Source organism: Ylistrum balloti, unplaced genomic scaffold (assembly GCF_031769215.1).
Source record: "Ylistrum balloti isolate Yb309-2 unplaced genomic scaffold, AGI_CSIRO_Ybal_v1 Utg369762, whole genome shotgun sequence".
In the NCBI taxonomy this organism is placed as follows: domain Eukaryota; kingdom Metazoa; phylum Mollusca; class Bivalvia; order Pectinida; family Pectinidae; genus Ylistrum; species Ylistrum balloti.
The window spans coordinates 604,118-748,296 of record NW_026781960.1 but is presented as its reverse complement, the minus strand read 5'-3'; the positions used below and the strand labels follow the sequence as shown (position 1 = coordinate 748,296).

Below are 144,179 nucleotides of genomic sequence, written 5' to 3'. Positions count from 1 at the left end.
GGAGGAGGGTCAGGGTAGGAAGATAACTCATTTAGTCTGGTAACTTGATGCTTCTCACCTGTGAGGTTCCGTATCACTATCCTGCCATCCTGAGTCCATGCTCCGGAAATGTGGCCCCTCCTTCTTGAGGTAGCGGGCTTTGGAGAATAGTGTGGACCTGACCTTAGTAAGCGCTTCGTTGACGAAGAGTTTATTAGGCGGATGCTGGGGGGATGCTGAGTGGTCACTCTTCTTAGAGAAAAGAGAAAATCTTGCATCGTACACACTGGCTCTGGTTCTATAAGAAATAAAGCGAACTATGATGTCTCTGGGATAGGACTTATTGATGGGGCCGACACGATGGGTCCTGCTAATGTCGGACTCGGTAACCATGACACCTAGTGTATCATTACATGCATCAAGAATAAGCTTGTCCGTGTTCTCATGTTCTGACTCCGGAATACCCCTGAACTTCAAGCAATTACCACGGGAATATTGTTCCATGTCGTCAATACGATGCTCCAAAGACTTAATCTGATCATGGAGGGCAGTAATACCTAAGCTGAACAGGAGCGTGTCCTTGAATAAGGAGTTGGACATGAGTTGAGAAACAACTTCTCGGACCACACCAGGATCCCTGAGATCACTAATGGCTTGGACACTCTTCTTGACTTTATTAGACAGTTCAACAGCCACGATGAGTAGCAACAGCAGATCTGGAGCAAGCGAAAGCTGACAACAAAGGAAAATGGCGGGAGTTGAGTGGTCAGTCGGGCGATACACACTGGTCAGATAGAGTGAATTAACTCATATTTTGAGGAAAACAGAATGTCATATTCATAAGAAAATGTCACACAGTTACTTATCTTCATCTGGTGTTTCTGTTTACATCACAATCGGCGAAAAAACCATGATATCGATGAAAAAATGACCACCGGTCAGTGAGATACGTGTTTACATTTCAAGACCGGAAATGTCTATTGAAAAGCAAAAAGAAATCGTTTGTAACCATTAACAATGTATCGAACATCATATAGAAATGATGATGATGATGATGATGATGATGATGATGGTAAGTTAAACAAATTTAGCGTAAAATATCTCAGTGTTTACCTTCATCACCCTTTTAACGACATTATAAATGTCCTGACCTTAACCCTGTATGGCAGAAATGGCGGGGCTATTCGTGAAGTTTTCTAGTACACCAAAGTTATGTTTCATTTCTAGTATCTTAAAGAATGGTATGGAGACAACAACATATCTTTTACATCAATGTAAACAGGTTATTTTTTGATAAGTTTTATATAAAAATGTAGGCAATTTACCTTGTTTGTGTTTTCCGTTTAAGAATGATTTGAGAAATGTTTGCTCCTCGGCGTTAAGAACGATGGCGAGATGACTGTGGTGAAATGCAAATGAACTTAATGTAATGTCAGATTGGTATACGAAACAAGCATTTCTAAGGGGTGATGTAGTTTCTTCATCATGATAAAAAGAATGATTTCGTTATTTATCACGCCTCTCTTGATTGGCTGAGAGAACCGTGTAATACTTATGAAAGGGAAGAACCAATAAAAGTTAAGTTAGATGGAATATAATAATGAATACACATGGAACTTGTGGTTAAATGTAAGCCTGAATTGTGACTGTAGAGCTTAGTCTCCAGTGGATAATGATTATAAACATATATATCTCTTTATCAGTAAAAGGATATGTCATACATAACTTAATTCACCTTCTTTTCGTTTGTTTTTTTGTTGAATGGACAAAATGACGGGAAATCGTTTGTATGGATTTCGTTGTTGATTTGGTTTCATCTTAATTTACTGTAAAATCCGGGTGTCCCATTAACTTGAGTATCAAGTCATGTGAGCTATCTGTGACGTTCTTATCTCTTCTTTTTTACTATACAGATAAAGAAAATTATCGAAGGGAGGTCAGTGTTCCTTTGATAAGTTCACATGCCAATCTCCGATGAAACAGAAAACGCTTACCGTACCGAAACACATGGTCTTTTCGTGTTTTTAAACCATACATGTAAAACTTCCTTCAATTGATCGATTTGGGTTCAGTTGGTCTCTTTATAATTACAAATTACATAACCAGGGCATCCTCAATGCTCCAGAGGTTACCTTCAGTTTATAGTTTTATTCGCCTTTAGCCTTTCGGCTAATCAGCATTAACAATATATTATAATACAATTGGGAGTGATTAGAGTGATACAAAATATTACAGAGAATGACAATGGAATTCGCATTGGTATTTGATCTAGGGAGCCGAAGTTGGTTCCCAGTACCTAGTAAGAAAAACGGAACTAGGAATCAGACCCTAAATAATTCACATGTTTCATGCAGTACATTACAAATTCTACGCAGATTGTTCTTCAGAATTGTGACAATCCGGGTACTATCGTCACTATAACAACGATTTCCAGTTCTATAGACAGATATAGTGGAGAAGCTCAACCTTGGTCCAATCTGTACCATTGCACGTCGCAAAATGAAGTCAATATGCAGACTATATAATTTGACATTTATCTGAAATCTGACATAATTTTTTTCAAACAAAGCGATTGCCACAAAATTGTAAGATAAGGGCGAATTGGATAAATCTTTTCCGTATATAACGAGATATAATAAACACCCTACAGTTGCACTATTGTCGGGATTTTACGATAAAAAACGATACCATTTTTCTGATCATCATTTCCGGAACGTGTGCCGACTACGTGCGAAAATTCCCAGACACTGAAGAAATGTTTTAAGTGTTAGTTTTCAGCATGAAAAAAGATTACCAAGTTAACGATTAGTTGCAAATATGCAAACGTTATCTACCAAATATGCAAACGTTATCTACCAAATATGCAAACGTTATCTACCAAATGGTAAATTGTTTGAAAAAAAAATTCAAAACACATTTAATATTTCCTGTTTATTTTAGTGGTGTTCCTGGGAATAAATTTGTAATTTCTATCGTTTTGTGTCCATAATTTGAGAAGCATGTTATAATCAAAACTGTTTCATAAATGTAGGAATGATTTTTTTCTGATGTTAAAAGTTATTTGATTGTGATTATTTTGTACATCAGAGTTTCAGTTATATTTCTGTCAGTTCAGATGGGATATCTCAAACTAGTTTTACTTTCCCTATAAAGAGCTGATAAATGCTTTTGGCAATTGAAGTATTCATAATCATATAAAAAAATGTTCACAAGTCACCAATACAGAGTTAAAGAAAGCATCCAAACATGAAATTTCAAATTCGAAAAAATGATTTGCAAAGTGAGTTGCGCTTCGATAGCGTATTAATTTTTGAAACAAAGATAAAATTCTATGTGTTTCCATTTCTCGTTTTAAATAATCCTATGAAGAAACTTGATATAATGCCTATCAAGTCGAAAAGGTTCATGAAATCCAGCTATAAGTAAATCATCTGTAGGTATCTGATCATCTAAATGGGTTTCTGTTAGACATACAATATCATACTCACCTGCTATATATTCTAGATAATCAACTTTATTCCTAACACTTCTGATATTAAGGTAAAAAATCGAAAGCTCGTTAAGCCCCGGGCCAGGATTGGATTCAATGTCCATATGTTGCAATAAAAATAGCAACAAGATTACTGAAAATTCAAAATTTTGAAAACAGGAGAGCATTAATTTATTTAAAGTATAGATTGACCAAGAAAGATAAAGACGACCACAGTCAAACTTGCTTAAAATTAACCTGAGATTTAATGATAAAAAAAGAAATGATTTCATAACGCATTTACCGTAGACCTTTGAATAGAAGATACCGATCGCTATTCTGTGACACATGTAAGAATTACCCATTATCAAATAAACCGAGACATAAGTTTACAAAATAGCGAAACGGTTTCATACATAGTAGACATTGTGCAAACCAGCAAAAGGTTTTGTTTATCTGCGTAAATGAGAAGAAAAGAACAAAATAAGCCTTGACGTGAGCATACAAAAATGAAAAAATACATGTAAAAAAGGCAATAAGCCGGATAATCAAAGTCACGTGAAGCAATGAGATAATCGGCATATCGACATGTAGACACAGGCAGACAGTCATACAGTGGTTAACATAATAAAACATAACATATGTACAATAATGATAGTAGTGTAACGGATGCGCACTGTCAGTTCGTTACCAAGTTCTATCTTGGACCCAGTAACTGTTTAACAAATAGTAAAATGCTCACAATATATATACAAAATACTGGCCTGTCTACCTGACTCAAATAATGATATAAACTATACGAATTCAATAACTATACTCTAAACTACACCCGGTAGATAACTAACATTTATTGCACCTTAACACTGACATGTATAGAGTCTCAATACCAACTAAAACACTATATCACATATATACCCGCCACCCTGTGTCGGTAGTAAATAATTAACCTTTTACCACAACACCCGTGACTGTACAAACTTGACCGTGACACACTTTGACCACGTCAGCCTTCACCGCGACACACGTGCATTGACTGCGTCACCTTTTGCCTCAACCACTTGGACCAAGTCAGCTATACACTGTGTCTCAGCAAAACCTGTGCCTCGGTACCCTGTCACTGTACCTGATCAACTACACATCACCCTGCACTGTGATCTCCCGTGACTTTGTACATTTGTTTAAGACGTGTAAGAATTATTGGTTCCGATTTTAAAGGATTACAGTGGAGCCCTAACTTATTCAGCTAGGCCCAAACTTTTTCAGCTTGGTCACTGTTACCTTTTATTTTCAGCTAGAGATCCTTTACGTTCGTCTGTCAGCATCCGAGAGAGCTTTTCGTCGTCGTTGTTGTTGTTGTTGTTGGTGGGTTAATCGTCTCCATAACAACTCCCGGTTACGAGCGTTGTTTCAATCGACGCATGTCGATTTTCGGGCGACGCGAGGGGGGTGCTCTCCTCTGGGGGTGGGAGTCGTCTGGTGTCAGTGATTTTTGAAATTTTTACGACTCCCGATCTAAAGGTGTTCCTGGTCGTTGTACTATGATGTCTGGGTCCTGGTCTTCGGGTTGGTGGTGGGTCTCGTCTTCTTTTGTCTGGGCTCCAGGTTGTGCGCGTTATTTATTTTTATTCCTAATTTTGGATTAATTTTGAAGTCCGTCCGAATATGTAAAATAGTTGTCGAAGGGTGTGTATATGGAGATATTAGGGCTCCTGGGCGGCGATACGCGCCTTCTCTTGTTACGAAAACCACAGGAGGGTCTTTTGCGTGCAAGGCTGGACGGTCCTTACACGGGGCACCATTTAAAGTCCCATCCGACAGACTGTTAGAGCTTTTCGTCTGGTGGAACCTCTAATTATACGACTACCCATCTAATGAAATGCCTTCTTTCAAACAACCAATCAAAAGTGTTCTTTCTTTTACAAGCTACAGAAATAACTACTACAAGTCTACACTGCTAATTCTTTATTGTATAATGTTGTAAATCACATGGAATCAATCGTTTCATTAGCTTGTAGTACCAGTCATGACAGAACGATGTGGTACAAAGTGATTCCGTGAGAACATCAAAGAAAATGAGAGATTACGATACTATTGTGAGTTGAAACGAAATTGGATACTAAAGATTGGTAAGGTAAGCTGATATTGATTATTTGTTCATGTACTTGTACCTATATACAGTTGAGGAGACGATGTTCAGGCAGGTATGAATTATATACATGTATTAAATAGTGTGTGAATAAGATACAATATTTTTACATTCAACGACCTTCCTCATACAAAATATACTTGTAGTCATATAAATTTGAAAAGTGTTTACATATAAGCACAGAGATATATACAAACATTCTCATGTGTGTGTACGCGGTGTCAAATTTTCTCATTTTGGAACTACTTTACACGCGCTTTCTTATTGTTGTCGTCTATCAGTGAAAAACATCATCTTATAATGACAAAGAATCCTTACTACATTCAATACAAACACAAAAATCTGACAAACTGTCGGTATTTCTGCATACAATGACAGAAAAATCAGATTACTGTAGTGTTAGTGTGTATAGAGAAGTCTCAAATAATTTGTGTCGTGATCTGTACACAAATACACAATTTGCCTTCTTGTGGTAATTCTAAAATGCATGCAAGCTGATTATTCAGATTATGCTTTAACGTAGGCATCAAAGACAAAGCAGAAACTGGGCAGCCTTTAACAAACCATTCCGCGAGGAAATATAGTACATGTATTTAGTTGTTACACATAAATGTGTGTGACTGTAGCTCAGCTGGTGTGACTAGGTCTAGTAATTAGCTAGGTAGTATTAGTGTCGCCCCACAGAACATGAATATAAAAGCTATATAACAAGATATTTTTTCTGTATTGCAAATTTCAATCACCAACACAGAATGGTGAAGTCCATTTTTTAAACATTTCTCTTGTGTCAATAAACTTATACAATGATCTCAAATAAAACAAGTTACTACTAGTATTAATGTATATCGACGTTGAACCCCGTCAACCACACATTTCCCACGTGTCACCCTCTGGTCAGTGTAGCAACCCCGCCTACTTCACCACGTGTTACCCTCTGGTCAGTGTAGCGACCCCGCCTACTTCACCACGTGTTACCCTCTGGTCAGTGTATCGACCCCGCCTACTTCGCCACGTGTTACCCTCTGGTCGGTGTAGCGACCCCGCCTACTTCGCCACGTGTCACCATCTGGTCGGTGTAACGACCCCGCCTACTTCACCACGTGTCACCCTCTGGTCGGTGTAGCGACCCCGCCTACTTCAACACGTGTCACCCTCTGGTCCGTGTAGCGACCCCGCCTACTTCACCACGTGTCACCCTCTGGTCGGTGTAGCGACCCCGCCTACTTCACCACGTGTCACCCTCTGGTCGGTGTAGCGACCCCGCCTACTTCACCACGTGTCACCCTCTGGTCGGTGTAGCGACCCCGCCTACTTCACCACGTGAGTCAACAGCACAGTGTCATGACAGTAACGTTAGCTCATTCCAGCTCGGAATCCCGAAATTATGTTTAAAAACTTATTTTATGTACAAATATAGTACATAAAGATAAATCGGTCATCTAAAATACCATAGCCTTTCTTTCATTACCAACTATATTTTGTCGTGTGGGGATGCAGCTGACAGAATTTAGTGGCCATGTTGGGAAAGTTTTAATTCGATACATTTTGACAACTAAAAGCTAGTTAAAGCTAGAGTCTTTTCTTAATTTGAAAATTAACTTATTTTAATTGACCGCATGGTTTCGGCCCGAACATACACTCTCCAGGTGCATTCGCTCCTTTTATGTCATTTCAAATAATTGTTTTATCCTTTTAAAACCACAGTTATATGACGGATAAAGGACACACGCATATAATTCATTTCCTCTCAGATCTCAAAAAAAAGTCACATGTCAAGATTTGGAGGAGGGGATATCCAACATGAACATGATCCTTAATAACATTAACAAGAGCATCAAGATGTAAAGCTTTGTTGAAATATCTAGTTCGATGAATATAATGTTTAATTAGAATTAATATTTCACAATCAACTGAACTGGTATGTGTTGATATAATTCCAAATAGAAATGATTCTTTATTAAAGAGAATGCAGAATATTGTGACACCATAGTGATCTGGACCCAATCTCAGATCTGTACAACATGGTAGCGTGTAGGCTGTCACAATATATGTAGAGCTAAACCCGATAAATAAATGATAAATAATCTAGATATGTAGCTCAGTTGTAAAAAAAACCGAAAGATTGTAATAAAGTTCAATACTGAATTAGGCAACGCTTTCCATATGCAAAGAAATAATTTACATTAATAATTCTATCAGACTCACACAATCTTTCAGACTTAAATAGTTAATTTCTACAACTCCATACTTTACAAGTAAGAAGGACAACATTATTGGATCGTTAGCTATTATCATTATGTTAGTTTTCCACGCAGAAAATTAACACATTGATGAGAAGGCTTGAAGTTTACATTAAAAATAGACAAAATATTTAAAAATGCAAGTTAGGAAAATGCACATCCACTCTAGGTCTAGTCTCTACACACTTCCAGAAAAGACATTTACATTCTTTGATAAAATGAAAAAATAAAACAAAATTCATGTAATCCAAGCTTCTTATTCCTTCTCTCTTAAACATACTTGTTATTATTGCTAACAAAAATGCACTTTCAGTACAAAGGCGTTTTTTAGTTAAATTCAAATATTTTATCATAATACTTAATTCTCAAACATATCTCTCTTACTACTAGGCCCAGTACAAAATAGATCAACATACTCCTGTCAAGCACTTGATAAGGTAACCACTGACCGGGAATTAGAAATTAACCAGTGTTAAAAATACCACCCGTCCATCCCAATAAGAACGAATAGTCCCAAAACGGTCAAAATAGTAAATAATTAAGGCAAAACTTCTCAAAAGACCTTAAATAATGCATTTCTATCAGTAACACCACCCCCAACATTTCATAGGACAAAAGACAGACCGCATCGGGACTAGAAATTCATCAAGTTACCTGGCGGATAGTACAAACACAGCACACATACAACACACACCTGTACTAGCTGACAGCTACTGTCAAACTGAATCCGGTCGGAAAAGACCAACAGACGCGTGTCGGTTTTCACGTGCTGACATTCTACCGTCGGTTTATCCGTCGGAATCCCGAGATCTCATAACTGCGAACAATATTAATACATAACGACACGACTTCTATTTCTATAATTTATCCTTGCTAGATTTACAAAAGTCTTCCCGTAAATATCGCGAAAATACTGCTGTGGTATTAATTTAAGAAATAACTTCCACAAGTGTGCACACAGTTAATACGTCATGTATGGGAACATGCATACATGTAAATACACAGGTAAAAGAAATATAGTCATTTATAAATACATGCACAAAAATTAACATAGGTAGCCCAAAAATGTTTCGAGACGGCCCCGACAAAGGGATCCGCCAATCGCCACGTAATCCATGTTCAATTGCTTCATTTTTATTCTATGCTATTGAGCGTTACCAAGCTGAAGTTAATAACAGTTAACATGTCTGTGACCGAATCTGTGTACTTTCGAAGGATACTTTTCTGTGGTGCACTAATAGTCATAATATGGATAACCTGTTTCCTACCGCGGTAGGTATTTAAAAAAAAAATTGTTGTCATTTCTACTGATTTACCGATATTTTTAATTCCTTCGTATGTCGGCCATATGACTCGGTTAATTGTATATATTATGTACATGTTCTATGTATACCATAGTTTCTTATATGCTCTATACTTTAATTATTTTATTTTTTGTTTTATCCAACAGTGTTTAAAAACATTTTCGTACTTAAACTTCTATAATTTCAAATTAATTATGAAATCAGTAAATCTGAGTTAATATTGATCTTCAATAATAAGACGTAAGCAATATATAAAAACAACGAATTAAATACCGCATCAAGTTAGGTCTTCCCACGAAACTGAGCGGCCCCGAGATTATAAAAGGTGCAGCATACCGTAGCATATCGTTTCGATAATAAACATCACGCGTGTACGGGTCTCTAACTAACAAGCCTACACCATGCACTGTGAAGAACAATGACACACCAAGATTTGAATTCGGCTTATTATTCTCATTATTGGCGTACAATATATATTGATAAAATAAACAATGAAACATCATTTTATACCTGTAATATTTCTGTACATGTATGACAGCAGTTAATTGTGTCCGGGAGTATCATCTTCTTGAGGAATATATGTTATCCCTTCTATATAAGATTTATGTATGTATTTTACAGGTTCGACCCAGCAGTGCTCCCGGACATAAAAGAAATATATAAGTCTGATGTACCCTCGGCCATACCAATACAAGCTTCTAATCTAAGCAATTCGGATGTAACTTCCATAATAAAATTCATTCCAAAAGTGAATATGTCGGTGTATACGTTGTATGGAATTAACACGTATATGGAATTCAAAGATTACAAGGACTTCCATTCGTTAGTAAACATTTCAAATTCAGTAATAACCGTCAGAAGCAGCAACGTCAGCATTGGAGATGACATAATAGTCGATATTGTGTTGTACAACGGCAGAGGAGAGAGGTCTAAAATGGGAGGTGATATACTCCGGGTGTGGCTTCGAGAACCTTCAGTTAAGGCATCGGTTTCCGGTCATGTGACTGACCATGGTGACGGATCATACACAGGGGTTGTTAAAGCTATGTGGGCTGGAAAACCAGAAGTGATGTTTTCTATCGCAAATACAAAGGAACACGTTGGAATTTTCATGAATATTGTGCATAAATATGGTTTAATTATGTTCCTTAAAGCAGGATTTCGGAAAGGTAATAGGACGGAGACAACTTTATGCAGCGTTTTACCAAATATTCCTCACGTGATAGAATACTGTAACTTTACGGCCCAGATTTACAATATGTCTTTTTTCTGTGGAAAACCTTTCACTATGAGCTGTGAAGATTGGATTGTATATGAACGAGCACTTCAGTACCCATGCAGCGAAAAACACCAGTTATTATTTTCGTAAGTGAATATTACTTTTAAAACATAAGTTTATGGTAATTAAAATTGATTTTACGTTGATAACCATTAAGTTTATTCGAATATCACATTTCAAGTGTTTAACTGGTTCTGATAATTCCATAAAAACGACAAAAGGACGGATGTTAATATGTTGCATTATCATAGTTTCTAGAATTCCATTTCCATTTCTTTTGTCTTCTTTTCTCTTGTCTACTTTGATTTACATCTGGCGCTTATTAGGAAATAGCGATTACAAAACTTCCCTGTCAAAATAAAAAATGGCTGCTCTTCAACCATTTTTTTCAGTACCAATTTTGAAAATGCATTATCAAAACTTCTAAAACAAAAATATGAAAAAAACCCGTTTCGAATAAAACGTTCCGCAAAGGAGCAGTTTTCCCTCAATATAACTGCAGCGGTAATAGGCAATCCATGATTTTTTCCACTTCAGGAAATACAAGTATTTCAAGAAAAGAGTATCAAGAGTAACTGTCCTAAGTAGTAAGTATTCCAATATTTTTCCTATGACGACCTGTACTGGAGAAAAATCTGAAATCACGATCACAATGAAAACAAAAATCCCTTAATAGTCCTATTGCACACACACGTCCGCCATCTTGTTTTAGGTCATTATATATGCATGTCAAAGGTCAACTGGATATAAACATTCCGTCGCGATGAACATGGCAGCCTGCGGATTTGACGTTTACATTTGTATGTTTATCCATTGTTTTTTTTTTTTTTTTTCACTGAAACTTTTGTGTCACATATTTTTATATTGTTCATCATAATTTATATTTATATATTTACACATATTTTACACCATGGTCCAGGAAATAGCACCATCCACCCCACCTCTGTTAACATTCTTTATCCATATATTTCTCGCATGGCTGTCCTTTAGGAAGGTTGGAAAAGGAAAAAGAAACAGTGGTGGTTCAAATACACAACATCTGAGCCAAAGTATCATCCATGTGTTTCACATATTTTGGATTTCAATTTCTTCAGTTCTGGGACACCGTTGGTGCAGCCAAAAACACAGCAGATTCTTGCTGACAGGATAGCTGGTATAAATCTTCCAATTTCAATGCAGAAACAAAATGTCGGCAGTTGTATTTACAATAAATAACACGTCAAAACTGTCAACAACACTGCAGAAAACTGACCAAATTTAAACATCATATTTCCCTTATTCAACCCGGGTGTGAAAATTTTAAAAAATAATGATGTAAAAAAGACCTGTAGCAGAAAATAACTACGTTTTATTGTACATGTAAGTAAGTAGATGTGTATGTACTGTATTATTATATGGTTTATTAGTGTTTTATTTCATGTATTGTATGTATTGGTTTTAGAGTTACTATCTTGTTGTAATAAACTTGATCAAATTTAATTAGTGTTAGGGGTTTACTTTTGATCAAAGCAAATTACTGTATCTGGATATTCTGGATCCATCACTAAATAATAATTTGCTAGCACATGGAGCTATTAATATCATAAAAATGTATAAATGTTATAAAAAACCAAAATATTTTTAGAACTTGATCTATATGCCCATGCAGGCAAACAACATTTTTTTGGTTAAACACATTAATTTAAAGTATTAAAAATCAAGTATTTATACATCATTCTCTTAAAAAGTAAAATGAATGTGCATGCATGAGCAACAGGTGATCAACATCTAAAATAAAATCTAATAATAGACATTTTTATGAAGTTTATCTCCTTTGTACGCTTGTTTAAAAATAATTGGTTCATTAATACACAATAAGTACCAAGATTGGTGAATATCTTTAACTGAGTTGTTTATTTTCTAACTTTCAGCTAATATTTCATGGATACATACTTTCTGCTTTTGTTTCATTTTCTTGATAGTTATGTGCAGTGCGTGTGGCTATACATATAAACTATTTATTTTTCAACAATTATGAAACAAATTGATATCAATCACTCTTGTTGGTCCGGATGTTAGCGCACAAGGGATCTTTGTGTGGGAGGAAACCGGAGAACCCGGATGAAACCCAATGCGGCTGGGCAGGTGACCCCATACCTTTTCACGTCCAATCGGGGAATCGAACCCTGGCCGCCTTGGTGTAAGGCAAGTGCGCTTTCATCTGCACCACCACAAGATCACCCATATGTGATAGACCACAAAACAACCAGACTAGCTCATATTGACATTCTAATAGGCACGAGTACCCAAATTTAAACACTTCATTATAAACAGCAGTTTATGAAAGTAATTTAGATATTTGAAAAAAAAATCTTCATGTTGAAATGTTTTGACAATGCTCCTAAATGTCTGAATGTGCAGTTTTCCATGTAGTGCTATTCCCATTCTTTTTTCCGTTTCACTTTTTCAATATTTCACTCGAGTTTATGAGCAATGGCAGTGAGTAGGCAGATGAAATTTACTCAAAATGCATAAAATTACTTCAAATTTAATTGAGTAAACATTACATTTATTTGTATTATGAAATTAGAAGTGTTATACCGGATTTATCGAAAGTGTTCCAATTTGGGTACTCTGACCCTAAATGGTAACTCCAACCACAGGCGCTTGCATTTTTAACAAAACGTACGGCCAGCCACACGTTAACATACACAAAGGAGGAAGCTAGTCAGTATGTGAGATTTCTGCCAGTATCGCAAATTTTCAAAATGAAGTTTTTCAGCACTTACTTTACCTTTTCATTTTTTGCCGGTGGCGATGTACGTGTGGTTGTGACCCGTAATTAAAGTTTTTAACAAATCCCTGTGCTTCAAACAAATTGCCTAGATGATTTGAATTGTACCTTAATTGTCGATTGGGGACCAGAATACACATACATACTCGTTTTTTTCCTGACTACAATCGATGATTGAGGTAATGAAATCATCTAGAAAAACTTCTATGCTTTTGATGTCGTAAAGGCCTAGCACTTGGCAGTTAAACGTCGGGGTCAAATGTTTTTGTACAAATCTTTCGAAGAAAATGGGTTTTTTTTTCATAAAAAAAATCAATGAAACTCCATGAGCGAAAATAAGAAACATTTGCTTCAGTATCAGATCAATTCGTTTACAGTACTGGACGTCATTTTTTTTGTCAATTCAAGTCACTTACACTAAGCATAACACAAACGATCGCCATTGCTGAAGAACCCGGATGTGGTGTTTTATATCCAGTTGACCTATGACCTAAGAGTTACCGGAAACGTGCAATAGGACTATTATGCAGTCAGGGATACCGGTTGATCAAGTACATGAGAGAAAATAATAAGCGAAAATTTGTCGTAGGGAAAGTATCGTAATATTAAATAATAAAGCAATTAAACATGTATTCTATATATTTATCTAAGACCGTGAAAATAAACATCTTTTTAAAGATTTTTTTGTTTTACACAAATATTTGTAATATACATCCAAAATTTATATACTTTTTTATTGTATCTTCTTTATCAGTTTTAGCGGTAAATCATTGTTTTGCTCTTGTTTTGTTCTGTTTGTTTAAACTACATGTATTCCTCTTGTATTGACTTGTCCGATATGGTGGTATCTTAATGATCTAGCAAAGTTAATGTATACTTTGCGAGAAATTGGAACCATGTCATTTAAATGGCTCACAAATGCTAATTTTTTTCAAACTGATCTAAATTATGTCTGGTACTACATGTCCCTTTTCTAAAAATGAAATTAAGACACTGGTGAAAATAGACTGAATGATCAATGCATAAAAATTCAGAAATTAAGCTGAATACTAAAGATAAGAAAATTATGTGTAAGTTTCGTTCTTTAAAAGAATACATTTACCTGTAGAAACAGGAAGCTGATTAGGTATTCCTCGTCACGAGACAACCTGTACTTTGAATAATTCCGACATTGGAAATGACTTTCATTATTTATCTAAATGCCAAATGAACCAGTAAATTGTCTAAGAGAGAAATATATACCAAACTATTATTTCACTTTTCCAAGTCAAATTAAAATAAATGTTTGTTTGATTAATGTAAAAATGTTCACAAAATTTGTAGATTCATATTATTGAGTTTATCTCTGTACTCGGTTGTGCTCCTTTCCTATGTAATTGTGCAAAAGTGAAACATCATTATTTACAGAAAATGTTGTAATTTTGTACTTATTATCATACGCCATGTATCATGTAAATTATATGTATGTGACCTCATGTTACACACGTAAGTATGTCAGAGTGATTGCATAAAACCTTCAAAACTATATTCTGTATAGAGTCAGAATATTTTATATAGGGTCAGAATATGTTATGTAGGGTTAGTATGTTTTATATAGGGTTAGTATACTTTATGTAGGATTAGTATGTTTTATATAGGGTTAGTATACTTTATGTAGGATTAGTATATTTTATATGGGGTTAGTATATTTTATATAGAGTTAGTATATTAGGTGTAGGGTTAGTATGTTTTGGTGTAGGGTTGGTATATTTCATGTAGGGTTAGTATATTTGGTGTAGGATTAGTATATTTTATATAGGGTTAGTATATTTTATATAGGGTTAGTATATTTGGTGTAGGATTAGTATATTTTATATAGGGTTAGTATATTAGGTGTAGGGTTAGTATATTTTATATAGAGTTAGTATATTAGGTGTAGGGTTAGTATATTTTATATAGGGTTAGTATATTAGGTGTAGGGTTAGTATATTTTATATAGGGTTAGTATATTAGGTGTAGGGTTAGTATATTTGGTATATATTTGGTGTAGGGTTAGTATATTTGGTATTGTGGTTTTTTCTCTTTGATGTAATTTGTTTGATTTCTATTGGAAACATTCCAAACTATCCTAGAATTATAGATGCTTTACTGAAATTGGGGAATGCATAATCTCACATTATTCCTTAGGGAGGGGGTAAAGTATACTAAAGATTATGTAAGAAAAATAAATTTTAAGAATACATGATGGCCAGGGCCCAAATGGGTCAAATTGACTTCAATTTTTTAAAATCTTCTTTACATCTATATCTAGTCCAAAACTGATTTTTTCAAAATTATGAATTTGATGGCATCGGATCTCACACTTCCCATAGGAAAGGGAGCGGGGCAATAAGATATGTTTTAGTAAGTTGATATAGATAATATGTTGATATAGAAAATATAACATTTTTTAGCATAATTTATTTCAGTTTAAACATGCTTAGAATTCTTAACATGGGATGACAGTTAATGTTATGCACGATTTATATTTGTATTGCATGTACAAGTTAGCTCAAGTTATGTAACAGGATCATCTTTATTACATATGTTACAATTATGACAACAATTACACAATTTAGGGAGCCGTATAAGCACATGAGCCTGTTGTTGTAGACCGAAAGCCATTTTTTTTCGGAGATAACGCTTTCTCCAATTCTTGCATGCATTTATTGTAATAAATATAGCCAAGGTCATTTCTTTAAACTAATTTGGTAGTCCTGTAGCATGCTACAGGCCTAATATCAACACCCTAGCCTTTTGGTTATTAAGAAGTAGGTCATTCATTTGGATAAACTTTGTAATCATTAAATCCATAATGCTACAGACCCATATCAGTACATTGAGCATTTTTGTTATTGGAATTGGTCTACAGCTTAACACACATGTGACCTTTTTGACCTTGAAAGGCTTTCAAGGTAATTCATTTCAATAACTTTATAGTCTCCACTCCAGCATCCTACTGACCCAATGTCAGCGTCTTTGGCTTTTTAATTGAGAAAATTTGTGAAGATTTTAACACATTTAACCTCTGAGACCTTGAAGGTAGGTCAGTGTCAATCCTTTGAACACATTAGTAGGTCTTCATCCCAGGATGCTAAAGGCACAGTATCAGAAACCAGGACCTTTTGGTTAAAACGGAGAGGTTGTTGGAAAATTTCAACACATTTGACCCCTGTGACCTTGAAAGTGGGTAAAGGTCATTCATTTGAAGAAACTTGGCAGCCGTTTATCGCAGCTACAAGCTCAATAGCAGCATCTTGGGCTTCTTGGTTGTTATTTCGACGTAACATCCACGACGATGGACAAAAGACGGGCGCAATTGGTCACTTGATGTAGTAAATTACTTTTCTACGGGGAAAATGACACACAAATGGTCAAATTTCTCTTTAAATATGCATTACTTAGAATTATATTATAAGTTGCCTTCGCTTTCTCTCCTCAGATTCTGGTGCTAGGCAAGAACCAATGGTTTCATGCAGTGATATTAAGAGTGAAGTCACGTGGCAGATCAGCACCCCGGCCGGGTACTTTTATAATGGTAAATGGCGATCGTTGCTATGCAAGACTTTGATGCCATGGAAAAGAGAATCATATGCTAAGTGCTTGAAGGATCGCCCGTTACTAATGACAGGAGACTCCACTATAAGAAATTGGTTTCAACGTATAGCAGAGCTACTGAAGTTAACAATATTAGTTGGTAAAAAGGAAGTGACGGATAAAGCATGGCAAAAATTTTCCGAGGCTGGAAACAGAACTGAATCACTTGAATTGTATTGGGCCCCTCACGGAATTCCGTTCTTCAGCTATGAACAAAACAAGAAGAATCTGCGATCTGCTGCCTCTAGAATAGACGATTTGCCAGGAAATAAAAGCGTTATTCTTGTGTTACATTGGTTTAGTCACGTGGCAAGAACAAACCCTCAAAATTACAGGGAACTTCTTCGGAGTGCTAAACAGGCTATAATTCGGCTTTTGAAACGTTCCCCTAATTCACGTGTTCTCATCAAAGGTCCCCATGCTTTCACATATTTCATGTTTTTGGGACCGATAGATTACCTTGGAATGCTTTATAAACAGATATTGTACGAGGAATTTAAAGATTTACAAAGAAAAGTGTATTATATTGATCAGTGGGACGCAACTATAGGAAATGAAAACATAAACAACCATCCCGAATACCCATCATATAATCCTATGATGATCAATTTACTATTTTCGTTTATCTGTGAATAATTCTTTTACAAATAGGAAATATTGCCCTACTCAAAGCGTGAATATACCTGTCAAGGGAAAGAAAAAACCCACAGGTCATACACATAAATATCCTATTACTTATGATTCAAGATTAGTTATACATTAATTCGATTGGCATTTAAACAAAACCATTTTTTTTCTTGGCGACACTAAACTACTTTTTATTTTTAAAACGTGTAATTATTGTACTGACCATTAATCATTAACATTATATAAACATTCTTTATATATTCTTTACATAGGCAGATACAGTAACAGTATACTGTATGACATAGTAGTAGTGACGTCATCATCCCACTACAGGCCATCCGCCATTTGTGCTATTGGTCGTCTGGTACCTGTAAAAGAGAATATTACTATGTTTTTGAAATCTACTTCAAGTAACCTGCTTATTTGAATGTGAATCATTATCATATATACGTTATTACGTTATGAGTTATATAGATCTTTGTTAAAGTGTACAAATCAGTACAGAGACAAGGTGTACAGATAAGTATATAGACAGGGTGTACAGATCAGAATACAGACAAGGTGTACAGGTCAGAATATAGACAAGGTGTACAGATCAGTACAGAGACAAGGTGTACAGAACAGTGTACCAACAAGGTGTACAGATCAGTATACCGACAAGGTACAAAGACAAGATGTACAGATCAGTATACCAACAAGGTGTACATATCAGTACACATACAAGATATACATATCAGAATACAGACAAGGTGTACAGATAAGTACAGAGATAAGGTGTACAGATCAGTGTACCGACAAGGTACAAAGACAAGGTGTACAGAGCAGTATATAGCCAAGGTGTACAGATCAGTATATTGACAAGGTGTACAGATCAGTATACAGACAATGTGTACAGATCAGTATATAGACAAGGTGTACAGATCATTATACAGACAAGGTTTATAGATCAGTATATAGACAACGTGTACAGATTAATATACCGACAAGGTGTACATATCAGTGTACAGACAAGGTGTACAGATCAGTATACAGACAAGGTGTACATATAAGAATACAGACAAGGTGTACAGATCAGTATATAGACAAGGTGTACATATCAGTATACAGACAAGGTGTACATATAAGTATACAGACAATGTGTACAGATCAGTATATAGACAAGGTGTACAGATCAGTACACATACAAGATATACATATCAGAATACAGAGATGGTGACATATCAGTATAGAGACAAGGTGTACAGATCAGTATACCGACAAGGTACACAGACAAGGTGTACATATCAGTATAGAGACAAGGTGTTCAGATCAGTACACAGACAAGGTGTACATATCAGTATACAGACAAGCTGTACAGATCAGTGTACAGACAAGGTGTACAGATCAGTATATAGACAAGGTGTACATATCAGTACAGAGACAAGGTGTACAGATCAGTATACAGACAAGGTACACAGGCAAGGTAAACAGATCAGTACACAGGCAAGGTGTACAGATCAGTATATAGACAAGGTGTACAGATCAATGTACAGACATGGTGTACAGATCAGTGTACTGACAATGTGTACAGACAAGGTGTACAGACAAGAAAAATTGTTTTCAGCTGTGTCTATCGATTTTGACACAGACATGTTTTGTGTTCATTTAGGAGATGGTTGTTAGTCCTAATACAGACAAACATCTTATTGTATTCGTTGTATGTAGCTGTGTCTCTGAAATACTCAAAAGCTATATTTATTGGACAAGAAACAGCAAGCAAAATGCTGACAGAGTTTTTATTCTTCATTCAGACATAAAGACGATGAAACTTACAAAATAAGAACAAAACAGAAAATTCACACAGAGACTCCTGACTCAAGACGTAAATGTCTTGTGTTTTATCGCCGCTATGTAAATATCAGTCCATTCAAAGAAGCCATGTCAGGTTCCCCAATGAGAAAAATGATATTTTATAATTACCAATCGGATTGTTTTCTGATTATAAATTGCCTTCTGATCAAACTCTTTGTTACAATATCGACGAGATACATGTGGATTTTTTTTCGTGACCTGTTTAAAGATTTTGACAAAATATGAAATGAAAGATTGATATGTAAACTCTACCTTTATATCATTAAAGCAACCTCCTAAAGTCATCTAGATACGGTAGAGCCTGTTATTATTGCAGGCATGTTATTTTCGCTATTTCGTAGAACATTAACGTGATCGCGAAAATTTAATATGTGACATAATGAGAGACATTCTTTTAAATTTAGATCGCCAAATTTCCGACTCATGAAAATAACTAGTTATACGGTAGCAGTCAGCTGTGCTTTATATATTGTGACGGTCCACGCTTCTGTATGCTTTGTTACCGGGGTTTATCAGTGTTAGGTGTACTGTAAGAGTTATCTCTCTTTGGTGTTTTTTTTGTTTTTGTTTTTTTTTTATTTATTTATTTATTTTATTTTTTATTTTCTTTTGATTCAGAATTTTCAGCAATATATGGTATTGATTACATTCATAGCATATCATATTCACTCAGACATCACACAGCTCACATGTACACTAGCTTGCAACATACAAAAAAACACTTATTAAGAGAAACAGGAAAAGAAGAAAAACAGAGGAGACTGGCAGAGAAAGAAAAACAGGAAAGGATGAAAAAAATATATATATTAATAAATAAATCCTGATTTTGCGCTGTAGCTCATCTATTTGCAAATATTAATATATATATATATATATAGTAATTTGAAATAAAAATCAAGAAACTGACAGAGGGGTTGTATTGTGTCTACCAGAAATCAAAGATAATAACTTTTAATAATTTTCAATCTATAATTCTAGGAGGGTGTTCCATTTTTTCCATTCCTTTTCTAGTTTTTGAACAAAATGATCCCCTTTGCAACATGCTGTATATTTTTGAACATAATAATGATCTTTATGGTATTAATTAAGGCATTTACTGATCATAATTAAAATTTCATTATCTAGTCTATTACTTGTTCCTGGCTGTTATACTATGCCAAAGAAGAAAGATTCCTTGTTAAAAGAAAAAGGGATAATTAAAGCATCCAATAATGTTTCAAAGCTGTAGAGGAAATTTTGTACTATCGAACAGTCCCACAGTGTATGCACTATTGTTTCCCTATCTTGATTACAAAAAACACATAAAGGGTTATTTGAAAGGCCAGATTTGCATAGATATACATTTGTTGTCAGTATGTGATGGAAAATTCTTACTTGGAGCCATTGAAGTTTTGTATTTGTAGTTATTCGAAATGGAATTTTGTATATTTTTCCCCATTTTTCGTCGCTAATGTCAAATGTTTTCCCCCATTTCTTTCTACCTGTTGGAATCTTATTTCTAGAGAGTACTACATAAAAATCCCTAGCTCCTTTAGTGTTTTTGTAAAAGATTTCTAAACTAAGAGGCATAATTGGATACTCTAAATCTACTCTGAAATTATGCCCAATATTATTCCTATTTATATATCTTCTAATTGCTGATAAGATACCATAATATTGCACAAAATTTGTATTTATATTGTATTTGTTATTAAATTCATCATGTGTATAGAAAGTATTAGTGTTGAAATCTTTTATCATGTCATTAAAAATAGTAATTCCACATCTATACCATTCAGGATAAAAAACACTTCTGGTTTATAGTTAACCTCTCATTATACCATAGCTGCTGTTTTAGAAATGATGGTTCCTTTTCCTTTAAAAGATCTTCTTTATAGGAAAGTTTACTCCACGCTTTAAAAACGTCTTTCCAAAACAAGTTTGTACTTCGATTTTGACATACAGATATATATCTACTACCACAGTTAAAAAGAAGGTCTGTATTGATATATGTTTTTAATATTTCCTGCCATTTTCCTTGTTTTTGAAGTGCCTCCTTATCCAACATAATTTTAAATATTCTATAAATGACAATAAGTGAACCATATTCAGACCTCCCTTTCTATAATTTTTAACAACATCTCGCTTAATTTTATCTATCTTTCCATTCCAAAGGAATTCATACAGGATACTATTAAGTTTAAGAATAAAACTCTCACTTGGATTAGGTAATGAAATAAACAAGTGGTTGAATTGGGATACCATTAATGATTTTATGATATGTATTTTACCTATAGGTGAAATAGATATTCTTTTCCATGAACTGATGAAAGATTTCAGCTTAACAAGTTTTTTTTTATCAAAGTTAAGTTTACTATTTCCTCATTCTCTGCTGTAAAATGGGTGTCTTGAAGACAATATATATTGTAAGATTTATCTCGTAAGAAAGAAAACACATCTTTTCTTTTAACATTATTACCTAACCCTTGACAGTTCGCCGAAAGAATTGTAATACAGTCAGATATATCTGCCACTTGCACAATTCAAAGGGATGGAGCCGCAACGCAAGTCTAAGGAAGAAGAATGAAAGAAGGAAGAAAGAGAGAGAGAGATTGAGAAAAAAGAGAAGATAAGTTAAAAGAAATCATATGTGGTCAAATGATATCGACTACTATCAACTCACGCATACTCTGTATCTTTCGCCATGCACACGACAGGAAGAAAACTTACAACTGGAAGTAGAACGCTAGTATGAAAATACTGTACGATTATTTCCGGAAAAAAGGAAAAAGAAACACACACCCACACACACGCACGCACGCACGCACGCACACAATAATTTGTACTACTAGATAGATGACACACAATATATAAGCAAATGATATTGAAAAGTGGCACCGCTACGAAAAATAGAGCTACATAACACATGAATTAATTCATCGTCAATTTCAACAATATCATTTTGCAATACCAAGAGTACTTGCGAAGCATATTAGAAATCTACACAATATACATTAATATACTTATCGGACTTACAGTAAATACGCATTATTATCACCAGCTTACTAAATTAATATGACGTTAATATAGAATAAGGAGCCATCTCAAAATGAGAGATTAAACAACATAACGACGATATACTGAACCATAATACACCTCAAAATAAAACTGCAAAATATGACGTAAGTACAGAACAAGGGACCATCTCAAAATGAGAGGTCACAATATTATTTGTACATACTGTAGATATACTAATCAAGGATACATCTTAAAATATGACGTTAATAAAGAAGAGGGGGGCATCTTAAAATGTCAGATTTGAGTATATTACCACAGATGTAAACAAGGGTATATTTCAACATAGAAGTATATGATATGACGTTAATACGGAGCAAAAGAGAAAAGTAAAAACATGGTTCCACAGTCATATAGACTTCTATACTGTTATAATTATAAGTAGTCATGGCAGTAAATATACATTATTTTACTCTGTCATTTAATGCTTCGTGTTCATTTTAATTAAAACACTTGTTGCTATACTCAATTCATATATGTATACAATAGTTAATATGAATGTATGTCAATTCCTTCCAATAGAGTATTAGGTACAATATTCACTCGATTTGGAGTTATACAAAATTACATTATATATTATAGTAAATACAGAACTTGCATGGGTATGTAAATGCCATCATCTGTACACACATCCTCACTATGAAGAACATCACAATTAATAACACACAACGTTAACACTATTTACAGTGTACTTAGATCGGTATAGGCATCAATTCGTGCCCTAAGTCCCGCACCGATCTTACAATTTATATTCATTTGTTCAGTGTCCGGAAAAGTAAGCGTCTTCCAGCAAATAGTTCTCTTCGAGTGGGATGTCAAAAGAGAGTTTTCTCTTTTTACCGTTCTGCAAAACTACGAAAAGTTTGCCATCCATGCTATAAGAGTTTTTTTTTACACAATTCAACCTAAAAGCGTCCCTCAGTCTCTGTTGGTTGAATTTAGTCAAGTCCTCAAATATCGTGATCCCCTAGTTTTTCAGTTTCCTCCGCTCCTTTATAATTGTTCTTCCTTCTGTGGGAGAATTTAACAATAATGTTTCTTGGTTTGTCCATAGAGAATCGGCCTAACCTGTGCGCTATGTCAACGTCCTCACTCCGCAGGGGAACATTTAGTTTCACAAATTTAACAACGTGTTCCACACATTCCTCTACAGTCTCTTTGTCGGAGGGATCGCTCAGACCAGATATCCAAATAAAATTTTTACGGCCGTGCTGTTCGAGGTCGTTGTATTTTGATTCCAGATCTCTCTGTCCAACTTTCATCTCGTCCACTTTCGTCTCCAAGTCCCCTATTGTCTGTCTTAGTTGCTCGTTTTCAGTTTCCAGATCATATATTCTCCTATCGAGTTTCTCAAGTAGCTCTCTATTTTCTGTCGTGATGTCATGCTTCAGCTTGGCTATCTTTGCGTCCATATACTCCTTAGTAATAAGGGTGTGGAGTACTTTGTTGATCTCATCCAACCTTTCTTCTACCCTGTCGTCTGATGTTCGACTCCTATCACTAAAATCTACTCCCGCTCCACTTTCTCTGCTATTCCTCGTGGTTCTACTGTGTGTCCCAGAAGAGACAGATTTAGATGATGCAGATGTTGGCTGAGGTTTCATAGTTAAACACTAGTAAAGTCCGATCAAACACCTGTCCATATACATTTATATATAGCAATACGTATATGTGGCGCGTGGTTAACAGTAGTCACCGTGTGGTCAACTTAGTCCATTGTCCACAAAAATGCTCCAAAACCTCACTTTTCAAACACAAATTATTGAAAAGAGTCTATCAGATGTATTACATGTATGTCCAATGCTCCGTCGCCAAAAATAGTCGTTCCATGTCCGCTAAAACGATACTTTTTAAACGTTTTGTAGGAGCTCCAAAAATGTCAACCGACCTGTCCACACGATCACGTGACTCTCTTTGTTTTTTATTGTTTAATTAGGTGTTTCTTAATTATTATGTAGTATAGGGTAGTAGTGATAATCTAATAATTAGTAGGCGTTATGCAGTGATTTATTTAGTGTAATTATTGTAGCCTAGGTTGTGTCGTTTATTTGTACCAGGCTACGGAAGTTTAATAAAGCTGAAAAGTTATCTCTACTGGTTCTCATATGACTCCGGGCATGTCGTTCCGTTGGCTATCACGTAGCTCGCGGTACCTTGTAGCGACATAGGTGGCCAGCCCTACTGTTACATTGGTACCAGCGCATTCCTACCAACGACATGCCATAGCCAGGGTGTCAGGGACAGGGAGAACCGAATACTCAGTAGAACCATTAGGCCTTTACACACTCCAAACCTTTCTATAGCTTGACCTGTTATTGCCGGCTGGGGATTTTGTTATACCGAAAGAAGCATCCACTGGAATCAGCGACTCCTGGTTTTCCTTTGGCTGGCCTGCCATCCGAACCTCCTAACCACTCTTACTGTGTGGTAAACGCTGTGGCATGCTGGGACACCGACCGGTCAATCGCTACCATAGTTCCGGACACGTTACAATATCAAATGATAATTTCATCTTTTTAAAGATGATCCCAAATTATCTGTTCTCGATCTTCTCATGTTTTAATTCAATAGTGTATACATTCATAATATTCTATATATTGTTGTGGTAGGAAGGGAGGTGGTGGATTGAAAGACTAACATCGGAATATATTGAAATGAACGTAATTAAAAGTGAATAGTCGTTTTATATAACTATTTAAAAGTAAACACGTTGTCGTACAAAGTAATAGGAAGTACACACTTATATTGTATGAGGTTTCGAACGCATATGTATATTAGTGGTACATAATTTACCTGGATGTCTAACATCATTTTATTGAAACATTTGAAGTTTGTTCATCATTAATTAAATAAGTTAACCTATTTTAATTTTCAACTTCAGTAATGTATGTTTTTTATTATGTTGTTGACAAGTTGAACTGTGTTTAAACGATATGATAAATCACCCTGGACTTTGAAATCGCAGTTTCACAATTTAACAGATCAATAATTACCTGTGTTGACAAACAAAGTTTGCCGGTAATTGACAGTAATGATCACTCATACGGAAGTGTGATATTCCCATGAGAATTAAACAATCCTCGTTTGGCCTGCCTGTCGGTTCACCAAGCATCCAGTCGGTGTAATTTATGGGTTGACCGGTGACCGCCCACTCCCATTCATGTTCGATCTCCATATCAGTTCCATCGATCCAGTAGTTGTGTAAACCATAATCTATTGTAATTAAGAAAAACAATGGCTTATTTTTATAAGTGTTTTCAAAGAATATTTCAAAATGAATTTAAAGAGTGTACTCTTTCTTTTACAAATTTTAATATATCTATTCATTGTTAGAATGAAGCATAACGTTTCCAGGAAAAAGAAATCGTTTTTTTTATTTCAAGAAAATTTTATTAACATTCCATATGTTAAACGGATTGGACAACAGGCTGAGCCTATATCAGTCCTTTCCAGAATTAATACATAAATACATTACATTTATCTGCAAGCAAATCCAGTGAGTAAAATATTGTATATATTAAATTAGGATATAACAGGTAAAGGGAGGTAACTCCAATTTATTGTGGAACGTGAAGTAGTTCATTATGTCAGATTATTTTTCATAGGATTATAAATAAGTTGAAATAATACAGGTTTACTGATAATTTACCATACAAGAATCCAGGGATTCAGGTCATTAAGTCCATGTGTATAAACGCCTCGACCATCCACCCAAGGATATGCATAATAACTTATCAACAATTCTGCATTTACTATGTTGATAGGTAAGATCATGGTTAAGTTTGAGAGGTTTATAAAATGGTATTTCAGTTTTTTCATCTATATTGGTGTTGGTCCTCTTAACAAAGTATATAATAAGTTAACAAATTAATTACTACTACATAAGTATAAGTAGTAATCATGAATTTAAAGAATACATTCAAAAACACTTTCAAAATGCTCATCAATTTCAGTCAGAAATGTTATTAAAACGCTTGATATTGCTGATTTACATACATCAGGTATTATTTCAGTGATCCGTAGATAAAGATTAAACGGAGAAAGATTAAATCGAGAAATTTTACATTAAATCTATTAGTAAGATGGAAATACTCAAATACTATATGAAGTCAGGCTAAATTGATGTCAGCATTACATACCTTACAACCATTCAAAATAGTTTCAATGTTTAAGTGGTCATGATCTGGGTGTATGTCTATTTCAGCTATATTTTGAATTAACCGGTTTCTATAGTCAGTTTATAATGGGCATTAAAGTAGGTAGTGCTGAGCATTTTCAGTTTCATGACTACATATACATGTTGAAGTGTCAAGCAAATGGTCATTAAATAAATCAGAGTTTAAGTTACTAGCATTGTTTCTAAGCTGGCATAATAACATATTATATTTTCTAGGTCCTGTGTATTTAAAAGTTTTGATGGCACCTGTTTGATTATTTACATTGGGCTTTATAACTTTCTTAAATTTCTGTATTGAGTTAATGTTTACTAAGGTTGGAGCATATTAAAATCACTTAGAGTTGATGGTAAATAACTATTTCTGTAACTTTCTGTTCTACAAACAGGAGGATTGAATAAACGAGTATTTCTTAGAGGATATCTTACATTCTCATTAGTATAAACAAAAGGTTCAATAATGTTACGTAAGTAGCTTGGAGTTTCATTTCCATTTCCCAGAATTTTATAAATAAAAAGAAGTTTATGTTGGCTTCGCCTATTACTAAGAGTTTCAATTCCAGTTTCTGCATAGAGTTTAACCCAGTAATTATCCTAAGTGCTTCTAACTGAACTGATTCTAATAAGTTTTTTTCCTGATTTGTATAATTATCCCAGATGACATCCCCATATTCTAAAATTGGTCTAATAAAGGAAGTGTATATAGTTGTTAGGCTTTTCCTGTCTACTTTGTGTTAAAGCATTCTCACAATATTTATTCTCTTGTAGGCTTTATTGTATATATTAGTGATATGGTGAGACGATTTACCATCACTACTTAAAGTTAAACCTAAATGTTTATGAATCTTGACAGAGCTGACTGGATCACCTGCAAACAGTACATCAGGATTAATTTGTTCCCTTTTTCTTGAGCAAAGTAAAGATTCTGTTTTCTGAGGATTAAACTTGATATCCCATCTGTTAGCCCATATATTTAGATTGCTGAAGTCATAGGTTAATTTCTGTGCAATTTCACCAGAATTATTTTCAATCACTTCAAAAATTGATGTATCATCAGCAAACAGCTTAAACTTGCTTGTGATGCAGTCAGTTATGTCATTAAACCAAAAATAAGAATGGACCGAGAACTGAGCCTTGAGGGACACCAGCTTTAACATCTTTAAATGTTGAATGAAAACCCTCAGTTAGTACCCTTTGCTTCCTATCAGACAAATAGTTTTTAAACCAATTCAAAACATTACCACTTATACCATATGATTCTAATCTAAAAATTAGGCCTTCATGCTAAACTCTATCGAACGCTTTGCTAACATCACAAAATACGAATCTAATTCCATTATTTTTATCCAAATTACTTATAATAGTTTCATATATTTCCAATAATTGATTTACAGTAGAGTCTTGGTAAATAGCTTGATTGATGCTTAGTAATTACTTCACAATCTTTTAGGTAATTAAATATATATTTAAAAACTACTTTTTCAATAATTTTACTAAAACAAGATGTGATAGATATGGGCCCATAATTAGATACATCGTTTTCAGAGCCTTTCCCTTTATAAATAGCATTAACATCAGCTGATTTCCAAGATGCTGGTATAGTACCTGTTTTAAAAGTTTTATTACATAGAAGTGTAAGAGGGCGTACTAATGAGGGGGTTAATCTTTTCATTATTTTAGGTATCATATTGTCAGGACAGGGACATTTTCTGTCATTAAGTCAGAGAAGTTGATCTTTGATGTCCAGCTCAGAAATGGTAATATTTTCTAGTATAAAAGGGAAGTTACTATCAGGTTGAGGTAGAGGATCCAGATTTTCAGATGTTGTTGAAATCGAAATGAAATAATTATTTAGACACTCAGCCTTATCAAATGGATGATGGACATACTGATCATTTACATATAGAGATGGTAAAGAGGTAGAAACATTAGTAGAGTTCATTATTGACTTAGCAATTTTCCACCACTTGTTAGCAGGAATAGAATTGTCTTGGAGAGATATATCTAATTTGATAAAATATGTTTTTTAGCTTCCCTAACAAGATCCACTACCTCATTTCTAATTTGTCTAATGTTAGCCCAGTCTGTAGCAAAATTACTAGAATTAGCTTTTGCATGTATTCTATTTCTCTGTCTAATTTTGAGTTTGATATTATTTCTCATCCAGGGTTCATCATTAGGTCGGACCGTTATAAGTTTACATGCTACACATAATTTTGTTTGTTTGATAACGGTTTCTGTTAAAATACTATTAAATTCCTCACAATTATAATTTTCTATCAGTAATTCCCCCCAATCAACACTATCAATCGCTCTATTCATCTTATCAAAATCTGCTCTATCATAAACTAGTATTTTCTTCATATATGATTTCTTTTTTAATACAGAATTACAACAAGAGAAGTTAACAATACAATGGTCACCGCATATTGGAGTATTCACCGAAGTATTTCTAATTAGACTTATGTTGTTAGTGAACAATATATCAATAGCAGTAGCAGTTGTCTCAGTAATCCGTGTTGGTTCATTAATTAAACTTACAAAATTATACTTTACTAAGAGTCTACTTAAGTGGTGATTCTCAGGTATATTTAGCAAGACCTGTATTACAAGTATATTTTAGAATGTGATCTAACTTATCCCAGTAATCTACAGTAGATTCTGGCCTATAGATACAACCTAACAATACTCTTTTGTTATTAGAAGAAATTTCAATCCAAATCATTTCTACATCATTGCTTTCAAGATCTAACCTTCTCTCACTATGTATAGTATTTTTACAGTAAATAATGACTCCTCCTCCTGGTCCTGTACTTCTATCAAGTCTATGTATATTGTGGGAGAATGAATTAAGTGTGATATCTGAATCAAGAATATTAGGGGAAAGATGTGTTTCTGTTAGGCATAATATATCACTATCATGTAATTCAGCCTCAATAATATCAAGTTTATTTCTAAGAGATCTGACACTGAGGTGAGATATTACAATGTCAAGATTAGGACCTGGATTAAGTTGTACATCATTACAAAGAAGCAGTACTAGTTTATGAATATAAGAGTGATATGTAGTGTTGTTTATAGATTCAATGTAATAAAATTCTCCAATATACTGAGGTGTCCCTTCACAAGAGGTTAGAGGGGAGTTATATTCAGCTATTATCAAAAATAGTGGATTGAAAATTCATGGGACACATCAGGATCAACAGACAGATAATGTAAACACAGCAGCAGGGTATACAGCGATAACATGGCAATGACGACTGAACACCGAATGAGCATTTTCGGATACATACATTAGGTAGACAAATTGGATAAGGATGCAGAACAATAAATAAATATACCTTAAATAAGGTTCCGTAAGATATTAACCGGCTCATAGTCGGAGTAAACACACGGGGTCAAATTTACAGCAATATCATGGTTCTGACATGGTCGATGATCTATCAATAGAAATAAGCGTATTCAATACCTTAAATAAAATTGCATAAGTTATAAGTTTCAGTCAGTTCAATAGCTAGTGCCGTCATTAGGATAGTTATGTATATATTTGTTGGTGGTTTCTAATTGAAGCAATAGCTCATACAAAGTATACATATGTACATACACATATAAATACTACAGTGTATATATATATATACATTGTATTTCCAAACATGATTTGATTTATGCATATATATAAGAATGCTAACATGTATATTACGTTTAAAGTATAATCATAAACAATTGACACACATGTACATAATGCTTGCCACTAAATCATCAAATGACACTACATATGGTTCTTTAAAGAAAAACATACTTTGCAAGTGCATGTACACGCTTATATATTATAAACATTTCTTTTATATTAGAAATAAAGGTTGATTGATTAATCTACAGATTCCAGTCAATGTAATGACACATAAATAAGCTAAATGCTAGGTACATGTACCTTTGTATATCTGTTAGTACACTGTAGTTATAGTTCATTCATAAAATTGATATACTACAATGCTCTAATTAAAATAAAGTAAACTATACAGAGCAAAATATAGTCAAGCAATTAACTATATTTAGTAACTAAATTATGGTATTTACATTAACACTTGCATATAATTATATATACAATGTATTTACATTACAGACTGACACACGGGCCTACATGTACATGTAGCTAATGTATACTGGCACTGGATCCACGGCCCTGAGCTAGCGTTCTAGGTCCTTGTCCCTTGGGAGGAGGGTCAGGGTAGGAAGATAACTCATTTAGTCTGGTAACTTGATGCTTCTCACCTGTGAGGTTCCGTATCACTATCCTGCCATCCTGAGTCCATGCTCCGGAAATGTGGCCCCTCCTTCTTGAGGTAGCGGGCTTTGGAGAATAGTGTGGACCTGACCTTAGTAAGCGCTTCGTTGACGAAGAGTTTATTAGGCGGATGCTGGGGGGATGCTGAGTGGTCACTCTTCTTAGAGAAAAGAGAAAATCTTGCATCGTACACACTGACTCTGGTTCTATAAGAAATAAAGCGAACTATGATGTCTCTGGGATAGGACTTATTGATGGGGCCGACACGATGGGTCCTGCTAATGTCGGACTCGGTAACCATGACACCTAGTGTATCATTACATGCATCAAGAATAAGCTTGTCCGTGTTCTCATGTTCTGACTCCGGAATACCCCTGAACTTCAAGCAATTACCATATTGTTCCATGTCGTCAATACGATGCTCCAAAGACTTAATCTGATCATGGAGGGCAGTAATACCTAAGCTGAACAGGAGCGTGTCCTTGAATAAGGAGTTGGACATGAGTTGAGAAACAACTTCTCGGACCACACCAGGGTCCCTGAGATCACTAATGGCTTGGACACACTTCTTGACTTTATTAGACAGTTCAACAGCCACGATGAGTAGCAACAGCAGATCTGGAGCAAGCGAAAGCTGACAACAAATGAAAATGGCGGGAGTTGAGTGGTCAGTCGGGCGATACACACTGGTCAGATAGAGTGAATTAACTCATATTTTGAGAAAACAGAATGTCATATTCATAATAAAATGTCACACAGTTACTTATCTTCATCTGGTGTTTCTGTTTACATCACAATCGGCGAAAAAACCATGATATCGATGAAAAAATGACCACCGGTCAGTGAGGTACGTGTTTACATTTCAAGACCGGAAATGTCTATTGAAAAGAAAAAAGAAATCGTTTGTAACCATTAACAATGTATCTAACATCATATAGAAATGATGATGATGATGATGATGATGATGGTAAGGGAAACAAATTTAGCGTAAAATATCTCAGTGTTTACCTTCATCACCCTTTTCACGACATTATAAATGTCCTGACCTTAACCCTGTATGGCAGAAATGGCGGGGCTATTCGTGAAGTTTTCTAGTACACCAAAGTTATGTTTCATTTCTAGTATCTTAAAGAATGGTATGGAGACAACAACATATCTTTTACATCAATGTAAACAGGTTATTTTTTGATAAGTTTTATATAAAAATATAGGCAATTTACCTAGTTTGTGTTTTCCGTTTAAGAATGATTTGAGAAATGTTTGCTCCTCGGCGTTAAGAACGATGGCGAGATGACTGTGGTGAAATGCAAATGAACTTAATGTAATGTCAGATTGGTATACGAAACAAGCATTTCTAAGGGGTGATGTAGTTTCTTCATCATGATAAAAAGAATGATTTCGTTATTTATCACGCCTCTCTTGATTGGCTGAGAGAACCGTGTAATACTTATGAAAGGGAAGAACCAATAAAAGTTAAGTTAGATGGAATATAATAATGAATACACATGGAACTTGTGGTTAAATGTAAGCCTGAATTGTGACTGTAGAGCTTAGTCTCCAGTGGATAATGATTATAAACATATATATCTCTTTATCAGTAAAAGGATATGTCATACATAACTTAATTCACCTTCTTTTCGTTTGTTTTTTTTGTTGAATGGACAAAATGACGGGAAATCGTTTGTATGGATTTCGTTATTGATTTGGTTTCATCTTAATTTACTGTAAAATCCGGGTGTCCCATTAACTTGAGTATCAAGTCATGTGAGCTATCTGTGACGTTCTTATCTCTTCTTTTTTACTATACAGATAAAGAAAATTATCGAAGGGAGGTCAGTGTTCCTTTGATAAGTTCACATGCCAATCTCCGATGAAACAGAAAACGCTTACCGTACCGAAACACATGGTCTTTTCGTGTTTTTAAACCATACATGTAAAACTTCCTTCAATTGATCGATTTGGGTTCAGTTGGTCTCTTTATAATTACAAATTACATAACCAGGGCATCCTCAATGCTCCAGAGGTTACCTTCAGTTTATAGTTTTATTCGCCTTTAGCCTTTCGGCTAATCAGCATTAACAATATATTATAATACAATTGGGAGTGATTAGAGTGATACAAAAATATTACAGAGAATGACAATGGAATTCGCATTGGTATTTGATCTAGGGAGCCGAAGTTGGTTCCCAGTACCTAGTAAGAAAAACGGAACTAGGAATCAGACCCTAAATAATTGACATGTTTCATGCAGTACATTACAAATTCTACGCAGATTGTTCTTCAGAATTGTCACAATCCGGGTACTATCGTCACTATAACAACGATTTCCAGTTCTATAGACAGATATAGTGGAGAAGCTCAACCTTGGTCCAATCTGTACCATTGCACGTCGCAAAATGAAGTCAATATGCAGACTATATAATTTGACATTTATCTGAAATCTGACATAATTTTTTTCAAACAAAGCGATTGCCACAAAATTGTAAGATAAGGGCGAATTGGATAAATCTTTTCCGTATATAACGAGATATAATAAACACCCTACAGTTGCACTATTGTTGAAGATTTTACAAGAAAACGATACCATTTTTCTGATCATCATTTCCGGAACATGTGCCGACTACGTGCGAAAATTCCCAGACACTGAAGAAATGCTTTAAGTGTTAGTTTTCAGCATGAAAAAAGATTACCAAGTTAACGATTAGTTGCAAATATGCAAACGTTATCTACCAAATATGCAAACGTTATCTACCAAATATGCAAACGTTATCTACCAAATGGTAAATTGTTTGAAAAAAAAATTCAAAACACATTTAATATTTCCTGTTTATTTTAGTGGTGTTCCTGGGAATAAATTTGTAATTTCTATCGTTTTGTGTCCATAATTTGAGAAGCATGTTATAATCAAAACTGTTTCATAAATGTAGGAATGATTTTTTCTGATGTTAAAAGTTAGTTGATTGTGATTATTTTGTACATCAGAGTTTCAGTTATATTTCTGTCAGTTCAGATGGGATATCTCAAACTAGTTTTACTTTCCCTATAAAGAGCTGATAAATGCTTTTGGCAATTGAAGTATTCATAATCATATAAAAAAGGTTCACAAGTCACCAATACAGAGTTAAAGAAAGCATCCAAACATGAAATTTCAAATTCGAAAAATGATTTGCAAAGTGAGTTGCGCTTCGATAGCGTATTACTTTTTGAAACAAAGATAAAATTCTATGTGTTTCCATTTCTCGTTTTAAATAATCGTATGAAGAAACTTGATATAATGCCTATCAAGTCGAAAAAGGTTCATGAAATCCAGCTATAAGTAAATCATCTGTAGGTATCTGATCATCTAAATGGGTTTCTGTTAGACATACAATATCATACTCACCTGCTATATATTCTAGATAATCAACTTTATTCCTAACACTTCTGATATTAAGGTGAAAAATCGAAAGCTCGTTAAGCCCCGGGCCAGGATTGGATTCAATGTCCATATGTTGCAATAAAAATAGTGTAACACCGGTCAACAGATGAAAGACTCTTGGTGTATGTTTAGAAATTTATTGGTCCGAGGAGAAAGACCTATAATATAAATAAAAGACTTCTTACGATCACTTCCATACAGTTCATACTCGTTCTTGCACACAAGATCTCGCACCACTGATCAGATAAAATCGAGGTAAGAATTCAGCTGTGTACTTACCAGGGTCTGTGCTGGGGGTCCAGAAATATCAGATCGCGTCCGTCCACCAGCATAGGCAACGTAAGAGTGAAGCCTATACTGGCAGCGTCACTTAGGTGGCGGGAAAGGGTGAAAGGGTAACATGCGTCCAATCAGACGCTCACAGTACATATATCCCTATGTGCACTGGTGACCCTACGACCCGAATATATTTAACCCAGGTTACATACTCCCCCGCAGAAATAAATGTCTCAGGCATTTACCACGCTTAAATATATTCGCACTTACTACTGGAATAGGTAAGACAGCGGAACAACATAAGGTATGATTTGCCAAATCACCAATATTGTGCTAGCAACAATATTGTTGTTGCACAGGGTTAACAGATTCCTGATACTTATAGGGAAGATACTGCTAAACAAATCCCTGTCCATACTATCTAAGAGAACAGAACAGAAACTATACAAAGTTTGACTCTACAGCTAAGCTTGAGTTTGCTCTGGAGAACCTCTTATCAGAGAGACATATACACAGGACTCCCTTCAGGGTGCCATTCTCCTTAGTAATGAAGAAATGAGATCTTAATCCAGGTAAAACAATCACAATCATTTGACCTTGCAATCTTTGCAGTTTGCAAGTAGACATACCGCTTATGACTTGACATTTCATCACTATAAAGTTGCACAGGCTTCCAGGTCAGACATCGATAAGATACGGTGGTTGGGGAGGTCCCTACCTTAAACCACTCATCGACATCTGCCCCGAAATTAAAGGTAAAACAACTGGTTTACTAAAAATAATATTTCAACAACTACTGTATATGACTAGTGGTTGGGGAGGTCCCTACTTACTAGTGGTGATCATACAGTTCACAACCATAAAAATGTAGGTAATTATAACAGATAAAAACATTCACACAATATAAAAATGTCTAACAAATTGGACAGCCAGGGAATAACGGACTTAGACTACACTACAGTTTCCCGATAGACGGTCTGATTTGTCTGCTGGGCATATGCCCACTCACCCAACCTGTTTGGAGGACGACGATTACGTGTGGAACGTCGTAACCCAAGGTTAGTGGACACCTCCGCCCGAGGATCTACTGCTTCCGGTTCCGGTTCCATCACCTCCTGAGGCTCAATCCCAATATCGGACTCTGATTGCCCCTCTATTGTCACAGGTTCGTAAGATGACAGGTTGATAACTTTAAGCTCAGAGGGCGAGTTCCGATGGGTGACAACCGGACCTAGCTTGTTTTTCCTCTGATGCTTCCTTGGACGAGGTGGGGGAACTGGTGTAATACCCTCACTACTATCCGAGTCTGTTTTCTCCGACTCGGTCTCTGACCTCATGTTCACAGACTTAGGCTGAGATGGTTTCACCTTGCGGCGAGCACTCTCAATGGGAACCTCTAGGGGTATACTATTGAAGGGCAAAAGCATGTTTCGGTGAAGGGTTCGCGACTTCCCTTTTCCCGATTCTTGCTTAACTTCATACACAGGAATGTCACTGTTTGGTATATCTACAACCAAACAAGGTTCCTGTTCCCATTTGTCAGCCAACTTCTGCTTGCCTCTGAGACCAACATTCCTGACAAGGACACGGTCTCCTACCTCGAGGCGAGACTCCCGAATGGAACGATCATACCGTTCTTTGTTCCGGGATGCAGCTTTTGAAGCCTCATCACGGGCAACCTGGTATGCATATTGCATCCTTTCCTTTAGTTTGCCAACATATGAGGATGGGTCTGCTGTCTCGGAGTCACGAGGATCAGTCCCAAGGAACGCATCAACAGACAAACGTGGATGCCACCCAAACATAAGGAAATGTGGGGAAAAACCGGTGGCATCGCTTTTAGTGGCATTGTAAGCTTGGACTAGCGGCGCAACAAAAGATTTCCAATCCTTCTTTTGCTCAGCCTCCAGAGTGGCGAGCATCCCCAACAAGGTTCTGTTAAACCTTTCTGCTGAGCCATTCCCCATAGGATGATATGGGGTGGTTCTGGTCTTCTGGACTTGGGCTATCTTGCACAGCTCCCTTATCACATTACTTTCGAAATTACGCCCCTGGTCACTGTGAAGCCTCTCGGGAAAGCTATAGAACACTATGAAATGTTCGTAAAGAGCTTTTGCAGTGGCCTTTGCTGTTTGATTACGACAGGGGACCGCTTGGGCGTACCGAGTAAAATGGTCGGTGATAACCAGAATGTTTTCAACACCACCCTTGGAAGGCTCGAGACCCAGGAAATCGACACAAACCAACTCCATGGGACGAGTTGACTTGATGGGCACTAGTTCAGCAACTGGTTTGATTGGGCCTTTTCTTCTGATGCAGCGACCGCATGTCTCAACTCTTTCGTTCACATCCCTTTCCATATGTGGCCAGTAAAAACGCTGTCTCGCCAACCAAAGCGTCTTTTCTTTCCCCTGATGACCGACATCATCATGCAGCCCTTTTAAGGCGAGGGAATGGTACTTCTTTGGAAGGACGAACTGGTTCACCTCTTGACCATCCAGAAAAGTGGTTCTATATAAGACACCGTTATGTAAATGAAACTTCTTCCAAGCCCTTAAGCATTTCTGAACATACGGGGTTTCCTGTTGGAGTGTTTCCCCCTGGGATGAAAACCGCTTTCAAGGAGGTCACAAACTCTTGCTATATCCAAGTCCTCTCTCTGTTTGGTTGGCCAGTCCATCGATGCAAAATTGCCCTCAGTCTGTGCACGCTCACTGGCCACATGATGTGCACAGGAAGAGGCAACACTGTCCACAAGTGGAATATCAACAGACATAGACTGGCAAACTGCCTTAATGACTTCAGAGCTTGCAAAGGATATTCGAGAAAGACCATCTGCATCAGCGTTGTTTCTCCCAGCTCTGTACTTCAAAGTGAAGCTATAATTAGCTAAAGCGGCAACCCACCGATGACCGGTAGCATCCAACTTAGCTTTTCCCAGCACATAGGTTAAGGGGTTATTATCAGTCACAACCTCAAACGTATTACCATAGAGATAGTCGTGAAGTTTATCTGTCACCGCCCATTTGAGTGCTAGAAATTCAAGCTTGTGAGCCGGATAGTTCCGCTCGCTCGGCCTCAGCCCTCTACTAGCATATGCTATAACCTTTTCTTTACCATCCTGAATCTGGTAAAGTACTGCCCCAAGACCTGTGCTATGGAGAATGAAAGGTTTAGAGTAATCAGCATAAGCTAATACAGGTGGTTGCGTCAACTTCTTCTTAATTAGCTCAAAAGAGCTTTGCTGAGGGTCACCCCAAACCCAGTCAGCTTTCCGCTTGGGTTTCTTTGACTTCCTGGACTTAGGTAAGTCTTTCAAAGTCTTTCTTTTCAATTCATGACCTTGAAGAAGTTGATTGAGGGGATGGATAATCTTAGCGTAATCCTTGATGAAACGCCGATAATATCCACAGAAACCTAGGAATTGACGCAACTCCTTGACATTTGAAGGCTTCGGCAAGTCTTTGACCGCTGAAACTTTTTCAGGATCAGTAGCTATGCCCTCTTCGGACACTACATGACCGAGGTATGTTACAGATGTTTTGAAAAATTCGCACTTGGAAGGTTTCAGCTTTAAGCCATGCTTTACAAGCCTATCAAATACTGACTCTAGTCGACTGAGATGTTCATCAAAAGTCTTGGAAAATATAAGGATGTCATCGAGAAAAATGTGACATTCCTTCAGGTGCATATCTCCCATGCATTTTTCCATAAGTCTCTGGAAAGTGGCGGGTGCATTTGTCAAGCCAAACCCCATACGAACAGTTTCGTAGAAGCCAAGGTTGCCAACAGAAAATGCTGTTTTTTCCTTGTCAGCTTCAGCCAATTCAACTTGCCAATAACCAGCTCTCAGGTCAAGTTTAGAGAAATACCTGGCACCATTTAAAGTGTCTACAGTATCATCGAACCTTGGGAGCATATAGGCATCTTTACGAGACTTAGAGTTGAGCATACGATAATCTATGCAAAACCTTAAGGAACCGTCCTTCTTCCTTACCAAAACAACATTTGAAGAGTAAGGACTCGATGATTCTCGTATGACCCCAGCATCAAGCATTTCCTTGACATGCTGTCGGACTTCCTCGTACATACCTGGTGGTATTTTGCGATAAGGTTGTTTAAATGGCTTATCTTCTACGAGGTCGATCTTGTGCTGGACCAAGTCGGTGTGTCCGATATCAAAGGCGCTTTTAGAGAAAGCACATTCCCATTTACCAAGAACTTGCCTTGCACGCAATAACTGCTCCTCTGATAATGTATCAGTGTCAATCCTAACACCAAGTTCCTCAGGTAAAGACAAGTTATCTCCCTTGTCACTAACTGGCAAATGAGATGCCAAGTTATCAACAACTTTCACCTGAGCGACCTCACAAATAACTGATTTTGGAGGTATAATTATAGGTTTACCATTAGTGTTACAAAGTTTCACTGGTATTTTAGCACGTGAAATGCCATTTTTCACTTTTATAACACGAGGGCACACCATATAGTTAAGAGCAGAATTGCTGCAATTTTCAGTGACTAGACTGGTTATATCGGGACTAAGTCCCCTGGCTATCCCATTAACAATGGCAGCAGAGTATGGTCCTATCTTGACAGGTTTTTTTCCTAAGGCATGTACACTATAGGAACAGGCAATAGTATTAAAGGCTACATACCACTCAGATGGAACAAAGACGTCACCTGGTGACATATCTTTAACAAGCCTAATGATGTTGGTACCAACAACGACAGGACATGATTGATTTTGTTCCGTGTCTGGTACAACCAACATCAACACATCCAAACTTATGGATTTAAGGTATGGTATTTGAACACTGCATTCAATATACCCCAAATAATCCAACAAAGAACCATTTGCAACAGTCACCTGTAAATCCAGAGTATCTAAAGGTTGAATATTAGGTCTATTGTCCAACGAGTCATATAATGACCTAGAAATGGTAGAAACACTGGAACCACTGTCGACAAGTGCATTTACACTTTTAACACAAATGGTAATTGTACCTGTATTGGATTGACCAATAAGTCGTGATGATAAATCAGGCTGGCCACTATCATTCTCGACCCCTGATTGGCCGTCTACAGAGGCCGCTAGGCTTTTGGGTTATTATTTCCCGAATCCTGACCTGATTTCCGGTCAGAACCCTTGCCTCTGTATTTGCCTCGACCACGACCTTGACCTTGACTTTGACCTTGTCGATAATTTTGACCTTGTCGTTGACTTTGACCTTGTCGTTGACCAGACTTGTGAAAAGATTTACCAGGCACAGAGTCTAACTTGCACAAAATCTTTTCAAATTTGGCATCAACTTGGTTCGACAGTTTTTCCTCTAACTTTTTCAACTTTTCATCAAAAGTTTTTTCTAGGCTGGAAGACCCAACAACAGCCTGTCTACTCTCACATGAGATTGCATGGTGACCAGCTTTTTTACTTTTAGTAGGGTCAGGTTTAGAGAAACCTGTAGAAGAAATGTTTAATTCCTTCTCAACCACCCTAATCTCACGCAACAAATGGTTATAGTCTGTGATGCTGTCGTATTTATGTCTCGTCTGGCTTTTAAGTTTATCATTGTACAGTGATGTCCAAAACTTATGCCGGAGGAGATCATTCTTTGAAGATGACTGTAAAGAGCCATTTTCTATGGCTGTCTGGAGTAATGTCTCCAATCGACAACCAAAGGCTGTAACTGACTCATCTGGTCTCTGAGAACAGTTAAAAAAACTCTTGCATTACCATGCCATGAGTTGATATGTCACCAAATAGCATGTCCAATCTATCCAAAATCTGGCGTGGTGTAGCTGAGGAGCCTATAGAAATCAGCATCCTCCTAGCCGTACCTCTTAAGGACTTACGTATGGCCTGAATTACCGCCGTTTCTGGTATCTCTGGGTCATCAATATACCCGGAGGTCTCGAATCGCCACTCAATATAAGAAGCCTCACCCTTTTGGGGTGGATCATCACCAGAAAACAAAGAAACAATGCGAGGGCGGTTGGCACTATTGGCTGCATGACTCAGTGTATGCCCTAAGTTTGAAAAATCGAAAGCTACAGACCCTTGTACAGGATCACCCTCCTTGACTATAGGAGTGCTAGCTTCCTTGGGTCCTTTGGGAATAGCTCCAGGACCTTTCATGGGTTTGGGAAAAACATCCCAATTCCCAAACGCTTGAAGCGCCTTGATTAAGTCCTTTTCAGACATCTTACTGACATCAATTTTGCCAGTATCCATGTCCTTGTCTTCAGTGACAGGACCACCTGCTGCCATGCCTTGCTCGGGCTTAGTTTTACCCTCAGTAGACATTGTACCAAACGTTTATCTCAACCACAGTAATACTAAAACTGTACTGATGTCAAATAACAATAGCCAGCTTATAATATTAACTACAGTTATGGAAAACTTTGGTTACAATTCTTTTAAACCATAAACGTGCGAGTAACAAGTCAGGATGTATACCATCCTTATACAGGTCAAAATTTACTGTAGGGTCCCTGCCTTTCCTCCTATAAGTCAACAAATCTTTTCGAAAGTTCAATGATAATGACCCGGTTTCTGAATTGACTTTTGACAAATAAGAATTTAAATTATTTATTCTTTCCAGCAACACAATATCCTGCTCTGTGAAACTGTCAGGGTTACTATGACCTTTGTACTCATTCCATCTTACAATAGAGTATGGTGGAATTTCTAGCCAAATCAATTCTACAGTACTGTACTTTGATAAAATATCAGTAATTTTGTTAACATAAAACTCTACATACTGCAAACAGTCCTCATTGGTTTGATGGTAAAGCGAAATGAAAGGACCTTTTTTTATTGTTAGGTCACATGTACCTAACCAGATGTACAAAACAGCAGGTTTTCCCAAACCACCAAGTTTGTCCAAAAGTTTGGTCAGTTCTTGTAAGGAAGTATCTAATCTTCTACCAGCTCTACAATCAAATGTAATGTCAAACCCAAAATCACGAATGATATCCACATTCCTCTTTAAAGAAAAACCTTTGCTACTAGAAAAAAAAACAGGATGTTTCCTCAAGGATGACGGAATATCAGAAAAAGGTTTATCGAGAAACTTTTGCAACTTTGAAAAACTCATAGGGCAAAGGCAGTATATAAACTAAGGAAAATTACAATCAATCTATCAAAACCCACAACAAATATAAAATATAACTGAGATTCAGGTCATAAGGCCACCGGCAAGGCACAATATTCAATATAAAACAAAAACCATTCTTTCCTTTTCTAACAAATACGTACTCACATTACTGGGGTGTGACTGGAAATAGCTGTGATACTTATACATGCCATTAGTCAGGTGCAGGGTATGTCTCTATAGGTAGTGATGATCCCTGGTAATGTTAGGTTACCTGCAGTATAAAAAGTGCAACATGAGTATTATACAACAAAATCAAAATATCACAACTTTATAGGGAATTATATAGACACATCACTTTGCAACTAGCACAGCTCTGACAACCAATTAAGGATATAGAAATAACACGGTACAGTTATAATATACATGTATCACAATGATATGTATAAGGATTATCAAAGTCTATGAAATAATTCAATGAGTCCAAGATAATTAAAGTCTATGAAACAATTTAACAATTCCAGAAAAAATTATAATCAAACGTTCGTGAATGGATCAGGTTCGTCAGTCACATTCATCTGACAGTTATATATCCGATCAGCTGATCAGGCTGACACCGGTCCGAGGTCAAACAAATCATTTGTTACACAAAACCTGAGTCAGAAAAGTCAGGAACAGAATTTACATGGTCCTGCCAGGCAACAACACTTTGACGATCCCACCGTGAGCAGAAAGTAGCTGTAACAGCTGTCTAGAAGTGCTCGTCGTTATTTGTAAACAACAAAATCCCCATTACCGGAAGTGGATGGCTGGCGCGCTATCTGTATGCCGAACAAAGCTACAAGAACGGAACGCTGTCAGTCTCCCGAGGCTGGGACCTTAAAGGGAATCAAGTATGTCGATCCAGCACCCTGGTCTTCTTATAGTCCCTACGTGGGCGCCATTTGTAACACCGGCCAACAGATGAAAGACTCTTGGTGTATGTTTCGAAATTTATTGGTCCGAGGAGAAATACCTATAATATAAATAAAAGACTTCTTACGATCACTTCCATACAGTTCATACTCGTTCTTGCACACAAGATCTCGCACCACTGATCAGATAAAATCGAGGTAAGAATTCAGCTGTGTACTTACCAGGGTCTGTGCTGGGGGTCCAGAAATATCAGATCGCGTCCGTCCACCAGCATAGGCAACGTAAGAGTGAAGCCTATACTGGTAGCGTCACTTAGGTGGCGGGAAAGGGTGAAAGGGTAACATGCGTCCAATCACACGCTCACAGTACATATATCCCTATGTGCACTGGTGACCCTACGACCCGAATATATTTAACCCAGGTTACAATAGCAACAAGATTACTGAAAATTCAAAATTTTGAAAACAGGAGAGCATTAATTTATTTAAACTATAGATTGACCAAGAAAGATAAAGACGACCACAGTCGAACTTGCTTAAAATTAACCTGAGATTTAATGATAAAAATAGAAATGATTACATAACGCATTTACCGTAGACCTTTGAATAGAAGATACCGATCATTATTCTGTGACACATGTAAGAATTACCCATTATCAAATAAACCGAGACATAAGTTTACAAAATAGCGAAACGGTTTCATACATAGTAGACATTGTGCAAACCAGCAAAAGGTTTTGTTTATCTGCGTAAATGAGAAGAAAAGAACAAAATAAGCCTTGACGTGAGCATACAAAAATGAAAAAATACATGTAAAAAAGGCAATAAGCCGGATAATCAAAGTCACGTGAAGCAATGAGATAATCGGCATATCGACATGTAGACACAGGCAGACAGTCATACAGTGGTTAACATAATAAAACATATGTACAATAATGATAGTAGTGTAACGGATGCGCACTGTCAGTTCGTTACCAAGTTCTATCTTGAACCCAGTAACTGTTTAACAAATAGTAAAATGCCCACAATATATATACAAAATACTGGCCTGTCTACCTGACTCAAATAATGATATAAACTATACGAATTCAATAACTATACTCTAAACTACACCCGGTAGATAACTAACATTTATTACACCTTAACACTAACATGTATAGAGTCTCAATACCAACTAAACACTATATCACATATATACCCGCCACCCTGTGTCGGTAGTAAATAATTAACCTTTTACCGCAACACCCGTGACTGTACAAACTTGACCGTGACACACTTTGACCACGTCAGCCTTCACCGCGACACACGTGCATTGACTGCGTCACCTTTTGCCTCAACCACTTGGACCAAGTCAGCTATACACTGTGTCTCAGCAAAACCTGTGCCTCGGTACCCTGTCACTGTACCTGATCAACTACACATCACCCTGTACTGTGATCTCCCGTGACTTTGTACATTTGTTTAAGACGTGTAAGAATTATTGGTTCCGATTTTAAAGGATTACAGTGGAGCCCTAACTTATTCAGCTAGGCCCAAACTTTTTCAGCTTGGTCACTGTTACCTTTTATTTTCAGCTAGAGATCCTTTACGTTCGTCTGTCAGCATCCGAGAGAGAGCTTTTCGTCGTCGTCGTTGTTGTTGGTGGGTTTATCGTCTCCATAACAACTCCCGGTTACGAGCGTTGTTTCAATCGACGCATGTCGATTTTCGGGCGACGCGAGTGGGTGCTCCCCTCTGGGGGTGGGAGTCGTCTGGTGTCAGTGATTTTTGAAATTTTTACGACTCCCGATCTAAAGGTGTTCCTGGTCGTTGTACTATGATGTCTGGGTCCTGGTCTTCGGGTTGGTGGTGGGTCTCGTCTTCTTTTGTCTGGGCTCCAGGTTGTGCGCGTTATTTATTTTTATACCTAATTTTGGATTAATTTTGAAGTCCGTCCGAATATGTAAAATAGTTGTCGAAGGGTGTGTATATGGAGATATTAGGGCTCCTGGGCGGCGATACGCGCCTTCTCTTGTTACGAAAACCACAGGAGGGTCTTTTGCGTGCAAGGCTGGACGGTCCTTACACGGGGCACCATTTAAAGTCCCATCCGACAGACTGTTAGAGCTTTTCGTCTGGTGGAACCTCTAATTATACGACTACCCATCTAATGAAATGCCTTCTTTCAAACAACCAATCAAAAGTGTTCTTTCTTTTACAAGCTACAGAGATAACTACTACAAGTCTACACTGCTAATTCTTTATTGTATAATGTTGTATATCACATGGAATCAATCGTTTCATTAGCTTGTAGTACCAGTCATGACAGAACGATGTGGTACAAAGTGATTCCGTGAGAACATCAAAGAAAATGAGAGATTACGATACTATTGTGAGTTGAAACGAAATTGGATAAGGTAAGGTAAGCTGATATTGATTATTTGTTCATGTATTTGTACCTATATACAGTTGAGGAGACGATGTTCAGGCAGGTATGAATTATATACATGTATTAAGTAATCTATGAATAAGATACAATATTTTTACTCTCAACGACCTTCCTCATACAAAATATACTTGTATTCATATAAATTTGAAAAGTGTTTACATATAAGCACAGAGATATATACAAACATTCTCATGTGTGTGTACAATTGCACATATACACAATTTCTGTTAATGCTGTAAAGTGCTTAAAGTACGCGGTGTCAAATTTTCTCATTTTGGAACTACTTCACAAGCGCTTTCTTATTGTTGTCGTCTATCAGTGAAAAACATCATCTTATAATGACAAAGAATCCATACTACATTCAATACAAACACAAAAATCTGACAAACTGTCGGTATTTCTGCATACAATGACAGAAAAATCAGATTACTGTAGTGTTAGTGTGTATAGAGAAGTCTCAAATAATTTGTGTCGTGATCTGTATACAGTTACACAATTTGCCTTCTTGTGGTAATTCTAAAATGCATGCAAGCTGATTATTCAGATTATGCTTTAACGTAGGCATCAAAGACAAAGCAGAAACTGGGAAGCCTTTAACAAACCATTCCGCGAGGAAATACATATATTTAGCTGTTATACATAAATGTGTGTGACTGTAGCTAAGCTGGTGTGACTAGGTCTAGTAATTAGCTAGGTAGTATTAGTGTCGCCCCACAGAACATGAATATAAACGCTATATAACAAGATATTTTTTCTGTATTGCAAATTTCAATCACCAACACAGAATGGTGAAGTCCATTTTTTAAACATTTCTCTTGTGTCAATAAACTTATACAATGATCTCAAATAAAACAAGATACTACTAGTATTAATGTATATCGACGTTGAACCCCGTCAACCACACATTTCCCACGTGTCACCCTCTGGTCAGTGTAGCAACCCCGCCTACTTCACCACGTGTCACCCTCTGGTCAGTGTAGCGGCCCTGCCTACTTCACCACGTGTCACCCTCTGGTCAGTGTATCGACCCCGCCTACTTCACCATGTGTTACCCTCTGGTCGGTGTAGCGACCCCGCCTACTTCACCACGTGTCACCATCTGGTCGGTGTAACGAAACCGCCTACTTCACCACGTGTCACCCTCTGGTCGGTGTAGCGACCCCGCCTACTTCAACACGTGTCACCCTCTGGTCCGTGTAGCGACCCCGCCTACTTTACCACGTGTCACCCTCTGGTCGGTGTAGCGACCCCGCCTACTTCGCCACGTGTCACCCTCTGGTCGGTGTAGCGACCCCGCCTACTTCACCACGTGTCACCCTCTGGTCGGTGTAGCGACCCCGCCTACTTCACCACGTGTCACCCTCTGGTCGGTGTAGCGACCCCGCCTACTTCACCACGTGAGTCAACAGCACAGTGTCATGACAGTAACGTTAGCTCATTCCAGCTCGGAATCCCGAAATTATGTTTAAAAACTTATTTTATGTACAAATATAGTACATAAAGATAAATCGGTCATCTAAAATACCATAGCCTTTCTTTCATTACCATCTATATTTTGTCGTGTGGGGATGCAGCTGACAGAATTTAGTGGCCATGTTGGGAAAGTTTTAATTTGATACATTTTGACAACTAAAAGCTAGTTAAAGCTAGAGTCTTTTCTTAATTTGAAAATTAACTTATTTACTCTCCAGGTGCATTCGCTCCTTTTATGTCATTTCAAATAATTGTTTTATCCTTTTAAAACCACAGTTATATGACGGAAGAAGGACACACGCATATAATTCATTTCCTCTCAGATCTAAAAAAAAGTCACATGTCAAGATTTGGAGGAGGGGATATCCAACATGAACATGATCCTTAATAACATTAACAAGAGCATCAAGATGTAAAGCTTTGTTGAAATATCTAGTTCGATGAATATAATGTTTAATTAGAATTAAGATTTCACAATCAACTGAACTGGTATGTGTTGATATAATTCCAAATAGAAATGATTCTTTATTAAAGAGAATGCAGAATATTGTGACACCATAGTGATCTGGACCCAATCTCAGATCTGTACAACATGGTAGCGTGTAGGCTGTCACAATATATGTAGAGCTAAACCCGATAAATAAATGATAAATAATCTAGATATGTAGCTCAGTTGTAAAAAAAACCGAAAGATTGTAATAAATTTCAATACTGAATTAGGCAACGCTTTCCATATGCAAAGAAATAATTTACATTAATAATTCTATCAGACTCACACAATCTTTCAGACTTAAATAGTTAATTTCTACAACTCCATACTTTACAAGTAAGAAGGACAACATTATTGGATCGTTAGCTAATATCATTATGTTAGCTTTCCACGCAGAAAATTAACACATTAATGAGAAGGCTTGAAGTTTACATTAAAAATAGACAAAATATTTAAAAATGCAAGTTAGGAAAATGCACATCCACTCTAGGTCTAGTCTCTACACACTTCCAGAAAAGACATTTACATTCTTTGATAAAATGAAAAAATAAAACAAAATTCATGTAATCCAGGCTTCTTATTCCTTCTCTCTTAAACATACTTGTTATTATTGCTAACAAAAATGCACTTTCAGTACAAAGGCGTTTTTTAGTTAAATTCAAATATTTTATCATAATACTTAATTCTCAAACATATCTCTCTCACTACTAGGCCCAGTACAAAATAGATCAACATACTCCTGTCAAGCACTTGATAAGGTAACCACTGACCGGGAATTAGAAATTAACCAGTGTTAAAAATACCACCCGTCCATCCCAATAAGAACGAATAGTCCCAAAACGGTCAAAATAGTAAATAATTAAGGCAAAACTTCTCAAAAGACCTTAAATAATGTATTTCTATCAGTAACACCACCCCCAACATTTCATAGGACAAAAGACAGACCGCATCGGGACTAGAAATTCATCAAGTTACCCGGCGGATAGTCCAAACACAGCACACATACAACACACACCTGTACTAGCTGACAGCTACTGTCAAACTGAATCCGGTCGGAAAAGACCAACAGACGCGTGTCGGTTTTCACGTGCTGACATTCTACCGTCGGTTTATCCGTCGGAATCCCGAGATCTCATAACTGCGAACAATATTAATACATAACGACACGACTTCTATTTCTATGATTTATCCTTGCTAGATTTACAAAAGTCTTCCCGTAAATATCGCGAAAATACTGCTGTGGTATTAATTTAAGAAATAACTTCCACAAGTGTGCACACAGTTAATACGTCATGTATGGGAACATGCATACATGTAAATACACAGGTAAAAGAAATATAGTCATTTATAAATACATGCACAAAATTTAACATAGGTGGCCCAAAAATGTTTCGAGACGGCCCCGCTATTGAGCGTTACCAAGCTGAAGGTAATAACAGTTAACATGTCTGTGACCGAATCTGTGTACTTTCGAAGGATACTTTTCTGTGGTGCACTAATAGTCATAATATGGATAACCTGTTTCCTACCGCGGTAGGTATTTAAAAAAAAATTGTTGTCATTTCTATTGATTTACCGATATTTTTAATTCCTTCGTATGTCAGCCATATGACTCGGTTAATTGTATATATTATGTACATGTTCTATTTATATCATAGTTTCTTATATGCTCTATACTTTAATTATTTTATTTTTTGTTTTATCCAACAGTGTTTAAAAACATTTTCGTACTTAAACTTCTATAATTTCAAATTAATTATGAAATCAGTAAATCTGAGTTAATATTGATCTTCAATAATCAGACTTAAGCAATATATAAAAACAACGAATTAAATACCGCATCAAGTTAGGTCTTCCCACGAAACTGAGCGGCCCCGAGATTATAAAAGGTGCAGCGTACCGTAGCATATCGTTTCGATGATAAACATCACGCGTGTACGGGTCTCTAACTAACAAGCCTACACCATGCACTGTGAAGAACAATGACACACCAAGATTTGAATTCGGCTTATTATTCTCATTATTGGCGTACAATATATATTGATAAAATAAACAATTATAACCGTGGGTGGATAGACTACCAAAACCCCTTCTTTGGTTGGAAAATGATTTAATTGTCTGAAGAAGACCTAAAATTAAAAATACAATTATAAATACACATTCACTCACACACCTTGCACACTGCGGTAACTTATGAGGAATGTATTTATAGTTTGAAGATTACAATATATTAATGTGACTTATATTAATTAAGCTTACCAGGGACGCCGGCTTTGGTGCTCTCGCTTCAGATTTGACAGGTTAGCCTACGTGTTGACTGTCTGAGTGATGCTGTGCGAGTGTGGTGGCTCTTGGTGGGAGTTGGCGGTGACTGGACAGAGGACGTGAAGTCCGTGCTCGACGTGCACATACATACATTCTTTCATACTTGCTTTACGCGCGATGATTTAAAATGATGTATTCTATCACCTGGCTACATACTCCCCCGCTTTATGAAATGTCTCCTGGCATTTCTCAACTTTCTACCAAACCAAGAATTAATAAACTTTTTATTCAAGGTTATAGGTTAAGACTATTGCTCTAGAAACAATAGTGTTCCTATAGTTGAAGATCCACGGTTAAATAATGTGTAATAATTAGAAACCGAATGCACCAAAACAACTAGAACAAAGCACAGGAGTTTATTCAGGACCATCTTTGCAGAAGGAACTAAAAATATGCTCAAGTATAATCAGATGAACAGTTATCTCCCTTGGACAACCCTATTACTACTGGTTATTGTCTATGAAAAGGAAAGAGTTCTGTTGAGCATGTTTAATCACAAAATACACTCTATATTAGATAGGAATCTAACAATTTGCGAAATAGTTATCACATTTACATGCAATAACAGCTGATATGTACAATAACATATGTAATACAACATACCGATGCTGACGGTTTGGGAGCCCCATACCAGACAACATGGTAAGTACCACATAGTTAATTACATGAAAGGATCACAGATCATTAATGAAATGGGGTTGAAACACCATATGATATTAAAATACAGCTTACTTACTGTGGAACATTGCCAGTGAAATAAAAAATAATGGGTTATTAAAAACAATGTATATTAAAACATGAGTGTCACATTCGGTTGATCGTTCCTTACACAAAAATTTCACCAGACTCTACATCAGCTGCGTGCAGTGAGAAAACCGGATAGCCCCAGCGTTCAGGTGGTTTGGACGGCCGAGTAGATCTTCTTAGCACAGGTTGGATCTCTGTACTAAGATTTTCTGACACATTCTCATCTAGTGGGGCAGGATCAATCTCCGATTCATGTACAGAATCGTGAGGTATTTCCAGCACAGAATGTTGCCGAGTTTGCTCACCTGATGTACCCGAGTCAACAACTGATAAAGTTGTAGGCACAGTGGTGTCATTTCTGTCGGGCTCACAGTTTCTCATCTGTCTAGTAGAGCGCCTCTTATATACAGGCAGGAGCACAGAATCTGAGTCTGAGAAAGAGTCAGAATCCTGAGATGAGGAAGTTGGTTCTGAACCTTTTTGTTCAGAAGGAAATGGCTTTTTGGAATGTACAACCTTGCGGTTATCTTCCTTGGGGGAAACATCCACTGGAATGGAGTTAAATGGAAGCAGCATGTTCCTATGAAGGGTTCGTTTGGTTCCCTTCTTGGACTCAAGAGCAACCTTATAAACTGGAATATCACTATTTGGTATACCGATGACCAAATAGGGTTCCTGTTCCCACCTATCCGCCAATTTGTTTTTTCCTTTCAGACCGGTTTTTCTAACTAAAACACGGTCACCAACCTCTAATTTTGACTCCCGAACCGACCTGTCATAACGGTCCTTGTTCTGAGCAGTTTTTTTGGAGGCGGTTTTACGAGCTGTCTCGTACGCAAACTCCATACGACCACGTAGCTTACCTACATAGGAGGCTTGGTCAACTGCTCCCTGTTGATCTGGGTTAATTCCGAGGAACGCATCTACAGACAATCGAGGATGCCATCCGAACATTAGATAGTGAGGTGCATATCCAGTGGCATCACTCTTTGTTGCATTATAGGCCTGGACAAGTGGTGCTATGTATGAGGTCCAGTCAGGTTTCTTGTGCTCCTCAAGAGTTGCAAGCATCCCTAGGAGTGTTCTATTGAACCTTTCTGCTGAGCCGTTTGCCTGTGGGTGATATGGGGTTGTTCGGGTCTTTCGAACACCTGCAATTTTACAGAGTTCCTTAATAACTTTACTTTCAAAGTTACGACCCTGATCACTGTGAAGCTGCTCAGGGAAGCTGTAATAGGCTATGAACTTTTCGTACAAAGCCTTAGCTGTTGTATGTGCTGTCTGGTTTCTGCAGGGCACCGCCTGAGCATATCTGGTAAAGTGATCAGTTATCACCAGGATGTTTTCGTACCCACTTGAAGATTTCTCTAGGCTTAAAAAGTCAATACAAAGTATTTGAAGTGGTCTAGAAGTTTCTATTGGGACGAGCTCAGCGACTGGTTTCACAGGTGTTTTACGTCTAACACAGCGACCACAAGTCTCAACTTTCATGTTTACGTCCTTCTCAAGGCCGGGCCAGTAAAAGCGTTGCCGTGCCAACCACAGGGTTTTCTCCCTTCCCTGGTGTCCAACATCATCATGGACACCCTTAAGTGCTAGGGAATGGTAATGTTTTGGGAGGACCAGCTGATACACTTTCTGACCGTCGAGAGAAGCGGTTCTATAGAGAACTCCTTGGCGCAAACATAACCTGCTCCAAGCTCTAAGGAGTTTCTGCACATATGGGGATTCATTGTGTAATGGTTTCCCCCTGGGATGAAAACCGGTTCTAACAAGGTCTGAAACTCTAGCAACGTCTGGGTCAACCCTTTGTTCTTTTTCCCAGTCAACTGTGCAAAGTGTATCGAGGTCTGCCGTAGACTGACTGGCCACATCAGCCACAACAGCATCCGACACACTACTCACTAGTGGAACCACAGAGACCGCTGAATGACATATAGCCTGAACAGCATCGGGTTGAATTTGAGACATTCTGGAGAGACCATCTGCATCGGCATTGTTTCTCCCAGCTCGGTAATTCAGAGTAAAGTTGTAACTGGCTAAAGCTGCTACCCACCTCTGAGAGGTAGCATCAAGCTTGGCCTTACCCAGCACATATGTTAGGGGGTTGTTATCTGTTACAACTTCAAAATGGTTACCATAGAGATAATCATGAAGTTTTTCTGTAACTGCCCATTTCAATGCAAGAAATTCTAACTTATGTGCCGGATAATTCCGTTCACTGGCTCTTAAACCACGACTGGCATATGCAATAACCTTCTCCGTCCCATCCTGCACTTGATACAATACTGCACCTAAACCTAAGGTACAAGCATCAGTGTGTAGGACAAAATCTTTGGAGAAGTCTGCATAGGAAAGAACAGGAGGATGAATCAGTTTCTCTTTAACCAAATCAAAAGCTTCTTGTTGAGGTGTGCCCCAAACCCAGTGGGCTTTAGCTTTTGGCTTTGACTTTGATTGCCGAGGCTTGACAGACTTAGTCTTTTTCTTCAAGTCATGGCCCTTTAATAACTGGTTAAGAGGCTGTACTATTTTGGCATAATCTTTTATAAAACGCCTGTAGTAGCCACTAAAGCCTAGAAACTGACGTAACTCCTTTACGTTCTTTGGTTCTGGCCAATCCTTTACAGCAGATACCTTTTCAGGATCTGTTGCTATGCCATCCTCTGAAACTACATGTCCGAGATATGTGACTGATGACTTGAATAGCTCACACTTGGAGGGTTTTAATTTCAGGCCATGCTGCACGAGTCTGGCGAAGACAGATTCTAACCTGACCAGGTGCTCGTCAAATGTCTTTGAGAATATGAGAATATCATCAAGGAAAATGAGACATTCTCTGAGATGCATGTCACCCATGCACTTTTCCATTAAACGCTGGAAAGTAGCTGGTGCATTGGTGAGGCCAAAACCCATCCGGTTGGTTTCCCAAAAACCAAGGTTACCTACCGAGAAGGCGGTTTTTTCTATGTCGGATTCGTCTACCTCGACTTGCCAATAACCAGAACGTAGGTCTAGTTTTGAGAAGTACCTTGAACCACATAAGGTATCGACTGTATCGTCGAACCGAGGCAGCATATATGCATCTCTTCTGGTACGAGAGTTCAGCAAACGGTAATCAATACAAAATCTAAGACTACCGTCTTTTTTGCGGACAAGAACCACATTACTTGAGAATGGGCTATTGCTCTCTCGTATGACACCGGCGTCCTGCATATCACGTAGATGCTGGCGGACTTCCTCATACATGCCCGGTGGAATCTTCCGGTAAGGCTGCTTAAATGGCCTTTCATCTATGAGGTCTATTTTATGTTTAACTAAGTTCGTACAACCGATGTCAAAAGCACTGGTGGAAAAAGCATGCTTCCAGTTCCCCAAGACTTGACGAACCCTCAACAGTTGTGCCTCAGTAAGATTTTGTGTGTCAATATTGAGACCTAATTCTTCAGGTAAAGACTCTGGTGACTTAACTTGTAAATCAGATGCCAAATTATCAACCACTTTCACCTCATTAGCGATACAGATTGTAGATCTGGGGTTGATAGTTAATGATTTTGCAGTAATATTGCAAATTTTAATAGGTAACTTAATATTTGACACACTTTGTTTAACCTTAACCACTCTGGGGCAGACTGTGAACTTCAGGTTAGAATTTTCAAAGTTTTCTGTCACCATATTTTCTACGCCGGGGTCAAGACCACGAACCATACCATTAACAACTATTGACTCATAAGGAGCCAGTTTAACAGTCTTCCTGTTAAATGATTTTACTGTGTATGAACAGGTAATACTGTCAATAGCTGTTTGCCATGAATCTGGTATATTTACACCTTCAGAAGTACAGTTCCTCGCTAGGCGAATTGCATTGGTACCTAACAGTACAGGGCAGTTCTTGTTATAGTCAGTATCGGGTACAACTAACGCTAAAATGCTAAACGCTTTGTCCGTCAAGAAAGGTATACACAACTCCACTTCAACATAACCCAAGTATTGTAGCTTGGAACCATTTGCTACTGTAATATCCACTAGAGTTGTAATATCATTCAGCTCTGGCTTATTAGGCAATTGTTCATACCAAGTTTTGGAAATCGTTGTTATCATGGATCCACTATCTATCAAGCATTTAACTCGATGACCTTCAATAAAAACTACATCCTCATTGGACACTCCAATAAGCCTATCCAAAATATCACTGTGACCTTGACCTTTAGTTTGATTGATGGTCTCCACTCGGCCACTAGCAGAGACCCCTACTTGTTTGGGTTGTCCTTTGATCCATTATTTGTATTGCCTTTGCCCTTTTGTTTGTTGTTGTATCGATATCCCCGATTACCTCGACCTCTATTTGACCTTTGACCTTGATTTTGGTTCTGACCTTGAGCAGACTTACTTTGACCTAGATCACCAAGTTTGGAAAGGATATTGTCTAGTTTGGTGTCAAATTTAGTGGACAGTTTATCTTCGACATCCTTTAGCTTCTTTTCAAACTCCCTATGTAAATCAGCTATGCTTGACACATGCTGCTGTTCAACTTCACAACTAACAGCTTGACTACTGACTTTACCCTTTTTCTTATGACCCTCTCCCGTGGCTGACCCTGTAGCAGGTATGTCCACCTGTTTTGTTATACTGATCTCCTTTTCTACAGTTCTGATCTCCCTTAAAAGTTGATCATAACTGGTAATAGAGTCGTACTTATGTCGGGTTTGGCTTTTTAACCTATCCGAATGGAGAGAAGTCCAAAACTTGTGTCTGAGGAGGTCATTCTTTGCCGACCTATGCAAAGATCCATTATCAATGGCTGTTTGTAACAATGATTCAAGTCGACAGCCAAAGTTAACAACACACTCATCTGGTCTTTGTTTAGAGTTGAAAAACTCCTGCATGACCATACCATGAGTTGAGGTGTCTCCAAACAAGGAGTCCAACTTGGCCAATATTTGTGAAACAGTTGATCCCTCACCCAGAGTAACTAACATTCGACGGGCTGTGCCTCGCAATGAACGCCTGATAGCCTGTATCAGGAGACTCTGTGAGATATCAGGATCATGGTCCAGACTGCGAATTTCAAATCGCCATTCAATGTAAGATACATCCCCCTTTAGTGGGGGATCATCACCTGAGAAAGGTGGAATTTTAGGAACATTTTGTAAATGTCTAGGAGTAAATGAAGATTGGCTATCATTCCTGGTACTACTCAAAAATGATAAGGAACCAGTTCTGTTCCTTCCCAGTGGGGGAATGAGCAGTGGATCAGAACCTTTAGGGGTAATTGTATACTTTCCCTTAGACATAAGGTATTGAACCATCGCTTCATCAGACATATTAAATGTAACTTTACCTTCCTCCTTAATATCGATAGGATCTACTTTTTTATCCCCAGGGCCCCCTGTAGCAGCATTTGTAAACTCTGCTTGGGTGTCCTGCACTTGACCTTGAAGATCAGCATCCTCAGATGCCCATTCAGTTTCCATAGTTACAAATACAACTTACAGCACTGAATATAATATCTAACTATATATATAAATACACAGAAAAAGGTTAACAACAATCATGAAAAATTTTAGTCATGAATCTCTTCATCCACACCCGAGCTAAAATTCTATCAGGGTGGATACCATCTTTAAAGAGATTAAAGTTAACTACAGGCTTCCTGCCTGCTCTATGGTATTTCAAAAGATCTGCTGTGAAATTTAATGACCTTGTACCAGACCGTGCATCAACCTCTTGAATATAGTTATTTAGTAAGGCTATTCTACTCTCAAGAAGCCGATCCTGCTCCTTAAAACTATCTGGGTTACTATGACCTTTGGTAGAATTCCAGATGACAATGGAATATGGAGGTATTTCCAAAAAGATAAGTTTAACTGATGGATAATCTTTAACAAAATTCACAATACGGTCTATTTGTGTGTGAATATAGTCCTCACATTGGCTATCTGTCTCATGTGCGAGAGATATGAACTTGCCTTTTTTTATTGTTAGGTCACATGTACCTATCCATATGTATAAAGTGACAATATCATACTGGTCTACTTTTCGGGCCAGATTTCGCTTTAACCAATTCCAAGTTTGAACAAAAGTAGCTCCAGGCCAGCAGTTCACATCAATAGCATAACCGAATTTGGTAATAAGATCTAAATTTCTACACAGAGAGAAACCCTTACTGCTGGTAACTAGAACAGGTTTGCTTTTCAAACTCTCTGGTGCATTGACAGGTTTATTGAGAAATTTATTTAATTTACTCAAACTCATTTATAGAATGGCACGTATTCACAACAATGAAAGGATAAACACACTATTTCATAAATAACTATTAAAACTATCAGGAATAAGCAGCCAGGTGCAATCTCATGACAATGAATAACAGATCAATGAAAATGATTTACCTTACCTTTCATTTCATTCTGTGCTATGGGATCAGGAAGGAAAAGTGCAAAGGGGGGGGGGGGGGGTAATGAAGTGACAATGTTGGATTCAACAAACAGGTGATGACGCTGGTAGAGATGATTATGACGATGGTGATGCAATTAAATAGATCAAGTGGTGATGATGAGATGACAGGATAGGAAGATCAATGATCCTTTTGTCCCTGGCAAGATAAAGATATCACAAAGTATACAAAGATAATAAAACTAACACATTCTGACACTCGCATTCACACTAAACAGTTATCACAGTCATCATATTAAGCACAATAATTGATTTAAAGTATCCACTGAACTGACTTTCAAAATTAAATATTACAATACAATATCACAGTCTAATTACCAATGATCATATGAATTAATTATATGATATTGAAAATACATATTTAAACGAAGTTTTGAAAGTGTTAATCGTTATCCAAATGTACATCACGGATTCCGATAGCACAAGGTAGGCACTAATGTCACTGCAACACTACAACAGATCAGTGGTACCCCTCGTCAGTAACACACATCAAATCGAATCATCGATGCCGTCCATCATTTCGAAATCCTGCATTTGTCACTGACAAGTTATTGATCACATTATACTTATCGAAACAGTATCCAGCGCTCTGCTCCTCTGCCTCGTGTGTCCTAATACGTATACGCTTCGGCCATATGCATGGGGACCATCACTTCCGGTATTTTCCGGTACGTCTAATCGCCGGAACGGACTTGACGGGAACCCCGTCCTGTCACTGTCAGGGAACCAAGAGGGTAGACCCTGGTCTTCCTCGCAAATACACGTTGGGCGCCAAATTGTAACCGTGGGTGGATAGACTACCAAAACCCCTTCTTTGGTTGGAAAATGATTTAATTGTCTGAAGAAGACCTAAAATTAAAAATACAATTATAAATACACATTCACTCACACACCTTGCACACTGCGGTAACTTATGAGGAATGTATTTATAGTTTGAAGATTACAATATATTAATGTGACTTATATTAATTAAGCTTACCAGGGACGCCGGCTTTGGTGCTCTCGCTTCAGATTTGACAGGTTAGCCTACGTGTTGACTGTCTGAGTGATGCTGTGCGAGTGTGGTGGCTCTTGGTGGGAGTTGGCGGTGACTGGACAGAGGACGTGAAGTCCGTGCTCGACGTGCACATACATACATTCTTTCATACTTGCTTTACGCGCGATGATTTAAAATGATGTATTCTATCACCTGGCTACACAATGAAACATCATGTTATACCTGTAATATTTCTGTACATGTATGACAGCAGTTAATTGTGTCCGGGAGTATCATCTTCTTGAGGAATATCTGTTATCCCTTCTATATAAGATTTATGTATGTATTTTACAGGTTCGACCCAGCAGTGCTCCCGGACATAAAAGAAATATATAAGTCTGATGTGCCCTCGGCCATACCAATACAAGCTTCTAATCTAAGCGATTCGGATGTAACTTCCATAATAAAATTTATTCCAAAAGTGAATATGTCGGTGTATACGTTGTATGGAATTAACACGTATATGGAATTCAAAGATTACAAGGACTTCCATTCGTTAGTAAACATTTCAAATTCAGTAATAACCGTCAGAAGCAGCAACGTCAGCATTGGAGATGACATAATAGTCGATATTGTGTTGTACAACGGCAGAGGAGAGAGGTCTAAAATGGGAGGTGATATACTCCGGGTGTGGCTTCGAGAACCTTCAGTTAAGGCATCGGTTTCCGGTCATGTGACTGACCATGGTGACGGATCATACACAGGGGTTGTTAAAGCTATGTGGGCTGGAAAACCAGAAGTGATGTTTTCTATCGCAAATACAAAGGAACACGTTGGAATTTTCATGAATATTGTGCATAAATATGGTTTAATTATGTTCCTTAAAGCAGGATTTCGGAAAGGTAATAGGACGGAGACAACTTTATGTAGCGTTTTACCAAATATTCCTCACGTGACAGAATACTGTAACTTTACGGCCCAGATTTACAATATGTCTTTTTTCTGTGGAAAACCTTTCACTATGAGCTGTGAAGATTGGATTGTATATGAACGAGCACCTCAGTACCCATGCAGCGAAAAACACAAGTCATTATTTTCGTAAGTGAATATTACTTTTAAAACATAAGTTTATGGTAATTAAAATTGACTTTACGTTGATAACCATTAAGTTTATTCAAATATCACATTTCAAGTGTTTAACTGGTTCTGATAATTCCATAAAAACGACAAAAGGACGGATGTTGATATGTTGCATTATCATAGTTTCTAGAATTCCATTTCCATTTCTTTTGTCTTCTTTTCTCTTGTCTACTTTGATTTACATCTGGCGCTTATTAGGAAATAGCGATTACAAAACTTCCCTGTCAAAATAAAAAATGGCTGCTCTTCAACCATTTTTTTCAGTACCAATTTTGAAAATGCATTATCAAAACTTCTAAAACAAAAATATGAAAAAAAAACCCGTTTCGAATAAAACGTTCCGCAAAGGAGCAGTTTTCCCTCAATATAACTGCAGCGGTAATAGGCAATCCATGATTTTTTTCACTTCAGGAAATACAAGTATTTCAAGAAAAGAGTATCAAGAGTAACTGTCCTAAGTAGTAAGTATTCCAATATTTTTCCTATGACGACCTGTACTGGAGAAAAATCTGAAATCACGATCACAATGAAAACAAAAATCCCTTAATAGTCCTATTGCACACACACGTCCGCCATCTTGTTTTAGGTCACTATATATGCATGTCAAAGGTCAACTGGATATAAACATTCCGTCGCGATAAACATGGCAGCCTGCGGATTTTACGTTTACATTTGTATGTTTATCCATTGTTTTTTTTTTTACTTTTTTCACTGAAACTTTTGTGTCACATATTTTTATATTGTTCTTCATAATTTACACATATTTTACACCATGGTCCAGGAAATAGCACCATCCATCCCACCTCTGTTAACATTCTTTATCCATATATTTCTCGCATGGCTGTCCTTTAGGAAGGTTGGAAAAGGAAAAAGAAACAGTAGTGGTTCAAATACACAACATTTTGGATTTCAATTTCTTCAGTTCTGGGACACCGTTGGTGCAGCCAAAAACACAGCAGATTCTTGCTGACATGATAGCTGGTATAAATCTTTCAATTTCAATGCAGAAACAAAATGTCGGCAGTTGTATTTACAATAAATAACACGTCAAAACTGTCAACAACACTGCAGAAAACTGACCAAATTTAAACATCATATTTCCCTTATTCAACCCGGGTGTGAAAATTTTAAAAATTAATGATATAAAAAAAGACCTGTAGCAGAAAATAACTACGTTTTATTGTACATGTAAGTAAGTAGATGTGTATGTACTGTATTATTATATGGTTTATTAGTGTTTTATTTCATGTATTGTATGTATTGGTTTTAGAGTTACTATCTTGTTGCAATAAACTTGATCAAATTTAATTAGTGTTAGGGGTTTACTTTTGATCAAAGCAAATTACTGTATCTGGATATTCTGGATCCATCACTAAATAATAATTTGCTAGCACATGGAGCTATTAATATCATAAAAATGTATAAATGTTATAAAAAACCAAAATATTTTTAGAACTTGATCTATATGCCAGACTAGCTCATATTGACATTCTAATAGGCACGTTTAAAAATAATTGTACCAAATTTAAATTTTCACTTTCATTATTTCATGGATACATACTTTCTGCTTTTGTTTCATTTTCTTGATAGTTATGTTTATGATATAAACTATTTATTTTTCAACAATTAATTGATATCAATCACTCTTGATATTTGTGTGGGAAAAAAAAAATCTTCATGTTGAAATGTTTTGACAATGCTCCACCACCACAAGATAATATGTGATAGACCACAAAACAACCAGACTAGAATGTGCAGTTTTAAACACTTCATTATAAACAGCAGTTTATGAAAGTAATTTAGATATTTGAAAAAAAAAAATCTTCATGTTGAAATGTTTTGACAATGCTCCTAAATTCTTTTTTCCATGTTTCACATTTCTATTTTTTGTAATTCTTTTTTCCATTTCACTCGAGTTTATGAGCAATGGCAGTGAGTAGGCAGATGAAATTTACTCAAAATGCATAAAATTACTTCAAATTTAATTGAGTAAACATTACATTTATTTGTATTATGAAATTAGAAGTGTTATACCGGATTTATCGAAAGTGTTCCAATTTGGGTACTCTGACCCTAAATGGTAACTCCAACCACAGGCGCTTGCATTTTTAACAAAACGTACGGCCAGCCACACGTTAACATACACAAAGGAGGAAGCTAGTCAGTATGTGAGATTTCTGCCAGTATCGCAAATTTTCAAAATGAAGTTTTTCAGCACTTACTTTACCTTTTCATTTTTTGCCGGTGGCGATGTACGTGTGGTTGTGTCCCGTAATTTAAGTTTTTAACAAATCCCTGTGCTTCAAACAACTTGCCTAGATGATTTGAATTGTACCTTAATTGTCGATTGGGGACCAGAATACACATACATACTCGTTTTTTTTCCTGGCTACAATCGATGATTGAGGTAATGAAATCATCTAGAAAAACTTCTATGCTTTTGATATCGTAAAGGCCTAGCACTTGGCAGTTAAACGTCGGGGTCAAATGTTATTGTGCAAATCTTTCGAAGAAAATGGGGGTTTTTTTTCATAAAAAAAATCAATGAAACTCCATGAGCGAAAATAAGAAACATTTGCTTCAGTATCAGATCAATTCGTTTACAATACTGGACGTCATTTTTTGGTCAATTCAAGTCACTTACACTAAGCATAACACAAACGATCGCCATTGCTGAAGAATCCGGATGTGGTGTTTTATATCCAGTTTACCTATGACCTAAGAGTTACCGGAAACGTGCAATAGGACTATTATGCAGTCAGGGATACCGGTTGATCAAGTACATGAGAGAAAATAATAAGCGAAAATTTGTCTTAGGGAAAGTATCGTAATATTAAATAATAAAGCAATTAAACATGTATTATATGTATTTATCTAAGACCGTGAAAATAAACATCTTTTTAAAGATTTTTTTGTTTTACACAAATATTTGTAATATACATCCAAAATTTATATACTTTTTTATTGTATCTTCTTTATCAGTTTTAGCGGTAAATCATTGTTTTGCTCTTGTTTTGTTCTGTTTGTTTAAACTACATGTATTCCTCTTGTATTAACTTGTCCGATATGGTGGTATCTTACTGATCTAGCAAAGTTAATGTATACTTTGCGAGAAATTGGAACCATGTCATTTAAATGGCTCACAAATGCTAATTTTTTTCAAACTGATCTGAATTATGTCTGGTACTACATGTCCCTTTTCTAAAAATGAAATTAAGACACTGGTGAAAATAGACTGAATGATCAATGCATACAGAAATTAAGCTGAATACTAAAGATAAAAAAAATTATGTGTAAGTTTCGTTCTTTAAAAGAATACATTTACCTGTAGAAACAGGAAGCTGATTAGGTATTCCTCGTCACGAGACAACCTGTACTTTGAATAATTCCGACATTGGAAATGACTTTCATTATTTATCTAAATGCCAAATGAACCAGTAAATTGTCTAAGAGAGAAATATATACCAAACTTTTATTTCACTTTTTCAAGTCAAATTAAAATAAATGTTTGTTTGATTAATGTAAAAATGTTCACAAAATTTGTAGATTCAAATTATTGAGTTTATCTCTGTACTCGGTTGTGCTCTTTTCCTATGTAATTGTGCAAAAGTGAAACATCATTATTTACAGAAAAGTTGTAATTTTGTACTTATTATCATACGCCATGTATCATGTAAATTATATGTATGTGACCTCTTGTTACACACGTAAGTATGTCAGAGTGATTGCATAAAACCTTCAAAACCATATTCTATATAGAGTCAGAATATGTTATATAGAGTCAGAATGTGTTATGTAGGGTTAGTATGTTTTATATAGGGTTAGTATATTTTATATAGGGTTAGTATATTAGGTGTAGGGTTAGTATATTTGATATAGGGTTAGTATATTTTATATATGGTTAGTATATTTTATGTAGGGTTAGTATATTTTATGTAGGGTTAGTATATTTTATGTAGGGTAGCATATTTGGTGTAGGGTATATATTTTATGTAGGGTTAGTATATTTGGTGTAGGGTTAGTATATTTTATATATGGTTAGTATATTTTATATATGGTTAGTATATTTTATGTAGGGTTAGTATATTTTATATATGGTTATATATTTTATGTAGGGTTAGTATATTTTATGTAGGGTTAGTATGTTTTATATAGGGTTAGTATATTTTATATAGGGTTAGTATATTTTATGTAGGGTTAGTATATTTGATATAGGGTTAGTATATTTTATATATGGTTAGTATATTTTATGTAGGGTTAGTATATTTTATATATGGTTAGTATATTTTATGTAGGGTTAGTATATTTTATGTAGGGTTAGTATATTTTATGTAGGGTTAGTATATTTTATATATGGTTAGTATATTTTATGTAGGGTTAGTATATTTGGTGTAGGGTTAGTATATTTGGTGTAGGGTTAGTATATTTTATGTATGGTTAGTATATTTTATGTAGGGTTAGTATATTTTATATATGGTTAGTATATTTTATGTAGGGTTACTATATTTGGTGTAGGGTTAGTATATTTTATGTATGGTTAGTATATTTTATGTAGGGTTAGTATATTTGGTGTAGGGTTAGTATATTTGGTGTAGGGTTAGTATATTTGTTTTAGGGTTAGTATATTTGTTGTAGGGTTAGTATATTTGGTGTAGGGTTAGTATATTTGGTGTAGGGTTAGTATATTTTATGTAGGGTTAGCATATTTGGTGTAGGGTTAGTATATTTGGTGTAGGGTTAGTATATTTGGTGTAGGGTTAGTATATTTGGTGTAGGGTTAGTATATTTTATATATGGTTAGTATATTTTATGTAGGGTTAGTATATTTGGTGTAGGGTTAGTATATTTGGTGTAGGGTTAGTATATTTGGTGTAGGGTTAGTATATTTGGTGTAGGGTTAGTATATTTGGTGTAGGGTTAGTATATTTGGTGTAGGGTTAGTATATTTGGTGTAGGGTTAGTATATTTGGTGTAGGTTAGTATATTTGGTGTAGGGTTAGTATATTTTATGTAGGGTTAGTATATTTTATATATGGTTAGTATATTTTATGTAGGGTTAGTATATTTTATGTAGGGTTAGTATATTTTATGTAGGGTTAGCATATTTGGTGTAGGGTTAGTATATTTTATGTAGGGTTAGTATATTTGGTGTAGGGTTAGTATATTTGGTGTAGGGTTAGTATATTTTATGTATGGTTAGTATATTTTATGTAGGGTTAGTATATTTTATATATGGTTAGTATATTTTATGTAGGGTTACTATATTTGGTGTAGGGTTAGTATATTTTATGTATGGTTAGTATATTTTATGTAGGGTTAGTATATTTGGTGTAGGGTTAGTATATTTGGTGTAGGGTTAGTATATTTTATATATGGTTAGTATATTTTATGTAGGGTTAGTATATTTGGTGTAGGGTTAGTATATTTGGTGTAGGGTTAGTATATTTTATGTAGGGTTAGCATATTTGGTGTAGGGTTAGTATATTTGGTGTAGGGTTAGTATATTTGGTGTAGGGTTAGTATATTTGGTGTAGGGTTAGTATATTTTATATATGGTTAGTATATTTTATGTAGGGTTAGCATATTTGGTGTAGGGTTAGTATATTTGGTGTAGGGTTAGTATATTTGGTGTAGGGTTAGTATATTTTATATATGGTTATATATTTTATGTAGGGTTAGTATATTTGGTGTAGGGTTAGTATATTTGGTGTAGGGTTAGTATATTTGGTGTAGGGTTAGTATATTTGGTGTAGGGTTAGTATATTTGGTGTAGGGTTAGTATATTTGGTGTAGGGTTAGTATATTTGGTGTAGGTTAGTATATTTGGTGTAGGGTTAGTATATTTTATGTAGGGTTAGTATATTTTATGTATGGTTAGTATATTTTATGTAGGCTTAGTATATTTTATGTAGGGTTAGTATATTTTATGTAGGGTTAGTATATTTTATGTAGGGTTAGTATATTTTATATATGGTTAGTATATTTTATGTATATATTTTGGTGTAGGGTTAGTATATTTGGTGTAGGGTTAGTATATTTTATGTATGGTTAGTATATTTTATGTAGGGTTAGTATATTTTATATATGGTTAGTATATTTTATATAGGGTTAGTATATTAGGTGTAGGGTTAGTATATTTTATATAGGGTTAGTATATTTGGTGTAGGGTTAGCATGTTTTGGTGTAGGGTTAGTATATTTGGTGTAGGGTTAGTATATTTTATATATGGTTAGTATATTTTATGGGTTAGTATATTTTGGTGTAGGGTTAGTATATTTTATGTAGGGTTAGGGTTAGGGTATATTTTGGTGTAGGGTTAGTATATTTGGTGTAGGGTTAGTATATTTGGTGTAGGGTTAGTATATTTTATATATGGTTAGTATATTTTATGTAGGGTTAGTATATTTGGTGTAGGGTTAGTATATTTGGTGTAGGGTTAGTATATTTGGTGTAGGGTTAGTATATTTGGTGTAGGGTTAGTATATTTGGTGTAGGGTTAGTATATTTGGTGTAGGGTTAGTATATTTGGTGTAGGGTTAGTATATTTGGTGTAGGGTTAGTATATTTGGTGTAGGTTAGTATATTTGGTGTAGGGTTAGTATATTTTATGTATGGTTAGTATATTTTATGTAGGGTTAGTATATTTGGTGTAGGGTTAGTATATTTGGTGTAGGGTTAGTATATTTTATGTAGGGTTAGTATATTTGGTGTAGGGTATATATTTTATGTAGGGTTAGTATATTTGGTGTAGGGTTAGTATATTTGGTGTAGGGTTAGTATATTTTATGTATGGTTAGTATATTTTATGTAGGGTTAGTATATTTGGTGTAGGGTTAGTATATTTGGTGTAGGGTTAGTATATTTTATGTATGGTTAGTATATTTTATGTATGGTTAGTATATTTGGTGTAGGGTTAGTATATTTTATGTAGGGTTAGTATATTTTATGTAGGGTTAGGATATTTTATGTAGGGTTAGTATATTTTATGTAGGGTATATATTTTATGTAGGGTTAGTATATTTTATGTAGGGTTAGTATATTTTATGTAGGGTTAGTATATTTTATGTAGGGTTAGTATATTTTATGTAGGGTTAGTATATTTGGTGTAGGGTTAGTATATTATATATATGGTTAGTATATTTTATGTATATTTTATGTAGGGTTAGTATATTTTATGTAGGGTTACTATATTTGGTGTAGGGTTAGTATATTTTATGTAGGGTTAGTATATTTGGTGTAGGGTTAGTATATTTGGTGTAGGGTTAGTATATTTTATGTAGGGTTAGTATATTTGGTGTAGGGTTAGTATATTTGGTGTAGGGTTAGTATATTTTATATAGGGTTAGTATATTTGGTGTAGGGTTAGTATATTTGGTGTAGGGTTAGTATATTTTATATAGGGTTAGTATATTTGGTGTAGGGTTAGTATGTTTTGGTGTAGGGTTGGTATATTTTATGTATGGTTAGTATATTTTATGTAGGGTTAGCATATTTGGTGTAGGGTTAGCATATTTGGTATTGTTTTTTTTTCTCTTTGATGTAATTTGTTTGATTTCTATTGGAAACATTCCAAACTATCCTAGAATTATAGATGCTTTACTGAAATTGGGGAATGCATAATCTCACATTATTCCTTATAAAGTATACTAAAGATTATGTAAGAAAAATAAATTTTAAGAATACATGATGGCCAGGGCCCAAAGGGGTCAAATTGACTTCAATTTTTTTTAAATCTTCTTTACATCTATATCTAGCAGAATTCTTTTCATGGATGGAAGAGTCCAAAACTGATTTTTTCAAAATTATGAATTTGATGGCATCGGATCTCACACTTCTCATAGGAAAGGGAGCGGGGCAATAAGATATGTTTTAGTAAGTTGATATAGATAATATGTTGATATAGACTTAGAATTATGTTATGAATTGCCTTCGCTTTCTCTCCTCAGATTCTGGTGCTTGGCAAGAACCAATGGTTTCATGCAGTGATATTAAGAGTGAAGTCACGTGGCAGATCAGCACCCCGGCCGGGTACTTTTATAATGGTAAATGGCGATCGTTGCTATGCAAGACTTTGATGCCATGGAAAAGAGAATCATATGCTAAGTGCTTGAAGGATCGCCCATTACTAATGATAGGAGACTCTACTATAAGAAATTGGTTTCAACGTATAGCAGTGCTACTGAAGTTAACCATCTTAGTTGGTAAAAAGGAAGTGACGGATAAAGCATGGCAAAAATTTTCCGAGGCTGGAAACAGAATTAAATCACTTGGATTGTATTGGGCCCCTCACGGAATTCCGTTCTTCAGCTATGAACAAAACAAGAACAATCTGCGATCTGCTGCCTCTAGAATAGACGATTTGCCAGGAAATAAAAGCGTTATTCTTGTGTTACATTGGTTTAGTCACGTGGCAAGAACAAACCCGCAAAATTACAGGGAACTTCTCCGGAGTGCTAAACAGGCTATAATTCGGCTTTTGAAACGTTCCCCTAATTCAAGTGTTCTCATCAAAGGTCCCCATGCTTTCACATATTTCATGTTTTTGGGACCGATAGATTACCTTGGAATGCTTTATAAACAGATATTGTACGAGGAATTTAAAGATTTACAAGGAAAAGTGTATTATATTGATCAGTGGGACGCAACTATAGGAAATGAAAACATAAACAACCATCCCGAATACCCATCATATAATCCTATGATGATCAATTTACTATTTTCGTTCATCTGTGAATAATTCTTTTACAAATAGGAAATATTGCCCTACTCAAAGCGTGAATATACCTGTCAAGGGAAAGAAAAAACCCACAGGTCATACACATAAATATCCTATTACTTATGATTCAAGATTAGTTATACATTAATTCGATTGACATTTAAACAAAACCATTTTTTTTTCTTGACGACACTAGACTACTTTTTATTTTTAAAACGTGTAATTATTGTACTGACCATTAATCATTAACATTATATAAACATTCTTTATATATTCTTTACATAGGCAGATACAGTAACATTATACTGTATGACATAGTAGTAGTGACGTCATCATCCCACTACAGGCCATCCGCCATTTGTGCTATTGGTCGTCTGGTACCTGTAAAAGAGAATATTACTATGTTTTTGAAATCTACTTCAAGTAACCTGCTTATTTGAATGTGAATCATTATCATATATACGTTATTACGTTATGACTTCTATAGATCTTTGTCAAAATGTACAAATCAGTACAGAGACAAGGTGTACAGATAAGTATATAGACAGGGTGTACAGATCAGAATACAAACAAGGTGTACAGGTCAGTACAGAGACAAGTTGTACAGAACAGTGTACCAACAAGGTGTACAGATCAATATACAGACAAGGTGTACAGATCAGTGTACAGACAAGGTGTACATATCAGTATACAGACAAGGTGTACAGATCAATGTACAGACAAGGTGTACAGATGAGTATACAGACAAGGTGTACATATCAGTACACAGACATGGTGTACAGATCAGCGTACCTACAATGTGTACAGATCAGTATACAGACAATGTGTACAGATCAGTACAGAGACAAGGTGTACAGATCAGTATACAGACATGGTGTACAGATCATTGTACAGACAAGGTGTACAAATAAGTGTACAGACAAGGTGTACATATCAGTATACAGACAAGGTGTACAGATGAATGTACAGACAAGGTGTACAGATCAGTATACCGATAAGGTGTACAGATGAGTATACAGACATGGTGTACATATCAGTACACAGGCATGGTGTAAAGATCAGTGTACCGACAAGGTGTACATATCAGTACACAGACAATGTGTACAGATCAGTATACAGACAAGGTGTAGAGATCAGTATAAAGACAAGGTGTACGGATCAGTATACAAACATGGTGTACAGATCAGTATACAGACAAGGTGTTCAGATCATTGTACAGACAAGGTGTACAGATCAGTGTACAGACAAGGTGTAAGAACAAAACAGAAAATTCACACAGAGACTCCTGACGCAAGACGTAGATGTCTTGTGTTTTATCGCCGTTATGTAAATATTTGTCCATTCAAAGAAGCCATGTCAGGTTCCCCATTGAGAAAAATGATATTTTATAATTACCAATCGGATTGTTTTCTGATTATAAATTGCCTTCTGATCAAACTCTTTGTTACAATATCGACGATATTCATGTGGATTGTTTTTTCGTGACCTGTTTAAAGATTTTGACAAAATATGAAATGAAAGATTGATATGTAAACTCTACCTTTATATCATTAAAGCAACCTCCGAAAGTCATCTAGATACGGTAGAGCCTGTTATTATTGCGGGCATATTATTTTCGCTGTTTCTTAGAACATTAACGTGATCGCGAAAATTTAATATGTGATATAATGAGAGACGTTCTTTCAAATTTAGATCGTCAAATTTCCTACTCATGAAAATAACTAGTTATACGGTAGCAGTCAGCTGTGCTTTATATATTGTGACGGTCCGCGCTTCTGTATGCTTTGCCAGCCCTACTGTTACATTGGTACCAGCGTATTCCTACCAACCACATGCCATAGCCAGGGTGTCAGGGACAGGGAATACCGAATACTCAGTAGAACCATTAGGCCTTTACACACTCCAAACCTTTCTATAGCTTGACCTGTTATTGCCGGCTGTGGATTTTGTTATACTGAAAGAAGCATCCACTGGAATCAACGACTCCTGGTTTTCCTTAGGCTGGCCTGCCATCCGAACCTACTAACCACTTTTACTGTGTGGTAAACGCTGTGGCATGCTGGGACACCGACCGGTCAATCGCTACCATAGTTGAGCCGGTTCCAGACACGTTACAATATCAAATGATAATTTCATCTTATTAAAGATGATCCCAAAATATCTGTTCTCGATCTTCTCATGTTTTAATTTAATAGTGTATACATTCATAATATTCGATATATTGTTGTGGTAGGAAGGGAGGTGGTGGATTGAAAGACTAACAACAGAATATATTGAAATGAACGTAATTAAAAGTGAATAGTCGTTTGCTATAACTATTTAAAAGTAAACACGTTGTCGCACAAAGTAATAGGAAGTACACACTTATATTGTATGAGGTTTCGAACGCATATATATGTTAGTGGTACAGAATTTACCTGGATGTCTAACATCATTACATCTGCTGTAAAAATGCATATTTACATTCCGAAATTGTATTTTATTGTTATAATTTTAACATTATAAATGGAACATACTTTATTGAATGCTTCTACAACTAATACCACAATTTCTTATTTGCATAATAATGTAGCATTTTATTGAAACATTTGAAGTTTGTTCATCTTTAATTAAATAAGTTAACCTATTTTAATTTTCAACTTCAGTAATGTATGTTTTTATTCTTTAAGTTGACAAGTTGAACTGTTTTTAAATGATATGATAAATCACCCTGGACTTTGAAATCGCAGTTTCACAATTTAACAGATCAATAATTACCTGTGTTGACAAACAAAGTTTGCCGGTAATTGACAGTAATGATCACTCATACGGAAGTGTGATATTCCCATGAGAATTAAACAATCCTCGTTTGGCCTGCCTGTCGGTTCACCAAGCATCCAGTCGGTGTAATTTATGGGTTGACCGCTGACCGCCCACTCCCATTCATGTTCGATCTCCATATCAGTTCCATCGATCCAGTAGTTGTGTAAACCATAATCTATTGTAATTAAGAAAAGCAATAGCTTATTTTTATAAGTGTTTTCAAAGAATATTTGAAACTGAATTTAAAGAGTGAACTCTATTCATTGTTGGAATGAAGCATAACATTTCTAGGAAAAAGAACTCGTTTGTAACTATTAAAAATGTATCTAACATCATATAGAAATGATGATGATGATGATGATGATGATGATGATGAGGGAAACAAATTTAGCGTAAAATATCTCAGTGTTTACCTTCATCACCCTTTTCACGACATTATAAATGTCCTGACCTTAACCCTGTATGGCAGAAATGGAGGGGCTATTCGTGAAGTTTTCTAGTACACCAAAGTTATGTTTCATTTCTAGTATCTTAAAGAATGGTATGGAGACAAGAAAATATACTTTACATCAATGTAAACAGGTTATTTTTTGATAAGTTTTATATAAAAATGTAGGCAATTTACCTAGTTTGTGTTTTCCGTTTAAGAATGATTTGAGAAAGGTTTGCTCCTCGGCGTTAAGAACGATGGCGAGATGACTGTGGTGTGCCTCGCAGGATGCCTGCCATATGACAAAAATACATTGTATATATATATATATATTTATATATATATATATAATAGACAGTCATCTTTAATTAATGAAATGCAAATGAACTTAATGTAATGTCAGATTGGTATACGAAACAAGCATTTCTAAGGGGTGATGTAGTTTCTTCATCATGATAAAAAGAATGATGTTATTTATAACGCCTCTTTTGATTGGCTGAGAGACCTGTGCAATAATTATCAAAGGGAAGAACCAATAAAAGTTAAGTTACATGGAATATAATAATGAATACACATGGAACTTGTGGTTAAATGTAAGCCTGAATTTTGACTGTAGAGCTTAGTCTCCAGTGGATAATGATTATATACATATCTATCTCTTTATCAGTAAAAGGTTATGTCATACATAACTTAATTCACATTCTTTTCGTTTTTTGTGTTGAATGGACAAAATGACGGGAAATGTTTGTATGGATTTCGTTGTTGATTAACGAATGTATCTTGTTGATATCAAAACATTTGATATTTCTGGGACACTTTAGAAATAACATGGTTTCGTCTTAATTTACTGTAAAATCCGGGTGTCCCATTAACTCACGAATTCAAATGTTAAAATACTTATAAGGTGATTCGTTGAACTATATTCATTCATAAAAATAAATGTCCACTATTTTTGTTGGAAAACCACGAAAAATATGATTTTACAGTTAATAACTAAGTACTTGTTCTCTATGTAAATCTTGTGTTGGTATTTTACCCTTGTTTCATTTGATTTGAGTTCGAGTTCCGATCAAATTGATATGCCGGTTATCTCCCCTTATTGTTTAGACTACAGATACTTACAGAAGCTTCAGCCCACGACAACGTCGTGTGGGAAAACCAATAGCACGAATCACCGAGACTTTCCCATCCACGTTTACAGTCGCTTGGTGCTGTGAGGAAAATAATATATATTGACATTCGATTGGTTTCAATCTTAACTAAGAGTTGGCGTTCTGTAAACTCCCTTTCAATAAATTATAGAACAACAGCATTTGATTGATAGCATATCAGTGTCTTGATTTTTGAAAGGGATAATTTTTGGTACTAAAACAAAACTGCATATACAGGATATGTAACGTTTAGATATCGCAATCAATGAACACGGATATGTACCGTTATCACTGTTTCTGTACAAAAACGATATCATTAGAAACCAACGAGACCACCAACCTCCCACCATCCCCCCCTCCCCCCCCCCCCCCCCCCCCCCCCCCCCCCCCCCCCAAAAAAAAAAAAAAAAAAAAACCGCAAAAAATTTAAAAACGACAGCAACTTGAAGTTGTATGATGGCGATGGCGATCAAAATTGCATTACTGTATCAGCTCTATATTTCCTATAATCAATGAGTGCATACTGGATGGTGTTGGTACTTCCCATTTCATTGATAGTGTTAAATACTACTTACCTGCATGTATACAGCCAATGGACACAAACAAAAGAAAGGCTATCATGGCTTGAGTATGAAGTCATGTGAGCTATCTGTGACGTTCTTATCTCTTCTTTTATACAATACAGATAAAGGAAATTATCAAAGGCAGGCCAGTGTTCCTTTGATAAGTTCACATGCCAATCTCCGATGAAACAGAAAACTCTTACCATACCAAAACACATGGTCTTTTCGTGTTTTTAAACCATACATGAAAAACTTCCTTCAATTGATCGATTTGGATTCAGTTGGTCGCTTTATAATTACAAATTACATAACCAGGGCATCCTCAATGCTCCAGAGGTTACCTTCAGTTTACAGTTTTATTCGCCTTTAGCCTTTCGGCTAATCAGCATTAACAATATATTATAATACAATTGTGAGTGATTACAGTGATACAGACATATTACAGAGAATGACAATGGAATTCGCATTGGTATTTGATCTAGGGAGCTGAAGTTGGTTCCCAGAACCTAGTAAGAAAAACGGAACCAGGAATCAGACCCTAACCTTAGAGGGAACTGGGAACCAGACCAGAGATCCCAGTTCCGTTTACGAAAAAAAAATTAAGTGATTCCCAGTGTACCACTGAAAATGGTAATTTAAATACCTAATATGATATTCAGAATCGCGTATTATTTACTGTGTGTTAAACGATCTACTGGTATCAATGGAAAATACGCTCAGATAAATATCTCAAAGTAACGATGCTTTTATTTAACCTACAATATGATGATCATTACAAAAGTCAGTCTTTAAAACTGTCTGTAGATACATTAGAACTTTCCAAATTCTAGAAATCAAATGACAATAATATTTTAGAACATCGGTATCCCTAACTCGCAATGCAATGTATTGCATATATATTGCAAGTAGTTTCAGTTGTCAGCATCTGCAATATGCAATGTTTATGATGAACAAAATAATTACTTTTGTGCTTTTGTGATAGCTTAAACCTGCCAAATATAATTTTTGTCTTTATCTAAAATATACAGAAGAACCATTGTTTAAACAAAGTTAATGAAAAAATTGAGGTCAAATTTAATACAACAACAAGACCAATTCTGTACAGAAAAGGAATCTTAATATGACCTTGGCGGCTCACTGGGCGATAAACACAACAAACAAACAACATCATATTGATAATTTGTACCATTTGTGCCAAATCCTGTTTTCGGCAAACAAATACCATTAATTTAATGATAAACAAATTCTGTGGTGCGAATAATTTCAAATCATATCAGTTTGAAGATGGCAGCCGGTTAAGATCGATATTTATTTTGATATCGAACCATATCTGTGTCGCATGACATGGGTGGGTATAAATAATGGTTGGATTAAACAATTACCTGTACACAATATTACAAACAATCATATACAATTTAACCTTTGTAAAACATGGATGTGACATTTTCTTTTAAATTTACTGCTGAACTAAGAAACTAAAAATGATCCAAATATATTCAAAGTATTGATGTAGAAAACTAAAAATGATTATAAAAAGTGATATAGGTATGTTTTAGGGCAACTCTCTAATCAAGGGATCTTGAGATTAATGTAGGACGGCTTTCAAGTGATCATGGAATCCGTACAAAGACTGAACGATTTCCCAAACTCAACACAGATGGATGTTCAAAGTACTCTACCTTTTCGTTTGAAGTGCCGATAACCCATGTTGGAACAACATTTATTTCCATTTGTTAGGATTCTTATGATTCACCCACACTGGGGCCACTCTCGTGTCAAATCGAAACTGGTAAACGTTGATCATGAGACAAGACAGTCATCTAAACTCCAAAAAATATTACCTTAACAATGATTCAGATGTTCAAAGTGGTGTGACAGCACTGATAGCAGATGTCCTTAAGGACATCGTCTCACTACACAACGCCTTCAAAACACGGATCATGCAGTACATTACAAATTCTACGCGGATTGTTCTTCAGAATTGTCACAATCCGGGTACTATCGTCACTATAACAACGATTTCCAGTTCTATAGACAGATATAGTGAAGAAGCTCAACCTTGGTCCAATCTGTACCATTGCACGTCGCAAAATGAAGTCAATATGCAGACTATATAATTTGACATTTATCTGAAATCTGACATAATTTTTCAAATAAAGCGATTGCCACAAAATTGTAAGATAAGGGCGAATTGGATTAATCTTTTCCGTATATAAGGAGATATAATAAACACCCTACAGTTGCACTATTGTCGAAGATTTCACAAGAAAACGATACCATTTTTCTGAACAGCATTTCAGGAACATGTGCCGACTACGTGCGAAAATTCCCAGACACTGAAGAAATGCTTTAAGTGTTAGCTTTCAGCAAGAAAAAGATTACCAAGTTAACGATTTATTGCAAATATGCAAACGTTATCTACCAAATATGCAAACGTTATCTACCAAATGGTAAATTGTTTGAAAAAAGAAAAAAAATTCAAAACACATTTAATATTTCCTGTTTATTTTAGTGGTGTTCCTGGGAACAAATCGGTAATTTCTATCGTTGTGTGTATGAATTTTTGAAACATATATAAAATTCTATGTGTTTCCATTTCTCGTTTTCAATAATTGTATGAAGAAACTTGATATAATTACTCGTGAAAGTGTGACTAATATACGTCTGTGATGAAAATCATATTCGACGCAAAAGCATTTAAATGTTATGTGGTTTAGGGCTGAATTGGGTTTGTTTTTGTCAAATTACACGGCCGGGGAAATTTTATAATTGGTCTGTGTTTAATTTGATATTTATCGTCCACCAGCACTGTCTACTACTTAAAACGTCGAAGATTATTCAAAAGACACACGATTGAATAACGCCTTTCAATACAAAAACCTTATATACAATCTTGACGACAATAACAAACAATTATACAAACACATGAATAAGATAGTCAGTGAATTATCGAATTATATAAAATAACTGGAACATATAAAATGTAGAAGATCGTGTAATATAGATAAATAAAAAGAAAACAAAAAAACACCAGTTTTCATATATTAGTGAAAATTTACCTTATAATTGTGTTAAGATTAAGCCCCAATATCCCTTCAAATGGTGGCAGAAATAAACTCTCACAATGATGTGCCTGGTTCATAGGTTGACAAGCAGACTCAATCTTGAGACAATATTTTGTAGATTGTACGAATGAAATATATCATAATTGAGAGGCATTAACTCAGTAAGAAAAACAGAAAGGAGTTGAGTAGACTTTGTCTCAGAATAGTGAATGCGGCTGATGACTTTATCCAACTTTGCATTGAAAAGTGCTATTAAATTGAAAATGCATGTATTTCTGGCATTCCGTTCGCAACATCAGCACTGTTCGCATAATTTTGTTTTCGTTTTTCTGTCCTGCATTTTGGTATGTACTAATGTGTAATGTTATCGGTCAGCCGTCAAAAATGATCAGTGTACCTTATAATAAACCCGAATTGGCTGTTAAATAGAAATATCAAATGATAATGCATTAAGAATATCAGCGAGTCTACAGAGACAATATTGCTAGCATCAAACGTAGAGGGAGAACACTTACATAATCACCAATACAGCTATGGTAATGAAGAAAACAAAGGAGTATTAACATTGTCATAGTCACTTGTGTACGGTGGGGAGAAATATAGATACTCATATCGATTTGGACTATTGAGGGGACGTCTCAAAAACCTCAATCCGCAAATACAATGTAATCTGGATAAAAAAAATTTGTTGTTAGGTAGGAGTTATAAGTTAACAATCAATGAAGATAATTTATTTGATTTTGTCAACATGATATTGGACACATCCTTACCTATTAAATCATAAAAAATGATATAATCACTAAATATTTCATTATATTTAAAAAAACAGCAATTAATATTCGAATCTAATACGGTTAAATCGTTTGTTCAAACATAACCAAGATCATTTTCTGATTACAAACAGATGTGAGAGTAATAAAACCTGACTGAAAGGATTTTTTCCTTTATTTACGATGACCAATATCAGCCGTCATAGCAACTGCTTTAGTAAACAGCACTTGCCAAGATGAAGTCACTTTGCTTCTGTTGCAACTGCTTCATGCTAAAGCATACGTCTGGCTTTTCAGACAATCAACATTCCTAACTGATAATGTGTTATGGGTTACACCGTATATGCACAAATACCAGTCTTTTCATTAATAAAAAAAACAATTAAAAAAAGTTTAATAACATTGTATTACATACTTGTTTTACATTGTCCATTTTTCCAACATTGTATTACATACTTATTTTACATTGTCTATTTTCCAACATTGTATTACATACTTATTTTACATTGCCCTTTTTCCAACATTGTATTACATACTTATTTTAAATTGTCCATTTTCTTACATTGTATTACATTCTTATTTTACATTGTCCATTTTTCAACATTGTATTACATACTTATTTTTTTCATTTTCCATACGTGCAAGGTAGGTGTAACAGCATAAACTTTTATCATCAGGTGTATACAATAACTAATACCATTACATTGCATGAAAAGGAGGGACGTCATTGTAAGCATCTCAGACACTAGGGGATATTTAGCTATGATTTAAAGGACTTACATTTTGAGATTTATATTGTTGATTTGTAAGCCAGATGGGGGAGTTAAACGCCCTGAAGTACACTTGGGTTGACCTCTGCTCGCTGACAAATACTAGGCGGCAGTTATAAATATAACTGACATAGAAATACCATAGCTACACATTACTTCGTACAATTCAAAGATTTAAAATAATATATATAGATATATATCTAAGTATAAATATATATAAGATGCAACAACGATGTTAATTAGATTTTTGACTGCACCTACATATATCCAAATATAATACACTCTACTGATACGTTTAGACTGCACAAAATATACAAGCAATGATTGCACCATAAAGGAACGACTAGTTTGATACGTCATAATAAAATGCAACTAGATAATTGACATAGATTTATTGTCTGCTTTGAAATTTAAGTTGACACGTTACACACCGAGCATTTTAGTGTATTTTCTTGTAGATCAAACATTATATTTCAGCGCATATTTTCATGAAATAATATTTATCGAACAGGATTATGTAAGTACAAAAAAGATCTTTTCCCAATAGCGTTTTAATATCCTGAAACTATAAATGGGGTGAAATTGTTTCAATAAATGACGAAAATTCCTTAATGATGTTAAAGATCTTCATGTAATGCCTGAGAAAAGTAGGGGCTGTTTGTCATTTGGTTTATTTTTTGGCAATACGCTTGAAACAATCTGCTTCAGGTTATCTTCCAATTTATGCAACCATACAGTATGTTGCAGATGGTTTAGCAGATACGAGACGGCGTGGGTTTCTCAAACAGGTATTCATTGTTCGAGAAGGATGGTATGTTCCCCAAAACTTCATCAAATCTGTTTATACCATATTCGAGATATCATGCTGCACGTGTCCCTTCCATTAGAACTACGTCCCATAACCTTGTCCATGATCTTCATGCGCCTGCTTCATATTGAAAAAAAAGATGGTAAACATTGATCCGGAAACAAATAAACCTTTCAAAACTTCCCATAAATTTTGAAAAAATGATCAAATCATTAAACAAGTGATGAACCTGTTTTCATAACAAATGTTAAAGAATACATTTTCCTACCAATGCATGCCTTGAAAACGGTGATCCGCACGATATTTAGTGATACGCTGGTTTTACACAGTATTACAGATTTGGTTCAGACTGTGCTTCAGAAGCGTCGCAATCAGGATAATAGCGTTACTATGACGACGGTGACATGTGCCACTTTCCTGTTGTTTCATTTACTAGCGAATCACCACCATTTACGGACCTGGACATATATGTTTGGCTAGGTACAGTCAATGTCCAGAGAATTTGTTTTGCAATTTATCGAAAATCTTATAGAATATTTCTTTCTGTATGAGTCAGAAAACATCTGGGGAAGTAATGTTAAAATTGTGATATCGCATATAATATATTGTCAAAATAATGCTAAAAACATTATCGTTATTCTACATCGTTATTTTATTCAAGGTGTTTATACGACACTCAGTTTTAGATCTTTTCGTGAATGTCACCTGTGTAAGAACTTATAAAGAATTGTAGACTTTACAGGGTATAATGTTCAACGGTCGCAACGATAAATACAAGGGCTCTTGTAAGTGAAAATAAATATTTCATTTTGCACAATATCATTTTTAATCAGAAAGATATCATTAAACATTCAATCAGAATTTGGGGACTGTCTTCTTTACATAATTAGGATGATATAAAAGACAGTAACGAATAAGAAAAAATAACGTATGAACGAAGAGAAGTGTTACAGACAAAGGTGGCGACTCGTGACGTGCTTGCTAATAATATTGTTACTGGCATTCTTTTAGGTTTAAGATCACTGTCTCATCTAGGTTTTGACGCTAATTTGATCAATTGTAATTTTACTGAGTCGCCTTCAAGGTCTCAAAAACATGTTATGACTTATTTCATCTTTAATTACAGAAGGTAGACACTGTTGGCGGACTTTTACTCCCCTAGCTTTGCTGTTACCTGTATGCCACGTTTTGAATCACTTGATTAGTAGTAACAATTGTATGATGTAGCATCATTGACAGATCCCAGCAGGACGAAACAGCTGTATGGTTTAGCATCACTGACAGTCTTAGAAGGACGAAACAGATGTGTGATGCAGTTCAATTCATTGTTTGGCTGTATCTATTAAAAGCTGCTTTTTACTAGTTTGTCTCGTATAGTCATTGTACTGAACAATAGTTTCTCTTAGGTAGGGATTAAGGCAAGGTGAATTCAATACACTGACATCTCACGCCTATATTTAATTCCGCCACACGACCACACTCGTGAAGCATCATGGTCTTGATAACGACAGTCAACTGTTATCGCAAACTTCACACAGAAAAGGGTATGACGTGGTTGAATGAGGTGAATGACCTTGATCCTTGTATTGTGTCACTCTGATTGACAAGTAGGTGTAGCGTACGTTGATGGTAAGTATTGTTGGAGTCAGTAATTAGAAAGTAATGTCAATGTACTTGACCTGGATATTTTCATAATTTTTCCAAGTTTGTCTACTTTACCTGTGATCATTTACCTGTCTTTATTGTATACATACACCGCGGTTACGTGTACACATACACCATGGCGTGATCAATACCTTACACATGTGTATAAGGTACACATCCCTCATTATACACCGTAGCTGGAGATATTGAAGATAACCTTTTTTCTCATCTGTTGACGAAAGTCTTATATGTATCAACATGAATAGACAGCCTTCTTTTTATCTCTTATGAAATGACTTTTTATCTTAACTGCATGTGTACAAATAGTATCTAGAAGTCTTCCCTTGCTTGCCTTGGCGCGAATTTGTTGCCTCAACTATTTAATAGATGTTAAACAGTTGTAATAGGGCGTGTTTACGTATCAGTACAAATGATTAGGAATCACGTTAATCGAATGCAAAGATGTGGACTTGTTGAAAAAATAGGCGAAAATAAAGCTTGTAACCAACTCTATATATTTTCAAATCGTACATGTCTATTGTAACATAAATCAGAGTTGATCACTCAGACACATTTGCTGTAATACTGAAATACTTATATTGAAGCTTGATAATGTGAAGATTCAGTATATAATGATAAAACATTATTCTCTATCACATATAACTTTTTTTTGATGAAATGATATTAATATAATTACAAACGGTACGGATTGTGTATTCATTTCAGTTGTTTTTTATTTGGAGTAGATGTATGTTCTTTATCAGACAAAAACAAATACGTTTTTCTAATGACGGCATTGTTCTTCTGTTGTCTAATATCAACTTACTATATAATTGATGCTTATTTTTTTTCCTTTTTGCAGAGTAAATAGAAACATGCAGTCGAAGTTTGCCACAGGACAACAGGTGGACCTCATGGTGCCACGTTTAACAGCGTCTTATTATGATCGAACAGGTAATTGATTCAAACAGATAATCGATAATGCAAAATAACCTATGAATATATAAGTAATCCTTCAATAACAATTGTCGTAAACCTGTAAACAACAGGAAAATAGTATACAGCATAAGTAGACCATTACTAATTACAAATGAATAAATAAATAAATAAATAAAAATAAAAATAACGAACAAACAAAAACAAGGAAATACCAACATGTCAACATGATCCAGACCCAAATTCAATTAAACTAGGACAGAATATGAACAAAAGAAAGAATCCTGAAAAGAATTACAATGAAAATAAAACAAGGTGTTCCGGAAGAGTAATTGTCTTCTGCTTCATCGACGACACCCACCATGTAAACCTTGGTTAATCCAAGTATGTTATGTCACGTTCCCAAGGTAAACAAAAACGGAACCATCAAGCAAACTTACGAGCATCAAACACATCCATCTTCATATTACACAAAGAAATAGTTTATTTCTCAATGAGATCAATATGGCGACCGTAAAACTATCTTTCATCACATTTTATCTTTTTCTGTGTTATGAGTTGATTACTTATTTCAGATTACATCTGATGCCAATAAACTAGGAAACCATGAAGCCAAAAAGAGGCTCATCTATCTTAATATCAATATAGAGTATATGTAAATATAGATATGTATATTATAGCATTACATGCTTTCTGAAATTTTAGTTTTTTTCTAGTGAGTTGTTTTGTAAACACAATTTAAAATACTGCTTCAGCAATATGAACCGAACAAATTGTGAGAGCTTAGATTTTATTGTTTGCTTTTATGTTTAATAAAAACGTGAAAATTTCCGATATGCATCTCTAATGTGATAAGGATATTGTTTGATTTGTAACACGAATTCCACTTGTTCTCTTTTATCTTGCACATGAATAAAGTAGAATGTATATCGTTCACTAGTAGATTTCTTTCAAATAAATCTGTCTTGTCTTATTTTCAGGACATCTTACAATTGTAGGTATCATTCGTGTTTTAGCAGAAAGTTTTTATGAGGCAGAAGAAAAAGGATTTTTCACTGCCAAATTCGGACATATGAGAGCGTATACTGTGCAGGAGGACATCTTTTATTCTCCAAAACTACAACAGAAGACTCCTAGGGACAACGTTTCTCTTCTGCATCGAGTGACTTTTGTGTCTCTTGGGAAAACCTCATTCTCTATTATACAAACTTTAATAGACCCGCTTTCAATGGAGCAACTTGTGCGCCTGGAATCAAAAGTTGTTAGTGTTGATTCAGAATCACGTCGTCCATTGAAACTCCCTGAATGGGTTAATGAAACATTTTCGAAATTCCCAAAAACTGACCTTACAATAATGTCTACCAGACAAGAAGACTTAATCCCTCCCCCTGATGCCTTTAGAACGCTGACTCGTTCTCGACCTAGTGATATGGATACCAATTTTCACGTAAATTTTGCAGTATTTTACAGATTCTGTACAGACTGTGCAACAGAAGCGTCCCTAGCAGGATATTACCGTTATTACAAAGAAGACATGTGTTGGTATCCGATATTAGAAACCAAAGTAACATTTCTGGGAGAAGCTCCATCCAGTGTCAATCTAGATGTTTACAGTTGGCAAGAAACACATGATGTGCAGAGGTTTTATTTTGCAATTTATCTCAGGAACAAGAGAATCTTTCAAGCATCTTTCCTCTACAGCATGGAGAAATTAACACAACAGGATTTATCAAAACTTTGATTTACTAAATCAAATAGAATCGATGATACGTTAAAGTAAAATTTCACTTTTATCATGATGGTTTTACAAAGAACAAATCATTCTGTTATTGATTTTTATGGGAAAATGGTATGAACTAAAAAAGAAATAATTGATAAGTGAATCCTGTATTTCATTAAGCGACCAAATGTTTTCTAATTCATATATTTAAACTTTTTTAACGCTTACTGTCAAACTCCATTCTAATCAACACGTACATAAATAAAATTTGATAATGTCCTATTTATCACACTTTACAAGGAGGATGTCATCGATGAAGTAGAAAACGCCAACCCTTCCAGAATATCTGGTATTCTTCTCCTTAAACTGTTGCAATAGTATAACCGCGTAAATCTTTTCATTTGTTCAAATTTTGCCCTACTTTCATTTATTTTGAATTTAAATAAAGATAATGTTAACATATTGGTATTTTCTATTTTCCTTGTTTTGCAGAGTCAATTAACTCCCCTTTGAAATATCCATATCAATACTGTTTCTGTTAAAAATATCTTTTACCACATAAATCCTTCTATATGACCCAAATCTCTGATTGGGGACTTACATAGGAATGAAAGATATCTTGCGTGAAGTGAGGAGACACCATTATCTTAATGATATAAATCTTGACAAAAGATAAATAAATCCAGCCAAGACCAAATAGGTCACGTTGTGAGTTATTGTTAAACCTCAAAATTTGCTCGAACCATGAAAACAGCTGCTCTCTAATTTACAATAACGTCCTGGTAATGACATCTATTCACTTAACATATTCATATTTGATTAAAATACCGATTACATCTGTATGCAGTAATCAAAAGTTTGATATCATAAGGTCACAAGAGTTGTCTTTCTTGATAAATCTAAAATAAAATCGAACGTTAGAATTATCTCTCTTCGTGTAGAACTCTCCAGAGAGTTTCCCAGAATGCAATTACTTGTGAATTTCTGGCATGTGCAGTAAGTTTTTAAGTTTAGCGAGTACATGCTGCTTCTAGATTTCTTTTGCTTCAGTTTATACCAAATACATCATGGTTTTACGGAATACCTAGCAGAGATACTATATATGTGTTTGTGTGTGACTGCATTAGAATTATTGCTGAAATGTTCAGTAATTCTTTTCTCAATGGAACTGTAGCTATAATATTTAGATTACTATAGCAAGGGACACGAGACATTACCAGAGATTGAATTAAATCCAATTTATTGGACAATGACTGTAAATAGAAGAAATCTATTGATATCTATATATTGAGTGTTCTGTGTACATTATGCGAGTTTTTAGTCGTTGTTTCATGATTTAAATTTACATGGCGAAAATCTGGCAATAAAGGAACATGCCAGTTTTTTTTAAAAAATAAACAAACACTCTTCCTTAATATTCACGTTGTACAGATATCAGGGATGTGTCTGCTAGGTTTTCCCAAGGGACATAACTGGGTGGTAATATAATAAGAGGAGGTAACTCTGGCAAGAAATAGATGATAGACTCAAGTAATTTATGTGTCGGCCATGGATCGTCACATTGGTAATTAGGTAAATGCTTGGAGCACGGTGTGCTATGCAAACGGATTTTATTTGCCTGGTTCCTCCTGGAACGGTTCTAACCGGTTGCTGTTTTTGTCCGGTCGCCATCCTAGTGGACATATAGATGAGATATCAGTCTCTACCAGAGTTCCAGGTACGCTTATTACTGTATGTTATTGCCATCTAGTTACTATTGTGTTTTAATGCAATTGTTAGAGTTACTTATTTAGTATAAGAGTTTTGAAATAAATTGTGTAAGTTATGTAGTTCAGACATGATTTGTTGATGGAATAATAAAATATATTAAATAGGAAATTGTATTCTTTTGAGGTCGATCAATCAGAATTTGTCATTTCTATTCACTTCATTTAATCTTTTATTCTTATGAACTTGGTCCGATAAGCTTCCTTCTTCGGTTCATATGTCAAACATATGGTGTTACAGTCACTATATAATTTAAAAAAATATTTTCACCAGTGTGTCCCCTCCATAAAACTACCATATAAAAACTTCCATTAGATTTGTTTTCACCAGTGTGTAACGCCCATAGAAACTACTATAAAACTTATCACATAAAAACTTCCATTATATTTGTTTTCACCAGTGTGTCCCGCACATAGAAACTACTATAAAACTTACCATATAAAAATTTCCTTTCCAATATGATAACAAAAGCACGTTTACATAAAGGATTTCCCTTTTATTCAACCAATTATACCCATTGTTGTTGTTTGGTGATGATGAGGGTGCGATACTACAAAGACGTCCTGACCACCACACATGTGCTCAAGGTGCACGCTTAAAGAATTCACTTCATCATGTCCCATCTGTGTTTTGGTTCCCTTTGCTACGAGGAACATCAAGTTACTCTACAAAGAACCAAATAAAGGACGTAGTATAAAATAAGGAAAACAAGTTGATAAGTGATTTCTGGCGTGTTTTACTGTTGATATTGCCAAAATATACTCACCTCCAGTTTCAAAAGCCCATCGGTTGTATGGACTTGTGGCCGTTGGGAAGCTTTCAGTTTCTCAATGTAACAGTTACTTCCAAGCTTCATCACCATTTGATGCTATAAAGAGGAATTAAACGATGGAAATAATATAATAATCTTGGTCCGAAGTTGTGCTGACGTAAAGATAACTATTTCAGAGAAGTTCCATGAATCACTCTTTTCATGGTTGAAATCAAAATAGGAAAAAAACACTTTAAGAAGTCAATAAATCAGAATCTACTGTTTCGTGAAAGCTATCCTTTGTCCTAATGCACGTCCTGGCCTTGATTGTAACTTTTCCTTTGATCATTTTGGATTTTAACTTTTCTTTTGATCACTTTGGATTTTCCTTAGTCGCACCCTAGGCTTCAAATTTCAGGCCCTTAGCATCACTGACGATTCCTAGAAGGACGAAACATCTGTATGATGCAGTTTAATTCATTCTACTCTAAATTATGAAAAATGTGTCTTTTGTACAATATTATAGAAAACACGTACATCGCTTGATTTCATTGCAACAGGAATTGACCAAATTCCCACGACGGAAATACCCTTAACATATATACACACACATATATATATCAGCAATTCCTATGTGACATGTATCTTTAATTTGGCTGGGGACGATGGGCCGGGGTATACACTAGATGCATATCATTACATGCAGAAACACCAATAATAATTTGCGTAACTGTGACATATGATACAGGATTTTATCTGATATAATGCTGAAGGTAGGTACCTACCGACAATGCGTCATAGTAGAATAAACCTTGATCAAACTCATTTGGTTCGTGGTGATGAGGACGATGAGTAGAAGGAATCATTGTAGTCGCACTCAAGACCTGTAAATAATCGATATTGCGTTGATATATCTCTTTAAAAACAATTATTTACGTATCAGCTGAAACCAAGTGGCAAACAAATATCATGATTTCAGCAAAGTTTCAACTGTGATGTAACAACCTAGCGTATAGCCTGCTATTTTCTTCGATGAATATTTTCACTATATTGCGATACATTGATAGTTAACGAGAATTCAATCCTTGAAATGATGAGACGAGTGTCATAGATTTCAGTTTACATCCAGAAATTGCAATTCAATTTATTTAGGTTATAAATTAAGATTTCACTGCGACATCTGAGTTTAAAGAATATAAATTACATAATATAAATCATTCCGTAAAAAGGAAAGTGGGCTATTAAAACAGGCTTATCTAGATTGCATCTTTACTTATAGTTCTAAAATAATACATATTATAGAATTTCTCGTGCTCGATATCGCTATCAAAAGGAAACACAAACAAACAGTCAGTATAATCCAGAACTAAAACATGTAGACTAAGTTTGTTTTTGGGATTAAAACTAGAAATAAACTGAATAAAAGCCTATCGCATTCACAATACATATGGACAATCAGTGAAAAAATTAGATAAAGACGAAAGGCATGGATTCAAGATGAGCATTCCATGTGCAATGATGAATCATATAAAAACTTATAGAAACATGCCTGTCCAAACAGGCACACGGAGATCGCCAACACACAGTACATCTTGTAATTGGACTAGAATTGGAGATAAAATCCTCTCTAAGCAAGGATCATCCGGCACTATCAACACGTTATATATGACAAGCTACCGAGGCACTTAAAGGGATAGCAGTTATAACGTTTAGAAAATGTAGATATTCTGATAAGAAAGGTCATTGTCGAGACATTTTCTATCTCCTTTGTCTCAGATAAGTACACTTTTGAGTTCTATTCACATTTGACTAATAAATAATTTGTCCCTATATCAGAATTAACAGACATGCATTTAGCAAAGAATATCAACAGCATATGTCCATGAGCTTTCCTGTCTCCTTAATAAACAGAAAAAACAATACAAAAACACCCTACCCCTAAAAATCTTTTTTAAAATAAAAGTAAAAAAAATAGCAACGTGCCTAACAAAAAAAATGCGATGGGCAAGCAACACACGCTGCATTTTGCAACTGTTTGTAATTTTGACTTTTATTCACTCGGGGCTTCAAACAACGTTTCTTCCTGGGAACTGACTTGTGATTATATCAATAAAATATGATTTTATACCTTTTTACAAATTAGTTTATCAATAAGCTGGTGGGATAACACGTGATAAATATTCTTGTATAATGGTAATCCATCAGTATATCAATAAGCTGGTAGAGTAACACCTCATAATTATTCTTGTATAATGGTAATCAGTAAGCTGGTGGAATAACACGTGATAATTATTCTTGTATAATGGTATTCAGTATATCAATAAGTTGGTGGAATAACACGTGATAATTATTCTTGTATAATGGTAATTAGTTTAGCAGTAAGTTGGTGGAATAACACGTGATAATTATTCTTGTATAATGGTATTCAGTATATCAATAAGTTGGTGGAATAACACCTGATAATTATTCTTGTATAATGGTAATCAGTAAGCTGTTGGAATAACACGTGATAATTATTCTTGTATAATGGTATTCATTATATCAATAAGCTGTTGGAATAACACCTGATAATTATTCTTGTATAATGGTATTCATTATATCAATAAGCTGGTGGGATAACACGTGATAATTATTCTTGTATAATGGTAATCAATAAGCTGGCGGGATCACACTTGATATCATTTTCTATAACGGTAATTATATTTTGATAGTATGCAATATTTCTATAACTTGTTTAATGGTTAATCGGTATTGATGTTTCAAGCATTTTTGACATGTAGGTGACACAGTACTCAACATGTTCTATTGCGAGAAAGAAAAATAATTTTGAAGCAAACATACACTGGCTGTGAGAATTAATGTTAACCTCGTTCTGTATAAAATGTCATCATGTCTTGGTAAAATAGACAACATATGTCTTGTCTACTGTAACTACTTATTGTTTGTTTTATTTCATTATCGGGGAGCACATGGTCCCCGGTTTGTCCGTCCGTCTTTTTGTGTCCGGAGCGTAACGTTAAGTTGCTCGTATTTGCATGAGGTTAATGAAACTAGGTGAATACACTGATCATACTATGACAATGTACAGTGTTCCACATTCAGAGCTCTAGATCCCCCAATTACAAAATGATTGCTCTTATCTCGAGCATAACTTTGTTCGCATTTAAACTGGGATAATGACATTTATTCATACTTTGAAAATGAGCAGTGTACGAAATTCAGAGCCCTGGATCCCTCAACTACAGAATATTGCCGTTTGTTGAAAACTGTTTTCTAGAGTATATGTTTGCTTGCATCAAAAAGGAGATAATGAAACTGAGTTATCTATTGATTAATCATACTTAGAAGATGTGCAGTGTACCAAATTCAGGCCCCGCAATCTTAAAGTACAAATTTATTACCCTTTGTTAAAATTTTGTATCCAGATCATAGCTTTGCTTTCATTTCAGTAAGGATAATGAGTCTTGATGTATACATCGATAGTACTAACACAATATGCAGTGTAGCAATGTTAAAGTCAGTAACATCTTAATGATATATACATCAGTCACGCTTAAGAAAGATACATTGTAGCAATTTTTGGGGCTATAAACCCTTCTTTATAATCCCTTTGTTAAATTTTGTACCATGGGTGTATCTTTGCTTGCTTTAAAACTAGGGCCATGAAACTTGGTGTATACAATGGTCATACTAAGAGAATGTGAATATATTTCAAATTCAGGACTTGCAAGCCCTTAACTGCAAAATCATTGTCTTGTGTTAAAATTAAAATTTTGTGTTCAGTAATTTCGTTTACAGGGAGCATTCCTAATTCACTGGTACACTTGTATTTTGTTACGGAGTTGATATATACATTCATTTATAAATGAAAGGACTTACGTCTTCAGTTATGCTTTCGGTTTGTTTTAAACACTTGCTGTTAACTAAACCTTTTGCGACTATAAGTGACATTTCTTATGATCCGTTCCCAATCAAATGTCACTCATTTCTAAATATATATCACATTTAATACGAAACTAACAAAATCGACATATTTTAACCAAAATGGGAAAACTGCCGTTAGAACGACGAAGTTAAGATTAAATAGTTCTCTCATGACCCAACATAGGCATAATTTTAGACCCATGAACTCGTAGGAACAAACAGCTTGGCTACGTGACAGAGTACAAACTTGTCACGATCTCTGTTTCCGAGCGGGAAGGGAATCGACATATGTTGTGAATTGCATAATTCAAAGATATGTGAATATGTTCATAAAATCGAACGAATTTAGACGGATGTTTGAATCGCCAATGAAACCTATACGTCTGATTATAAACTCTTGTATCCATAAATAAAAGAAAGGATACTTGGATTATTAAATAATGACTAATGTTTGATATATACATTTTCAACTTCATAGTATAAAGCATAATGTAATATTGGGTTTAAAAATGTATAAAACTAAAGTAAAAAACCTGCACATTTTCCGGATATTGCAAATATGCTGGAGTATGTAGGACGCCCCTTAAGAACCTCCGTGTCCAGTAGTATATAATGTGTAGATAGTGTTAGTTCATTTTCGTCGAGAGAAGACCTCAGTATAACAGTACCTAAACAAGATGCACTTTTCATTGTTTGTCATCGTTTGCGTTATTGGGCAGGTACGTAACCGTTGTTTGTTGCGATGGAAGACATTTCTTGAAATCCTTACTACAATTCTATTAGGAAGGTGTAAGATTTTTAGTTACTTTGTCTGTTTGCTTCCATGATAAAAAAGTATGTTTATTGTATCCATAATTGAGTTAAGAAACTGACGCGATTTGAATATTAACACTACAATAATATATATTTGTTATGTATAAGTGTAATTTCTGTGTTGAACGTTAGCAATTTCTGAGCGGTAGCAATTTCTGTGTGAAACTCCTTGATATTTTCTTTTCCCTCAAGATTTACAGTATGACTACTATACCTCCTTCTCATCGTCCTCATGTCCACGAATCAAACGAGTTTGATCAGGCTCTCTTCTACTATGACGCCCTTTCGGTAAGTACACTTGATTGTGGTGTTTTTTTTCAATCAGTTATCAACATGAATGGAAATCATATTGTATGTACTACTCTTCGCTTATGAGTATACTTTCAGAAATTTGTGAAGCCTGTTGTTATTTAGCGGATAGACAGCTGTATAAACGGTCGTTTGATGATAAGACAATTTAAAATATAATCATACCACGGAGTAGTTTTCACCGGCATTCTTTGATATAAAAGATAAACTTGGGTATATACAACATTTTTTTCTGAGCTATTGAACGAAGTGGAGGACATATTTCGAATTATGACCACTGAATTCCATCATTTGAAATGAAGTCTTAAGATAACATTTATTCTCAATGACGTTGAAATATGTTTAAATATATACATTAATATCTCCACAGCATCAAATGGTTATGAAACGCGGAAATCATTGCTATGTTGAGAAGCTGAGAAATATCCAAAGGCCCCTGGTGCACACAACGGACGGTCTTATGCAACTCGAGGCAAGTACATTTTTGTCATTTACACGTAAAACGATCACATACATTTGTATCGGGATTTAACTATACAACTAACCAAAACATTATATTTCTCTTTCAGAATAATTTGATGTTTCTCGTAGCCAAAGGCAACCATACATTGATGAGCCATGGTGATGTATTAGCGTCAAGTGTGCACGTGGAACACATGTGCGCAGGTCTAGATGTATACAAGGTTTCGATTGCTCATCACCATCATACTACAACAATGTCTCCAATTGTTTAAATAAAATAATACCGCATCATTCCGAAGTGTCGTTTGATGTTATTCTATGGTTGGGAGGAAGCGGCAATTTAAAAAATAAAATAATTTTTTAAAAATGCTAAGACTGTTGAAAGAGTATTACTCAGCGTAAAAACAGTATAAGTAAATAAAGAAAACAGTAGACGGGTGAAATACATGCCAAACAATTCACTAGAAACAAATATATGGTCAAGTCTGTTTAATTTTGTCATATTTTAACTGTATTTTAATGGCAAATTAGAAAGAGATGAATCGATGATAAATTCTGTTAATGTGATACTATCAGTTATTCACGCAGTTTAAAACAATAGATAGAACATATTTTATAGTTTTCAGCTTAAAGAATAGATTTTTCAAAGTAATAAATCATGTTAATGATCATAACATAATGATTTCAATATATCGACGTTCACTGTGCTATCGCTGTTTTTGGAAAATGAAAACAACAATACGATGTTTAGGAATCACAAAACAAAACTTTCAAAACAACTTCAGAAAAGAATATAGCTAATCGTTTGGCTGCAGTAAAAATCAACATTTTCTTTCGTTCCATTTAATGTTTTCATTGAATAAGAAATCTACTTAAAACAAGATTTGTCTATACATGACTTTATTCAACAGGTCCAAAAGGCAGAATTCTCAAAGAATGTAAATCAGGATGGAATTACCAGTTAGGAGGGAATCTGGAATATAACCGGTACACGTGATAAATGAAAAATATATATCTATATAGGAGAATGTAAAGGTAGGTTTGTTTTAATTAATAGTATGGTTTTCTTACGAAGATATCTATATAAACAGAAAGCTTAAAACAATGTCGGTAATTAGATAGTTGTACATATCAAGTATCATTCATATCCTTCATGTGCAGATAGTTTTTTTCTAATTATTTACAAAACAACCATCCGAAAATGAGGCTTATTTACCTTAACAAGAAAACACCAATATGTCTGCAGAATCCTGACTCGATAAACCGAGGGGAAAATACCATTGAAAGCAAGAATTACATGGGAAGTGATAAGGTCATCAGTATCTGCCGTGACATAATAATTTTCTCAAAGTTTTACCCTGGTGAATAACAACAGGGTATATTAACAAGCATCGAACTCATCTCAGATAATATCACAATGGAATATCCTTTAAAAATGATAAAAACCCCAATCATTGGTGGTTTTGAATGAGAGGCTATTTAAGTCGATAGACTTCAATTATATGATTAAGCTTATTTAAGAAAGAACGGGTCGTTTGCCATTAAGATTTCCAGTGTAATGTCGGTGATCAAACGAATGAGTTATCAATTATTTCGTTTTAAATGGATTAATTCGCATAAAAAAATCTTATAGAGCCGGTAAACCCCTTTTGCGAAACATGAAACTACCAGACAATTCCTCAACACAGATTTATGCAAAGCTGGATGTAGTACGTTCACTTGTTCCTTCTCTTTGGGAGTGGGACAATACATTGTTCTTAAGTAGATATGATATACTAATTAGTTTACCTTAAACAGAATACTGCATCATATCTGGGTAGTCATGCACAAAGTGAGAACACATTACACCAATGCTGTATTCGTTCTGTTGGTTTCCTGTGCAATTCAGTCCAAAGTCCAAAAATTTTTGATGTACACATATATATCATTGCATGAAACAGTTGCTATGTTTTTGAAGGAGATTGTCACCTTCTATCAGCCACGATTCTCCATTGCCGACGGAGACAGAATCCCAAATTCTTTCATATGTTTATGGTGACCAATGTTTCGGACACATAGCATATACTTTGTTTTCCATTTTATCAACAGTTGTTAAGGAACGAATTCAAACAATATAAACCAAGATGTTTTGTGCCGATCCCAAACGAACCAAAATGCAATGGAGGTTACCAGAATGTCCATATCACATGCCGATTTCTACCCAGAATCTTACGATATAGATTTAGGTTAAGTAGATTGTTATGTATAAATGTTGTTTATTCATCCAAATTCAGATGTGCTGTGTTTACATGCATTGTATCATATTGATTGTTTACATAAAAAACCACTTGTTTATGATTATTTGTCACAAAATGTGTGGATAGTGCTAGGCAGTTTGTTTTCTAGAAAACTCGGTTATTAGAATTACCTGGGTGTTTCCGGAAGTTTTTATAGCCACAGGTAAACAAGCTAGGTACCTGGTAGTCAAGAATCATCTAGAAAGTTCCTTTCTAGAAACCTTTAGTGTATATAAACCTGATGGGACTGAGCATGAGCAGCCTTTTTGAAGTATTAACGCCTTGAGTGGGCTTACTTTGAGACTTCAGTCTGTGAAGTAAGGACTTTTACAGTGATTTAGTGATAGCGCCTTGTGGACTTGCACTTATATATACCCAGCGAGGAAACAATTGTTGGATTATTCTTCGGTTACCCTGTTTTCTGGACAATCTATTGTGAATTCCTCTGCATTTGGATGATTTCCACCGAAAGATAAGTTCTGACATTTGATTAATTAGTAGTTAGCTCTGTACAACATCACAATATTTGTAATTTTACTGTATAGAATGTATTTGTCGTTAAGTTGAATTGTAACCTAGCTGTTGGGCTTTATTTGCTGTACGTTAACTCCGTAACGTAACAAGATTATAAGCTTGTCAGTACTATTTCATTGAGGGACATTTCTATGTGTGGTATTGAAGTCTACATAAGATAATACAATGTAAAAAAGATGCATTAAGCTATAAGCCATTTTCGGTGGCTCAGATGAAATCCTGCACTGGTCATCAAATATCAACCACATCAGCTGTTAATGAAATTCTGTGATTTGTGTAGGTACATGAATATGACATGTTAGCTGGAGTATTAAAATTTGTCGGTATCCATTCATTTGTAACTAATTGGTTTTCACCGATCTATATCTTGTGTGTTAAATGATGGATTTATCTGTATACGTTTTTATTTGAATTTGAGGTTGATCAATCGAAGCACAAACTTTGATAAATGATAAACCTTATGAAATATTTCTTAATGTCTGTCTAAAATGTAAGGAAACCGAAGGAGCTCTGTCTTGGATTTTATAAGTCTACGTTGAATGTGAGAAGGAAACCTGTTTAGATTTTATAAGTCTACGTTGAATTTGAGAAGGAACTCTGTTTAAGTTGTTATAAGTCTACGTTGAATTTGAGAAGGAACTCTGTTTAAGTTGTTATGAGTCTACGTTGAATTTGAGAAGGAACTCTGTTTAAGTTGTTATGAGTCTACGTTGAATTTGAGAAGGAACTCTGTTTAAGTTGTTATGAGTCTACGTTGAATTTGAGAAGGAACTCTGTTTAAGTTGTTATAAGTCTACGTTGAATTTGAGAAGGAACTCTGTTTAAGTTGTTATGAGTCTACGTTGAATTTGAGAAGGAACTCTGTTTAAGTTGTTATGAGTCTACGTTGAATTTGAGAAGGAACTCTGTTTAAGTTGTTATGAGTCTACGTTGAATTTGAGACATTTATTGGAACAATTCTTATCTGCGTTTGCGATTTGGTTTTGTATTTTTGGTAGATTCCCTTTACATTGCCTCTCTTGCCTTATCGATGATCAGTATATAGAGGGGAACACTGAGTCCAGTGCACGAATTTCATTTTCACGGCATTTTCGACCTACTTGTCTGTGGTTAAAGAAATTCCAACATGCAGGGTGTTGTTTTTGTCGCTGTCTGCGTAATTGGCCAGGTGAAGTATGAAAACCATCCAACATCTAGATCCATATTGACATCTAGATCAGCTGTTTACATTATTCTTATTTAATTATTCTTATCAATCAGTGAATGTATGATGTAATTACATCATTTTTGTTTATAATAAACTATGATAGATTCAAAGAAGGAGTAACCTTATGTATTGTTTTACATTTTTCAGATATACGCGGCTACTACTGTCAAACCTCACCACCACGCACATGAGTCCAACGAATTAGATCCCACACTTTTTTACTACGATGCCGCTTCCGTATGTAGTGTTTACTTTTATTGTTTGTTGCCTAAAATCCTAAGATGTATATGGAAATAGATGTTATATACTTATGATTAAGATAGCGTCATTATCATGATATAACATTATAACAGTTTTATTATTATATTATTTACATGAATTGCTTCAAATGTGTAGTCTTAAAAAGGTACCTAAGATTAGAAATATTCCCTAAATCTCCAAATTCAACACATACAAAGTAGCACACAATGTCAAAATTTCCAAAGTAGTTTAAATATTTTTGCCCTATTTTCTTGAGAAAGGAAACATTTTCGAAAGGACGTATGTACCGTTTCAAATAGTTATATGTAGTCAAGGTAAACGTCTTTTTGAATAGTATGTATACTTTACTGACGCATCTCATCTCGAACATTAGATTAAGATATGGGCAGTCTGCAGTCCGAACGTAAAGACAGGCAGGACTGGTAAATAAAAAACTAGTTTTATCGAACAATAATATATTCATATTGGAAGATTCATTTGCATATTAAAAGCACCAGTTAGGATATTGCAGACGTGTAAAAATCCTTGTACACTGTCTCCTTAACTTATCAGTAAAATTAATGGAAATATCAACATTGTGGTGGCCGTGTTCATTCACTAATTATGTGTATGTGTATAGTTCTTGTTACGAATGGACAAGCCTAAACTTTCTATGGCGATATCTAATGTTTTCTTTTTCTTTTTTTTTTCCGTTTTTTGTTTTTCGGTTTTTGTTTTAAATTTAGTTATGATAAAATGATGCCGCTCTTGTGTAAAAAAGAATCTCTAATGGCGAAATTTGAAATCAATTCGAAGAATATCGTTTCTTTTTGTTATAATGTGATATAAAATTAAATTTCAGCTAATACTTACCTGAAATTAAATTTATTTCAAAATAAAAACCAATAATAACTGAACTAAGATCAACCATTTTTACTGATAGAATTACCTGGTTATGAAACTGGCAGACAACTGCTATCTGGAGAAATTTTCTACACACCATGGTATTAACGTGCACACGGAGGAAGGCCTTCTAGCAGCTGAGGTGATCACTGTTGTTATCAACAATTTAGATAAATATTGATAAGTATAAATATTGGAATCAGTTGAAAAAGTACGATCATTTGATTTTTGATATACAAATAGAAATTAATTTCTATGTATGTGCCGTTTTTAGATCTTCGATTGCACGAGGTTCACTTCCCATCATAAGTCCATGCAAGTAACAATATCGAAAATCAATCCTTAAAATAATCTAACAAATATTGTAACTGTTATTTATGGTATATCAATAAATAAAATTAGTGTTGAATTATCCTTTAAAGATATATTGACCATTTGTCATAACAATCGATTTATTTTCACCTAAAGATTAAATATCAAGTACAGATTAAGAAATAATTTTTTTTGTCTTTTCAGACAAGACTGATGTTTTTGGTATCTAAAGGAACAAAGCACCCTATGTCCCACGACCAGGTCAATCATTTAAGTCAACATGTTGAGCATATGTGTGCAGGCGCCTCCGTCTATACCGTATCTGGAGCACATCACCACCACACTACAACAATGGCTCCAATGATCTAGCATTTTCATCTTGTTACAAAATTATTAAACAAACAATATCAAATTTAATTATTTTTTCTCACTTTAAGATATGTCTAATATCACGATGTTACATGGTTAGTTTCATTGCCCTAATACCATAAGCATTAAAAAAACAACAAAGAAAAGAAAAAGACAAGACAAAAACAAAATAAACACAACACAAAGGTAAGACAAGTTTAGTAGTAGTATCGGACTTGAATGTAAGTGGGACAAGAATATAATTCAGACAATACACAATTATATGAGTTCCCAAGTGTTCCAGTTAGTTGTATCAAAGTACTTATTACGTTATATACTCCGTGATACACTGTGTTAATGACATCAGAAGAAAACAAAACATGAAAGAAAGTTAAAAAATGGTAAATAAAAAATTGGGATCTAGCATTTTTTTTGTTATATAATATATTAATATAACATCACAACGCCACTTCCCGGGTTAATGGTCATTACATACAGTAGTGTTATGCTAGGCAAAGAGATGCTACCCTTTATTTGTGAAACATTTTGCTTCCCAATATAAGCCATGATGTTCATCAGTTCCATCTGTAGAATTATGTGAAGGTACGTTATTATTAATGTGTGCGTTACTAGTCAAGAACGTGTTTGTTAAAACGTATCCATTGTATAACTAGACAGGATGTTGCCACGCATTTCAAAGATATCGCGTTTTGATAATCTTGGTTTTGTTGAAATCACATTACAACGAATAATTTAAATAATAACAAAATCACAAGGTATCACAATATTTATTTTTTTAGTTCTTGGTCAATAATTCACACCTCTTGCGAAAAAATGCCATTGGTATATATATATATATATTATGCTGTGAATATTTCTTCATCTTACTTTGTAAACAAATTGCTGTCGTCTGTGCATTTAACCAATACTGTTTGGTAAACAAAACAAGCATTTAAATGTACACTGTGTAAACAATTAAATGTCATAAATCGATAATTTCAATGAGCGTTGTGTTAACACTTAACCAAATTCAGCTTGCGCGTTGGCGTGTTGATTTCCTGTCATGTGAGTTATAAAAACACATTTATATTGTTGATAACCCTGCCAAGAGACCTTCGGTTTAATACCCATTGTTACTGTAGCTACCTTACTGTTTCTATACACCAGTGTTGTCGGTCTAAATTAGTTTACATGAAGAAAATCATATCAAACAGTATAAAAACCACAAATCTGAATATATGTACATATAAATTCCATTGACATTGAATTCAAAATACATTAAATTTCTATAAGAATTGAAAAATAAAGCAAATTAACTTTATTGTTTTCATGCTATTGTGATTTAAATCATGAACAGCCTGGGTTAGGGTTAGTTGTTCTCAGTTATGAATGTATACATTAAAAGACCTTATTGCATAAGAACAGAGCATACTGACATTCCAGTGTTAAATACCTATATTAGTTTCACGTATATTCGTGTGTGAATAGAGAATGTGTCTGTATATCAAATGTCTAGCCTTAGTCACAAACAAGGTCCCAGGGTGTACAAGTAACTGACACTATTAATATTTGAATCTCAAATTCGTGTAATTATACTAATTTTAGCTCTGACCAAAAGACATTAGTTCAATCAAGTACACACGCCATGTCTGGACTGAAAATCACGTAAGTCTACCGAAAGAATCATGGGAAAATCGGATATCAGATAATTGGAGCCACTCGATTTGAAACTGGTGAAAGAAAGCAAGTATCGAGGTCACCCCGCTATCGTCTTTGATCATTGACAAAGTTAGAAAGTGATTCAATTTCATGAAATATTCTGTCAATAAACGTTTGCATACTTTTTTCGAACTTCTTACATTGTCTTGAAGAGACATATTTGAAACTAGGAACTGAGACCACACATTTATTTAAAGCAAAACTGCCAGTCATTTTTACTTTCACCAACTTCAAATAAAACTTTCATCTGATATCAGATGTTTTATAAGCAGATAAAAAGTTGAAAAATTCTCAAAAATTACAATTTTGGAACCATTAAGAATACATTTATCATCCTCGACTGCAAGTGGAGTACAGTTCCATCAACTACCTCCACTATGCTAATGCAGTTAAATAATGAAACTAACTGGTATTTGCATTCATTACCTTATAATATTACATTAGATCTTACAACCTTTGCGAACGAGACACTACGTGAACAAAATTATAAACTTATAAGACATAGAATTTCATGTTGTTGAATTTTACATCTAACTTCCTTCCTTCCTCTTTTAATCTATTCATATATCATTGTTAATGTGAAACCTTGCTATCAGCTATGTATATGCTGTCCAGCTGGAATGTTATTGCTTATTTATATAGGGTTTCTATTTTTCTTCTCTACCATATTGTATTATTTTATATTAAACCTGAAAAAAATTAAAAGAAAAAAAGCTTCAGATTAAAATGAATACTAAACCATACGGGTTATCTAACTTATATTGAGCATGGGAAGATCTTATCTTAAACCTATACGGGATTATCTAACTTATATTGAGCATAGTACGATCTTATCTTAAACCATACGGGATTATCTAATTTATGTTGGGCATATGAAAATCTTATCTTAAACCATACGGGTTATCTAACTTATATTGGGCATGAGAAGTTCTTATCTTAAACCTATACGGGATTATCTAACTTATATTGAGCATAGTACGATCTTATCTTAAACCATACGGGATTATCTAATTTATGTTGAGCATATGAAAATCTTATCTTAAACCATACTGGTTATCTAACTTATATTGAGCAGAAGAAGATCTTATCTTAAAGCATACGGGTTATCTAACTTATATTGAGCAGAGGAAGATCTTATCTTAAACTATACGGGATTATCTAATTTATGTTGAGCATATGAAAATCTTATCTTAAACTATACGGGATTATCTAATTTATGTTGAGCATATGAAAATCTTATCTTAAACCATACTGGTTATCTAACTTATATTGAGCATAGGAAGATCTTATCTTAAGCCATACGGGTTATCTAACTTATATTGAGCATAGGAAGATCTTATCATAAACCTATATAGGATTATCGAACTTATATTGTACGTAGTAAGATGTTATCTTAAAACATAGGGGATTATTTAACTTATATTGGGCATAAGAAGATCTAATCTAAAACCATACAGGATCATCTCTCTCATTTTCGGCATAGGAAGATTTTATCTTAATATAATTACATACTACATTTATTCATGTTAACGCATTACCACACTTGATCTTGATCGAAATGGTGGGCTTCGTCAATGAAGCAGAAGACGCTTATCCTTCCGAAATTCCGAATCTTATTTTCATTTACATACTTCATCAAGGGTCTCAGATTAAAATGTTCGGTTATATATTTTAGAAGCATTTTTGGTTTGAAATGAAATCTTTTTATTTTTTTCTGCTTTTTTTAACGACAGTTAAATATGTTCAAGTAGAAAAGTTTTGGAAAATAAATAAAATAAAAACTGAAATGCCGATAGGTAAAAAGGCAAAACTCCATTTCTAATTGTGAAAATATAATATATACAATCGCATTCCTTTTCAAATTAAACATTAAGCTCTTTTGTTATTAACAGTTTATCTATATAAAGGTGTTGACAGAAATTCTGCAACATGATATGTAAATGTATTAAATACGACTTGAGAAGAAGTGAGTCATTTTCCATCTACATACTTCTTGTTTTCTTTAAAGCAAATTAAAGTTCCATGTTGTTCACACCAACAGCTGAATATATCAGATGACACAAAGCTTTAAGTGGGATAGGCTTTTGATAAACTGCATGGCATATCGTCCTTGCTATAAACCCATCCTTGTATGTATGCAAATTACATTGAAGTATTTCGCAATGTTCCGATATCGCGGCAGGATCATATATTTTACAAAGTGATAACATCCAAACATTCCACGCATTCCTTTGTTTTAAATTCACTTTACCGCATGATCTTTTTGGAGTAATTATAATTAGAGAAATAGATAATTAATTTGATAAGAACTTTTTGCTATCTTTTCAGCTAGGAATATCTCCGCAGTTTCATCATTTGTCTCAGTTGTGCCGGCACATATATTTTTTCTTTGTTTTTCGAGGTTTTATTTTATGTTTTTGTTTTTTGTGTGTTTTGTTTTTGTTGTTCCACCAGATGCAAACCGAAGTTTGAAGCAAAAAGACATATTTTTGCGGAAATTATGAAACAAACCACATTTTTGTTCATAAATCTTCTGTTCACGATATCTATTATTTTTTTCAAATCTGTTCTGGCCTCCAAACCAGAGAGAAAAACCAATAACATTACAGTAGTATTATTATGTATGAAAAGGATTCTTAAATTCACATGTCTCCATAATAAAATAGAAGAAATTAAAGACATGTTCTATAATTTATTCATGATAGGGTTTTTTGTTGTCTTTTTGTCTGTTTTAATGTCTTTTTTTGTTTTAATTTCTTTTTTCTGTTAAAATGTCTTTTTCTGTTTTAATGTCTTTTTTCCTGTTTTATTGTTTTTTTTCTGTTTTAATGTCTTTTTTTTTGTTTTAATGTCTTTTTTCTGTTTTAATGTCTTTTTTTGTTTCGTTTTGTGGGTTGGCCTCATTTTCTATTTTTGGTAAGGTCTCTTCTGTCATCTACTGCATATATCTATGCGTTCGATCCAATTAAGGACATCTCATACAATACACTTACATGAATGTCGTACGAAGAGTTTGGCTATATAAGTACATGATATACTGTTTATTTAAATGTTATTTCACAATATTGAAGATTGGGTCAGTAATAAGAACTCCTTCAGTATCTATTGCATATATCTATGCCGTCACTTTATTTAAGGACATTTCACACAATACACAATTTCCTGTACGCTATACAAACTTTTTAAGTTAAATGTTCTAATAACAAATATTTGAATAAAACTCATTACGTCTGAATAAGTGCCCCCTTGTTCACAATGACCGAAGCTAGACACCATATGACACGATTTTTTTAAAGACTTGAATAAAACTGGTTATGACTCATGGACAATGACCTTGAATATGGAGCCTCCTACATATAACACGGTGTACCTAGTGGTCCCTTCACCTAGTGTAGACCTGTATGTATACTGTGTTATGTGATATACTGGTGTGAATCACAATCATCTCTAAATCCAAGCATTTAGCTTTGTTAATAACTATGAATTTATATGGAAAAAATCCCAATGGTAAAACATCAATTGACCAAATGATATAATTATTTTGTAACTCACGCTAACGTTTTATGAATTACCATCCCAAAAACGAGATTTGAAACATGAATATTTTCCCCATTTCAATCATGTAGCTGTTTAACGGTTGTTTTGGTGTTGACATGCCGTCACATTGCAGACTATGCGGTCGATAATGTCATGTATTGCACACTACAGTTCATCTTGATCAGTTACTTGTGATAAATTATTTCATATAGACGGACATTTTCATTTTTAACATTGTCAGAAATACTTCAATTGAAAATTCATACATCACGCCCCCTCTCCCCCAAAAAACCCAACAAAACCAAAAACAAAAATTGCAATTGTCACGTTTTTGTTTGAAGGCTTCATCATAACTCCACCCGTGAAAAACATGAACGAGAAAGACTATTTACACGGAGATGGATACATTGATTGGCAAAATTTTACTTGGATTTTATATAACTTCTAATAAGAAAGTGCAGCTGCCGGTAACATATATCATATTCACACACTGGTCAAACACAAAACTTGATATGTTAAACCAACAAACGCTACAAAAATATCTATCAGACTAATTAACGTGACCGCTGAAGACAGGAAATGTAGGACGTTACATCAAAGAGAAAAATCGATGAGATAATATCTTGAAATTTACACACAGGCTACAGATATAGTTATATGATACAAAAGATGGTAAAACCACCAGCCATTGACAAGACCTGATATCGTAATAGAAAGAAGCTTGAACTTACTGGGACTAAATTAACAGATTTATATATAAACACATAGTATGTGACAGTTAAACTGTTAAGGAGACTTAGTCGTTATAGAGACACCAAAACCGCTTTCTTTTATCCGGCCGTTACGACATGCATGTGACACAGTTTTGGTCCGCTTTGAAGAACAGGCTCCAACAGCATTTACATTCAAATATGGCGACCAATGACAAACTTTACCGGACACTTCACATCGAATGTTTGTATTTTGGAAGATTTCTAGTTTCTGATACATTGTTTTCAGACATCCACAATAATAATGACTTTGTAATAGCATCTCTTTGTTAAGAACAACAAAAAGACACCAATCTAAGGCAGATTTCACATATTTTCATTAAATGATAAAAAATATTAATTGACAGACTTCTTTCTTTATTATATCTTACCTGCAAAGTCGATAGTTATAGTCAAGGAAAGGAAATTTTATAAATATAAGATAAGGATAAAACAATAGTATTCATACTCTCATTCAGATGTAAATCATTTTGCAATTATTTTCCTTATTTTATGTAATTATCCACTAATTATTTAAATAGCAAACGAAGCCAGTACCATGTGCATTGTAAAATGTATATTGTGCAAATATTTTAAGGAAATCATTCTTCATTTTGTTGTTTAATTATTTGTTAATCAAATGAGTACACAAGTCAATGACCATAAATATCTTTAGTTTTCTTTTTATCAGAAACTTATGTATTGTTTTTCTTGTTGTTTTTGCATGTTTTATGGCAAAAGAGATAATAGTAAAATAGGATCAAAAAATGAAAACGCCTGCTTTGCTTATTTATAAACAATTTTTCTGTTCTTCAGAAAATTTTATTGAACAATGCATGAGCATGTTACTTTTTCTGAATAGAATTTTATCGATTGATAGCCATGCATTTTCAATGAAGCAAAGATTATTTCATAAAATTTGTTCTTATTGTAATTCCTACGTTTATTGGCTAAATATCTGAAATACATTCATTTTAACTAACCTTTTTAACCCGTTTGCTGTTCCTTTTTTCTTATCTTCTGTATAATATTTGAGACCGGTGTGCTATTCGTTTTTCTTATCTTCTGTATAATATTTGAGACCGATGTGCTTTTCCTTTTTTCTTATCTTCTGTATAATATTTGAGAGCGGTGTAAAGAATCTTTGATGATCCTGTACTGGTATTAAGCTTAACTTGACTGAGTACCATAATAGTATGTCATAAGAGCTGTGTTTGATGATATACATCACTAACGAGAGCAGAAAATTCAATTTTATTAGAAAAAAATATTTCATCAAACAGTATATAATCAGTATATTTATTTTGAATACATGCTGTAATTTCTGTTAAATACGTTATTTATTTTTACGGTGGTAAATCAATGTTATCTATGTACGAAATAAGTTTTTTTTTAAAAGTAGACTGTACACAGCTGTGTATAATTTATTCATCATTAAATATATCAAAAATTCTCGAATACAAGTTTCCATTTCCTTCATCTTACTTTATTCTAAGAAGGTGATTGAGATCCTATTTTTTTCAATTAACATCATTAAAGTAAATAAAAACAGTTATGTATCAATCAAAAATAAGCCGGTAAGAAATATTACCACTATAGATAAAGCAAGTTCTGGAAATTAAAATACATTTAACTTTTCATGTATTGATAACCTTTCTTTTCAAGAATGAATATTACATTGTGAATTGGTACAATTTATAAAATGTATAATGGTTTGCTCTCCTTAAACCTCTTATGTTCTTCATCAAATTACAACGGCTCCATTGATACAGCAACCAAACACGTGAACACATTAATTACTAATGACGTTATAGTGATAGATGTCAAAGGATGTAAATACAGTCCTATGTAACACTTTGTTGATATGATACAGAAAATGGAAAATTATTCCTTATTTTTAATTTTTGAATTTGAAAAATTAAAGATTCATCCATGTGCTTCAGCTCAACCTGTATTCAGCAAAGATTTCTGTGAGATGGCTAATTGATCCAAGAAAATTGTATTAATAAACAATTACGTTTATTACTAAGGGTAGAATATTGGTGCAAACATTTGAAGAATTTGTGGTTAATATACTAAAGGCGCAATATTAACATTATTTCTTACATACATGAAACATAAAATTATCAATCAAATTGTAATATAATTATAGTTTTCTGGTACAACTTTAACTTTCGAACATTGTTATTTGCTTCAAACAGAAACCTGGAAAAACAAATATCATAAAGCCCTAGGACAGTTGATACATAGATATACCATACATAGTATGACTAAATTTATCTAAAGTTACTCTTTATATAGAGATAATGCAGGAACAGTCATTTCTTTTCCATGTTCTGTATTAAAATGCTCAAGCATATTATTATGATTAAATAAACTGAATACAACATATCTACAATACTCAACAAAAACAAATCATGCGGTTGCAATATTTTAAGTATTTGATATGCAATAGAGATAACACGTTACTTCTTAACAGCGTATTTATTGGCAGGTATATAGTCCGCATTGTTAGTATGAAGATAAACACTGATACATAGTTATTTTAACTGAAATGCGTTTTGTCGTAATTCATATTCGCGATATAATGTCATAATATAAAGAAATGGTGCCACTTACGGTAGTTTTCGATCATATACAAGAATATTAAAATATATACTTTCTTTTTATCCATTTTAGCATATGTAGAAACGTAAGGTTATTGTCAAATTCCAATTGCATTTATTTAATTTGTTATCCGAGCAGCCATCTTGGTTCCGTCTGGACCCCTCAGTCAAAGCTTGCGAGCTTAGTCATTGAAAACGGTCCGGAACGAAAATGAACATTGTAGTTCATTTAATGGTTTGACCCGTTTGTTCGATACAACAGCATAAACGAAAGGGCCCCAACACAACACATATGACATCACAAAGTACAGACTCAGCGTATGTTTATGACGTTTCGAGAAATGTATTGACCACGTCCGTCGTATAAACCAATCATAAATTGGAAATCACATACAAGACTCTTCTACACCAGCCTCCTATCTCGATCTCCTTCAACAACACCAACATGGACAGCTTTCCACCGAGCTGTACAGTAATTCCAGTTTCCCAAAAATCGTGATAATGGGAACAGGCCCTTGAACATTGAATCAACTTAGACATGTAAATACCATAGGTTGGAGATGCCTGGGTATTGCTATTCAGAAATGGAAAATTCACAATAGGGAAATGGAAATCACCACCTTTATCATTCAGCTTGGTGGAAAGCTGTCCAGGTTGGTTTCGTTGTAGGGAAAACTCGAGATAAGCAGATGATGTAGAACAGTCTGTCGTGTCTTTGATTATGGGAAAGTTGTACAGTCATCAAAGTGATTTCCTCCGGAACACCTAGTCTTATTCTAACTGTACATTTTCAGGAGGTTCCGTGTAAATCTTTCTTTTGTTCAGATGCTTCCATTGTTTGATTGAATTTATGTTTAGATTATGATTATGTTGACATGCTGATATTTTCTTGTTCTTTTTCAATAGGTTAAGTATCTGTCATTCTCTGTAGAGGGAACACACCAACACCAAGAATAGGGCATCCTGAGCTTTTAGGGAAACACCATCACGAAGTAAATGACAGGCACCGTAGTCAAAGAGACACCAAAACAAAGTAAATGACAGCGACCGTAGTCAGGGAGACACCAACACGAAGTAAATGACAGCGACCGTAGTCAGAGAGACACCAACATGAAGTAAATGACAGGCGCCTTAGACAGAGAGACACCATCACGAAGTAAATGACAAGCGCCGTAGTCAGAGAGACACCAAAACAAAGTATATGACAGGCGCCATAGTCAGAGAGACACCATCACGAAGTAAATGACAGGCGCCGTAGTCAGAGAGACACCAACACGAAGTAAATGACAAACGCCGTAGTCAGAGAGACACCAACACAAAGTAAATGACAGCGACCGTAGTCAGAGAGACACCATCACGAAGTAAATGACAGGAACTGTAGTCAGAGAGACATCAACACGAAGTAAATGACAAGCGCCGTAGTCAGAGAGACACCAAAACAAAGTATATGACAGGCGCCATAGTCAGAGAGACACCATCACGAAGTAAGTGACAGGTGTCGTAGTCAGAGAGACACCAACACGAAGTAAATTACAATCGCCGTAGTTAGAGAGACACCAATACGAAGTAAATGACAGGCGCCATAGTCAGAGAGACACCATTACGAAGTATATGACATGCGCCGTAGTCAGAGAGACACCGACACGATATAAATGACAGGCACCGTAGTCAAAGAGACACCATTACGAAGTAAATGACAGGCGCCGTAGTCAAAGAGACACCAAAACAAAGTATATGACAGGCGCCATAGTCAGAGAGACACCATCACGAAGTAAATGACAGGTGCCGTAGTCAGAGAGACACCAACACGAAGTAAATGACAATCGCCGTAGTTAGAGAGACACCATTACGAAGTAAATGACAGTTGCCGTAGTCAGAGAGACACCATTACGAAGTATATGACATGCGCCGTAGTTAGAGAGACACCGACACGATATTAATGACAGGCACCGTAGTCAAAGAGACACCATTACGAAGGAAATGACAGGCGCCGTAATCAAAGAGACACCATTGCAAAGTAAATGACAGGCGCCGTAGTAAGAGAGACACCATTACGAAGTGAATGACAGGCGTCTTAGTCAGAGAGACACCAACACAAAGTAAATGACAGGCGCCATAGTCAGAGAGACACCAACACGAAGTAAATGACAAGCGCCGTAGTCAGAGAGACACCAAAACAAAGTATATGACAGGCGCCATAGTCAGAGAGACACCATCACGAAGTAAATGACAGGCGCCGTAGTCAGAGAGACACCAAAACAAAGTATATGACAGGCACCATAGTCAGAGAGACACCATTACGAAGTATCTGACATGCGCCGTAGTTATAGCGACACCAACACGAAGTAAATGACAGGCGCCGTAGTCAGAGAGACACCAAAACAAAGTATATGACAGGCGCCATAGTCAGAGAGACACCGACACGATCTTAATGACAGGCACCGTAGTCAAAGAGACACCATTACCAAGTAAATGACAGGCGCCGTAGTCAAAGAGATACCATTACGAAGTAAATGGCAGGCGCCATAGTCAGAGAGACACCAACACGAAGTAAATGACAGGCGCCTTAGACAGAGAGACACCGACACGAAGTATGACAGGCGCCTTAGTCAGAGAGACACCAACACAAAGTAAATGACAGGCGCCGTAGTCAGAGAGACACCAACACGAAGTATGACAGGCGCCTTAGTCAGAGAGACACCAACACAAAGTAAATGACAGGCGCCTTAGACAGAGAAACACCGACACGAAGTATGACAGGCGCCGTAGTCAGAGAGACACCAACACAAAGTAAATGACAGGCGCCGTAGTCAGAGAGACACCAACACAAAGTAAATGACAGGCGCCGTAGTCAGAGAGACACCAACACAAAGTAAACGACAAATATAATAGTTAAACACCAACACAATGGATAGGGCTGCCTTCATAGCTAAGGGGACTCGAATACAACGTATATGACATCACACGTGGTAATGTTTATATCGAACGGGAACCTGTATATAGCAACATCTATTTATATGATCGATCCCTTGTTATCATATAAAACAAAAATAAAAACGTAGTTGCAAACAAATCAAACAAAACATATCATCTTCTTTGTCGCTATCTGTTATCCATGCAATTTCGATTTAAGTTAATAATATGTATTCCACCAATGAACTACTATATATTCAATATTCAATAGCCTAAGACAGACCACAAATCCAGAATAGGAAATAACCTTTTCACGTCTATTGATCAGACATTTAAAGAGTCCGTCTCTGTATATTTTTCTTACTGCTGTTTTCTTTAAAAAAATTGCTATTAGTGTTGTTTCCTGATATCTAGATGACTACAGTAAATAGACAAGCTAAAAATTGTAATCGTTTACTAAAGCTATGTCAATGCATCAAGTAGATTCTAGTCTTTGTATCCTATTTCGCAATGACAGTATTTAGAAAAAATTCGGAAACGATGTAATGACGAACTTGAGGGGAAGATCACTTTCGCAATATAAAGGCTTGCACATCATAATTGAGAGTGATTAAGGTCACTTCATGTAATCCACCAGTTGTAATCCTATCCTGTTCTAGATTTTGTTTACAGCTTTCGAAACTTTAAAACAAATATCTATGATATTTACCAAATAAGAGTTATCCGAAGCATTGTTAGCTTTTAAACAGAATTGCTGTAATTTTTCATGATAAATTATGTAAATTCAAGGTCATATTTTGCCTTTCCTTTCGTCATAAACCTTTAAAAAATCCTCAAAAGCCAGGTACACAGTGCTAAGTTATATAAATATTAAATTGGGGTTTGTTTGCATAAAGGTGGGTATAACAACAGCAATATTTAAGTAGATAAACTCCTTTAAGGCTGCCAACATGTATAGGTGACAGCGTCTCTTTGGTAGTATATAAAGACAGAAAAACCAAGCGGTATTAATTCTCAATACAGCATTGCGACACCTGACATCAACAATGTCGCGCTTATTGAATCTTGTTTTGTTACTGGCTATTACAGTACCCATCATAGATGGTCAGTACTTCGGTAATGTTAACAACACGAACACTTATTTTCCACGTGACATCTACACAGACGGAATTATGAAGTTTGCCACATCCATTTCGTCCGGAATGAACATCACAAATCAAGTAAAGGCTGCGTTCAAACTTCTGAATGCAACTTCCAACATTATTGATCGGATGGGTTTCAATACCACTTTTCGATTCCTTGAACTTGCACAATCTAAAAATATATCGTTTCTTGGAGTGGATAATGAGAATTTAGACATGATTTACAATGTTCTGAAATTCCTTCAATTTCTCTCTACTATTGAAGATACTTCATCAACACCACCTGACTTCGAAGACATTATAACAGGTATGGGAGCAGGACTTACAGACGTAACTCTTCCGATACTTGAAAATGTTCTTAACAATTTGACATTAACTGCCGGTGAAAATTTTACGGTAATGTTAGCCCAAGTCCTTGGCAGTGGTTCCCAAGATATTCAAACATTTCTTCAACAAATCAACATGACTTTGATAACTGCAATGTTAACCGAAATCCTTGGAAGTGGGCCCAGAGACCTACAGACATTTCTTGAACAAGCCAACTTGACTGCCATGAATTTTGATCCCATGGCTATGCTGACAGGTATGGGTGTCTCTCCTCTCTGTCTTCAGGATCTAGGACTAATGATGACTGCACTTACCCAAGGTTCAATGGAAGCTATCCAAAGTAAGTTGTACTAAATATAAATACTTTTGAAATAAGATTTGTTGCACGTTTTGATGTTTCTAATTAAATGAAAGGCGAAGAGAACGTTTTATTCATAATATCATTAAGTTTAGCGAGCATTTGAAATCTGGTTTTGATATTATGTAATAGCGTCAATACTTTTTATCAGCTTTAGATTATTTGATATATTGATGTAATATTTATTGTATATTTAAGAACGAAGTCGGCAATTATTAATTCACTTTGATTTCTTAAAGCATACTTAAAAAATTACAATTGTTTTATGATATTTGATATGCAGCCCTACTACGTTTATCATATAAGATGGCTTTAGTTTTATCACCACTTACTTATGAACTTATATATTTCTATTAACATTATATCATTTTATATTAAATGAATGTTGAACCTCAATGAGCCAATACGTACATTACGCTTTACAGTGTTAGACAGTATGGGGAAGATTCGAGCAGGTATTCTTGAAGGAAATACGTATTTCCCGGGAATGTATGACCAATGCCTAAATATTCAACCTTCGGAGTTTTCCACGCGATACTGTATGATCCACTTACCTATCTCCATTCAGGTATTTAGCAATGATAAATGGAATACATAATTACAGTAGAAACTCAATCTATCACTCACTTACATCTTAATTTCCGAAGAATTAAGAAATTTATCGCCATGAAAGGGCAATATGATTTTTTTAATGTGTTACTTTAATATTTTCGAGTATTTTTACTTAGAAACATATGAATGCAAAGGAATTAGCGAAACGTTATTTTTAAAGTTTGTGATAGGGTATAATGTAATCCATAGATTAGCACAGATTTTATGCGCGAACTTTTGCTAAATTATCGAGATACCCTTGAATACCTATTGGATTGCATCTAGACCAATAATAATAATGCCAGAATCATTTAATTACAAATGAAAAAACAGCGAGGTTATGAAATTCCAGATGGCATTCCATTTCGTGTTCGTACGATTAATAAAAAATGAAACCTTTTATCTACAACCCAGACATTTGTAGGTATTATTCAGCTCCCCAGACATCAATTCATCATGTGGTTGTTGTACAAACATATATGTTTTAACAATTTACTTTGCTTGATAATAGGATGAACTTTGACCGTAGGGGTGCTTCACGCACCCACTGAAGTAAGAATGTAAATTGTTCAACATGCTTTTGAATTATCTACTTGTTATTCGAAAATTTCTTTTTCTTTTAAGATAACAAGTCAGTTTATTTCTAACCATAATGAGTTACAATGTCAGTTTTCGTGCTGTAAAATAACTAACGTGAGCGATACAAATATCACACACAACCTATATATTTACTTATATGGACAATTTTACACAATGATTTGCCAGAAAGTTAGTTGGTCAGAAAATTTAGTTTTAATCCTGCTTCTGTTAAGGGTTATTCAGCGGTTCTTAAAGAAGGTGTGTGCGTACCAAATACTTGTGGAGAAAATGACATGCTGATTCTTGTTAATGCGTGTAAGTATTCAAAATATTTCTCATCTTATTGTGCTGATGTAAATGTATAAAGATATCTTAAAATATGTTTCCGAGAAAAGAATGGAGTATCATTCAAATACGCCTAAGTTTATAATGAACAGTCTGATGACAGCGTTAGTTTAATTGGTTTGCTCGTGAGTTATGGATCCGATCTGATAAATCAAATATCATTTTTTGTTATGAAATCTCTACTAATAATGCCCGATTTGATTTCTTATACGATAAATCATACATCATATATTTACTTAATCAGTATAGCACGATTTAACATCGAATAAAGGAACTTACAAACTAAAGGGCTTGGTAGGATTCACATACAGCCCTTTTATAATTTGGTGGTGATTTTTATCTCAAAGTCAAGATCTATGTTCAAGTTAGATCAATAAACCATCACGATCCATCATGAGTGTCCCTTATTTCTGTCCTTTATTCATCATGTCACGCTCACCCCCAAGGATAACATTGAAATGTTTACCGTTGCTAAAACCTTTTTCTTATATAAATACGATATGATTCATTTATGTACACTGCCACCAGTCAATTGATTTCGGCCAAGAGTCTTTGCACCTTGCATGAATAAATGGGAGTGTTACCCTGCTAAACATAGATGGAAATAACCTTATTCTTGATCAATATGCATAACATAAACAAAACAAAATATGACGTTATGTTTTAAGGAATAGACCGTGTTTAACAAACGGTTGTTGGTATGTACAGGTTTGAGATATGAGAGATTAAACAAGCTAGTTTTTGGTTCCTTGTATTTTAGCCATTTTGTGCCAAACGGACGATAATTTGTATAAGAAAATCACCCTTATTCTGTAGTATTTCCTTGGATAGAAAAATAAGTAAATAAAAATAATGTTGAGGGACTCAATTTTCGTCTTTCAGTATTTTTATCCCTTCTTGGAAAAACAAAGTCATTTAGGTATAAAGGACGTTATTTCTGTTACTTTCATCATTTTGGTGTAAACGCTAATGGTGCAAAGATAAAGAATATCTAAGGACATGTAAAAGAAATTAAACGGTCTTCTTATTGTTTATCATTATACGTGATATTTATACACCATTAAGCAATCTAGACAATTTCTTATATCAGAGACTATGCTTTATTTTGCATAAGTGTTGTCCACACTACCGGCCGGTGACTCGCCTCTCTATGCATACTATACCACCTGTAGTCTGTTGGAAACTACATACGACACCAAAGCGATCGTTGGATTGTAAGTGTTCTTCTAGTTTTAATTGTATTGTTATAAATATTTAAAAACTGAAAACTAGAAACACGTTTGGATATTGACAATTATACATACCTGCTAAAAGAATAGAAAAGACAATTTCCTCTGTTCTATTTTTAAGATATTCCGTTGTTGTCAGTAACACATCCGCGCATTTTGAATTAGTCTCTCGATGTTCCATTGTTCCATTTTTCTTTACACAACCTGTGTGTCATTAGTTGTAACAATTATTTTTGTTTGTAGGAGTATATGTGGTTTTTTCGTGGCCCTGATGATAGTATCAACAGCATTCGACTTACTGCGTGGATACTTCACCAGAAATAAGGCAGCTGCTGAAACAAAGGAACAAAAACCAAAGACAATTCATGACGTGCAAGCCCCCATACCTGAAGCGAAAGAGGGCGATAAGCAGGGAGAATTCCCCTCTATTATCTATAAGATAAATTTGGAGGAGTACAAGGCTTCATCAGCAGCAGAAGAGGGTGTTCCCAAGATCTATCCCACTGCTCCTATCGAAGAAACTGAAGTCCCGCCGAAACAAACACAAGTACATAGCGATGGTGAGTTTGCATTATTGCTTCCTTCATTTCACATTTAGAGCAATATTTTTGTCGAATAATATGTTATATGAAACATCTGGTTATAGGTACTGATGAAGGAATGATAGATACATATAGTGTCGATAATGTATGTACCATACGACGAATAATAAAAAGATCTGATATGTTGTCTTTCAAAAAACAAAGCAAAGTAACATTTTAACGAAACGATTCATATTCGATTAAATTTGCATATAAAAATTGTAAACAAAAATATCAAAATGATCTTTAAAAAAACATAAAACACATTAAGTTATGTTATTGATAAAAATAATACTCCTCTTTTTGCATTATACGCTTTTCTTTGTGGAAATCAAATTTGTCTATCCATTGTCACACTTACCTGAATTTGAATGTTTGAAAAGGAATTATCAATAATGCTATGTTTCATCTTAAGGGATTCTTGTTAAGCTACTACTGTCATTCTCCGTATGGACCAACGGAAAGAAGCTTTTAAATGCAGAACAGGGCGGGGCACTTGGAGCTGTGAATGGTATCCGGTTCCTGAGCATGTCGTGGGTAATACTCGGACACACATATTCCTTCTCCATGACTTTTATTCGTAAGTAACTTTCGAGGTAACTGAATAGCTTTACACATAGGTTGTAAATATACCATATATATTTGTATTCAAAGCTGTCTTTCATGAACTCTGTTAAATTTGAGCTCAAAATATTCAATTGAATGAAGATAAATGTAAAGCTGTATAAATACACAGTATTTGCCCGTTTTGGATTTTAATTTGTTTATATTAGGTTTTCATGAGTATTTATTGGCAAATCCTCTCTTAATCATGTTTATTTGCAAATACTATGTTCATCGCATGTTTACGTCATCATTCATGCCTACGCTTGCTATACAATAACTTGTATTAGTTTATCTTGGTATTTGTTATTATCGTGACGCCTTCATGTGTGGTTTATTTTCTTAGAGAATCCATTGTCGTACTATACCAGTATGTTGTCTCGCTGGAGTTTTATGGTTATCATGAATGGACTGATGTCGGTAGACACCTTTTTTACTATGAGGTTTGTAAATAGTCCGTTTGTTAATACTTACACTTTCAATAGTAGAATAATTTGACATATGTTCTTAGTATATTAATTATAGTCAAGTTTTTACTCTGATACTCTGTTTTTAGGAATGATCTTTCTAACCCAGTTATCATAGTAACAGGTTCGATACACCAACACATCTTAATTGTGTACACGTGACAGTGAAGTAGGTGATCAATTTTTCACGAAGGTTTTCTTTACACATCCGAGTTATTTCTCTTCTTCACGAAAAATCATTAGTTTCCAATCATTTTGAAAATTGAAAATAAAAATGAATAATGAAATTTCAGTGAAGAAATCGTCCTTTTCTAAAGTGATACACGGTACAGTTTTGTAATTGATTTATCTCGGGCAAAACAAATATTTTTAAAAAGTGAAATCGAGATGATATCAAAAGTAGCATTAAACAAAATGTATAGACTGGATGTTTTTCTGTGATCGATCAACATTCACTTAGTATCTTAAAAATGCTTAGTAAAAAATTACAGTACATTTTGACTTTCCTTCTGCCTCCTTGAAACTAAGTAACTCCAATCAAATTATTTTAGATAAAGGACAAGGGTCGCGTGATTTTATTTTCGGCGAAAAGACACGAATTAAAACCATGGCGCATTGTTTTTGTAATATTAATTTAAATGTAAACGTACGATAACTGGAACAAAGCGACACTACATTGTATGGCAATGCCATCTGAAGTTGTATTATGTGGCGAACTGCTTCACAGTTCATCTCATTTGCACTAGGTTCGCTTCCTTTCATCAATTCATGCAAACAAAAATATACTATCAGTAAGTAAGTATAAGTAACATTTAACAGATAAAACAAAATTTGACACGAAAAATAAGAGCTCTGGAGGAACTTAAAAAGTAAATCAAAGTTTCTTACCATCATATAAGTTTCAAATATGATATGTTATTAATACTCTCATATTTTGTCAAGTTCAAATTTCATTTATACAGCGGGCTACTCGTTGCGTATGTGGTTCTGAAGGAAATGAAGAAAGAAAAAGGACGAATCAACTGGTTTATGTTCTACTTCCATCGATTTTGGAGGTAGGTCATTAAAAAAATCCTGAGAATAATTCTGAACTTGGACAGGACTGAACATCCAAATGTAACAAATTACCAAGAAAATACCAACATGGCAACATATTCATAATTTAAACTCAATTCCATAAAGCTAGGTCGAAATATGAGCAAAAGAAAGATTTACACAAAGACTTATAAACAAAAGTACAAGAATACGACCAGATGTTCCGAAATAGTAAGCATATTCTGCTTCTTCGACGATACCCTTGGTCAATAAATCAAATTAATGGAACCATATTGTAAGAAATCATGTTGAAATGATTTTCTTTCCTCGAATTGTTTGCCCAAATGCTGGCCTTATATTGTTTATTCAAACTATTTTAAAAGTTAACAATGTTTTTCAATTGATGAAATGAAAACCTTGTTATGTTGTAAACTAGGCTTTCATATGAGAACAAGTCATAATGTTATTGGAATACGCGAGCTACGTGATATTTTGTTTTTGCTTTTAATTTTCGGAACGCCTGTTATCATATGTATTGACTTATTGTGTGAGTTCGTGAATAGAAAATTGCAATATTTAGACATTTCGTTTTCAGTTTTTCTGAATCGTTCGTGTATAACTCTTCAATTCTGTATTTAACAGACTCACTCCTGCTTATATGTTGATATTGATGATTGATGCCACTTTGTCACCTTACCTCGGTGATGGTCCCCAATGGATAAATGAAGGATTTGAAACTAAAAATTGCGCAGAATCATGGTGGACAAATCTTTTGTATGTGAACAATTTCGTCAAAACCGACAAATTGGTGAGTGCAGAAATGTTTTGGTATTTGTCAAAATTATCGTAGTCAGAATATGATACCAGGTATGATGTCAATTACCAGAAAATCCAGTAAAACCATTAACGACTAAACTTAGTTGCATTGCAATTAACTTCTTATAGACATTAAAAGCGAATAGGTACTAATTAATTGATATTTTGTAAAAAAGAAATATTCTTCTCTATTTTTACTTTATGATATTATTCTAGTGCCTCGGGGTGTCGTGGTATTTAGCCAATGACATGCAGTTTTACGTTATCAGCCCGCTACTGCTGGTGCCTCTGTACTTGTAAGTATGATGATACTCTCTCTGTTAATATCGTATATGTTTCTATATTCACATTCATTGGTAAATGTAATTAATTATCAAACATACCAACAATGAAATGTGTTATTATATGAGGTTGAGGTTTTGGGAGTGAAGCGGGTAGACGCCTACCATTTATCTGAACAGTCATATTAATTTTTTCATGTCTCTTTATATAGATGTTTAGAAAGGAAGTTTTTGTTTTTGTGAAAATATAAACTTAAAAAGTGAGAAAGAAAGACATTTACAAAATAGCTTCTGGTCTGCAACAGGACAAAAATAGTTTTAGTTTAAGGGTAGCACTAAATATTTAAATATTCATCGTTGACATGTGATTAATCTATCCTTTACGGTTTGGTTATTTGAGATGACACATGTCATCAATTAAAAATAGATACTTTCCACAAATGTGATATTTTTGCATAAATGTCACTAGTATAATCTACACTGAAGCTTATTTCACTAGTTGCTCCGGTCAGAAATCGATAGTGAAATCATAAAAGGGACTTTGACGTCATGTCAAGATGTGAAAGTCATGCTACAGAATTACTTCCTCCATTTCGTTTCGTTATCCACCGTTTGATTTTAAAATCTCTCAAAATGTAACTTTACTGAGTTGATAAAAGGCATCTTAAATTTGTTTGTTGTTTAAATTTGAAATGAAAGGTCATTTAAGATCCTATCTTTTTTGTCATGATAAAATATATATGTATAATTATAGATATATCGGTGTTTTTCTTATTTAGCTTCCGGAAGAAAGGAGTCCTTGTGTGTGCTGTGTTCCTCCTCGGAGTGACGGTCACTACTGCCGTTATCTCCGCAGTAAACAACCTACCTATTACAGTAGCTGACCAGTAAGTTTATCTCTTTTGCGATATTTGTGATTTCAAAAATGTTCGGATCATGGAAACATTGAATTTTCAAAAAAGTTATCGACAAAATGAAAATAAGAAATATCACAAATTCAATACAGGTATATTAACTTTAATTACTACATAAAGCATGATGTATAGACCTGTTATATATGTGTTGGATAAACGCCTGTTTATAACTCCACAATATGTAATACATAATACAAACATGTGATACGCAATCAAATAGTGAAGACACTTTCTTCCAGACAGTTTTTGTAAGATACAATATCTGGAATAATGATGTGCTGAAATGTAACATTGCATGAAAATAAACGATTTATTGGTATAAGTATAATAAATAAATATCCTTAATCTTATCTGGCGCTTTGTACCACACAACTTACAAAAAAAATACAACAAAGATAATGTTGTGACGATAAATTGGATTTTCAAAAGTTTCGTTCTACGAATAATTTACTGTAGTGTTTGTATTTATTTTCAGATCAGGCAGTAATGATTATTTTAACATGTACTACATCAAGCCGTACTGTCGCATGGGGCCTTACATCGTCGGTATGATCACTGGATACTTTCTCTTCGAAAAAGGACTAAAAGTGAAAATTAACAAGGTTTGTTCTTAATATGCCTTTGATTTCATGAATCACTTGTGATGCATAATGATCAGGATCAGATGCTATTCAATTGTGTGTCTTTCGAACAATCGTCAGACACACTCAGAGCCTTTGTTATCATGGGCCACTATACATTGTTCAGTTGTTTTCTAGGAAAAGGCATGATCGGCATTTTAGCACATGAAAGAGAATTTCTTTCTCTTATTATCAATGGTCGTTATAGTATGTTATTATCAAACTATGTACTATTTCTTATAAACGTCACGCGGGGTATGACTTCACATATATGAAAATAATCCTCAACAATATTTCCTTTTATTTCAGTATGTCAACTTCTTCATTTGGATAGTAGCTACAGTTGTCGCTTGTTTGGTTGTGTACGGTATTTATGACGCGGTAAACGGAAAACCCATTGATGTTGGTGTTGCTGCCCTTTTCAATTCAACTTCAAGGACCTTGTGGGGTGCATGCATTAGCTGGGTGATATTTGCATGTGCTACTGGAAACGGAGGTACGAAAAAGTTTATTTTTTTCTAATATTTAAAGACTTTTATACGGAAAAGATCATGGATTTGGACTAAGATAAATACTTGTTCAGTACTTATGAACCAGTAAATTGGCAAATTGCACTTTTCGACATTCAGTACACCAATTTCGTTTGGAAATTTGTTTGCTTGCTTCTACATTTCATTTTAAATGGAACTTAATATGAAGTTTCAAATAACGTTCTTGATAACCTTATGAATTATGAATTGTACTTAAGATATTAAAATTAGAAACATCATGATATTTGATATCTATTATTGATATTTCTGACAGGTTTCGTGAATACAATTTTGTCATGGAAGCCATTTATTCCATTAGGAAGGTTGACATATTGTGCTTATCTCTGTCACATGATCATCATCTACATGAATCTTTTATCAGCAAGACAACATTTATATGCGACAGATAAAAATTTCGTAAGTACTGATTTACAGCTTCCCCCTTCCTCCCTCTGTGTCTTCGCTAATAAATATTAAATGTAAGGTACGATTCTTCTTACTGATGATGTCAGTTTTTTCTAGCTTCTGGTGTATTTAAATCAACATTCAGTCTGATATGTATATTTTTTAAAATTTCTGTGATCGAAACAAAAACGTTAATAAACTATAAATCTCACTTGATCACCTACTAAGTTTATCTATGTTATTTCTTTCCATAATCTTCATAGAAAATATTTCCTAAGTAACAAATGAAATCTTGTCGTTTCCCCACAGATTTATCTATTCCTTGGATATATGGTGATGTCCTATATGGTTGCGTTTGTCCTCTCCCTGGCATTTGAAGCGCCAATGATGGCATTGGAAAAGGCCATATTCCGACGAGGTGATCAAAAAAAGAATATCAAAACCAGAAAGTGAAAGATCGTTAAAGGAAGACTGTAACTCTCCATGATTACCCATCGCGCTATTGATGTTTTATCAGTATTAATCAGAAAGTACAGAATAATACACATCTTTATTTACCTTTAGTCATTCTAAACTTAATTTCGTGAAGTTTATGTTGAGTTTCTTTCTTCACACATTGATTAAAATAATAATAAAGAGATCTTGAAAAACAAAATCTGTTTATCGATCTGGAAAGAAATACAATGATTGATTCATTTATTATCAAACATGTTGTAGAATGTTATGAATGCATCAGTCATTTCAATAAAGACATAAGTGATTTGATTTCGAATGCTCTTTATTTGTGTATTATTTTTTGTTGTATGTAAGTGTCGTTCATGGTGGGGCATCAGGTTGTACGGTGTGTAATAACGTAGATGTATATTCATTTTCAAATGATTCTCATTCGAGTCTGTTTCCCATTCTCATGTTTGGGCAACAGGATAGTTACAGGTTTGTTATCCTAACGCTTGCCTTATCAAAAACGAATAGCATATCGTTTTGTTCCTTCAAAATTGAATATAGTAACCATATTGTCACTTTTATACTTAATTCAAATGCTACAAATAAAGGTAAAGCGAGGATCGTTTTCAAAGTCTTTTAGAAAAATAACATTTTCAAAGGGTCGATATTTAAGTTTTCGTGTTATAAGTTGAAACTAGCCTTTCAATAAAAAGAGGAAAAATTACTTTAATATCCCCTACTAGACTACATTGAAACAGTATAGAAATCTGGCCTTACTTATTGTTAAAGTTGATGCTAAATGTATAGAAGTTTAACAAGGTTATTAACAATTTGGCTATATAGGTACATGACACAGAGTTTATTTAAATGCTACGCATAATATTGCAGATGGGGTCAGTAATAAGAACTCCTTCAGTATCTATTGCATATATATATCTATGCGCTCGGGTTATATATAGACATTACACACAATACACATACTTGTATGCTATACAAATTTTCAAAGTGGGATGTTCGAACAACAAATATTTGAACAAATCTCATTACGCCTGAAGAAGTGCCCCCTTGTTGACAATGACCGAAGCTAGACGTCATAAGACACAGTTTTTCAGACTTGTAGGATAAAACAGGTAATGATTCATGGACAATGACCTTGAATATAGAGCCTCCTATATATAACACGAGTGTACCTAGTGGTCTATTCATAAGAACACATAAACCTACAAAGATTGTGCAAAAGACACACAAGTGAATAGCGCCATTTAATGATTTAAACTGAGATACACTAGAGTCAAACAATGAATTAAACTGCATTATACAGCTGTTTTGTCCTTCTAGAACTCGTCAGTGGTGCTACATCATACAGCTGTATCGTCCTTCTAGGATTCGTCAGTAGTGCTACATCATACAGCTGTATCATCTTTCTAGGACTTGTCAGTGATGATATGAGGGTCTACAAGTGGAAGTCTAGGAGGCGACTAAGAAAATTCTAAGGTGATCAAAAGAAAAGTCAAAACCTAGACGGGGAGGAGCAGCAGCCCCATAATTAGATAAATTTCGTAACTTTCATACATCAGATAATTTTAGAATAGCGTTAAGTATTCTCCTAAAAAGAAACTACACTGCTCCTGCTCATCAAAGTTGGAAAACATGATATAGTCATTGACGTCAATAATGTAAACTACCTGATCAAACAACAAATCCCTACTTTTCTACACCTTTGGACATAGTTTAAGGAAATGAAGAATTATATTGTCTGACTTCTTTCCACAGAACCGACATATCAACGTCTCTGTCACATAAAGAAACGACATTTTCACCATTTCAGTTATTTCCCAAGCAACCACAGATGATTTTAGCTTACTTAGCTGCAACACCGGATTTACTCCCTAATAAGAATGAATCTTTGCGTCATTGTCGATCGTAAAAATCGTTCAAAAACGTTTCAGAAAACGACTCTAGCATGCTTTGGGAGGTACGAACTCGTTGAATATGAAATCATTCCCAAAAAAGAAACTATTCCAAACGTTTGAAAATATGAAATATGTCAGGTATGAAACCTATTCGTACGTTATAGCAAGGTCCATATATAGCATCCAAGAGACGTACAAGGAATATTGCCTTCCATATTTATGAAATGCTACCGTTGCATAACTTGTTCCAAAACATTAACTACTGTGTTTCCATTCTGTATACCAAGTAATTGAGTGGCTGCCAAATTTGCGGCGATACAGCATAGTTGGTAACACTATAAGTTTTACAATGTTTGCATTTATTAACGGATGCATTCCATTTTGATGGGTCCCGATTCCTACTAATGAGTTCAGTGATTTCCGCCCCTTTTCACTCGCTTCAATAATTGAAGAAGTCGAGTTGAGATCTGAGGTAAATCCTACACCTGCATACGTTTTTGTTGTTGTTCACTGTATTTCCTTATTTCCAAGAATTAACCTCCGAAAGGGAGATCCTACACGTGATCGGCTAGCGGAAATTACCATCAAAGACCTTTTGTTGTATGTAAGTCTCCACTAACAAGAATATTTGTAAACGATTTCCAGTTTATTTTGTAGCAACTGCATTGATGCAGCAAGAACCAGTGAGTCATCAGCCAGTAATATACAGGGTATGAATGTTGCTTATGCGGAGACCAAAATGTCCAGCATCAAGTTGCAATGGAAGGTCATATATCATTACAAAATGCATCACGATGACAACACGCGACCTTGACCGACTCCTTGCAGGGTTGGTTACTGATCACTACTATGCGTCTCATAAATTGTCCGAGAAGATTTCTACGATTGTTAAAATCAACATAATTTTTTTTAACCAAATTCTTTAGACAAATGAGCATTGCAATCACCTAATATTATGACAACACCATTTTCCGAGTATTGAACATAAATACAGAACAGAAGTTCTAAGCTTTCAGAATAAGCTACCAATGACGAATTTGATGACGGCATTAGGACTCCAAATATATAAATATTTATGTCAGATTCACGTACACATAGCCCAAATATTCGATCATCTCCCTCCTGAAGTAAGGGCGTAGCTTGTAAACATTTCCTCCAAATGAGCGCGACGCCGCCGTACCCACGACCTTTACGTTTCGATGGGTCAACGTTTATTCGAGAATCAGATCTGCCGTAAGCGTGAAAACTATTGTCGATACTGTGCAAGAATTCTTACTGTTCTGGCATCAACCAATGTCCACAGACGAAAGCCAAATCGCTATCGCTATCGCTCCTGCCGGATAGAGGTGCTTCCCATGATACAACATCATTTCTCGAGCGCAACTTCAGCTTTCGTTCTAATGCTGTTATCTGATTATCCTTGAACTTAAGATCGCTTTGCAGTTCCGAGACTGCACACTTAAGACTATTCATTTCCCGTCGGCTTTCAACTGTTAAGAATGACACACTTTCCATAATCTCATTTCTCATACTGACAATGAGCCGCATTATATCAGCGTATTGGTTGACTTCATCACTAACGATGTCTGTCTGACTACCGAATAGCGAGTTGTCATCGTTACCGTTCAGTGACGCGTTGGCTTTACCTCCTTTGATTGGTGACATCTTCAACAACGGTTATGTCATCCATGTTGTCACCAGGGGTTCTGTGCCTATAACACATGATATTTTGTATGTCATTTACACCGACACTACGTATCGATATAGCTGGTATATATCTTCTAGATATTTTTCATGGCCGACGAGTGCCCTGGGTTTGTTCTCCTTACAAGTGTGCCTATAGGGGTTTCGATCCGTTTAGTCAGTGACATATCGTATACCTATTGCCTCACAAAAGCAAGATTGTCAATTTTCTTTTATACAGATTATTCACTTTTTTAACTTAACACAAGCTTTGTAAGGAGTGCATAGATATTTTTGTCTATTTGTGTTGCGGTCATATCGTCTTTGTCGGATAGACCGTCCTGCTGCGATTGTGATGTGTCCTTCCCCGGTGTACTAATTTTAGATGTATTATACAATTCAAACGCTTGGTGAAATATGTATCCTTGTTTAAGTATAACAGTACTTATCCATTATTAGGCAGTACAAGTTATTCCCCGTGAGTAACAGAGACCGGCCAAACATGTACCCGATAGAGCATGACGAAACGTCGATCGTAAGTATATCACATGTGAATCATAAGTTATCACAAGTAAGGTTCAGTTATAGCAAAATGCAATATATATACAGGCCGGAAGTCTCTTTATTGCGCCGCATAAACAGCGAAGTGCATCATTGGTGAAATAGAGTTGTAGTGATTTACCAATATTTGCCCAGTACGGTTTATCCACCGTGTGTAATGGCCGAACCGCAGTAGAGCGTGACAACATGTCGATCGTGAGTTCGATTTCACTTACAGGTAAATGTGTGTGCATGTATATATATACAATACAATAGCGCAGCTCAATTTCAAACTATTCTGCCAAATACAGCACATTCACCTTTACCTAGCCTCTTCCATTCCTAACCGAATCGCTGTCTCTGTGCAACAACTGCACATTGTCGGGAACGACAGAAACACACAAAATTTCACAATGTTCACCGCTCTCTGTATTGAAACCTTACCTCTGACGACGCCATTTGCTATTTCTCCAGTGTCTCCAGTAATAACAAATATATTTTACTCGCGTGTCTAATATGTTTGTGTCTTTATACTTAAATGTTAAACACATTTGGGAAGTATATGTTTGTAACTGAAGAAACTATGAAATATCTTCTAAATATCCAATACACAGTAGACTAAGATATTACAGAACTCAAAAAAGGAAACAACTGCCCTTTTTATGTTATTGCTAATCGTGTTGTTACCTGATATCCATATGATATTAAACTAAATAGACGAACTGAAAAGGTAATCAATTACTTAAGTTATGCCAATACAACAAATATACTATTGACATGATAGAATGTTTACTGATGCGTAATAAAGATATTTGGAAACACTACTTGGTGGGGAAAAGTACAAAATATTGCACAATACTGAAATTTATTGAGAGAGATTCAGGACACTTCACGTACACCACTTGTTGTAGTCCTATCCTATTCAATGCCTTTTGCACCTGTTGAAGTGTTCTCCCAAGCATTGTTAGCTTGTAGACACGAAAATGTCATTTTGTTTGATATATTAAACGATATCAAGTTTACTTTTTTACTTTTCTTTCGTCATAAACGTTTATATGATCTAAAAAAGGCATGGACACAATATCAGAGTACATAAATATCATATCGAGGTCTGTTTTCTTATCGGTAGGTATTACGACAATAATACTTAAATAGAAAAACTCCTTTTAAGGCTGTCTACATATATGGGTGACGTCATGTGACACAGTCTCCTGGATAGTATATAAAGACGGCAACCTCTAGCGTATTAGTTCCCAATACAGCATTGCGACACCTGACATCAACAATGTCGCGCTTATTGAAGCTTGTTTTATTACTGGCTATTACAGTACCCATCATAGATGGTCAGTACTTCGGTAATGTTAACAACACGAACACTTATTTTCCACGTGATATCTACACAGACGGAATTATGAAGTTTGCCACATCCATTTCGTCCGGAATGAACATCACAAATCAAGTAAAGGCTGCGTTCAAACTTCTAAATGCAACTTCCAACATTATTGATCGGATTGGTTTCAATGCCACTTTTCGATTCCTTGAACTTGCACAATCTAAAAATATATCGTTTCTTGGAGTGGATAATGAGAATTTAGACATGATTTACAATGTTCTGAAATTCCTTCAATTTCTCTCCACTATTGAAGATACTTCATCAACACCACCTGACTTCGAAGACATTATAACAGGTATGGGAGCAGGATTTACAGACGTAACTCTTCCGATACTTGAAAATGTTCTTAACAATTTGACATTGACTGCCGGTGAAAATTTTACGGTAATGTTAGCCCAAGTCCTTGGCAGTGGTTCCCAAGATCTTCAGTCATTTCTTCAACAAATCAACATGACTTCGATAACTGCAATGTTAACCGAAATTCTCGGAAGTGGACCCAGAGACCTACAGACATTTCTTGAACAAGCCAACTTGACTGCCATGAATTTTGATCCCATGGCTATGCTGACAGGTATGGGTGTCTCTCCTCTCTGTCTTCAGGATCTAGGACTGATGATGACTGCACTTACCCAAGGTTCAATGGAAGCTATCCAAAGTAAGTTGTACTAAATATAAATACTTTTGAAATAAGATTTGTTGCACGTTTTAATGTTTCTAATTTTTGATGAAATGAAAGGCGAAGAACAAGTTTAACGAGCATTTGAAATCTGGTTTTGATATTATGTTATAGCATCAATACTTTTACCGAGGGTTTTATCAGCTTGAGATGATTTGATACATTGATATAATATTTCTTTAAGAAAGAAGCCAACAATCCTTAATTCACTTCTAAAAGCATGCAAGTTTACAAATGTTTATTTGATATGCCGCCTTATTACCTCTAGCATATAAGATGGCTTATGTGTTATCACCACTTACTTATGAACTTTCTATTAGCATTGTATCATCCCATATTAAATGAATGTTGAACCTCAATGAGCCAATACGTACATTACCCTTTACAGTGTTAGACAGTATGGGGAAGATTCGAGCAGGTATTCTTGAAGGAAATGCGTATTTCCCGGGAATGTATGACCAATGCCTAAACATTCAACCTTCGGAGTTTTCCACGCGATACTGTATGATCCACTTACCTATCTCCATTCAGGTATTTAACAATGATACATGGAATACATAATTACAATTACAGCTCCATCCATCATTCACTTTCATATACAATCCCCAGAGATATTTCAGTCACTCTACTTGAAGTAGAATATCAAATTTCTTCTCTTCTGTACGGGCAATTTAGTGTTGTTCTCTCATATTGACAATCACGATCATACCTGTCTTTTAGGAGAGCTTAGTCTTCAATGTTGACTTTAAAGATAATCCAATAACATGTATTTTCAATAGACAGAAAATTTTGAAATTTGTCGCCACTGAAGGGAAACTGAATTGTTTTACCTTAATAAATGTTTAATGTGATTTTGTTTAGAATTCAACTTAATTATATTTGTCTGAATTACATATGAAAAACAACGAGACTGTGGAATGACTGATCGGGTAACCATCTAGATTCTCATATTTGAAAGTGACAAAATTTTACAAATACTTTAATGAGATAAATTTTAGATAATGGAAATGTATGCTATGTTTAAAATTCAGTTTAACATTTCAAATCCATCATTCTTCATTTTACAGGGTTTCCCACTGGTTTTAAAAGAAGGTGTATGCGTACCAAGTAAATGTGGAGAAAGTGACATTCTAATTTTGACCAATGCTTGTAAGTCTTCATAGCTTATAGTTGCCTTACTTCATTGAGTCAAGAGTTTCTAGAAATTATCTGTTGTTTCCGAAGAAAGATAAACAGAGAATTATTCAAATATAGAAAATTCTACAGTGAGCTATCTGATGATGGTGATTGCCATTTTTGTTTGATAGTGAATTATAAATTAATGCCAATAATTCAAGTATAATTTTGTTTGTTTGGTAATGTTAAATTTTATTTTCGATCATAAACATAATTTATCGAAACACGAATCTATAAATAATTACTTAATGCTGTATATTCAGCTCCTTTAACGAAAGGAATAAATATGGTAAATTTCAGGAAATTCAACGTCATCGCAATCGCCATGACCATGTTAGAAAGGGGAACATTTGGTTGTTGGTGACAGAAACAAACATGAATTATGACAATTATTGCTGTAATGTAGGATGATTTTTAAAAAATGTACTTATAGTCTGATATATTGACGATTAGACTTCCAACACACCTTTACAACTGAAGTACCGGTTATGCCTAGGAGGTCAAACTCGTTTTAAATACTGAAATATTTATCACCATTATCTATATTTTTAAGTTAGTTTTTTTAATCCAACCATCACGATTCATCACCTTTCACCAATAAATGGTCGCCTCAAAGAATAATATTGATATGTTTACCTTTGCCAAAATCCATTTCGTCTTATGTTAATACCATATGATTCATATATGTACACTGCTCTCAAGAGTCTTCTCACATTGTATGATTAAACTGAGGTGTTACCCTGCCACGGCTATATGGAAATATTTCGCCCGTGTCTTGCTTTATATTCATAACAAGACTATTTGACTTAAACGCTTTAATGGATAGACCGTGTTTAACGTAGAAACCATAATGGTTCGCTGTGAGGATGTCTGTTCTCGTTAAATTTCCAATGGTTGTCGATGATAAATAATGTATTTTAGTTTAAATCAATATACAATCGGTATGGAACAGCCTAAATGACAAAGCATAGATCTGTCTCCCTATGTGATATTCGATCTTTATAAATGTTTTAGGCAAATATGCCAGATGAATTAGCAATCAGGCAACATGGTGTTTGTATTCAAATTTTATTTCTAACAACAATAAATGAAAAGATAATACCAACATGTCAACATTATCATAATCCAAAATAAAATGTAATAAATCCAGGGGAAAATATGGAAAAAATCAAGATTTACCCTGAGAATCCTGAAAAAGTACAAGGAGGATAAGACCAGGCGTTTCGGAAAGTAAGCGTCAAATACCGAATGTTTTATATTTCATAAGTGTTGTCCACAATACCGGCCGGTGACTCGCCTATCTATGCATACCAAACCACCTGCAGTCTTTTGGAAACTACATACGACACCAATGCGATCGTTGGGATGTAAGTGTCCGCAGAGCTTTAGTTATATTGTTATACAGAAATAAAATATTAGAAACACACTCGCATGTTGACATTCAGACTATGAATGACCCATTAAAATTAATTGTTATAACTTTGTTTTTTACCTGTTTCTTATCATCTAAACAAATCCGTTATTGCCTGAAACTGTGTTAATTTGTATCGATCAAAACTGTTTCTTTCTCTTTGTCAATGTTGTTGTGATGTTGGTTGTAACAATTATTATTGTTTGTAGGAGTATATGTGGTTTCTTCGTGGCCATGATGATAGTATCAACAGCATTTGACTTACTGCGTGGATACTTCACCAGAAATAAGGCAGCTGCTGAAACAAAGGAACAAAAACCAAAGACAATTCATGACGTGCAAGCCCCCATACCTGAAGCGAAAGAGGACGATAAGCAGGGCGAATTCCCCTCTATTATCTATAAGATTAATTCGGAGGAGTACAAGGCTTCATCAGCAGCAGAAGAGGGCGTTCCCAAGATCTATCCCACTGCTCCTATCGAAGAAACTGAAGTCCCGCCGAAACAAACACAAGTACATAGCGATGGTGCGTTTTCATTCTTTATAACCTTAATATTTAAAGCAATGTGTAAGTCAAATAATGTTATCAAATGACAACGTAAGGACTATTAAAATGCTGAAATAAAACTTTATCAAGGTCATTTTATCTACAATTTAAAACCATTGTAAATATAGTATAAATAATATAACTATATGTGACGAATATTGAATAATTTTATAATATATTGTCTCCAAAAAGGAGGAAATAGTAATATTTTCAGCCAAAGTTTTACCAGAAATAGCATGTTCGATTGAATAAGTCTATTTGAAACAGATGGATAAAAAATTATCAATATTAAGATCAACGCATACAAATTGCAATATTGTCAAATGATGCATGAATTTGATTTGATTTTCTTTTTTGAAATCATTTTTGTTCACATAATGCCAAATTGGCCTTGATATAAATGTTTGAAATGGAGTTGTCAATATTGATCTATTTCATATCTAGGTATTCTTGTCAAGCTTTTACTGTCATTCTCCGTATGGACCAACGGAAAAAAGCTTCTAAATGCAGAACAGGGTGGGGCACTTGGAGCTGTGAATGGTATCCGGTTCCTGAGCATGTCGTGGGTAATACTTGGACACACATATTCCTTCTCCATCACTTTTATTCGTAAGCAATTTGCAATATTCCATTCTTTTAATGTATCTAAAAACCATATTTCCAATTATTGTAATGTACAAAAAAGTTTTAAGGTAAATTAGTGACTTTGCATGGATGACGTATGTATGATAATGTATATGATATTTTTATTTTAATCTTATTAATGATCGATCACAAACTCTAAATTTTGCAAACGATTATTCAGTTGAATGGAAATAAAAGTACAGCTTTTCAAATATGCCGCGTTGTTCCCACATTAGCCTGTTTTCGGTTGCTTTTGTCGTTTACATGTGCAAAATGACCAATTATTATAGATGGCTTTTATATGCAAATCCCATCCTAATTGTGTTTATTCACAAGTAGTTAGTCCTGTTTTCCGAAAAAAAATGGATGTTTGCATCATCATCCATTGATATGCCTGCAATCAAATGACCGTTTTTAATTGGCATCAAGATATCTATTACTATCCTGACCTCTGACGTCTCTATTCATTGTGTGATTTATTTTTCCAGAGAATCCGTTGACGTTCTATAGTGGTATGTTGTCTCGCTGGAGTTTTATGGTTATCATGAATGGACTGATGTCGGTAGACACCTTTTTTACTATGAGGTTTGTAAATATTTGGATTGTCAATGTTTATACGTATAAAATATAGTAGAATAAGGTATATACTTTAAAATATGCAAATTTATGATATTGATTAAAGACAAGTTCATACTCTCATACTCACTTCTCGAGAAGAAAAAAAAAAACAATTATCATAGAGACCGAAACAAAATATGTTTATTGTACATACATGAAAATGAAGAGGTTAACAACACTTCACGAAGTTCTACATAGAGACCGAATCGTTACACCATAATATGTTTACTGTACACACGTGACAATGAAGTAGTTGACAACACTTTCACGAAGTTCTCCATAGAGACCGAATCGTTACACCGTAATATGTTTACTGTACACACGTGAGAATGCAGTAGTTGACAACACTTTCACGAAGTTCTACATAGAGACCGACTCGTTACACCGCATTATGTATAGTGTACACACGTGACAATGCAGTAGTTGACAACACTTTCACGAAGTTGTACATAGAGACCGAATCGTTACACCGCATTATGTTTACTGTACACACGTGACAATGAAGTAGTTGACAACATTAAAAAAATAAGATTTTAAATGGTTAATGTGAATATAAGGAATGGTCGCATATCATGTTGATTTCATAGATGAGTGTAAGTAACTTCATTTTATTTATACAGCGGGCTACTCGTGACGTATGTGGTTCTGAAGGAAATGAAGAAAGAAAAAGGACGAATCAACTGGTTTATGTTCTACTTCCATCGATTTTGGAGGTAGGTCATCAAAATGAATTGAAATAATTATCGTCGGAAATAACTTCGAAATGATTTTTATTCTTCATTAAAGCCCAAATTATTTTCTTATACATCATTCTTGAATATTTGGAAAATTACACAGCGCTTATTTTCCATACGTGAAACAATACCTTATATGCTTTAGACCAAATGGAATAAGTGAGACGTGCACAGCGGGTGTCGTCGGTGAAGAAGAGCACCTACATTTAGTTTTAATATTTCTGTTTTCCATTTTCCATAATTCTGTTTTTGTTCACATTTTCATATTTTGTGCAATGGAGTAAAATAATACCTTAAACGGGGATTTTGATCGGCATCTCTAGTTAATTTTGTGAATCTTGTGTAAAGGTCTCCAAATCGTTTTTAACAGGCTCACTCCACCTTATATGTTAATATTGATGATCAGTGCAACTCTGTTCCGTTTCCTTGGTGATGGTCCCGAATGGCCAAGTAATGGACTTGAAGGCGAAAATTGCGCAGAATCATGGTGGACAAATCTTTTGTATGTGAATAATTTCTTCAAGTTGGACAAGCCGGTAAGTTCTGAAGTGCTTGATCCCGTTGGAAATTGAATTATCAAAGTCAGAATAGGATAACAACAATAATTTCAATTGCCACAAGATAAAGTGAAAACAACTTTAACGATAAAACTGCAGTTTGTTAATAAATTAACTCCACGCTGACTTCAACAGCGATTTGTGCTAATGAATCGATGTCTTTTTACTTCTATAATTCTAGTGCTTCGGGGTGTCGTGGTATTTAGCCAATGATATGCAGTTTTACATTCTCAGCCCGCTACTGCTAGTGCCTCTGTACTTGTAAGTATAATGATACTCTCTCTTATGTGTCAGATATTAATTATTATATTCACACTCATTAGTCATTATCTTTGTTTCTGTTTCTCTCTTGATTTAAACGCTTAAACTGAGAACGAAAAAACTTTTCTAAAAGATATATCAATAACATTTGATGACTCTTGTTATATATGTCCCATAATGCAAAGCTCATCCCTGCATTGTTTTTGATGTACAAATATCATATGTGTAAATGCTGATCTTTGATATGGAATTATACTATTGGTCACACTAGTTTAACCCGATTTGACAACAACGTCACGTCATGGCTTGAAATGGCGCAACAAAATGGAAGCCTCCTATTTATTTGTTCTCCGCAGTTTGACTATAAAACTGTAACTTTTCTGAGTTGTGTGATAGAAATATCTTTTTGTTTGATATGGAAATCTGAAATGAAAACTAATTTCCGTTCTCTATGTTATAGCACTGTAAACTATATAAATACTTTACATACTATATACATAGTTATGAATTTCACTCTAAACTGTATATCTAATTATCCATTTAACTATAATGGATACTGAAAACTATAAATTTCTCTGCGTCTTTCTTATTTAGCTTCCGGAAGATAGGAGTTTTGGTGTGTGCTGTGTTCCTCCTCGGTGTGACTGTCACCACTGCCGTTATCACCGCCGTGAACAACATTCCTATTACTGTCGCTGATGCGTAAGTATTGTTATCCATCGTGTTCTGCATTTTACTTATTTCTCAGAGAGATTGGAGATAAAGAGGTAGTGATTCTTCTGAAACAGATCCAGTGATAATTTGGTCGGAAGTATAATAAGTATATCAAGTTTAAAAACTATGGTGAACTATACGCCAGTCGGTAAAACCAAGAATGTGTAATATCATGTACAAACGCGTGAATTCAATCAAACAATGAAGAAGCGTCCTTTCAACAGGTGCTCGAAGTTAAATGGAAAGAACGAAATAGCTTGAAAATGAAACACAATTATTATAGACTGGTTAAATGTAACATACTATACAATACCTATGTCTGTATGTTCAGTATTTGAACGTAACGAATTATCATTATTACGAAAATTATAATTCATCGAAATCTTCAATACATAATTGTATTGAAGATTTCGATGAATTATAATTTCGTAATATAGATAATATCGTAATATAGATACGAACTTTACTGTAAAATCACATTTTTTCGTGTGGGTTTTATTTTGAATACATGGGTACTCTCAATCCACAAAACCATTTGTCCGCGAATTCATATAACAAGTTGATTAACGAATTACAAGTATAATCACGAAAATAAGTTCCAACGAAAATGCATATATTTGTAAATTCGAGTCCCTCGAAAAAATATGATTTGGCAGTCTTTTAGCTCTACCTGTCCTTAGTTGAACTTGTATGGTCTTTCAGAGAGAGCTATGAAGATTTTATGAATCTGTATTACGTTAAGCCGTACTGTCGCATGGGGCCTTACATCGTCGGTATGATCACTGGATATTTTCTCTACGAAAAAGGATTGAAAGTTAAAATCAACAAGGTTTGTTTTAAATATTTCTTAGATATTATGAATTGTTCATGGTGAATGAGTACCAGAATTAGATGATTTCCTTTCCGCATAAATAAGATTATTTGTCCTCACAAGGATATATCCATTGTTTTACCTTGAAACTCATTATCTTTCTGGGAGACAGATCATCATGAATTATTTACCGCATAATCTTCAACGTAAACAAATAAAATGTAATGTTTTCTGTAATAATGATAATATGTATTACTTTCTCATGTTAATGTCACGCGGGATATAACTACACGTATGTGAAAAGAATCTTTAACGATATTCCATTTTATTTCAGTACGTCAACCTCTTCATTTGGATAGTAGCTACAGTTGTCGCTTGTTTGGTTGTGTACGGTATTTATGATGCTATAAATGGAAAACCTATTGATGTTGGAGTTGCTGCCCTTTACAATTCAACGTCAAGGACCTTGTGGGGTGCATGCGTTAGCTGGGTGATATTTGCATGTGCTACTGGAAATGGAGGTACAAAATAGTTGAATATTTTCTTCTATACACAGACCATTATACGGAAAAGATACTGAATAACTGATGTACTATGATAACATTTCCAAATCATTTATTGTTATATTGGCAAAAGTGTTTTACAATATTTCCTAAATCCTTTCCACTTGGAAATTTGTTTGTTTCTACATTTTACCTGGAATGAAACTTTGAGCTGATCTTCAAGTATCGTCCTTTAAAACACTACAAATTATGAAAGGAGATCAAAATATAATGATACAAACACACAGCTTATCATCATGATATTTGATATCTATTATTGATATTTCTGACAGGTTTCGTGAATACAATTTTGTCATGGAAGCCATTTATTCCATTAGGAAGGTTGACATATTGTGCTTATCTCTGTCACATGATCATCATGTACATGAATCTGTTCTCCGCAAGACAACATTTTTATGCGACCGATAAAAATTTCGTAAGTATTAATTAACATTCTCTGTGTTTATAATCCGAAATGTTAAAAATACTATTCTCATAAACAATTTTATTTTGTATAAAACAATACAATGTATTATTTGTATTTCAGATTTCAAAATGAACATTTGATATGACATATTTCTCATCGCCGTTGTATAATTACACATCAGAACACTATTTATCCTTTATAATGGTAATCTATCATAAACATCCCCGGTTTGTAAGTAGTATATGGAATCCCGTCTTTTCCCCACAGATTTATCTATTCCTTGGATATATGGTGATGACCTTTATGGTTGCGTTTGTCCTCTCCCTGGCATTTGAAGCGCCAATGATGGCATTGGAAAAGGCCATATTCCGACGAGGTGATGGGAAAAGGAATGTCAAATCAAGAAAGTGAAAGATCGTTAGAGGAAGACTGTTACTCTCCGTGCTTACCCATCATGCTATTGATATCTAATGATGAACAATAAGATAATAATACAAACACACGAAAGCACCTTTTCATTTATTCAACTTTATCACTCAATATTATTTTCATAGACTTATACGTTTTTCTCCTTTTAACAAATACGGATTGAAATAACAAAACTGAGTTACAGATATAATAGATATATAGAAATATCTGTTTATTGATTCCGATAGAAAAAAAATTGCTTCAAGCACAAGATAAGAATGCAAAGAATTGAAGCGTTCAAAAAGTTTAGAATGTATTTTTGTCACTCTCTTCTGATTATAGTTGTATTGTTTTATCGTATGTCGGTTCTTATTTCTTCCATTGTGACATCACAGTGCCACATGGAGGCAGTGTGCTTTCAATTAACAATTTTTGAACGGATTATTTTTTCCGGAAATTTTACTTAATGTTGAAAATTATTCATCCCATGCAATAGATTATTATTTGTGATTTCATTGATAGTTGACAATCTGGTCAAAATATTTTTTCTTTGTTTTTCTTTGTGTAAATCTTGAATTCAAGCTACAAACAGTGCATCCGGTAATCAACATTTAAACAAACAGAAAGAGTATACGTTACCGAAATGTATGGCCACCTACTACGGTGGCGGATTGGTGATATTTTGTTGGTTCGTCTTTTCATCGCGAAAAGTCGAAAATCAAACATCTAAATCCTAGTTTTCGTCTTTCCGCCCACCAAAGAGAGAATTAACAGACCTCAATGTTCGTCCTTTCATCTTCCATCAATTAAGATTGTTGGTAATCGTCTTTTTATACACTTTTAGCAGAAAGTGTGAAACGAGTCGGATATATCTTTATCTCATTGTTACTGTATCGCCTTTTTCAAATTTGTTTTGACCTCGAGTAGCAAAAATATAGAGCTTTAAGAATAACAATCTTGTATTATTATTTTAATAAAAAAAATTCCGGAAATGCATTACTACTGTCGTATAATTAATACGCTTGATTGCTTTCTAGTAGATTTTTTTGTACAACCGTAGATTTTTGAATAGTCAACAGATGCAATCATTCATGGTTTTTAGAATATATTTTTGTGATGCGTGCAAGTATTGCAACATCAGAGTTTAAATTGACAATCCTTCATCATAATGTTGTAACGGGATGAGCATATTGTCCACTCTGATGACGGTAAAGCAACACAACACAGAGTATTTACATTATTTACAATATTTAATTACACTATACACTATTAACAATGGTTACACTTCATACACACTCTCTCTCGTACATTCAACAAGGTCATAGATTAAAGGCATAAGATATATACAAAGTAACAGTCACACTCTATAAATGGGCAGTATTCCATTATTTCCCAAATGTTCCTGCTACAGTGACACCGTATAATATGGGCTTGATATCCACCACGGAGTAAGTGTCATTACACATGTGTTGTGTGACCGTCACATAAAGATGGGAACACAACAACCAGAAAAGTTCCAGAGCTATACATTAGCCAAATGCTGAACACAAGGTGGACAGTCTATCCTCATCATAAGTGCTGGCTGTGTCCCTCCCCAGGCAACCCAGTACCCCAAAACAAAAAAAAATTACATTTAAACCTCTGGCAGTTATCCCTCTCTAATGGGTTAAACTACAATAGATATAATTATAACCCTACATCGTTATTAAATCATCCTTTACAGCAATAATATGGACATATATGAATATATATAATATGATATAATACATATTTACAGCTAAATCAACTTCAATGTAAAGTTCACTAAAGTATGCCACACGACGCCTTAATATCTGTCATGCTGGCATGCACCCGTGCATACACGTGAGTGATATAACTGTATATAGCCAAATACAACCCTTTATTATATATTATATCTATATTTACAACTACATATATGATAATAAATAATTATAATACAACCAATGTAACCTACAGGTCATGTAATGCCCTATACACCCTAAACAATACAACACGTGCACCTGTACACACCTGTGCCACGTATCGGGTGGATATCTATAAATAGACAATAATATGAAACCTCGCTGTTTATCTACACAGCAGTTGAACAACATATATAAACATATCCACATATGGGTTTGTGTGGTCGGTGTGGTCCCATAAAGGTAATATATGCCCCGGTGAGATACCGCTACCCTCACATGCTGTTTACACCGGTAGTGTCCATTGTCTCTCTCCTCTAGTATACCATGTCGCACATCCCGTGCGCGTACAACAGTCTATGCGCGCGAAATACAAATAGGGTAGTACAAAGCTATGTAACAAATGTTCATGGAGAAAAGATATGATACAATATATGCCCCAACTATGTTACTATTTTGAGATGTTATCAAGGACAATACATGTCAATTTAGCATGCACAATTTGTTAACAATTGAAATTGACTAATATATCCATCGAGGCTCCGTGAATCTATATTTATATATATGTTAAATCCTTTTATAAATTTTATAATGTAAATATCGCTATAATAAATAAAATATTTGGTTTGATTTACATGATCTTGACTTGTACATTTCTATGTGTTGTGTGAAAGTACCCATCATGATGGGCGTCATGGTATAGCGGATGGATTGGCCTTAGTTTCTTTTCTACGTTGATATTTTGTGTATTTATCTGTAATAGTTAGAATCTATTTCTGATTTACATTTACAGCAACTATCCTCAACTTTGAATGGCCAGTAAATAAGTATGGCTATAAATAGTTATTTAAAAGCAATTTTGTTCATTTTTGAAGGAGAATTGTTTCGTGCGAAACGAGAACAAAAACAATAGGCTTCATGCTCACGGGTTATCTGGACAAAGCGGAGAATATTATTATTTTGCAAATAACACTAACCAAGTTCTCAGTGCCGCCTTACTAACTTGATTTAAACCTTTAAAACTCTTCTCTAGTCCTTAGTCGTGTAACATTTTTACTGTTGTGTTGGTGAAGACTTTATGGTAATACTGCAGAATGAAGACTATACGGTCAGAATGCGGAATATATGAGTAGGATGCAGACTTTATGGTCAGGATGCAGACTCTACGGTCAGGATGCAAATTATATGGTCAGGATGCAGACTCTACGGTCAGGATGCAGACTATATGGTCAGGATGCAGACTCTATGGTCAGGATGCAGACTATATGGTCATGGTCAGGATGCAGACTATATGGTCAGGATGCAGACTATATGGTCATGGTCAGGATGCAGACTATATGGTCAGGATGCAGACTTTATGGTCAGGATGCAGACTATACGGTCAGGATGCAGAATATACGGTCAGGATGCAGACTGTACGGTCAGGATGCAGACTATATGGTCAGGATGCAGACTATATGGTCAGGATGCAGACTGTACGGTCAGGATGCAGACTATATGGTCAGGATGCAGACTGTACGGTCAGGATGCAGACTATATGGTCAGGGTGCAGACTGTACGGTCAGGATGCAGACTGTACGGTCAGGATGCAGACTATATGGTCAGGATGCAGACTGTACGGTCAGGATGCAGACTATATGGTCAGGGTGCAGACTGTACGGTCAGGATGCAGACTTTATGGTCAGGATGCAGACTGTACGGTCAGGATGCAGACTATATGGTCAGGATGCAGACTATATGGTCAGGATGCAGACTTTACGGTCAGGATGCAGACTGTACGGTCAGGATGCAGACTTTATTGTCAGGATGCAGACTCTACGGTCAGGATGCAGACTATATGGTCAGGATGCAGAATATATGGTCAGGATGCAGACTATACAGTCAGGATGCAGACTTTACGGTCAGGGTGAGGATGCAGACTATATGGTCAGGGTCAGGATACAGACTATACGGTCAGTATGCAGACTTTACGGTCAGGATGCAGACTATACGGTCAGGATGCAGACTGCATGGTCAGGATGCAGACTATATGGTCAGGATGCAGACTATATGGTCAGGATGCAGACTTTACGGTCAGGATGCAGACTATACGGTCAGTATGCAGACTTTACGGTCAGGATGTAGAGGATGCAGACTATATGGTCAGGATACAGACTTTTTGGTCAGGATGCAGAATATATGGTCAGGATGCAGAATATACGATGAAGTTGCACCTTTGGGATGCAGAATATACTATAAAAGTAGGTAGAGAGACAGCGACACATAGTATATGACAGGCTCAGTAATTAGGAAAACAATAAATAAAGTATATTAAGTAGGTAGAGACACGCCGACACAAAGTATCTGACAGTCTCAGTAATAGGGGAAAAACAAATAAAGTATATTAAGTAGGTAGAGACACGCCGACACAAAGTATCTGATAGGCTCAGTAATTAGGGAAACAATAAAATAAAGTATATTAAGTAGGTAGAGACACGCCGACACAAAGTATCTGACAGGCTCAGTAATAGGGGAAAAACAAATTAAAGTATATTAAGTAGGTAGAGACACGCCGACACAAAGTATCTGACAGGCTCAGTAATTAGGGAAACAATAAAATAAAGTATATTAAGTAGGTAGAGACACGCCGACACAAAGTATCTGACAGGCTCAGTAATAGGGGAAAAACAAATAAAGTATATTAAGTAGGTAGAGACACGCCGACACAAAGTATCTGACAGGCTCAGTAATTAGGGAAACAATAAAATAAAGTATATTAAGTAGGTAGAGACACGCCGACACAAAGTATCTGATAGGCTCAGTAATTAGGGAAACAATAAAATAAAGTATATTAAGTAGGTAGAGACACGCCGACACAAAGTATCTGATGGGCTCAGTAATAGGGGGAAAATAAAGTATATTAAGTAACTAGAGACACGCCGACACAAAGTATCTGACAGGCTCAGTAATAGGGGAAAAACAAAATAAAGTATATTAAGTAGGTACAGACACGACGACACAAAGTATCTGATGGGCTCAGTAATAGGGGGAAAATAAAGTATATTAAGTAACTAGAGACACGCCGACACAAAGTATCTGATGGGCTCAGTAATAGGGGGAAAATAAAGTATATTAAGTAACTAGAGACACGCCGACACAAAGTATCTGACAGGCTCAGTAATAGGGGAAAAACAAAATAAAGTATATTAAGTAGGTACAGACACGACGACACAAAGTATCTGATGGGCTCAGTAATAGGGGGAAAATAAAGTATATTAAGTAACTAGAGACACGCCGACACAAAGTATCTGACAGACTCAGTAATTAGGGAAAAAACAAAATAAAGTATATTAAGTAGGTAGAGACACGCCGACACAAAGTATCTGACAGGCTCAGTAATTAGGGAAACAATAAAATAAAGTATATTAAGTAGGTAGAGACACGCCGACACAAAGTATCTGACAGACTCAGTAATAGGGTAAAAAATAAAGTATATTAAGTAACTAGAGACACGCCGACACAAAGTATCTGACAGGCTCAGTAATTAGGGAAAAAACAAAATAAAGTATATTAAGTAACTAGAGACACGCCGACACAAAGTATCTGACAGGCTCAGTAATAGGGGAAAAACAAATAAAGTATATTAAGTAGGTAGAGACACGCCGACACAAAGTATCTGACAGGCTCAGTAATAGGGAAAAAACAAAATAAAGTATATTAAGTCGGTAGAGACACGCCGACACAAAGTACCTGACAGACTCAGTAATAGGGTAAAAAATAAAGTATATTAAGTAACTAGAGACACGCCGACACAAAGTATCTGACAGGCTCAGTAATTAGGGAAAAAACAAAATAAAGTATATTAAGTAACTAGAGACACGCCGACACAAAGTATCTGACAGACTCAGTAATAGGGTAAAAAATAAAGTATATTAAGTAGGTAGAGACACGCCGACACAAATTATATGACAGACTCAGTAATTAGGGAAACAACAAAATAAAGTATATTAAGTAGGTAGAGACACGCTGACACAAACGTATAGAAATAGCATCAGAACCAAATATATTTTAGTCCAATAGGAAGCGAATACCATAACAAAGCATACTTACTAATAATGAAGACACCAACACCAAGTCCACGACAGACTCAGTATTGACAAACACAAAGTTTATTGAGATACCTACATTTAAACCACCGCTCTCGATTTAGATTTATAACTCTGTATTTGATTTATGTTCTACGTATGTGATGTAATTTATGTAATATTTGTGTCTTGATAAAGGGGCAGGTTGCCTCGAAAATTTGACAATTCGCTTGTCCGTTCTGTTGCCATTACTTCATTGATCACATATATATATATATATACTTACATACAAATTCATTTCTACTACAAAAAGAAAAGGATGAATAAGAAAAAAATATGTAGGTATATAGGTATAATTATTTCTATTTTGAAAAGAATACAGGTATACAATAGCTCATTACACTATTCGTTTGATGTTGCTCATATCTATATAGTAAACATAATTATACAGTAAACATGGTTATTTTCACAGGGGTTAATAACACCATTTCATTAGGTAAATCTTCGACAAATACAACAGTTTAATTTTCAAAATTAAACACATTTATTTTTGTGTGGACGATGGGTAGGTGAGACCTGGAATTCTGTTACTATTACATGGGAGAGTGATCCCCTTGGGTTTGGGCATGCGCAAGGTGATTTATGTTAATTTCACTCTGAAGCCTTGCACGCAGAACAGCAACATATAAATTTTGTAGCGCTAGTTAGCCATCCTTGGAACAGATCGCAGATCGAGAATGTCACCAGTTCACAAACGGAAAACGCCGGCAAAGCGACCAGGGGGGACGCCAGCCCGCCCGAGGAGCGAAAGGAAGAGGAGGAGGCCGGAGGAATTCGAGGCAGCACCTGTTAGGCCTCGGGCCGAGAGTGCGAGCTCGCCGCCGCCATGTGCTCCAGGGGAGGATACAGAGGAGCAGGAGGCTCGGCCGTCCGAACAACAGCAGTGTGACAACTCGTCAAGGGGTAGGCAGGCAGCGCCACAGGAATGTGGTTTTATTGATAACAGTAATGTTCATAATGTATGGGAGTCCGCCCTGGGTTTAGGGGGGCAAACAATGCAAGGCACTTACGGAGGGAAAATATTGCAAGGCACGGTGTCCCCACAGCTAGCCAGGAGTTCCATGGGAACGCGTACATTTTCGCAGGGGTTAGGTGGGGCTATAAATACACTGCCCACGTTAAATAGACCTCGCGGCAGTGAGCCGGAGCCCATCAATGTAGTCCCGTGTGTGGAAGACGGAATCGCGGCCCATGTTCCGTTAGTGTTGCAACAAAAAATTCAATCAGGGCAATACATAAACTTAGCGTTACTTTTGAAAGGAAGTGCAGACCTGCAAGAGTTTTATGCAGGAAGTAACCTATACCTTAGTGATCAGGGTGTATTGGAATCTAGGCCTAGGGTGGTAAAGGACAAAGTTCAAAACATTGAAAAATGGACGGATGCGTTCATTATGTTTATGTCTATATATCTACAAAGGTTCCCTCATAAGACATTTGAGATGCTGAAATATATGTCAATTATTAGAGAGGCAGCGGGAAGGGGAAACAATTTTGCATGGCGGACATATGACGAACAATTTCGTCTCCGCCAGGCAACAAACCCCAAGCCCTGGGATAGACTGAACTCAGATTTATGGCTCCGCTTGATGACGGTACAAACATCATTAAGTCAGAGTGGGGCGAGTAACGTTGGAAATAACAAGAAAGCCAACAAAATTTGCTTCAGCTATAATGAGGGACAATGCAAATTTAATCCATGCCATTTCCGACATGTATGTAAAACTTGCCAAGGAAATCACCCACAACTGAAATGTTCCTCTTTTCGAGGCAAAAATCAGAAAAACACAACCATCACCCCTGCAACAATATCCAAAAAATAAATTTTCACTGGGCAAATCTCCTATTAAATTAGATGCGCTTTATACACTAATTGAGAACTACCAAGAAGCAAGCATCAAAGAAGACTTAATCAATGGTTTTACACATGGTTTTCAACTACATTACACAGGCCCACGTCTTCCTACTATATCAGATAATTTGCCTTCCATCAATAAAAACATAGACTATGCGAGAGAAAAAAATTTCAAAGAAATTAATATGGGGCGAATAGCAGGCCCATTTTCTGATAAACCGATCTCAACTTTGCGGATTTCACCTTTGGGCTTGATTCCCAAGAAAAATCCGTGTGAATTTAGACTCATTCACCATTTATCTTACCCTGAAAATTACTCTGTGAATGATTACATTGACCCAAATCTGTGTTCAGTAAAATACACCAAATTTGATGAAACAGTTTATCTAGTACAACGCCTGGGAAAAGGGGCCCTTTTAGCAAAAGCAGACATTAAATCGGCATTTCGTATATTACCAATTTGGCCTGGAGATTTTGATTTATTAGGTTTTAAATTTGAAAATCAATATTTTTATGATAAATGCTTGCCAATGGGATGTTCTCTGTCATGCGCACTATTCGAAAAGTTTTCAACCTTTTTAGAGTGGGCTGTAAATCGTCAAGCAATCGCAGGAGAAATATTACATTATTTGGATGATTTCCTTTTTGGCGGTAGGCCTAATACTAGTCAGTGCCAGTGCATGTTGACCAAGTTTGAAGAAGTATGTGACAAGTTAGGTGTACCTATTGCTCCGGAAAAAACAGAGGGTCCTACCAATGTCATATGTTTTTTGGGTTTAGAGATTGATACAGTTGAAATGTGTGTCCGGGTACCGGCACAAAAAATTCAAGAGATTGTCCAAAAAATCCAGTCTATCCTTAAGGGCCCAAAAACTACCTTAAAAGCTATGCAATCATTATTGGGGGTTCTGAATTTCGCTTGTAAAGCAATAGTGCCAGGTCGTACTTTCTGTAGGCGTCTGATCGACGCTACCATAGGACTTACTCAGCCGTATCATCAATTGAGAGTTACTGCAGAAATCAGGGAGGATTTAAAAATGTGGTTAAGGTTTTTCAAAACATTCAATGGTATCTCCGTTTTTAGTGACCAATTTTGGACAACGAATTCAGACATGGAACTTTTTACAGACAGCTCTGCAAAAAAGGGAAATGGTTTTGGGGCATATTTTAATGGTAGTTGGGCATATGGGGTATGGCCAGAGTTGTGGTTTGAGCTAGGATATACCAGGGACATCACAGTACTAGAGTTCTTCCCCTTGGTGGTGGCAGTATATATTTGGGGTGATAGATTACAGAATAAGAAAATCTTATTCCGCAGTGACAATCAGTCAGTGGTAGCAATAGTTAACAAGATGACAACCAAATCGCCAGTTGTGTTAGCGATGTTAAGGCTATTTGTGTTACGTTGTATATATCTCAACATAGTGTTCAAGGCAGAACACATCCCTGGTTGTTGTAATGTAATAACAGATAGTCTGTCACGTTTACACCTGAACAAATTCCAACGACTGGCTCCACAGGCAGAACCCACACCAGTTCCAATCCAAACTTGGCTATGGTCCATTTGTCAGATGAAATTGGACGACTTTTAAATGCTAGTCTTTCAGTCAATACAAAACGAATGTATAGGAGTGCATTATGCAGTTTTCAACAATTCCGGACTCTATTTGGTATAGGGCACAGTTGGCCGGTACCTCTGGCACACCTTCTGTGGTTTATAGCATTTCATTCTAATAAGGGCTCAGCACCCAGTACAGTAACCTCGTATTTATCGGCAATAAGCTATGTTCACAAATTACATTGTTGGAAAGATCCGACTTCATTTTTTATTGTCAATAAAGCAGTGGAGGGGTTCAGGCGGTTAAGAGGTGGTCCAGATACAAGGGCTCCTATCACATATGATTTACTGCTTAAAATTTTTAAAGTGTTGCCCAGCATTGCAAAATCTAGTAACGAAAGTCAATTATTCAGGACAGCATACTGTTTAGCATTTTTTGGTTTGCTCAGGGTGGGGGAGATTATTTATACACCAGCTTTGGTGTCGAAATATCCTTTGCTCATTTCAGATTTGATAATGGTCAAGGATAAGATAGTGGTAACCATACGCCATTCCAAAACTGACCAACTGGGACGGTCAACTAAAGTCTCAATTTCGAGAATCAACGAATGTCCAGTTTGCCCAGTAGTTAATATGGGGATGTATTTAAAGTTAAGACCTAAATGTGCTGGCCTTTTGTTTATACACCAAAATGGAACCCCATTGACACGTTATCAATTTAGTGCAGTGTTGAGGAAGGCAGTCAGTAGTCTGGGTCTCCCTAACCAGAACTTTAAATCCCACTCATTCCGTATTGGGGCTGCCACAACATTATCAATGAATGGTATTTCAGACGAAGTCATCAAAAGGCTGGGCAGATGGAAATCAAAAGCACATTCATCATATATCCGGATAGACAAAATATTAAATTGATAAAACAAGTCAGACTAGGAGTTATCTCCCTTATACCAATCACCGTTAAATATGAGTAAGGCTAATACAGCCATAAGTATTTCAGATGTATGGATTATGGGATCTTCCATTGTCTACTGGGCGCACCGGAAGTCACATACATTGTCAGACCCTAACTTGCATCTGCAAACTTTGGGGGGGAGGGGGGACATCAAATGGCTGAGCAAGCGTGGAATGTCCTAGTTTGATGTG

The 144,179-nt window shown here is 35.3% G+C and overlaps 10 protein-coding genes across 10 annotated transcripts; 9 read left to right on the top strand and 1 right to left on the bottom strand.

Annotated features, from left to right (window-relative positions):
* The first annotated feature begins 9,017 nt into the window (after positions 1-9,017).
* On the top strand, positions 9,018-17,441 carry LOC132543708 (NXPE family member 3-like). Its single transcript, XM_060207226.1, has 4 exons — positions 9,018-9,106; positions 9,760-10,503; positions 10,955-11,004; positions 16,651-17,441. Exons 1-4 carry the CDS (start codon positions 9,018-9,020, stop codon positions 17,439-17,441), a joined length of 1,674 nt encoding a protein of 557 aa, XP_060063209.1.
* A 30,895-nt stretch (positions 17,442-48,336) lies between these two features.
* LOC132543706 (NXPE family member 3-like) lies at positions 48,337-67,270 on the top strand. Its single transcript, XM_060207225.1, has 5 exons — positions 48,337-48,425; positions 50,453-50,614; positions 57,748-58,491; positions 58,945-58,994; positions 66,480-67,270. The coding sequence occupies exons 1-5, from the start codon at positions 48,337-48,339 to the stop codon at positions 67,268-67,270; spliced, it is 1,836 nt and encodes a 611-aa protein (XP_060063208.1).
* A 380-nt stretch (positions 67,271-67,650) lies between these two features.
* On the top strand, positions 67,651-68,504 carry LOC132543705 (uncharacterized). The gene is made up of 3 exons (XM_060207224.1): positions 67,651-67,672; positions 67,832-68,060; positions 68,294-68,504. Exons 1-3 carry the CDS (start codon positions 67,651-67,653, stop codon positions 68,502-68,504), a joined length of 462 nt encoding a protein of 153 aa, XP_060063207.1.
* Positions 68,505-73,900: 5,396 nt separating this feature from the next.
* On the top strand, positions 73,901-80,119 carry LOC132543704 (uncharacterized). The gene is given in 3 exon segments (XM_060207223.1): positions 73,901-74,032; positions 77,938-78,088; positions 80,115-80,119. Coding segments are annotated over 3 exon segments (288 nt in total).
* An 8-nt stretch (positions 80,120-80,127) lies between these two features.
* LOC132543677 (uncharacterized) lies at positions 80,128-81,929 on the top strand. Its single transcript, XM_060207192.1, has 2 exons — positions 80,128-80,206; positions 81,169-81,929. The coding sequence occupies exons 1-2, from the start codon at positions 80,128-80,130 to the stop codon at positions 81,927-81,929; spliced, it is 840 nt and encodes a 279-aa protein (XP_060063175.1).
* Positions 81,930-84,175: 2,246 nt separating this feature from the next.
* Positions 84,176-86,017, bottom strand: LOC132543675 (uncharacterized). The gene is made up of 4 exons (XM_060207191.1): positions 85,976-86,017; positions 85,212-85,310; positions 84,442-84,543; positions 84,176-84,340 (listed from the first exon to the last, which is right to left on the bottom strand). Exons 1-4 carry the CDS (start codon positions 86,015-86,017, stop codon positions 84,176-84,178), a joined length of 408 nt encoding a protein of 135 aa, XP_060063174.1.
* Positions 86,018-89,027: 3,010 nt separating this feature from the next.
* LOC132543678 (uncharacterized) lies at positions 89,028-90,206 on the top strand. The gene is made up of 4 exons (XM_060207193.1): positions 89,028-89,069; positions 89,356-89,451; positions 89,843-89,944; positions 90,042-90,206. The coding sequence occupies exons 1-4, from the start codon at positions 89,028-89,030 to the stop codon at positions 90,204-90,206; spliced, it is 405 nt and encodes a 134-aa protein (XP_060063176.1).
* A 3,664-nt stretch (positions 90,207-93,870) lies between these two features.
* On the top strand, positions 93,871-95,775 carry LOC132543683 (uncharacterized). Its single transcript, XM_060207199.1, has 4 exons — positions 93,871-93,912; positions 94,099-94,188; positions 95,135-95,236; positions 95,611-95,775. Exons 1-4 carry the CDS (start codon positions 93,871-93,873, stop codon positions 95,773-95,775), a joined length of 399 nt encoding a protein of 132 aa, XP_060063182.1.
* A 12,549-nt stretch (positions 95,776-108,324) lies between these two features.
* On the top strand, positions 108,325-118,554 carry LOC132543690 (O-acyltransferase like protein-like). The gene is made up of 16 exons (XM_060207208.1): positions 108,325-108,810; positions 108,892-109,087; positions 109,531-109,673; positions 110,509-110,590; positions 111,735-111,834; positions 112,093-112,409; positions 112,846-113,010; positions 113,380-113,476; positions 114,463-114,555; positions 115,178-115,343; positions 115,568-115,647; positions 116,412-116,519; positions 117,022-117,148; positions 117,476-117,662; positions 117,971-118,113; positions 118,411-118,554. The coding sequence occupies exons 1-16, from the start codon at positions 108,325-108,327 to the stop codon at positions 118,552-118,554; spliced, it is 2,634 nt and encodes an 877-aa protein (XP_060063191.1).
* Positions 118,555-123,966: 5,412 nt separating this feature from the next.
* Positions 123,967-133,583, top strand: LOC132543689 (O-acyltransferase like protein-like). The gene is made up of 16 exons (XM_060207206.1): positions 123,967-124,502; positions 124,566-124,729; positions 125,139-125,281; positions 125,818-125,899; positions 127,194-127,293; positions 127,547-127,863; positions 128,329-128,493; positions 128,997-129,093; positions 129,747-129,839; positions 130,231-130,396; positions 130,599-130,678; positions 131,273-131,380; positions 132,095-132,221; positions 132,538-132,724; positions 133,039-133,181; positions 133,440-133,583. The coding sequence occupies exons 1-16, from the start codon at positions 123,967-123,969 to the stop codon at positions 133,581-133,583; spliced, it is 2,652 nt and encodes an 883-aa protein (XP_060063189.1).
* Positions 133,584-144,179: the final 10,596 nt, after the last annotated feature.

Excerpts from the sequence above, each read along its gene's own strand:
- LOC132543675 (XM_060207191.1), bottom strand. The coding sequence starts at position 86,017 with ATGTACTGTGTGTTGGCGATCTCCGTGTGCCTGTTTGGACAG. Across the intron at positions 85,311-85,975 it reads CCGTGTGCCTGTTTGGACAG|GTCTTGAGTGCGACTACAAT; the intron begins GCATGTTTCTAT and ends GATTATTTACAG. Across the intron at positions 84,341-84,441 it reads ATGGGCTTTTGAAACTGGAG|AGTAACTTGATGTTCCTCGT; the intron begins GTGAGTATATTT and ends GGTTCTTTGTAG.
- LOC132543689 (XM_060207206.1), top strand. The coding sequence starts at position 123,967 with ATGTCGCGCTTATTGAAGCTTGTTTTATTACTGGCTATTACAGTACCC. Across the intron at positions 125,282-125,817 it reads ACTTACCTATCTCCATTCAG|GGTTTCCCACTGGTTTTAAA; the intron begins GTATTTAACAAT and ends TTCATTTTACAG. Across the intron at positions 127,864-128,328 it reads AACACAAGTACATAGCGATG|GTATTCTTGTCAAGCTTTTA; the intron begins GTGCGTTTTCAT and ends TTTCATATCTAG.
- LOC132543678 (XM_060207193.1), top strand. The coding sequence starts at position 89,028 with ATGCACTTTTCATTGTTTGTCATCGTTTGCGTTATTGGGCAG. Across the intron at positions 89,070-89,355 it reads TCGTTTGCGTTATTGGGCAG|ATTTACAGTATGACTACTAT; the intron begins GTACGTAACCGT and ends TTTTCCCTCAAG. Across the intron at positions 89,452-89,842 it reads TCTACTATGACGCCCTTTCG|CATCAAATGGTTATGAAACG; the intron begins GTAAGTACACTT and ends ATATCTCCACAG.
- LOC132543683 (XM_060207199.1), top strand. The coding sequence starts at position 93,871 with ATGCAGGGTGTTGTTTTTGTCGCTGTCTGCGTAATTGGCCAG. Across the intron at positions 93,913-94,098 it reads CTGTCTGCGTAATTGGCCAG|ATATACGCGGCTACTACTGT; the intron begins GTGAAGTATGAA and ends TACATTTTTCAG. Across the intron at positions 94,189-95,134 it reads TTTACTACGATGCCGCTTCC|AATTACCTGGTTATGAAACT; the intron begins GTATGTAGTGTT and ends TTTTACTGATAG.
- LOC132543708 (XM_060207226.1), top strand. The coding sequence starts at position 9,018 with ATGTCTGTGACCGAATCTGTGTACTTTCGAAGGATACTTTTCTGTGGT. Across the intron at positions 9,107-9,759 it reads ATAACCTGTTTCCTACCGCG|GTTCGACCCAGCAGTGCTCC; the intron begins GTAGGTATTTAA and ends TGTATTTTACAG. Across the intron at positions 11,005-16,650 it reads AAGAGTAACTGTCCTAAGTA|ATTCTGGTGCTAGGCAAGAA; the intron begins GTAAGTATTCCA and ends TTCTCTCCTCAG.
- LOC132543677 (XM_060207192.1), top strand. The coding sequence starts at position 80,128 with ATGCAGTCGAAGTTTGCCACAGGACAACAGGTGGACCTCATGGTGCCA. Across the intron at positions 80,207-81,168 it reads GTCTTATTATGATCGAACAG|GACATCTTACAATTGTAGGT; the intron begins GTAATTGATTCA and ends TCTTATTTTCAG.
- LOC132543690 (XM_060207208.1), top strand. The coding sequence starts at position 108,325 with ATGTCGCGCTTATTGAATCTTGTTTTGTTACTGGCTATTACAGTACCC. Across the intron at positions 115,344-115,567 it reads TCGTCAAAACCGACAAATTG|TGCCTCGGGGTGTCGTGGTA; the intron begins GTGAGTGCAGAA and ends ATATTATTCTAG. Across the intron at positions 115,648-116,411 it reads CTGCTGGTGCCTCTGTACTT|CTTCCGGAAGAAAGGAGTCC; the intron begins GTAAGTATGATG and ends TTTCTTATTTAG.
- LOC132543705 (XM_060207224.1), top strand. The coding sequence starts at position 67,651 with ATGTTTTTGAAATCTACTTCAA. Across the intron at positions 67,673-67,831 it reads GTTTTTGAAATCTACTTCAA|GTCAGTACAGAGACAAGTTG; the intron begins GTAACCTGCTTA and ends CAAGGTGTACAG. Across the intron at positions 68,061-68,293 it reads CCTACAATGTGTACAGATCA|GCATGGTGTAAAGATCAGTG; the intron begins GTATACAGACAA and ends ATCAGTACACAG.
- LOC132543706 (XM_060207225.1), top strand. The coding sequence starts at position 48,337 with ATGTCTGTGACCGAATCTGTGTACTTTCGAAGGATACTTTTCTGTGGT. Across the intron at positions 50,615-57,747 it reads AACTGGAATATCACTATTTG|GTTCGACCCAGCAGTGCTCC; the intron begins GTATACCGATGA and ends TGTATTTTACAG. Across the intron at positions 58,492-58,944 it reads AAACACAAGTCATTATTTTC|GAAATACAAGTATTTCAAGA; the intron begins GTAAGTGAATAT and ends TTTTCACTTCAG.